General features: G+C 45.6%; 1 protein-coding gene across 1 annotated transcript; it reads right to left on the bottom strand.

Annotated features, from left to right (window-relative positions):
• Positions 1 to 589: 589 nt before the first annotated feature.
• USF3 (upstream transcription factor family member 3) lies at positions 590 to 47,713 on the bottom strand. The gene is made up of 6 exons (XM_045001032.1): positions 47,599 to 47,713; positions 45,042 to 45,106; positions 37,143 to 37,171; positions 18,357 to 18,439; positions 13,116 to 13,212; positions 590 to 10,234 (listed from the first exon to the last, which is right to left on the bottom strand). Exons 2-6 carry the CDS (start codon positions 45,086 to 45,088, stop codon positions 3,777 to 3,779), a joined length of 6,714 nt encoding a protein of 2,237 aa, XP_044856967.1. The 5' UTR covers positions 45,089 to 45,106; positions 47,599 to 47,713; the 3' UTR covers positions 590 to 3,776.
• Between the last annotated feature and the right edge of the window lie 54,457 nt (positions 47,714 to 102,170).

The following is a 102,170-nucleotide window of genomic DNA, read 5'->3' as shown; positions in this document are numbered from 1 at the left end:
TGATGCTAGTCTGTTTTTTTTCGCAGCAGTCAGCCAATTCTGATCTTACACAAACCATGAATATGCCAACTTTAATGTGATAAATGTCAGCAGGATAAGTTAAAAATATCATTTAACTACCCTTAACTATCAGCATAATATGGCATTTTATATATACATATATATGGCTTACACTGGAATTTGGTTAGAATTCAAAAGAAAGTATTGTGAACAAGATGGGCAAAAGAGAGATGGAATTTCCCCCTTCTGCACTCGGTAAGTAGTTTCTACAAAAGTCACTACAGAGTGGCACTGTGATTACATATCAAGTATCAAGAGGGGTAGCTGTGTTAGTCTGTATCCACAAAAACAACGAGGAGTCTGGTGGCATTAACAGATTTATTTGGGCATAAGCTTTCGTGGGTAAAAGACCCACTTCTTCAGATGCATGGAGTGAAAATTACAGATGCAGGCATAAATATACTGACACACCCTTCTCTTCCTGTGCCAGTATATCTATACCTGTATCGGTATTTTTCACTCCATGCATCTGAAGAAGTGGGTTTTTTACCCATGAAAGCTTATGCCCAAATAAATCTGTTAGTCTTTAAAGGTGCCACCGGAGTCCTTGTTGTTTTTGTGATTACATAGGAACTACCGAGTTCTGTAACTGTACTGCAAGATTAAGTTCTCTAAAGAACTTAGGTTACTTGATCATTACTTTTGAGCCATGTGCCGCAGGAATGTGTGGTTCCTGCAAACTTACAGGGTCTTTATGTCACTAATGACACCCGTACTAATACTCAAACTATTGGTGTCATATGAAATGGGGCCACTCTTTTCTACATTCGTCGTAGGTGGACAGAGGGTGTGGCGGGAAGTTTAGGTTATTTGTAAAATTACTACGCTATTAGTTCACATCCATTCAGAATATGATACACAACAAACAAAAAGATTGCCCTGCATCCCCTGAGAAAAACACAGGACCTAATTTAACCCCGGTATAACTTCAGCGAAGTCAGCAGAGTTATATGAATGATGAATTTGCCTTACTAATTTCACACATTCACTTCAACTTTCAGACATCTCGTGAAGCAATTGAGACTTTGTAGTGTGGAAACTGCAACCTGAAGCTGTCAGTTTTAGATGAATGCATGGAATGATGAGTGGGAATAAAGCAACATCTAGGAACTTTTTTTTAAAATTAATCTCATTTTATGAACTGTGACCCAATCCTCCACTGCTTTGTCTCTTGTGTAGCCACTTACATTTGTGAGTGCAAAATACTAACACATCAGCATGGCTGTGTTTTACACTCACTTTTCACAGGTATAAATGCCTACATAAGCTGTCTCAGTTCTCCTGACTTCACGAGGCAGGCCCAATGGCACTGTTCAACATTATGGAACTTGTTCCATGGCACAAGGCAGCCCTCATTGGACATTACAGTATTTGAAAACTCCCGACAAACAGTGATTAGCTGAACCTCATAAAGCCCTTAGGATGTCCAGTTAGTCACAAAGCTAAAACTTGTGGCAATTCCTATCCCTATCATTCTGCATAAACCAGTTTCCTCAGGCTGTGGCACTGAGCTCTCATAGGTTCTACCTTTCAGTGTAACCTGAAAATGGAATAAAAACATAAATAAATGTCTGTGATTTTTATTTCATTTGTTGTTTCTGACAAACACTGAATCTTGAAGCACCAAATACGTTCAGTTCCCTCAAGATACTTCCCATTTGAATTAGAATGGGATTCCCAGTTTGAGACAGAACGATTTCCCTTTACTTTGCAGGCTGAAGCACAGCCATTCATACCAGGACATATATAGTGTTACCAATGAAACCACCCTCAGGACAGATTATAGACACAGGGCCTGATTCTCATATACACAAAGGTCTCCTTACATTCGCGTCCACTTTAAGGCTCCTTTACTCTGCCAGGCAGTGCAAAGAGGCCTACTGTATATGAGAATCAGGTCCTCAGTCTACCAACAAAACTGGCTACATCCATGTGGGCCCACAGCTGGGGGTGAACAAAGAGACTCCTTTTTTCAAGCACATCCACAAATGAGAATGGGCTAGGCTGTGATGGTTCATAGCCACGATGGGGTGTGGCCTGGCCTACCCCATCCCTCAAGCATTTGGCAGCAGGCAGAGGAGGAGGTCATGCTGCAGCTTTCAGGAGCAGGCCTGTAGAGCACCATACAGCTCATTACACCTAGTGCTGCTTGAAGCATTTTGCCTGCCCCTGGTCTGCACAGGAAGGATGCCTCAGAGAAACTTCGGCTGTTACCCCTCATTGTGGCCTGAGCATGATCCTATAGTCTAGGGAGATAGGGATAGGTGGGCTGGTGGAAGCAAAAACATGAAAAATCTGGAGTGATGGTTTTGGATGAATACAAAAAAAGACTTCTGCCTTTCTTCAAGATAATTATGTTGCAGTAGTCACTAAATAAATACCACTTTCCTAGGTCCATCCTCATTTTCACTTAATGAAATGGGACCAAACCGTGTACAATTCTTTTGCAAATATTAAAAAAAATCAAAACAAAATCAGTAAACATCTGTCCCTCTCGCCCTCTCCCACAAATCAGAAAGAATTTCCCTATATGCCATGCGTTTAGGAATTGACACATTCATCTCTCTGCCCCACCCACAATCACACTGAGTTAGCTAAAAGGTGCTATTTAAGTGCAAAGTATTAATATTAAATTAGGCCTTGATCCTGCCATTGACAGTGAGTGGGAAGATTGCTGTGTCCGCAGGGAGCCTATTACCTTCAATGGGATTCCACATAGGCATAGTAGTTTGCTCATTTGCTGTGAATTACAGGAAGGGTCCTTAATCCAAAGAATGCAGGAAAGCGGACATAGATATAAGGACATGAATTACCAGGAAAAAAAAAAAAGACTCAAAGAAAGTGCTAAACAAGGTATAGGGAAGATACCTTGAGGTAACTTGCAGCATACAAACAACTGACAGATGACAAAAAACATGACGGCTGTGTCTATGTTGATTACACTAAAAGGGGTAATAAATTATATTAAAAACTCTATACACAGTTCAGCAGGAGCTGATGCCGTTCCACATACAAACCTGAATAAAATTCTTCTTCACAGAAAGTGACAGCAAATCATGTTTTAAGGGAAACTAAATGTTTTAAAATAACAAATGTTTTACTGCTGCTCAGAAGCTGACCATGGAAACATACACACAGATTTTTATCTGATCAACTCAGCCTTAATTAGAATGTACGTCACAAGCTTTAACAGACAAAAAGCCAATGTCTTTATCAACTAAAACTAGCTTGATACCAACTTGACTTAAAGACCAGGTATGTGCGAGGCTCTTTAAGATACTTTACAAAAAATCCCAAATTCTAAACAGTTCACTTTATCTTCTGGACAAGTTAATTAACCAAGAATTAAAATAAAAACTCAAGCACTTATCTCCTCCAGTCTCATCTCCCACAAGGCTAATCTTTTACTTGGTACTTTAGATCCAAGAGCTGAAAGTGTCAGTTATTCTGGAACGATCAGATTTTTGAATGCTGTAAAATCAACATTCAATAGTTGCACAGCTCTAGGTGTCGCATTCTTACTGTTACTAATAAGAATTGCTATAGGCACTGGTGCTTTAAAGTTAGCAAGTGGGTGGATATACAGTATGTATATAAATACAGAAGTACCCACATATATACATACTTGACAAACAGTGATGCTATGAATGGTCTCTTCAAGGATGCCTTTTTAATATAAACATAACCCTTCAGACTAAACGTCAGTCTATCAATTTTCATACAGCTGAACTACAATCATGACCTAGAATATGGCTTATGTTGTGGGCAGGTCGGTTTGAGGATTGCTTGGAAGAATCTGAAGCTGACGTGTTTGCTATTGAAAGCAAAGGCGACATTGCTGAACCATCTGGAGGAAGAGCTGTGGCTATTTCTGGAAACAAAGATGTCAAGTTAAAATTGGATAAGTGTGATGTATTGGCCATGTGCATTGGCGGCATATCTGGGAGAAGAGGAAAACTTGGCTGAGCAAAACCAACTGGTCTGGGAGGAGATAAAATGGATCCAAATCGATTGTTTAAACCTCCGCTACTGGGCTTTTCTGTGCTTGGATTAGGAAACATTTGATTGGGAAAGTAAGGGATAGAAATGTCATTGGACAGAGTAGGATGAGCAGGAGAATAAGGCGGATAGAAAGATGGCAGTGTATTTTGAGGATCTACTGGGATTAGGGCTGGTGTTCGAGTGGCACTAGGCTGAGTAACTGGTGGAATGAAAGAAGTATTGGCATTTATTGGTGGATTCATACTACCCTCTGGAATAAAAGGGAATCCAAAATTTTGAGACAAAGCATGCTGGTCAGAGGCTGCATTATCATTAGACACTTGAGGGCCATCAGACATAAAACGGACAATGCTGCCTCTTTTTTCTATTGTAGATTGTTGGCGCCCAAGGATCATACTGCCACCGGTAGACAGGGGAAGATGGGGCAGACTAGGGTCAAATACATTTCCATGTCTTTGATTTCCAGTTCGATTCCTTTCAGGCTGGCGGATTTTAGAACCACTATTATCCTGCAGAGGATGCCTTGATCGCTGAGTAACTGAAGAATTTGGCTGACGAACAGATGGTTGCCCTTGCTCAGCATTCCCATGAGAGATAGCAGGGTGGGGGAGAGCTGGCCGGACAACTCCATGCATGTTGCTAGAAACAGGTGTATTCATGTGGCTCTTGGTTCCATGACTGTCAGTCATTCTCATGGGATTGGACTTCTGTACAGAAATATTTGGGCTTGTGTTTCGACCTTGAATATCTCCTGAGGAAGAAGAACTTGAAAAAGGAATATTTAAAGAACTATTCCTAGTATTAATTGTAGCCATAGACATGTCACAACTTTCTCTATTCTGACCTTCACCATCTCTTCGAATGTGGACGCTCTCTCGTGCTGGGGGACAATTATATTCAATTGTGGAGGATGCACTGCACTGCGTATTCCTCTGATGTTCTGAAATTGATCTTTGGCTTCCACTAACCTGATCTCCAAGATGAGGGGCAAGTAAACTCTGCATAAAACTTTGGTGGCATGTATTTTCATTGTCCCTTGGCGGAAGAGCATTTCCCGTTGGAATACCCCGAACCGGTTGATAGGGCAATCTCTTTTGTCTCTCTATGGGTGGCCCAGTATTTTGACTAATTCGAAAAGCTTGTGATTGCATGCCCCTGAGGGATGATACAGAGTTACCAATTTCACTATTTCTTGAGGCCTGTACATCAAAATTGCCTGTTGGCTGCTGGCTAGCCCCATTTGGTTTGAATGTCTGACAATCAGAAAGTCGTTGAACTTCTGAGCCAACCGCATGGTCTACAGATATACGACTCTGCATGTTATGAATTACCAAACCTTTATTCCTAGAAACATCAAGGTAACTTCTCATTTCAAGCTGGTCTGGAACCCTAGAGCCTTGAAGGGATATCCCTATTCTCTGTTCTGAATTAGAAGGAGTCTTCCCAATAAGTGCCTCTGCAGAGTAACTAGAAACTCTGTTTCTTTCTTGTCTGTGTGGGGCACAGGTCATATCCGATGGCCTGGTTACAATACTTGGCTGGGACACCATTTGTTGCTCCAAGCCCCTGGCGGTCAGAAGTCTCTGCATCTGATTATGTCCAGATACATGTTCGGATGAAACCCCTGAGCCTTGCTGTCTGTTGCCAACATCCTGTTGCTGATGATGCATAATATCCTGATTTAGATGGCTCTGAGGATGGTTATGATGGTTTCTGCTTGTTGAAGGGTTTTCACAGTTCTTTTCAGGCTGGGAAGCTCCAAAGTGCTGCTGCATTTGCTGCTGTATTTGCTGGTGGTGGGGATGAGGCTGTCCACTTTTTTGCCGAGTTTGATCATTTCCATGATGCTTCTGCTGTAAAGAAAGTTGACTGGCTTGGGTTCCCTGGACAAGGCTTCGTTTCTTTTGCATTTGCACCTCTTGCTGTATTGCTCTTTGTTGGTGGACACTGTGGGATTGAGAATGGACTGAGCTCTCTGCATGAGGAACATGGTGCTGTAGCTGATATAAGTGATGCCTCTCTCTTAACTGTCCAGCCTGCTGTTGTTTTAAGTATGGGTGGTTACTGTGAAGATGCGATACACCTTGAGCAGGTACATGTTGTATAGCTTGTAGATGCTGACCTCCTGCCTGACCTTGCTGCTCTGAAATGGATGGCTGAGAACTGCACTGAACTTCAGTTTGCCTCAAAGAAGAGGTCACAAAGTTGTTGTTGGATGGGAATAATCTGTTAAGACCATCTGTGTGCCCTTGATTGCTCACTGTTACAACCGGATTGGATGAATTGGGAGGGATCTGATTAATCAACATTTGAGTTTGGTCAGCAATACTGTCTGGTGTTCGGTTCGTCAATGCCACGCCTTCAAGCCTGACAGGCGTTGTCTGACACTGCTTCTGCCTCTTCGCTGAAGAAAGCAGAAGGTCCTCTTGGACAGCACGTTTAGCAGAGTCTTTGCGACTTTCATGGTTTTGCTGCTTTAAGTGTGGTTCCTGCATCTGTGGAGCCTGCATGGTGTTTGCCCTAATAGCACTCAGTTGATCTTGAGCATATTCAGTCATCATAGCTGATCCTGGAGACTGACTGACATAGGAACTAGATGATATGGACCGAATCCCTGTGGCAGGAATAGCTGCTTGCTCTGAAGGCTGGGATAAACCTGAGCAACTTACAAGAGGGTGGATGATGCGACTTTGATGTATGAGATTATTTACACTTAAACTGGTTACAGTTGGTGACTGGGAAGTTGAAATCTGTACAGTATTTGATTCTTCCACTCCTACAGAACAGCTTGGTTTTTCCACTGGTCTATCAACATTTGTTTGCACTGGATCCTGAGCATGGAATTTGTTTGGTGCTGCTTCCAACTGTCCTACATTAGCTTTAACTGTTTGTGGTTTAAAAGGCTGCTGCTCGCTTTCCAAAGGTGCAACTTCAGAAGACTTAGAGGCAGCATCCCTTAAGTTAACTTGTATTCCTCCTCCACTTTTTTCAAGGTTCTCTTGGTCAAAAATTGCTCTTGCTGCAAGAGCTACAATGTCAGTTTGCTCTGAAAAAGTGCAGCTATTACATGTATTTGTTGATGTGCTGCTGGTAACATCTTCCCTAGATGTGTCTGGCAACATGGATGCAACTGAGAAGCCACGACTACTCCCAGAGCTAGTTGACATTGGAGAGTCCGCCTGCCTGCTAGCAATAAGAGAACCACTAACAACCTCTTGATCGGAAATGCAGGAATGATGTTGCATGAGAGCGTCACCTTCAGTGTTCATTAACAAAAGTTCCTGCTTCTCAGGCAAATCAACGTTTGATTTTATTGTTTTAGAGTTTTCTGGGGGGAAATCAGAATGTTCCACCTGAAGCGAAAAGGAGGGTTTTAGCATCGCTGTTCTTTCTTTAGTAAGGTCAGACAGCATTTTGGTTAGACCGTGTCCCTCTAACAAGTCTGTGGTTTGCATCACAATTGATGACTCTTGCCCAACACTGCAGGTCTCTGAAATGCTTTCTGCCTCAGAAGCATGGTCTGTCGTTACACTGTTTTGTGGTGCAGATGCCCCTGAAACCTGAGAAATTGTCACGTGTGCTTCAGTGGCAGAGGACATTGAGATGCTGGTGGTAACACACGATTTGGAAGATTCTGGCAACACAGAGTCAGGTAATGGGTTATTCTGAGATGTTTGCAGAAGAGCAGTGGAATCTTTGGAACTTGATGGAACTAGTACAAACTGTTCTGACATCACAGATTCTAGCGGTGATGAACTTGGTATCCCTGTTGAATTCAGCTCTGGTAAGCTCACCATCTGTTCAGAACTCAGAGTCTCTTTGGATTGACAGTCAGAAATGCTTACATCAGTTGGTGCTGCCATGCTGTTTGCTTGTGATACAGCTATGGCTTGTGATACTACAGGCATGTTTTCAAGCAGTCCTTCACTATTTGAATGCTCTGCTGTAGCTTCCACATTAGTGCAATCAAGTTTCCCTGCATCTCTGCAAGGATTCACTGGACATGATGCTTTGCTGTTCGCTGCCAAATGTTTTTTAGTATTTGTCTTTTTGTTTGTCCTTTTTGATTTTATGTTTGATGGCAAACCAGCAGAAGCTTTTTTTGGAGAAGTGTTTATAGAATTAGAAGCACTGGATAACACTGTTGAACTTTCAGTAGCTATGGAAGATGCTGCAGAAGTTGGTAATGAAACACAGTTAATTGGGGCAATCTGGCTGCTGGCAGTTGTTGGATTAGTAGGCTGACTAAGGGACAGCTGTAAACAGCTTTGCCCAGCCATTTGTGATATGCTCTGATTGAGGTTAGCTAAAGCACCAAATGTATTGAGGGCAACATTGGTATTCGGATCTTCGCTAGTGGTAGGTTGAATAATTTGCATAGGGGCTTGATTTGAAGCTCCAGATGAGGACATCATAGGTTGCAATGCAAACAGCTGTCCATTTAAAGAAATAGTCTGAGGCTGTTGTTGATTTGACATTGTAACTGAAAAAGTTTGTGTAGCGCTAGAAGATGGTAAAGAAGGTGGTCTTGGTAATATATGGACAAGATGTTTCCCTCCAAAAGTTTGTGGAGCAGAGGTATTTTGCACAGAGTTGTTAGAGCTTGCTATTGGACTGGCTCCATTCACAGGAACTCTGAGAGAACCAGGGGGCTGTGCAGAGAGGAGAGGAAGAGAATTCTGATTAGCTGCTTGTATAATTACAATCTGTTGACTAACGGTTTGGCTGGGGACTTCAGCTCTCACCACTGGGGGACATGGCGTGGTGTTAGGAGGCTGCAGAATTATGACATTCTGATTAGCAGGTACCGCAGTAACAGCTGACCCAATTGTCTGAGCCACCTGAATTACCTGCATAGCTGAATTCAATGGAAAGATGTTTCCAGCAGGCTGTGTTTTAACCTGTGGTTGAGTGATTAATGGCTGCATAGGTACAGATGGGCAAGAGGGCAAGGTAACAACAATTTGTTCAGCTGCCTGCCCATCTCCAGGCACAGAAGTATTCAAACTGACGCTTGGTGCCAAATGTCTGTTCTGGGTGGAAGATATGGTACCAGCACCATTAACTGGCTCGTTTAACAATGCAGTCATAACACTGGATGGTGTCTGGGTTAGTGGCTGAACGGTGTTTCCTGCTAGCTGTAAAGTAGTCCATGTGGTTTGTGTGATTCCAGCTGAAGGGATCCGTGTAAGGCTACTCATGTTTTTCAAATCAGAAGTGCCAACACCTGAAGAGCCTGAAAAAGACCAACAGTTGTCTAATGGACCAGCAGGCAATGTGCTTATTGCTGTTACAGCCTTAACGGTTTCTATTGCAGAAGTCACAGGCACCCCAGCACTACTTAGTAAGTCTGTACTTTTGAGGATGTTTACTGAAGAGAGGCTATCCACAATGGAGAGTCTCACAGATGGGGTACAAGTGGTATCAGTTGCTGAAACGACAAAGCTTTCTTGAAATTCACTTCTAGGACCCTGTATGCTTGAAGAGGTCACATTCACCTGTTGAACTTGAGAGGCCTCTACGGTGGTGTTAGAAGGAATGCTGATGCCATGCATGATTGTTTTTTTCATTAACTTGGTGCATTCTTGTCCATTTTTAATTTTGGGGACATTTTGATCATTCTGTGGTGTGCTACTTGAGGAACACTGTAATTCTTGTTCTGTCCCAGACTGAGAAGCATTCTGTGAGCTTGCAGTAGCAGAGGTAAGCATGTCCTGCTCATTCTCTGAGGTGGAAAGCTCAAGAATATTCTCAGCAGGAACTGGTTGATTGGACGCCAATGGAGAAACTGTGGTCTGAGACCATGGCTTGTTTTCTGTGGGGTAAACACCAGAGATGGTCACAGGAGTCACTAAGTTGCAAGTTCTCTGAACTGGTACAACATTGGCTGTTTGTTTTTGTAAGTTATGACCAACATTAAAAGTTATTCCCTGGACAGATGCCCCCTGGTTATTTCCACCAGGTTGACTCCCATTCGAATAGACAATGATGTTCTTTTGAACCTGATCGCTAGGAATAACAACAGAGACCTTTGCACTTTTGAGATTCCCTTTCCAGTGAATTGTGGGATCATCGTACAGGCAAATGTCATTTGCTTTCAGTAGTTCTATGTATCGCCCATTTTCCTTCTGGAGTTCATCCAACTGTTTCCGGAGCTTTTTTATCTCTTCAGCTGCAAAACAGTGAGAATACAACTTTACAGTGGTGTCATTACAAATGCTGGAAAAGATTATTGTCATGACGTGATTTGGGAAATAGACTCTAAGTGTCACTGTAATAAACTGTTAATATGACATATTGTCTCTAAAACCCATACTTATAAGGGCTTCTAAGTACGGCCAAGTCTCTCTTACGGTATAGCACCCTACCACCTTCCTGTTCAGTTTAGTAATGTCACACCAGAGCACTCAGTCACTGTAATAGACAGATACATTTGTTTTTCCAACTAGGCCATCTGTTAGTGGACTGAATCATACTGGAAGTTTAGGACACTTGATGAAATTCTTTAACAAATGAAAAAAATGTTTAAATTAAATCGGCACATTAATTTGTCTTTTCTCTGTGGCCAAACACCTGTACTGCATTTATATTGGTAACTGCATTGGTATTCTCTTGGCTTTCCAGTTCATTTTTATGTTTTATTAAACCCTCTGTAATATTTACACAGAAATGGACAAGAAAATATTTTTGCAATGGACCTAGGGACAGGTGTGATATCTAAAATTAATTTTAATTCATTTTTAAAACTGATTATATTTCAAGTTGAAATTGTCCCAATAGTTTGTGCTTTTAAAGGGCTAAACAGAATAATAGACCACAATAAATTACTGTAAAAGTATGGCTCAATGGTATCTGTTACTGTTTTATAGTGCTTACTTTTAATAAGGTTGCTCTCAAAAGCAAAATATTTTAACATGATTTTTGGGGGGTGGGTCGCAAAAAACATGCTATCAACTTTCAAGATACTTGAGAGTAGAGAGGCAGCAGCCCCAGAGTAGCCCCTCCACCGCCATGTTTGTAATTAGATCACTTAATTCTGAAATTTGTGGGAGGTTTTTCATAGAATCCAAGGCCAGAAGGGACCACTGTGATCATCTAGTCTGATCTCTTGTATAAAACAGGCCATAGAACGTCTTCCAAAATTTTCCTAGAGCATATTTTTTAGAAAAACTTCCAATCTTGATTAAAATATTTCCAGTGATGGAGAATCCATGACAACCCTTAGTAAATTGTTCCAACAGTTAACTATACTCACTATTAAAAAATTACATCTTATTTCCCTTCTGAATTTGTCTAGCTTCAATTTCCAGCCATTGGATCATATTATAAAACTTTTTCTACTAGACTGAGGAGCCCATTTTCAAATATTTGTTCCTTAGGTAGGTGCTTATAGCCTGTAAATGAAGTCATCCCTTAACCTTTTTGTTAAACTAAATAGATTGAGCTCTTTGTGTCTATCACTGTAAGGCAGGTTTTCTAACCCTTTAATCACTTCTGTGGCTCTTCTCTGAACCCTCTCCAATTTATCAACATCCTTCCTGAACTGAGGACACCAGAACTGGACACAGAATTCCAGCAGCCAAAAAGCCAAATAACCTCTCTACTTTTACTCAATATTCCCCTACTTATCCATCCAAGAATCGTATTAGGTCTTTTGGCCACTGCGTTGCATTGGGAGCGCATGTTCAGCTGATTATCCACCATGACCTCCCATATCTCTGTCACAGTCAATGCTTCTTAGGATAGAATCCCCATCCTGTAAGTATGGCCTACATTCTTTGTTCCTAGATGTATTCTTTACATCTAGCCATATTCAAATGCATATTGTTTACTTGTGTCCAGCTTAACAAGCGATCCAGATCACTCTGTATCAGTGACCTGTCCTCTTCACTATTTATCACTCCCCTAGGTTTTGTGTCATCTGCAAACTTTATCAATGATGATTTTATGTTTTCTTCCAGGACATTGATAAAAATCTCCAACAGCATAGGAGCAGGAACCGATCCCTGTGGGACCTGACTAGAAACACACCTGTTCAATGATAATTCCCTATTCACTGTCACATTTTGAGACCATTCACTTAGCCAGTTTTTAATCAATTTAATGTATGCCACGTTAATTTTATAGCTTTCTAGTTTTTAATCAAAATGGCATGCAGTACCAAGTCAAGTGCCTTACAGAAGTCTAAGTATGTTACATCAGTACTATTACCTTAATCAACAAAACCTGTAATCTCATCAAAAAAAGATACCAAGTTAATTTTGCAGGATCCATTTTTCATAAATCCATGTTGATTGGCATTAGTTACATTACTCTCCTTTAATTCTTGATTAATCAAGTCCCATATCAGCTCTCCATTATTTTGCCTGGGATCAATGTCAGACTGACAGACCTATGATTACCCAGGTCATCCCAGTTACCCATTTTAAAAAGACTGGCATAATATTAGCTTTCTCTGGTCTAATTACTCTGGTCTATTAAATTACAGGCAACAGATGTGAGGGCAGTCAAATTAAAACAACTCAAAGTGGAATCTGCAGAAATTATTGCATTAAGTTTAAACTTATCAATGACAATATACCATGATGGGGATGCTTCAATTTGCTATAGTTAAATGCAAGAAAATGCCGTAGGGCATATGCCTCAACTTTCTTGTTTTCAAGTTACCTTAAGCAACCATTTCTCCTCTCCAACCCTATAAACTCTTGGGATTCCCCAGTTTGTTGATCCAGCTGAAGTAAAGAATTGCTGTTTCATTACTAGTCTCACTAGCCAAGGAGGACAGGAATGAAATGCATAATGAATACAATGAATTCATTAATGCTTCAGGGATGAAGCTGCTGCCTTGTAGCAGTGAGAAAGAACACGGGATGGGAACAATGGTGATGTCATGTCACTATGCCACATCCTCACTGGATTACTAAGGAGAGGAGAGTATTAATACACTGTTGTGGGAAAAAACAGCACTGATCTAATACAGTACACTCAGTGCCACATTACCATGATGGAAGAGAAAGGGAAATTCAAGAATCTTCACAACATTTCATACTTACCTTGTTCATTGTTCCCTCCATTCAACAGGAGTTCATCATTTTGCCTTTTCATTTCTGTTATATATTTAAAGGCCTGATCCAGGATCATGTTCTTACTCTACAAAAGAATGTGTGTATAATTAGGGAAAAAGATCTATCAATGAAACTTTTAAAATCAAAAGCAGACCTATTAGTGACATCACTTTTCAAACCTGGGATTTCAACTGGAATGTTCATTTTAAACAATGTGCCAAACTTGTCTGACATTTTTAATTATTTCCCTTGTATTTTCCTTCCAAAAAAGATTGGTTACTTTCTTCACAGTATGTGTGGTTCTTTGGGATGCTCTGTCCACATGGCGTCCACTTCTGCTGACATGCAACCCATTCCTGAAATAAAATTATTTTTGGTTAGCAGTGACCATTGGGGCCATGGCTGCGCCATCAATGTCCTTGTACCCCTCCACTCCAGGGAGTAAAGAGCAGAGTGGGCCCAACTGTTCCTCAGTTTCTTTGATGATACTGAATCCTACAGCCATAGGACTCTGTAGAAGCAAGGAAGGAGGGTGGGTCATGGAATCCAAGTGAACAACACACCTTGTAAGGTAAAGAAACTGTTTTAAGAGTGATTGTCCAGATGGATGCCAGTTCTGGTGGCTTGCAAGCAGTGATCTCATAGTTAGAAGGTGGGTGCTTGAAGTCCTATTTAAATAAGGATTTCAGGACAGTTCTGTCAAAGCGGGCATCTGATCTTGAAGTCTCAACAAAGGAATAATATTGGATAAAAGTAAGGACTGATCCCCATGTTGCCACCCTGCACATTTCTGAAATACAGGTGCTTCTCTGAGAAGAAGCAGAAGCTGTCTAAACCCTGGTGGACGGATCCCTAAATGATATAATACAGTTAGATACTCACTTAGGCAACTTTTCAGTGATAACAGCTTGACCTTTAACCCTATCTCTGAAGGCTACAAAGAGCATGGGGAAGCTCCTGAAGGATCTTCTACTATGTCCAGATACTATGAAAGAGCCCTGACCACAACGAAGAATGTGCAGGTTTGGTTTCTCCCTGGTTTGAGTGAGGCACGGGAAAAAAACCTGGGAGGTGAATCAACTGATGTAAATGAAAATCTGAAACAACATTGGGCAGAAACTTGGGGTGAGGCTTAAGAGTCACCACGTCTTTATGGAACATTGAGTAAGGTGGACCAGTCGGAAGGGTCTGAATTTTCCCTATTCTACAAGCTGATGTTATGGCTACTAAAAAGGCAAACTTCATAGATAGAGGGTAAAAAGAGCAGGTTGTTAGGGACTCAAAGGGGGGGGGGGCCTTTAAGCCAATTAACACTATGTTGAGGTCCCAGGAAGGGGAGGGCTGAAAGAAACATATGAATGAAATCCTCGAAGAATCAAACAACTGTAGTGTGGGATAATATGGTATGACCCTGAATTGGAAGATGATGTGCAGGTATTGCTAAAAGTACTCTTATGGAGCTGATAGATAGTTTTGAATGTTCTAGTGCTAGTAGATAGCCCAGAATAGCAGAAACAGAAGACACTGTCCTGCCCAAATAGAAAACTGCTTCCACTTTGCTGCATACCAAAATGCTATATACCAAAATGCCCTGGATTTCAGCTGAACAGCTTCTTCTGCAGGCAGTTAATCAGACAGCAGCCAGGCTGTCAGATGTAATCATGCTGGATCTGGGCATAAAATCTGACCTCCATTTTGCAAAACCAAGTTAGGTAGACTACGTAATATGATCAGAGGCTATGTTGACATATTCACCAGATCTGAGTACCAGACTTGTCTTGGTCAAGTTGGGCTGAATCTTGTCTGAGTCTTCTCAGAACACTTGGTATTAATGGGATTGAAGGGTAGGAATACATGAACGCTGGTGCCCATGAGAGGACGAAGGCACCCAACCGGGAGCCTAGGCTCGAACTCTCTCTAGAACGGAATGCATGGCATTTCTTGGTCTGGTCAGTGGCAAACAGATCTATTTTTGGGCACCCCCGTCTGTGAAAGATGCTTGGTAGAACTGAGTCTTTGTCAGTCTACTCGTGGTTGGCTGTGAATTCTCTGCTGATCTGATCTGCTAGAGCATTTTGCAAGCCTGGAAGATGCAGAGCCTCTGATGTGATCTGATAATGAATGTACCAGCCACAGCGACAGATGGTTTCTTGGCAGAGTGGACATGACCATGCTCTTCCCTTATCTGTTGACATAATGCATGGCTGTGCTGTTGTCTATCATCACCTGGAATGTAGATCCCTGTAACAAAAGCAGAAATGCCATTCATGCTAGACATACTGCTCTGAGTTTCAGGACATTATGATAAGATGAGCTTCCACGGAGGAAGGGGGGGGTGGAACACACACAACACGACATCCAGAGGCTTTATGTTTGAAGTTAGTCCAGATGAGCTCCCCATCCCAGTAAGCATCCATCATCAGTATCTTGGTAGGCAGCAGTGCAGAAAGGAGTACTCGATTGCACATGTAAAGCAGATCCTTCCACCAATCCAATGAGGAGAAGACTTCTCATGGGAACTTCACAGCCATGTGGTGCCTGCTGGATAAATACCTGCTGGATAGTCTGGTATGCTGTGTGACATTGATGCAGGAGGCCATGTGACCCAGGATTCTAAGGCATGTTCTTGCAGACATCTCTGGGTGAGCCTGCAGATGACTGAGGAGACCCATTATAGTCTGGAACCTCTCCTGCATGAGATAGCTGACCTCAGAACTAACACAGCTCCTCTGAATTATGCGCTTTAGATCAGTAAAAGTGTGAATTTTAGTTTGTTAATCTTGAGCCCCCGTGTGGTAAAAATCCCTAAGATCATACAAATCAAGTTGGTCAACTTCTGAGATGATTTTACCTGGATCAGTCATCCATCCAGGTATGGCTATCCCAGAATGCCATGTCGTCTTATGTGGGGTGCAATGACCTTTACATACTTGGTGAATACTCTCAGTGTGGTGGAGAAACCAAAGGGCAGGACCCTGTATTAATAGAGACTCCCACACTTCAAATTTGAGGCTTGAACTTGATGGACATTATTGCCCAGGAAGGGGTGGGACTTCAGAGGAATCTGACTAAAGGGCTGGGCCTGAATGCAGGAGACCACTAGAAAAAAGCCACTGGGGTGCTCTGGGATGATACGGATGCTACAAAAGAATAAGTTCAGGGTTACCACCCTGAACCTGCAGTGAGGATGAATCTGATGAGATGTCTCAAGTCTAAAATGCCTGCCTCCCTTTTCCTTGGGCCTAAACAATAATGGGAGTAGAACCTCTGATCTCTGAATCTGAAGGGCACCTCTTCCAGAAGGGAGAGCAACTCCTGTTTTAACAGTATCTCATGAGAAGGGTCCCTGAAAAGGAAGGGTGAAGGAGAGTGGAGGCTAGGAAGGGACTGGATTTGGATAGAAAACTCCGTTTATAATTTCCAAGAATCTGCTGGTCTGAGGTGATCCAACCACCCCTTCTCCCTGTCCCTTACTGACTGCCCCTGAAACCCCTGCCCCTGACTGCCCCCCCCCACCCCCCCATCCAACCCTCCCTCTCATTCCTGACTGCCCCCCTGGGACGCCTGCCCCATCCAACCACCCCTTCTCCCTGTCCCCTGACCGCCCCTGGAACCTTTGCCCCTGACTGCCCCCTCGCCGCCCCATCCAACCCCTCCTCTCATTCCTGACTGCCCCCCTGGGAAACCTGCCCCATCCAACCACCCCTTCTCCCTGACCATCCCCGGAACCCCTGCCCCTGACTGCCCCCCCACCTCCCCATCCAACCCCTCCTCTCATTCCTGACTGCCCCCCTGGGACACCTGCCCCATCCGACCACCCCTTCTCCCTGACCGCCCCCGGAACCCCTGCCCCTGACTGCCCCCTGCTGCCCCATCCAACCCTCCCTCTCATTCCTGACTGCCCCTCCCGGGATTGCTGCCCCCATTCAATCCCCCTGTTCACCGCCCTCTGATCATCCACACCCCTACCCCTGCCCACCACCCTACACTCCCCTGCCCTCTATCCAGCCCCCTCCACCTCCCCGCTCCCTTACCATGCTGCCTGGAGCACCGGTGGCTGGCAGCACTACAGCCGCGCTGCCCAGAGCACCAGGACAGGCAGCCGCGCCGCCCAGCTGGAGCCAGCCATGCCACTGTGCAGCACAGACACCGGGTCAGGCTGGGCTCTGCAGCTGCGCTGCCCCAGGAGCTCGCAGTCCTGCCGCCCAGAGCACTGTGGGGGAGAGGGAACAGCAGGGGAAGGGCCAAGGGCTAGCCTCACGGAGCAGGAGCTCAGGGGCTAGGCAGGAGGGTCCCATGGGCCGGATGTGGCCCGTGGGCTGTAGTTTGCCCACCTCTGATCTATATCATTTCATATCTCACACAAACACTTTTCCCCTTATCTAGACCTCTTTGTTTCCCTTCACCATTATTATTTAACACAATAAACTACTTCATGACCATTTAAATAAAAGACTAAAAAATAAAAATATATAGAATTGTATTTGCATCATGTAGCTGGACACTGAGTGAAGACATGAAAGGGGCAGGCACGGGGAAGAAGAGTCAACAGAAAACTCCTCTCTCACAGTCTATAACTTTCTTCACTTATGCATGAAAGAGAACATCATGACAGAATACACTTAGTAGTGTCAATAGGAAAACAGTCTAACAACTAGAACTTGGGGAATTGTGAATCAACTCCTAAGTAGGTACAACCAGACTGACTAGAAGAGTATGGGCAAGCAAACCAGCTTCCGAAGTTACAAATTTAAATGAGAAAAAAACCAAACAATTATAACCTTTCTGCAGATGATTCTACACAGCCTGCTCCCTCCGTTCTCACAGTCCATGAATTCACATTGCCAGTGCAGGGTCACTACTGCTAGCTGGGCAAATGCTTTTCAAAAATATCTGCTCCAAAGAGCCGAATACGTGAACTAGGACACCCGACGGAGGAGAATGTCTTTCATGTGTCAAACCCAGACCACTCCTTCAGAGTGATACTGAATTCACTTTCAGCTGGGAGATTCATGTTTCAAAGGACTGCATTCAAATTGTCCTGTAATTTCCAAGGGCATTTCCATCACAGATAACTTTGTAAATAAGATTTTGATCCAGGTTTCCTCATTGTGCCTCCTGCATAAAACCTGAAGCAAGATGTATCCCTGTGTATTTACAGCTGTTAAGAATCAGGACCAAATGAACACCATTTGGGAAATAGCTGTGCACATTTAAATGTCCACTTACTTGCTTAAGTGCTGGGGAACATGGAATGAGCTCTCCAATTCGATTTATCCCAGCATTGATCTTCTTCTTTCGATGTCTCTCCACTAGGTAAAAAATAAAATGCATTGTCATTAGGATACTCAGACCAACACACCGACTGCACACCTGGCACCACCGTGTGCACTCATAAATGTATTACTTTATGCTTATCACAACCCTTACAAGAGAGTTTAGCACCAAGAACTAACTCTGAAAAACCCCCTCAACTGTTGAATTCTCAGACAATGGAGTTTGAGGGCTGTGACAGAAAAGGGGATATTTTAAAAGGTGAGGATCATCAGGAACACTCAGTGAAAGCAGTGACATATATAACACTTCATATTTTTATAATGCTTTTCAGCTGAGGGTTTCAAAGGTTGAGTAAGCATCTCAAAGGTAGGTAGTAATCATTATTTCCATTTCACAGATGGGCAAATTAATTGGCACAAAGACACACAAAGAACTAGTTGCAGAGTGGGGAATGAAACCCTGGTCTCCCGCTCCAGTTCTCAACCCCCAAACAAGAAATAGCTCTCATTTTCTGAGGCTGAAGCACCAATTCTATATGCTGTTGGGTGCAACAGAACATAGAGAACATAGTTCAGGCTTTGGGTGTGTGTATCATCTTCCAGGACAGCAGTTATGGTTACGGCAGGGTCTAGCTATGGGTGAGTGAAGGACTCACCAAGAAAATATTTTATGAAAATGTTTCCACTTTATGACTCTTTTGGGAGAAGAGAAGAAAAGCCTGAATTAGTTTTAGTCCTCTTGCGACATGGTTAGTCTCCATGCAACACTTTAATCTTAACAACTGTGGTTAAGAATTCACTAAGTGCAGCTATGCAAACTCACAAGGCTTTTGAGCTTGATCTTTTCAAAGCTTGTTAGCCTCTCCCCCCTCCCAATGCAATCAGATGCCTTCAAATGTTGTTCAACTACACGGTAGCATAGTTGAGCAGCTGCTTTTGCAGCTGATTCCTGAGATGTTTTGGTCTGTTACTCAGATCAAAGTTGACAATTGGCATACAGCTTTTTTCCAAAGAGAGTGAGAGAGTTGCTGACATGACATGTTCCACAATTCTTTCAACTGGCAAATCACCAACCAGAATCCACTCACATTACCCAAGTGGCAGGCCAGCATGCCTCCATCATGGCAGGAATCAACATCTGCTTACATTTCTTGTAACAGGCCACCTTACAGTGGAGGTGGGGGAGAAGAACAGGAACATGTATGTAGGCAGGTTTAGCTACAGCTATGCATATTTACTACAAATGGAACAATATATTAGTTCTACCACATCCATTCAAGATGAGTGAATTCATGATTTTTTAAAAATTGCATTTACAGTTTCAGCATATCAGTAACTACTGACACAAGCTCATAGAGCATTTTTACAATTTGTATTACAGTAGTGGCTAAAGTCTGGGGACCAATTATGCTAAAAAAATATCCTGTACTAACATAGAATAAGAGAAAGCCCCTGCCCTGAACAGCTTACAATCTAATCAGAGCAGACAAAGAGTGGGAGAAAAAGTATTATTATTATTCGTATTTTACAGATGGGGAACTGAGGCACAGGGAGTCATAGGCACTAGTTCAGCAAGGTACTTAAGCATGCGCCTAAGTTTAAACACATGAGTATTTCCACAAGGTATCTTGCTGAACTGGGACCTATGTGACTTGCCCAAGGTCACACAGCACACATGAGGCAGAGCTAAGCCCTGATCTCCTGAGCCCCAGTCCAATATCTTAACAACAAAAGACTATCCTTTATAAACAGTGAATGCAAAAAAAGTAGATACTCAAAGAGATAAAAGACCTATAAAATGAACAGATTACTATAGATCAAAACAAACTGATTGATTTTCCATAGTCTAATTTCTTATTCAGAAAGCAGATATTGCAGGCATATATTCTAGAAGCTATTTAATTATAATATAATATTAACTGTGTTGCTTATTTTTGTGACAACCTGAAACTGTGGGACCACTGTGATCCCTTAACTCTCCAGCCTGGGCTGTCTCTCACAATGCTTTGCTACTGACAAGCAGCAAACCCCTCCAGGTGCTGTGGTCACTCAATCAACAACATGCAGGAACACACCCAGCTAAGTTGCATGAATGCTCTCTAAGCCACTCAAGAAATATACATGAGGAGACAACGGCAAATCCCCCCAGCTCGAGACAGAGACCAGCAAGAGGCACCACCGGGCATATTAACCTTTCTCAATAAACAGATGATAGTAAAGATCACTGTAAGTGTCAAGGATTTTGCTGAAAGAATTGCAAGATAGTCCTTATTTGGGATACAGGACAGCTTGATATTTTTAAGTAGAAGATTAACTTCATTAACGTATTTTTTGACACAAAATTACTTAGGTCCTTCCACTCCAAGTCTTCAGGGATATTCAGAACATGCATAGTGCAGATATTGGTAAAAAATTTCTAGGATTGAAACTTTCCTATGAAACAATATATTGTCTAGTCTAGTTAGCACATCAACAAGGATCCTTTGGTGTTCTTTTATTTAGTCTTCACATCTGTTTTTTTTTTTAACATTTATTAATATTCTTTTCAGATGATTACCCTTCTCTCTCTCTATGTCATACAACATTACAGATGATTGGTGAAATCCTGGCATCATTGTAGTCAATGGAAAAACACCCAGTGACTTAGTGAGGCCAGGATTTTATTCAATAAATCTAATTTTAAACTCAAAATAATCAAATGGGGCCCAAGAAAAATATTTATAACCCTAAACTCAGAAGTAGCAATGGAAACTAAAGACTTGTACCAAGTACTTTTTCAGTCAATTCAATACTTCAAACACTGAAGAAGATAAGGCTGACCATCGGGGGGCACTGGGAGGCAAGGATGGGGGGCGGGGGAACTTCTCAATTTCAGCCCACCTGATCACAAAAGAATTCCTCAATCTAATTTTTTTGCTTGTGTTTGTAAACAAGTAAACTCTCTCTTCAAGGCACAGGAAAAAAGAATAGAAGATGGGGTGTCTTGAAATCAATGGGAATTAGGCACCTAGGCATTTCTGAAAATACCAGTCGGAACCAATGTGCATCTTTAGGCATCCAAATACCTTTCACATCTGGCCCAAGTGGTCTGAGTCATCCCAGACTTAGGGCTTGTCTACACTACAAAATTAAGTTGATTTTATCTAATTCGACCTCGAGCCCCCGAATTAATGAAGTCAATTGTGCGTGGCCACACCATGCTCAGTCTCGATAGAGTGCATCCTCACTAGCAGCACCTGCATCGATGCACAAAGCAGGGCATTGTGGGTAGCTATCCCAAAGTGCAACTTGCCGTGGGGTGTTTTGGGAAGTTTGTGCAATGCCAAAACATTGTCACAGGGGAGAATTGGAACATTGCATCAACATCCTATGATGCACTGTGCTCCCTCCCTCACATCAACAGCCAACAACCCAGTGGTTTTCATGCCTTAAAACTGCTGTGCATACGCCATAACCCCAGAAGCATGGAGCCTGCTCAGCTGTGCACTCTTGCTGTGAGCATCTCAAACACCTTGCGCCTTCTCCTGCAGCATTTCCAGAGCCAAAGTACGGTCTGCCGCGTGGAACATAGCAATGTCTTGCAAGCAGCCCTGCTGCAAGCCATTGAAAAAAACAATCCACCGTTCCTGATGGCAGTCACAGAGCAGCTGCACTCTGTTGAGCACCGTTTCTGGTCCTGTGAAACAAGCACTGACTGGTGGGACCGCATCGTTTTGCAGGTATGGGATGACGAGCAGAGTCTGCAGAACTTTTGAATGCAGAAGGCCACCTTCCAGGAACTTTGTACAGAGTTTTCCCTTGCCCTGCAGTTCAGCAACATAAAAATGAGAGCTGCTCTGAAAATGGAGAAGCGAGTGGCAATCACTATTTGGATGCTTGCAATGCCAGACATTTACTGATCAGTGGGGAATCAATTTGGAGTAGGTAAATCAACCATGGGAGCTGCTGGGCTCCAAGTGTGCAGAGCCATTAATCGATTTCTGTTATGAAGGGTAATAAATCTGGGAAATGTGCACGACATAGTGGACTGTTTTGCCGTGATGGGGTTCCCTAACTGCAGTGAGGAGATAGATGGCATGCATATCCCCATCTTGGCACCAAACCACCTTGCCAAAGAGTACATAAACCGAAAGGATGTTGCAAGTGCTGGTGGATCACAGGGGGCATTTCACAGACATCAACATAGGATGGTTGGGAAAGGTTCGTGATGCGTGCATCTTTAGGAACTCGGGTCTGTTAAAAAAGTTGCAATCCGGGACTTCCTTTCCAGACCACAAAATTAACATTGACAACGTTGATCCCTATAGGTTGAGATGCCTATAGTTATCCTGGGGGACCTAGTCTACCCCTTGCTCCCATGGCTCATGATGCCATACACCAGCCATCAGGATAGCAGTAAGGAATGGTTCAACTATAGGCTCAGCAAGTGCAGAATGGTGGTTGAATGTGCCTTTGGTTGCTTGAAAGAGTGCTGGAGAAGTCTACTAACAAGGTTGGCCTTAGTGAGGAGAACATCCCCATGGTTATAGCTGCCTGCTGCATGCTCCATATCTGTGCAAAAAGGGAGAAAATTTTCTGCAGGGGTGGGCAGTTGAGACAGATCACATGGCAGCCATTTTTGAGCAGCCAGACACAGGACAATGAGAAGAGCATAGCAAGGGGTGTTGTGTATCTGCAAGACTTTGAAAAGCTGTTTCAATAATGAGTCACAGTAATCTGAGCTGCTTGTCTGCATTGTGCTTTCCCAAACCTTCACCTGGCTTGTATCACTGTCCCTGTAAAGCCAACCCCCCTGATTCTACTCAATAAAGAACTTCTGTGCCTCGAATCCATTTATTTTATTTAACAAACATAAGTAAAGAGGGAGAGCAGAAAGAAAAGGTAATCTTGGGAGAAAAGGGGTTGTAAAGTTGGAATAGGAGAAACAATTTCAGACCATCAAAGGTCTGTGAATGGGCCCCTTCTGTTCCTTGTGCCCTCCCCCACGAAGTTAAATGAAAGGGATGATGGACTTTTTGCCCATGCCTCATGGAATGCTTGGGGGAGGGTCATTCTGTGCCAGGCGATGCTGGCTGTCCACCAGGGTCTGCAGAGGGACTCTACCCTCCAGCTTCTGTTCCTGAAGTTCAACCAGACACCTCAATATGTTTGCTTGGTCCCTCATAATCCAAAGCATCTCATCCTGCACCTCACATACCCGCTCATTGGAAGCTTTCTTGCTCTCCATGTCAATGTCTAACTTCTTGGACAGTGAAATCCTCCATGCTCTCAGCACTGCGTCAGTTGTCCCAGAGGCATTCATTATCTTGGTGAACATATCCCCTTGCGTTCTTTCTCCTCCTCCTAATCAGCGAAAGTATACTCTCAGGGTATGGCTACACTTACAAATCTGCAGCGCTGGTAGTTGCAGCGCTGGTCATCCAGCTGTGCAGGGCCAGCGCTGGTGTGTGGCCACACTCACAGCTACCAGCGCTGCAGTGTGGCCACATTTGTAGCATTTGCAGCGCTGTTGGGAGTGATGAATTATGGGCAGCTATCCCAGCATTCAAGTGGCAGCAACGTGCTTTTCAAAAGAGGGGTGTGTGGGGCAGTGTGACAGGGACCGGGGGGGGGAGAGAGAGAGTGGATTTTTGGAACCGACACTGTGCAAAATCAGAAAATTTTCCCACCCCCTTAATGTTAACTGCAAACAACCTGCATCCAACATACTCCCCTCTGCCCCCTCCCCCCCGTTTCTCTCAAGCAAAGCAAACACTCAACCCCTGCAGGGGTTATCTCATTTCATTGTTGACAGTAGTTACAGATTAATGACAGCAAACAGGAGCTATAAGCAGCTCCCGGTGCGGTGCACGGAGCCCGGAGCCCGGAGCTCCGAATTGACAACAAAACAAAGAGAGGCTGCATAACAAAACAAAGGGAATAATTTAGTTAAAAGCATTCTGGGATACTCCTTATACCCTGGAGGCCAATAACAGCGCTGGTGAGTGTCCACACTTGATGACCAGCGCTGCAGAACCAGCGCTGCAACCCTTATACCCCAAGCAGACCTGGGTGTACGGCCAGCGCTGCAGCCAGGGAGTTGCAGCGCTGGTTGTGCCCTGCAAGTGTGGACAGGGTGTAATTGCAGCGCTGGAAAGCCTCTACCAGCGCTGCAACTTGCAAGTGTAGCCAAGCCCTCAGGTGTTGATGACCCACCAAAGGACACATTTCCAGCTGTCAGTCAGGGAAAAAAAAAAAAAAAAAGGAGCCATTGTACATGAATAAAATGTTTCCATGGCAAGGCCAGTTTCATAAAAAATTCTTTATTATACTAGGTGCAAGGCAAAACAATCAGAATCCATAACCGTTTACTGTGCCGTTTTGCTGCTCCCTTAGCGGCTCCCATAGGGCTGGCAGGGGGCCCCTGCTCTGATGCATATATACCCCTGCCGGCCCAACCCTCCCTCAGTTCCTTCTTGCTGGAGACTCCGACAGAGGGGAAGGAGGGTGGGAAGTGTAATGGACGTGAACAACACATCTCGAAGAACAACAGTTACAAAAAGGTAGGTAACTGTTTTTTCTTCTTCGAGTGATTGTTCACGTCCATTACACATTAGGTGACTCACAAGCTTATCATAGGAGGAGGGTAGGAGTCAAGGAACAATTGATAGAAGCACAGCCCTGTCGACTGCCGCATGCTCTGTGGCCTGATGATGGCCTGCGTAGTGGGCTGTGAATGTGTGCACCGACGACCAGGTGGCTGCTTTACAGATCTCCTGGAGCGGAACCTGCGGCAGGAAAGCCGTTGAGGACGCTTGAGCCCTAGTCGAGTGAACCGTGATCGTCGGGGCTGGCACTTTGGTGAGCTCATAGCATGCGCGGATGCAAACCACGATCCACGATGAAATCCATTGTGCCAAGATAGGGAGGCCCTTCATTCTCTCCGCAATGGCGACGAACAACTGTGTCGACTTTGCGGAAAGGCCTCGTTCATTCCAGGTAGAACGCGAGGGCCCTACGGAAATCTAGGGTATGCAGGCTGCGGTGACTCGGGTCTGTGTGTGGTTTGGTAAACAAATGACCTGACCCATGTGAAATTGTGAGACCACTTTAGGGAGGAATTTAGGGTGTGGCCTCAGTTGCACCTTGTCCTTATAAAAAACTGTATATGGGGGCTCGGAAGTGAGGGCCCTCAGCTCTGACACCCTCCTAGCTGACGTAATGGCCACCAAAAATGCCACCTTCCATGAGAGGTGCGTGAGAGAGCAAGAGGCTAGGGGTTCAGAAGGTGGTCCCATGAGCTTAGTTAAGACCAGGTTAAGGTTCCATGGGGGAACCAGTGGGCGCGAGTACGGAAACATCCTCTCCAGCCCCTTGAGAAATCGGACTACTGTGGGGTTGGAAAACACGGAATGCCCAGACTCCCCAGGGTGGAACGCCGATATGGCGGCCAGATGTACTTTGACTGAGGAGGAGGCGAGACCCTGATGTTTGAGGTGCAGTAGGTATTCTAGTATGGATGGGACGGAGGCCTGAAGAAGCTGTATGAGCTTAGGTTCACACCAGTGGGAGAACCTCTTCCATTTGGCGAGGTATGCTGCCCTTGTGGAAGGTTTTCTGCTACCGAGAATTTGTTGGACCTGGCGGGAGCACCTACTCTCCATAGCGTTTAGCTACAGAGATTCCACGCCGTGAGATGTAGAGACTATAGGTTCGGGTGGAGCAGGCGACCTCTGTCCTGCGTGATGAGATCTTGGTGCAGAGGCAGGGCAATCGGGGCAGTCACTGACAGTTCCAGCAGCACGCAATGCTGGCGTGGCCAAGCTGGTGCGATGAGAATCATCACTGCTTTGTCCCTGCGGACCTTGGGCAGGACTCTGTGGATGAGTGCGAGTGGTGGGAAGGCGTACTTCAGGCTCCCGCGCCACGGAATCGCAAAGCCATCTGCCACCGAGCCTGGGCTGCAGTTCTGGAAGGAACAAAACCGAGGGCATTGGCTGTTGACCTTGGTGGCCAAGAGATCTGTTTGGGGAAATCCCCACCTCAGGAAGATTGATCTCAGGACGTCTGTTCTTAACGTCCATTCGTGCACTTGATACGATCTGCTGAGGTGGTCCGCCAGCTTGTTTTGTACCCCCAGAAGGTATGACACCACTAGTTGGACTGAGTGGGTTATATAAAAGTCCCACAGAAGAAGCGCCTCGCGGCAGAGGGGAGAGAAACGGGCACCACCCTGCTTGTTCATGTAGAACATGGCGGTAGTGTTGTCCATCAGAACTGTCATGCTGTGGCCCTCTATGGTAGCGTGAAACATCTGGCAGGCGTACCACCCTTAGCTCCTTTACGTTGATGTGGAGCGACATTTCCTCCCTGGACCACAATTCCTGCGTTTGCAGGTCCCCCAACTGTGCTCCCCATTCTAGGTCTGATGCGTCTGTTACCAGCGTCAAGGTGGGTTGTGGTGTACTGAAGGAGACCCCTTCGCAAACTACCTGCTGATCGAGCCACCAGTGGAGGGAGTCTGAGACTCGAGCCGGGATTGTCACTACAAGGTCCAAGGAGTCTCTGCTGGGGCGATATGTTGCATCGATCTGAGTCTCAGTCGGGCATGTTTGACTACATAGGTGCACGCTGCCATGTGCCCCAGAAGCTGCATGCAGCATCTGACTGTTGTTGTGGGGAACAGTTGCATAGAGATTACAGTTCGCTGGATGGCTAGGAACCTGGGAACCGGTAAGCTTGCTCATGCCTGTACCAAGTCCAGGACTTCCCCTATGAAGTCCCATCTTTGCGTAGGTATCAACGAGGACTTGGGCAGATTGACTAGGAGACCTAGCTTGTGGAACAAGTCTAGTGCCATCGTCACGTCGGAACGGATCTCATCCTCGGACCGGCCCGCGAGAAGCCAATCGTCCAAGTACAGATACACCTGCATTCTCTTTTTTCGAAGAAATGCTGCCACCACTGACATGCCTTTTGTGAACACCCGTGGGGCCGTCACCAGGCTGAAGGGTAGGACCGTAAACTGGTAATGGTGCTGGTTTATGGTGAACTGCAGGAACCGCCGGTGAGCGGGGTGAATGGCGATGTAAAAGTACGCATCTTTCATATCGAGGGCAGCGTACCAATCCACCGGATCCGGGATGGGATAATAGAGCCAAGGGAGACCATGCGGAAGCGGACCTTGACTAGGAATTTGTTGAGTCCAGGTAGGTCCAGAATGGGTCGAAGACCCCCCTTTGCCTTGGGGATAAGGAAGTATCTGGAGTAGAATCCTTTCCCTTTTAGGTCTGGAGGGACCTCCTCCACCACCCCTGCCCTGAGAAGGGCCTGAACCTCCTGCATCAGGAGTTGCTCGTGAGAGGGGTCCCTGAAGAGGGACGGGCATGGGGGGTGAGAGGGAGGGGGCGAGGAGAACTGAAGCGTGTATCCCACCTTCACCGTGCGCAGGACCCAACGGTCCGATGTTATATTCAGTCGTGAACTGGAGCCAGTTCGCACGAACCAGTTGTTAAATTTAGAAGCCCTTTTAGAACTGGTTGTCCCATGTGGGACAACCGGTTCTAAAAGGGCTTTTAAATTTAACAACTGGTAAAGCTCCAGCTCCCAGCCCCGGTCCCAGCTCACCTCTGCTTCCTCGGCTCCTCCCCTGAACACTCTGCCCCCCTTCTCCTCCCCCTCCCCTGTTTCCCGCAAATCAGATGTTCATGCGGGAAGCCTGGGAGGGTTCAGAAACAAGTGGTGGCTTCGCAAGGTAAGCTGGGGTGGGGGTGGGCACGAGGAGGGCTCCAGGGAGGTGCGGTGCGGCCCAGCAGAGTCCTGCACCGGCCAGCGGCTCCAGCCCAGCGCCCTGGCGGCTAGGTGTGTTGTTTCGCCTACACCTATTATCTCTGCCCCTTCTGCAGTAAGGTTCCTGCCTGGGGCGATGATGGTACTGTCTTTGTTGTGGAGGTTGGGGTTTAAAAGGCTCTCTCTGTGTCGCCGGGGTGTGCATCCCCAACGACTTGAGGGTCGCCCGGGAGTCTTTAAGGCTATGCAGCTTGGCGCCCGTTTGGTCTGAGAACAAGCCGGACCCTTCGAATGAGAGGTCTTGGAGGGTGTTTTGGACCTCTGGTGGAAGGCCTGAAGCCAGCAGCTACGCCGAGCGTCTCATCACCACTCCCGATGCTATTGTCCTAGCAGCCGCATCCGCCGAATCAAGCGAGGCCTGCAGGGAGGTTTTGGCTACCGCCTTCCCTTCGTACACGATGGCCGTGAACTCAGGCTGTGAGCCCTGGGGCAAGGAGTCCTTAAACTTGGAGACTGCAGCCCATGAATTAAAATTGTGTCTGTTTGGAATCGCCTGCTGATTTGCGATCTTCAAATGGAGGCCTCCAGACGAATAGATCTTTCTTCCAAACAAGTCCAACCGCTTCGCCTCCTTGGCCTTAGGGGCCGGGGCTTGTTGTCCATGCCATTCTTGTTCACTGACTGCAGATACAACCAGCGAACAGAGTGGTGGGTGACAGAAGAGGAAGTCAAACCCCTTGGAAGGAGCAAAGTACTTCCTCTCTGTGCCCTTTGCTGTTGGCACACTGGAGGCTGGCGTTTGCCATACTGTCTTATAATTGGACTGTATCCTTTTTATGAGCGGGACCGCGATTCTGGAGGGGCCTTCAGGGCTTAGGATGTCCACCATTGGATCCTCCTGCTCTACCATCTACTCCGCCTGCAAGCCCAAATTTTGGGCTACCCTGCGGAGCAGCTCTTGGTGTGCCCTGTGATCAATCGGGGGAGGCTCTGAAACTGCTGTACCCACCACGGCTTCATCTGGCGAGGATGAAGAAGTTAAGGCCTTTTGCACTTCATCCTCCAGCCCTTCCTGTGACTCTTCACAGGCTAGGGGCTCCTCTGGGGTCTGCCCAAACAAGCGTGCTTGAGATGGCAACCAGGCTCGGTGCCGTCCCAGCCCTTTCGTGCTCCGATGCATCTGGTGGTCTGGAAACCGTGGCCTCCTTGTGAGAGGAGGGGTGCCCATGCGGGGAGCGGGACCGATGTCCTGAGAAACTGGACCTCGAGGTTCTGGAGGGGAGCCCTTGTTGCTGGTGGTAGGTCCATGGTGTGCAGAAGGGCCACTGCCCTGGCGGGCCCCAGTGCGGGTACCACGAGGCTTGGTGCTCTCTGCTGGCTGGTGCCCTGTGGGCATAGGTAGAGTGGGCCGGGTCCACCTCGGAATCCACGGACGGTGACCTCGAGGGGCCACGGCGGTGCCGGTGCCGGTCAGGGACTGAGGAAGAGGTCTCACATGGACTGGGATTGGGAGTGGCGCCTTGCTGACCGGGATTGGTACCGGTACCCTGGAGACCGGGAACGACGGCCAGCGGTCGGGCCCGGCCTTCAAATGTGCCGGTGTCTGCTTGGAGAAGGAGCCGGGGAACGCTGGGGTGGCGGGGCCGGTGCCGAGCGCGGGCTGGGACCAGACGCCTTTGAGGCCTGCTGGGTCAGAGGCAGCCGGGAGTCTACTGAGGCGGAGCTTGACCAGGACTGACGCTGGGAGCGGTGCCGGGATGGTGACCTTGGTGGGTGCACCATTGCCGGTTTGCCTCTGGATGGTAGTCTCGGTGCCGGAGGCTTCTCCTTGGTCGGGAGAGGGCTCGCTGCAGACAATTCAATGAGGTCCTTTGCAGCCTCAAACGTGTCCGGTGTGGAGAGTTGTTCTGGGAGCTCCTCCAGCCCTTCCTCCTCACTCAAGGCGCTTACCCTGGGGTTCGACGGGCCTTTCGGTGCCGGAGCCACCGGTACCGGGGTCTGTCCTGGGGCAGCACTGCCCTTTTGCACACTCGAGTCCTTCATGGGCGCTACTCTCTTATGTGAGGAGCGCCCTCAGGCCTTCGGTTGGCCCTTCGACCGGGCCGGTGAAGTTGACCGGGGCCGTTCGTGTTGTGTCGGTGCCGTAGGCTTAAGATGCCCCACTGGTGCTGGATCACGAACAGATGCCGGGGCACTCCGCACCGAGGCCACCGGAGCCATGAGACGGTCCGAAGTTGAGGGCTGTAACGCAGCCTCCATGAGCAGCTGCTTAAGCGGAAAGTCTTTCCTTTTTAGTTCTTGTGTTGAAGGCCTTACAGATTTTGCAGCGCTCTGTCTGATGCGATTCCCCCAGGCAATGGAGACACGAGTAGTGGGGTTTGCTAATCGGCATAGGCTTGCGGCACGTGGCACAAGCCTTGAAGCCTTGGGCGTGCAGCATGCTCCACTGCCCAGGGCCGGGGCCAGAATTTATCCAAAACCTAGAACAAAGGAAGCTTAACTATCTACTAAGATACTGCTAACTACTAACAACTAACACTGATAACTGCTAACAATGCTAAGGGACACTCTCAGTCGAGAGATAGGAGTTGTTCCAATGCCGCCACGGACGGTAAGAAGGAACTGAGGGCCGGTCGGGCCGGCAAGGGTATATATGCACCAGAGCGGGGTGCCGTCTGGTGGGGCCCCCCTGCCGGCCAGACAGGAGCCGCTAAGGGGAAAAGTTTCCAAAGTCCATTCACGTGGCGCACGCACACCTAATGTATAATGGACGTGAACAATCACTCGAAGAAGAAATAAGACTGCCCTGCCCAGAAACTTTCTGCAAAGGATTGAAGAGTACCTCCATGAAAAAGTTTCCTAGATATATCCTGGAGGATTCCTGGGCTATCCCAGTCCACATCAACAGACTTTTCCGGGGGCCACTCTCTGCATAGCTGGAGTGGCCTCTTGTAAGCAGAGAACCACAGCACCTCATTTTTTCTTCACAGTAAACATGCAATATCACCAAATGTGTCTGCCTGCTAAAGTTTAACTGGACTTTCATTTTAAATGTATACTTACCAGAGGTGCCTTCCCCAGCATCACGGTTGGCCACCGTCCTGCCCTGAGACCCACAGGGCTCCAGGGTTAAAAATATTTCCTGGCTCTCAGGGAGAATGGATCCACCGCTCGTCTCTCTCCCATTATCCTCTTCCTCCTCCACCATTTAATCCTCCTTGTTGTCCCTAGACTCACACACCTGTGAGGTGTCCACATTGCTTGTGGGAGTACTCTTAGGGTCACCCCCAAGAATTGCATGCAGCTCGTTGTAGAACCAGCATCTGTGGGGTTCAGCACCAGAGTGACTGTTCACCTCCCTTGTCTTCTGGTATGCCTGGCAAAGTTCTTTTATTTTCACATGGCACTGCTGTGTCCCCCTTGTGTAGCCTTTCTCCCCTATTCCACGAGCGATCTTTGCATAGATGTCAGTGTTTCTTCTGCTGAATCTGAGCTCTGCCTGTACAGACTCTTCTCCCCACACAGCGATGAGATCCACCACCTCCTGTGCAGACCAGGCTGGGCACGTTCCCAATGCTGATCAAACAGGAAATGGAAATTCAAAAGTTCCTGGGGCTTTAGCAGGGTAGGAGCTATTTCCTGTGTACCTGGCTGCAGTGCAGCAGAGTTGAGAATGATGTCCATAGCGGTCACAGATGAGCATTGTGGGACACCACCTGGAGGCCTATTAAGTCGAATTACACAACACTGCGTCTGCACTACCTCGCAGTTGGCCCATGAAAATTGAACTAAGTGCTACGCCTCTCAAAGAGATGGATTATAGAAGTCGACATCAGAGGTGACTGAGGTTGATGTAAAGGACCCTGTAGTGTAGACATATACGTTAACAGGTTGACTTAAGGCGGCTTCCTTCGACCTAACTCTGTAGTGTAGACCAGGCCTCACACACTGTGCAGTCACGTTACTATCTGTGCCAGGTGAGGGCAAAGTGGATTTGCTCAGGTGTAGGGTAGTAAGAATTCATGCCCCATGACTGGAAAACTTCAGCCCAATAGGTGAAAGTTTTGAAAAAATAAGAGCAACTGAAATCAGGGCCTTAGAATGGCAACACTTTGACAATCTTAAGTATATATTTCACTAATTATAATACTAGATTGCAGAAAGTTTATTTGTTAACACTTGGCTAATCTTCTAGCATTCTACATCTTAATAATACTCTGAATTACTATAACACCTTTCATCTCAGGAGCTGAAAGCTCCCTGTAAACATTAAATTTCACCACTTTTCTGTAATATGGGGAAACCAAGGCACAGAAGTGCAGAGACTTGCCCATAGCCACCATAGTAGGACAGTGCCAGAGCTGAAAACAGAAACCAAGACCCCAAGACTAATTCCCGCAATTCTTCTCTAAGCACTGAACAACTTTCTTAAGGTTTAGGAATGCCACTAGTTACCACTATTCCAGGTAGGCATAGTTTCCGACTGCTTGGAGGCAGAACTGGATCAGAACTCTTGGGATAAACTAGTCCAAACATAGAATCATAGAAGGGACTGCAAGGGTCATCTAGTCTAACCCCCTACCAAGATGCAGGATTTGTTGTATTTAAACTATCCAAGACAGATGGATATCCAGCCTCCTTTTGAAAACTTCCAGTGAAGGAGCTTCCACAACTCCCTAGGCAGCCTGTTCCATTGTCCTACTGTTCTTACAGTTAGGAAGTTTTTTCCTGAGATTTAATCTAAATCTGTTTTGCTGTAGTTTGAACACATTGCCTCCTGTCCTGCCCTTTGTAGCAAGAGAGAAACTTTTCTTCATCTTTTTTATGAAAGTCTTTCAAGTATTTGAAGACCACAATCATGTCCCCCTCTTAATCTCCTCTTTTCCAAACTAAACAGACCCAGTTCCTTCAGCCTTTGCTCATATGGCTTGTGTTCCATCCCTTTGATCATCTTTGTTGCTGGCCAGTTTCTCTACATCCTTTCTATACATTGTTGACCAAAATTGGACACAGTACTCCAGCTGAGGCCTAACCAGTGCTGAGTAGAGTGATACTATCACCTCCCATGACTTGCATGACATGCCTGTTAATGCAACCTAAAATTGCATTTGCTTTTTTTTTGCAACAGTATCGCATTGCTGACTCATGCTGAGGTTGTGATCCACCACAACTCTCAGATTCTTCTCAGCAGGGCTGCTGCCAAGCCAGTTATCCCCCATTCTGTATTTGTACATTTGTTTTTTCTTCCCCAAGTGTAACACCTTATTTACATTTGTCTTTGTTGAATTTCATTTTGTTTTCAATAGCCCCGTTCTCCAATTTATCAAGATCCATTGGAATTTTAGCTCTAGCCTCCAAAGTGTTGGCAACCCCCTACTCCCCAGCTTTGTGTCATCTGCAACTTTGATCAATATGCTCTCTATTCCTACACCCAGATCATCAATAAAGATGTTAAACAGCACTGGACCCAGAACAGTTCCCTGTGGAACCCCACTTGAGACCACTTTCCAATCTGACATCATTCCATTAATAATTACTCTTTTGTTTGTGGTTGTTTAACCAATTTTGTATCCACTTAATGATAGTTCCACCAAGCCCACATTTCTCCAGCTTACCTATCAGAATGTCATGTGGGACTGTGTCAAAAGCCTTGCTGAAGTCCAGGTATATTATGTCCACTGCATTCCCCCTATCCACCAAACCAGTTACTCTGTCAAAGAAGGAAATCAAGCTGGTTTGGAATGATTTGTTCTTAGTAAATCCATGCTGGCTGCTAGCGATCACCCCTTTGTCCTCCAGGTATTCACAAATTGAATGTTTTATACATTGCTCTAGCAGCTTCCCAGGTATCGAAGTCAGGCTGACTAGTCTATAGTTCCCCAGCTCCTCCTTTCCCCCCCTTTTAAAGATGGGCATTACGTTAGCCCTTCTCCAGTCTTTTGGGACCTCTCCTGTCATCCATCAGTTTACAAATATTATTGCCAGTGGCTGTGAAATCTCTTCAGCTAATTCCTTCAGATACCATGAGGTGTATAGCATCCGGCACTACTGATGTGAATTCATTCAAATTGGTCAGAAGACATCAGAGGTCTTCTTTACTTATCCCATCTGCATCCCTTCTCCTTTATCATCTATGGTAACTTCCCTAGGCATCCAACCACATTACTTTTGTGAGAAGACTAAAGCAAAATAGGCATTGAGCAGCTCGGCTTTCCTATCATCTTGTTACCAGCTCATGTTCTCAATTGAGCAGTGGACCCACACCATCCTTGACCTTTCTTTTTTGTCTGACCTATTTGAATAACCTCCTCTTGTTATCTCAAACATTCCTTGCCAGCTGTAATTTTGCCTTGGCTTTCCTGATTTTATCCCTACATGCTTGTGCTATTCCCATGTATATTTCCTTGGTAACATACCCCTCTTTCCATTTTCTGTATAGAATCATAGGACTGGAAGGGACCTTGAGAGGTCTTCTAGTCCAGTCCCCAGCATTCAAGGCAGGACTAAATATTATCTAGACAATCCCTGACAGATGTTTGTATAATCTGCTCTTAAAAATCTCCAATGATGGAGTTTCACAACCTCCCTAGGCAATTTATTCCAGTGCTTAACTACCCTGACAGTTAGAAAGTTTTTCCTAATGTCCACCCTAAACCGCGCTGGCTGCAATTTAAGCCCATTGCTTCTTATCCTATCTTCAGAGGCTAAAGAGAACAATTTTTCTCCCTCCTCCTTGTAACAATCTTTTATGTACTTGAAAACTTATGTCCCCCCTCGGGTCTCTTCTCCAGACTTAAAAAAACCCAACAATAACTTTTTCCATCTTCCCTTATAGGTCATGTTTCCTACGTCTTTAATCATTTTTGTTTCTCTTTACTGGACTTTCTCCAATTTGTCCACATTTTTCCTGAAATGTGAGGCCCCAAACTAGACAGAATACTCTAGCTGAGGCCTAATTAGTGCAGAGTAGAGCAGAAAAATTATTTCTTGTCTTGCTTACCAATACTCCTACTAATACATTCCAGAAAGAAGTTTGCTTTTTTTGCAACAGTGTTACACTGTTGACTCATATTTAGCTTGTGATCCACTATGACCCCAGATCCCTTTCTGCAGTACTTCTTCCTAGGTAGCCATTTCCCATTTTGTATACAAGCAACTGATTGGTCTTTCCTAACTGGAGTACTTTGCATTTGTTCTTACTGAATTTCATCCTATTTACTTGAGGCCATTTCTCCAGTTGCCCAGATCATTTTGAATTTTAATCCTATCCTCCAAAGCACTCGCATCCCATCCTAGCTTGGTATCGTCCGCAAACTTGTTAAGTGTACTCTCTCTGCCATTATCTAAATCATTGATGAAGATATTGAACAGAACCGGACTCAAAACTGATCCCTGCAGGACCCCACAATATGCCCTTCGACCTTGACTGTGATCCACTAATAACTACTCTCTGGGAATGGTTTTCCAACCAGTTATGCCCCCACATTTATAGTAACTCCATTTAGGTTGTTAAACTAGGCAAATACGAGAAGGTCATGCGAGACAGTATCAAAAGCTTTACTAATGTCAAGATTTACCACATCTACCACTTCCCCCCCATCCACAAGGCTTGTTACCCATCAAAGAATGCTATTATGTTAGTTTGACATGATTTATTGCTGATAAATCCATGCTGACTGTTACTTATCACCTTATTATCTTCAATGTATGTATCTGTTTGGTTTTTAGATAGCTAAAAAGCTCCTTGTACAGCCACATTGGCCTCCTGTGGTTCTTCTTATCTTTCCTCAGCATTGGAATACCTTGCTGTTGAGTCTCCAGTACTGTATTACATCTTTTAGGAACTTCCAGCCCCCTTCGACTCCTTTATTCCTAATTGGCCTTTCCATGGGACCATGCCTACTATTTCTCTGAGTTGGTTGAAATCCGCCTTTCTGAATGTAACCTGACCCTCCCTGTCCTATGGCTGAGAGTTCCCAAACACTGCTTAAGCTAGGAACCAACAGAGAGGAAAGGGCATGTGTTAGGAGACGGGGAAAATCTGCACAAAGCACAGATTGGTTCTATGGAGGATTTCTGGACTGGTGATGTTCAACGGAATGCAATGGAAGTTTATGCTGCGGCGTAATCCCATCTCAAAATATTTAACTCAAGGCCTCTAAAAGTTAAAATGCATTCTATGTGTTAGATGCCTGCCCCTGATTTCCATATACTTTATATGTTTATTCCCAAAAATATACTCACACAAAAGCAATATCTGCTTTTGCTTATATCTTCCTTTGTAGCTGAATAGAAATTGTTGATTCACTGAGTTTATTAGCAATGAAATGAAAAGCCAAGGTGTCCACAGAGGTGTTTGGGAGGAACAAGGGACATGAGTGAAGGGTCATATTCAGAGGGCCTTTCCTGTTTATCCAAGATATTATTTCTATTATTCTATACGTTTTCCATAGTCTAAGCAAACTAAAGGATGGTTACGGCTGTCCATGAAGCAGCCCTGCTTCAGGTGTTCCATGTGAGGCTCTGGAGTCTTTTCATGTAATAGATCCATTCATGGGAGTGTTTCTCCATTCCAAATGCACCAGTCCTTGTATGCTTTCAAGCAGATTGGAGTAAGGGCAGGTCTTCACTACCCACCAGACCAGTGGTTAGTGATTGGTCTATCGGGGATCGATTTATCGCATCTACTGTAGACATGATAAATCTATTCCCGATCGCTCTGCCGTCGACTCCGGAACTCCACCACTGCCGAGAGGCGGAAGCGGAGTCGACGGGGGTGCAGTGGCAGTCAACCCCGTGCCGTGAGGACACGAGGTTAGTCGATCTAAGATATGTCAACTTCAGCTATTCTATTCTTGTAGCTGAAGTTGCGTATCTTAGATCGATCCACCCCCCGTAGTGTAGACCAGGGCTGAGGAACTCAAAGAGCTGTGCAGCTCAACTCTGAACAGTAAAACACTGTAGTTCCTACCTGCATTGTGTGTCTCCCGGTTTTTCTTTCTGTAATACAAGAGAGCAAAAGAAATTATGTGAAATAAAAGGGAAAACCTCCACATAAACAATTGTTTCTTTTATGTTTTAAGGCAATTTCATTGTTATGGTTAAAAAATACATTTAATACAAAATTCTGCTTTCTTGGCAAGAAAGAATATAGAGAAGAGAGAAATAAAAACACAGTAAAGTAGTTCTTGGTATAGGAATATATTATATTAATGATTTCTGAGAAAAGATCATGACAGTTCAAACTAAATGGATTAGAGTACAATACTACATGTGTGTTGTGTGTATTTGGTACAATTTATACATGTATAGGGGCAGGAATGGTTTCTTCCTGTGTGTTTGTACAGAATCTATCACAATGGGCCCCCGATGCTCACTGGAGTCTTTAGGCACTATCATGATATAAATAAAAACTAAACAGATTTCTAACCAGTGGGAAAGCTCATCTCATGAAAACGTGCTCTGTTTAGTGCAGCTAATTTTTTGTACATACAGCCATGCTACAGACAAGTATTTTGTTGTTCCCAGAGCTTAACGGAAAAGGCAGAAAAGGAACAAGTTACTTACTTTACAGTAAGTGCAGTCCTTTACGATATTTGTCCACATGGTTCCCACTCTAGGTGCACATGTGCCCTATGTGCACAAGACTGGATTCTTTTGGCCAGCAATGTCTGTAAGGGCCATGCCTGAACACTGCATGTCCTCTTGCCCCCTACCCAAGGGCACAAAGGGCAGAGTGGGCCCAGACACCATTCAGTTCCTTCACCAAGATTAAAGGACTCCACATTAACAGGAAAGGAGGTTCATGGGATCAGCGTGCCTGAGCACTTGCTGTGTGCAGCTTGGAGGTAGTAGATGCTTTTTTTTGATGGAGGGTTTCAGAATCAGACACACCGTTCATTGATCGCTCCAATAAAAATAATTTCAAACAATCATCCTGGACTTTCTAAGGGTGTTTTGAAAAAGGCCTGCATGTTGAAACTTGTCTGGAAGGCAAATAAAACATTTAATATTCCCATCATTTAAGGGAATAGCTGCCTCATAAGCAAGACAGGCTTGTCAACCTGCTAGAAAAAATACAGAAAAATTAACATTGAACTAATACTAAAGGTAACGAAGAGCTATGGGGTGGCAATTGGACAGTGTCCTGTCCTGTCTTGTCTTGCTGTCATAGGCAGTAAGAAGGAACTAAGTTGCAGTTGAGACTCACTCTGCTCTGTATGCCCTCGATTAGAGGCATAAGGCCATGCAGGGCGCATGCACTGCCCCAGACACTTGCCGGCCAAAATATTCCAATCTTGCATGCACAGGTGCATGTGCGCCTTGAGTGGGAGCCATGTGGACAAATACTTGAAGAAGCACAGCTGCTTGTGAGACAAGGAGGGAAGAAATGCAATGGATCTCAACACTCACTTTTATTCAGCAGCAGACTGTGGCCTAGCTTAAAGTAGGCCAAGGCCTCAATTCAGGAAAGCACTTAAGCATGTGTTTAAACACCCTTCCTGAATAAGGACTCCTTCTCGAATCAAAGACCTAACACAAGAAAAACTTTTCCCATATCCTTTGCCACCAAATAAATAAGTTTTCTGTTGGGAGAGTGAAAATGAATGCTTAATTGCAGATTTTACTCAAATCTCATTGTTGACATGATCCCATCAGCTAATCCAGTGCCTGCTCCTGGTCCCACTGAAATCAGCAGGAGAACAACACAAGACCTGATCCTCATGGGTGCTCTCTTTCAGATGACACATAAAACTGATGACCTGGTGAAATTCCATCTTGGGGAATTACATTCTCAAGCCTGCCAAATGTTGTATCTTGTGTGACACTCACACATTTAGCAGATCTGTCATGTCTTCTCCCACAGCTGATAGAATGCTATGCACTTGAGAAACTCACACACCCTTCCCCAGCCCCCCTCCCAAAACCTTGTAGCCTATGGAATGTGCACTTAATCTTTCCCCCAAGTCCTCTCCACTACTCTTTTCTTGATCACTGGGGACAACACCACCACCCTGCTTGTCATGGACTCCCATAATCTGGGTATCATCTTCAACTTGGAACTCTCTCTAGGTCCTTACATGCAGGCTATGTCTAAGTCTTGCAGATTCTTTCTGCATAATATCGCTATCCATCCACACTGCTAAAACTCTCATCCAGGCTCTCATCTCAGTTACTGCAATATTCTTCTCTCTGACTTTAACAAATGCAATCTTGCCCTGCTCATATCTATTAGAATGCTGCTGCAAAGACATGTTTCCTAACCCATTGCTTTGACCATGTCACCCCTCTCTCTGCGTCTCTTCTCTATTGTGTCAAAGATAAGCTATTTGTCTTCACTTTCAAGCCTCTTCTCTACCTATCGCCAACCCACCTATCATCTCTCATTCAAATATCAAAAAGGACGATGCCTGTCTTCATTGCCCGCGTGTTAAACAAGTACTTTCCTGCTTTCTCCAATGCTGTCCCTCAGGCTTGGGAGGCACTCCCTGAAACATCTGCAAAACTAAGTCAATATTCTCCTTAAAACATTCCTTTTCCATGATGCCTACAAAAAACTCGACAACAATTAGGCTGCTGGTACACTGTCTCATTGTTTCCTTGTATTCCCCCATCAGTTTGCCTGCAGCCACCTGTTCTTTCTTGTATTATACTTAGATTGTAAGCTCATTGGGGCAGAAACTGTCTTGTTTTCTGTGTTTGTATAGTGCTTAGCACAATGGGATCATGGTATGTGTCTGGGGCGCCTAGGTGCTATGATAATAAAGTAAATAATAATGTAACACCAGGAAACCACAATCTCTAGTCCCTCCTTTCTCCAGTGGCTGCTCTTAATATTTCTATGCATTTCAAAACCTAAATTATGAACCACAAGGTGAAGCAATTGTCTTTCACCCATTTCATGGATAAGATAGCAGAGAGGTTGTTCATGGTAATTTCAGCCACAGCAGGGAATGAACCCAGGCAATTAATACATTGGGCCTGAATCTGATTTGTTTTGCCACAATGCCTTTCTGAATGACAGTGCCAAATTATGTGCTTCAATATGCTGCCTCTACCACATCCTGAACACATTCTGCTTCCAAGAGCCAGGAACAGAACACATGAATACTCAGCATTATAGCACTGTCTCATGTGGAAGAGACTTGTGTTGTGGATCTGAGGGTCCTGGGTTCAAAGCCTACTCTTAGGGAAAAAATAATGTATAGTTATGTGATTAAAGACTAGGGCTAACATTTTCAAAAGCATCCACATGACTTAGGTGCCCTAAAAACTATTGACTTTTAATGGACTTAAGCACATTTGAAAATTTTATCTTGTATCCTAAAGCATCATAATTGAAGTGATACAGCTAACCTGAATTCTGGAATTTCCTAGCTTTTCTATGCTGACTTTGCAACCTTAATTTTACCTTCTACCATAATTTTAAATGTTTTATATATATACAGTCATATATATAATACACACACACACACACACACTTCTCAAGCTAGTGTGAGGAACCTAGAATAATCATAATTGTTGAAGTGATATTAGAGGTGAATGTGGATAATGCATTAATAGTTATTTTATTACTGTATTATTATTTGTATTTTTGTTAATGGAAGCTGTCCCTTCAACACAACAGTGTGTTTGATGTAGACAAAGCAGTATGTGGGAGATTTTGCCTGTGTCCCCAGAGTGGGAGACCATGCATGTGCAAGCTCCAAAGAGATCAGAATTTGATTTAATAAACTTCTCTCTCCAAAAAATAAGCCTCAATCTTGAAGGTTAGCACTTACTGGGGGACTGGATACCTCAGTGTATTGCTAAGGACCTACAGAACCTTTTGACAGTTTGAAACCAGCCTAGCTTAGCAGTAATTTAAAAAAGTTGTTTCCATCTAATAGATATTTAGTGGTCCCTTATGTGAGTCTGATGGGTCTTAACTCCACATCAAAACCCACCATCACATATGGCACTAATTGGCAGACCTAGACTAGAAACCAAGAATTGTATGGGCCACAGAGACTGAATTACCCCTATTATCTCTAGAGGAAGCTACCGTTAGACCAGAATTGGGGCATACTTAGCAGGGTAGTATATGTGAGAAAGAGAAGGTCTCTCACCCTGTGCAGAAACTGAGGTTCCTTGAACTGTGTCCCCCGATGGCTGCTCCACTGTAGGTGCAGCAGTGCCCCCTATGCCTGGGATCGGAGATCTTTGGTAGCAGTACCCATTGGACCACATATGCGCTTCTGCCCATCTCGTGCCACAAACGGAATCAACATATAGTGCTGTGCAGTCCAACTGCTCTCAGTTCCTTCTTGACTGCAGAGCTTATCTTTCAGCTCCAAAGCAGAGGGGAGGAGGGCGGGTAGTGGAGCACCCTTAGGGACACACATCTCAAAGAACCTCAATTACTGCACTGGGTGAGTAACCCTCTCTTTTTCTTCTTCTTCTTCTTCCGATGTCCCTATGGGTGCTCCACTATAGGTGACTGTAAAGCAGTGCTCCTAGTTGGAAGCCTCGGGCTTCGGAGCGGCATTTAGTGCAGATGACAGGACAATGTGTCCTAGCAGGGCAGCTGATGCTGAGTAGTAATTGCGCAGTGATGGCTAAAAGTGTCTGTGGAGGCCCAGGTGGCCACTTTTCAAATGTCAATAATTAGGATATTGTTGAGAAAGGCAATCGAGTTGGAAAGAGAGTGGGTAGAAAGTGCTCAAGTTCCAGAAGGAGACTGTTGATTGTGTAGTTGGTTGAAAAAGCATATACATTGGGAAATCTGCTTGGAAAGACATTGTTTGGATATGGCCTTTCTATCTTTCGACCACTGATAGGAAATAAGCATGGCTATTGTGTGAAAGATTTAGTTCTATCCAGGTGAAAAGCTAATGGTTGCCTGACATCCAAGGTGTTGCTATGTGATTCGACAAAACGCAGGGAAGGTGGATAGGTTGATTTAAATGGAAGGAGGTTGGTACCTTGGGTAAGAATTTTGGATGTAGACATAAGGTGACCGTGTCTTTATGAAAAACTGTGTACTGGGTGTATGTCCTGAGAACGCCAATTTCTCCTACCTGTCGAGCCGATCTGATGGTGATGAGAAATACTGTTTTCATGGATAGATGAATATAAGAGCACGTTGCCATGGGCTCGAACAGTAGTCTGGTGAGGCAGCGCTAGATGAGGCCAGGGTCTCAAACAGGGGTGTGATCTCATATGTGAGGGTAAAAGTTTTGGAGACCTTTCAAGAATCTCTTCATGAGTGGGTGGGTGAAGACAGAGTGGCTGTCTATATTGGGATGGAATGTTGTGATGGAGGCTATGTGTACACAAATGGAACTTGTGGATAACCCTGATTTTTTTTAAGATCCAAAATATAGTCCAGAATGAGTAAAAGAATATTCATCGCCATGACATGATTGGTGGTACACCAGGATCAGAACCGTGTCCATTTTTGGAGGTAAGTGCGTCGAGTTGTGTCATGTGCTATTCAAGTGGACCTCTTTTACTGCCTCTGAACAGGTCACCTCTGAATCCTGAAACCATGGAGGACTCATGCCTTCAGATATAGGGGATGTGGATTGGGATGGAGGATTTGACCCACATCCTGTGAGAGGCACTGAGCTGGTCACAGAGTAATCAGAGGACATACCTCCTTCGCATGATAGTGAGTATACCAAATTGGACATAGCCATGTTGGAGCTATAAGGATGACTTGGGCTCGGTCCCCCTATATCTTGTGAAGCACTCTGAACAAGAGGGGAATGGTTGGGATGGCGTAGAGTAGCACGGCATCCCACGTAATGAGGAACGCATCTCACAGGTACCTGAGGGTGTAGGCCTGCTCTTGAGCAGAATTGAGGGCATTTGATATTCTTCTGTATGGCAAAGAGATCTATGGTTGGGAATCCCCAGTGGCTGAATATGTGGTGTAGGGTTTTTGTATCTAGCTCCCATTTGTCATCTTGGGAGAATCTCCTCCTCAATGAGTCTGCCAAGGTGTTCTGATGTCCAGGGAAGTATGCAGCTGAAATGCTGATGTTGTGTTGGATACATCATTTCCATAATTTCAGGGCTTCTGAACACATGGAGTTGGACCTTGCTCCACCTTGTCTGGTGATGTAGAACATGCAGGCGATATTGTCCATCATATCTCATATAGTGTGATGTCTGATCAGTGGTAGAAAATGCCAGCAGGCATTATGGGACCACCCGTTGCTCTAGAAGATTGATGTGTAGGATGATTCCACTAGGGACCACCTGCCCTGCTCTATATGGGTGAGAAGGTGTGCTCCCCCACCGATTAGGGAGGCATCAGTTGTTAGTATCAGGGATGGTGCTGGTTGAAGGAAAGGAACCCTGACACAGACGTTTTTGGATTGTGTCCACCAGAGTAGTGAGCCATTGACCTTGAAACGCTTGGATAGGAATTTGTGAAGTCTGTGCCTGTGAGGTACATAGACAGTGCGTAGTCACGCCTGGAGACAGCACACATGCAACCTGGCGTGCTTTACCACAAATGTGGCTGCTACCATGTAGCCGAGCAGCTGGAGACATGTCCTGGCAGAGATCTGGGGACAGGTTCTCACTGTGGACACAAGGTCAACTACTCTTGAAAATCTGTTAGCTGGGAGGAAAGCTCTGGCCAGTATCACATCCAAGTATGCCCCAATAAACTCCAGGTGTTGTACAGCTGACAGCATCAATTTTTGTATATTTATATGGAGGCAGAGATTTGAGAGAAGGTTTGTTGTCTGCTCTACAGCATGAACTGGGTCAGGTTCGGATGAAGCCTTGAGGAGACAGTCATCTAAGTATGGGAATATGACAATGCCTTGTTTTCATAGGTAGGCTGCCACTTCTGCAAGGACTCTGAAGACGACTCAGGGGGGCTGTAAAAAGTCCAAAGTGAAGTACCCTGTACTAGTCATGATTGGTCCCCATGATGAATCTGAGGAACCATCTGGTGATGTGAAAGGCAGAGAACCAGTCCCCCTGTTTCAGGGCTGGGATAATGACGAATAGCGTAATCATCTTGAACTGTTGCAGTTTGATGAATTTGTTGAGATTTCATAGGTCTAGGATTGGTCTCCGTCTGCTGGATTTCTTTTGGATCAGAAAATAATGGGAATAAAAACCCCTCCCTCTGTGTTGGGATGGGACTGATTCTATGGCTCCCATTTGCAGGTGGTTTATTTCTTCTCAGGGAAGGTGTTCATGAGAAGGGTCCCAGAAGAGTGACGGAGAAGGGTGTGGGCAGGTGAGATAGATAGGAAAGGGATGCAGTATTCTTTGTCAATGATTTCTAGGACCCACTTGTCCAAAGGGAAAGAGCTTCCTGGTCGGGAAGGGCAGGCAGCGGGAAAGACGTATTCTAAGCTAAATACTTATAGGGAGGGAAGAACAAGGGAGATTTTTTTTTTCTTTAGGGGAAGGGGACAATTAAAGGAAACTACTAATTACTAAGCTAAACAGGTAAAGGTACTATCTAAAGACTCAAAGGACAGAAAGGCTCTGCTCCAGATTCCATCCCAGACCAAAGGCGGTTGAGAAAGAACTGAGAGTGGTTGGACCACACAGACCTATATATAGATCCTGCTCACCATGCAAGATGGGGAGGAGCACATGTGCGGTTCAACAGACAATGCTGCCAAAGATCTCCAACCCCAGGTGCAGGGGGTGCTGCTGCACCTACAGTGGAGTAGCCATAGAGACATCACTCAAAGAAGATTTTGTCTGTCTGCTGCCCTGTAGATAATCAGAGGACTTCACTTAGGTTGCCAAGGTATGTTTTCCTTGGACAGATGGTCTAGCAGTACAGCAGAGGCTCTATAGAGTTTTCGGCTGGCCAACACGTGCCAGTCAATTGGCCACAGATACTTACCGGTGCTGTTTCTTCATAGGAGTCTCATTCTCGGTCATCTCTGGCATGGTTTCAGAGAGAAGGGCCTGAAGAGGAATGGGCAAAAGAATTAGCAAATACAGACCTCCCCAGAACTGTATTAGCACAAGAAAGCGTCAGCTCAATCTTTAAGGTTTCAACTATAAGGGTACGTCTATACTACCCGCCGGATCGGCGGCTAGTATTTGATGTATTGGGGATCGATTTATCGCGTCTCGTCTGGACACAATAAATCGATCCGCTAATTGACGCCCGTATTCCACCTCGGCAGGAGGAGTAAACGCAGTCGACAGGGGCGCCGCGGTAGTCAACTCGCCGCCGTGAGGACGGCCAGGTAAGTCGAACTAAGATACTTAGACTTCAGCTATGCAAATAGCGTAGCTGAAGTTGCGTATCTTAGTTTGAACCCCCCCAACTAATGTAGCCCAGGCCTAAGTGCAAGATCTATTTGAATGAGCCAAGAAGTTCAGCACCTTGATTTAGCACATCTTTAGGCAAGAGCAAATCAAAAGAGTAAGTGTGGTCCCTGTAGTGCACTGTTGCTATATGTGTTGAACAAATTTCCATTCCCTGAGGAGTGTGGCTTTAAAAAACAAACAAAAAAAACCCCAGAAGCAACTATGAAAATTACACTGCTTCGTTGTTGGGGGGAGGGTGTTGAATTCTTCATGAGATACACACAGAAGATATGATGAAACTGGACAGTCTTTCATTCTAATATGTCTACAGTTCCCAGTTTTGAATAAAGCGAATAATAATTGCTGAGCAAAGTAACAAACTAGGTTGAGAATATTTTATTAAATAAAAAGTATATCAGTGGCAATGTTGTTTTTCTTGTCAGCTCTTGTTTTTGTACAGATGATATATAAAAGCACTTTTATCAATGTTTCTTGGTTTAGTCTACTAACTAAGTATCAGACTCCTTTTGGGCATTACTGTGGCAAATATACAGAGCTGAGCCCTAGTATAATTAGACAAAAAAAACAAACCCTACATCAGTATACAGTTAAGGTTGCTACAAATAGTATACCATGTTCTCAAAAACATCAAAGTCAGTAAAAACAAAGTTAAAATATGACTACATTTCCCAATGCACAACATGACTTTACATATAACCTTTCCAAAGAGTGAATACAAGCTGTGCAGTTTGTACTAAGACCATTAAAAATGTTAAGGCGACATGATAGTATGGTTACGTGAATTTGAAGATGAAGTTATGCCAATGATGGCTATTTTATTTATATACATTATATACAATCTCTCTTTCCTCTCCATAATGGCGCACATGCATATATATATATATATGTGTGTGTGTGTGTGTGCGCGCGCGCCATTATGGAGAGAAAAGATTTTTAGAGCAGGGGTCAGCAACCTTTCAGAAATGGTGTGCCGAGTCTTCATTTATTCACTTTAATTTAAGGTTTCATGTGCTGGTAATACATTTTAATGTTTTTTAGAAGGTCTCTCTCTATTAGTCTATATATTATATAACTAAACTAGTATTGTATTGTAAAAGAAACAAGGTTTTCAAAATGTTTAAGAAGCTTCAATTAAATTAAAATGTTGATCTTACGCCACCGGCCCGCTTAGCCCGCTGCAGCAGTGTGCCATTAAAAATCGGCTCGTGTGCTGTCTTTGGCACGCGTGCCATAGGTTGCTGACCCGTTTGTTTTAGAGATTGTACATAATGTGGAATGTGCTGTAGATGACAGCAGGAAGATTATTTCTTACAGAATTTTTTGTAACGTTCTTTATCCTAAAAATTTAAATATGTTTTATGTATGTTACTGTGTTTGTATGAAGGGATGTTTCCAGTGACCTGTAAATGAAGTGGAGATGTCAAAATGTATTCAAAACTACATTATTAATCAATACTGACATTAATTAAAATAATTCTTAGCTATCAGTTAGCTTCCAGTACCTAGTGAATAGGTTGTAATGTGCAAACATTTAAATTAATTTAAACTCTTCTGAAGTTTCCGTGTCTCAATCAACATATGGTTATAGCATGGAAACTCATAAAGTGAAAAACTAGATATCAAAGTGAAACACCAAACAGGTATGCACTGACCAAGTAGAAGGACATGCAAAAACATCAACTGAAAAAATACTGAAAAGTCAACTAAATTTATTTAAATCAATTCACTTAAAATAAGAAAAACAACCTTTTAACTGTCTTTTTATCTTGTAATTTTCCTGGTAGGTGAGAAAACTCCCTGCTGCATGATGGCCCCAAATGAGCAAGATACTTAAGTAGATGAACAGTCCCTCTGCTTCAGAATTTGGCACATGCTTAAATACCTTGCTGACCTCTATCTCTATATTTGGTTACTTTACACTCTTTTGTTGGGCTTCAGCTCCTTTTTTATATTAGTCAAAAAAGTGGTCTCTAAAGGAGAAAGGAGCATGCTACAAAAGGGTATTTGAGATGGATTTAGAAAGCAATGTGTGAAGCCCAGAACATGGTATCTCATATTATCAACTGGGTATGGTATCTAGTAGACCTTTAGGTTGTGCTAACATCCTTTCACCCACCAACCTGTAGCTGGAATTCTTCACATGAATTCTCAGACTCCTCCAGCTTCACCTCACATCAGTTTCTGATCCAGACACATCAGGTTCCACTGGCAGACTTCTTATGTTTAACTTTTTTTGTTACTATACAGGAGAAAAAAAAGTTATATTAAATTTGGACACCAGGCAATGTTTGAAGTTTCTGTAACTTGACCTTGATGATACTGATGTTACAAGTAAGAAGATTGCATAGAGTCTAAAAGTCAGCCATCTAAAGAGTGCCAAAGTTTAGAACTGTATATATGAGAGAATTGAGGGAAGGCATACAGAGGCACTGTAAAAAAAAAAAAATCTGAAGAAATGGTTTTTTTTTTAGCCACGAAAGCTTATGCCCAAATAAATCTGTTAGTCTTTAAGGTGCCACTGGACTCCTCGTTGTTTTTGTGGATACAGACTAACAGGGCTACTGCTCTGATACAGAGGCACTGTATTTACTGCACACAGAAATTAAGTTCAGACTCTAAGCCTCTTATGTCCTAAATAGATGACTGAACAAGAGACCTATACTTATCAAGACAACCAAGAAAAATATATTCTAGCTCTGAAAGTTGTACATCTCTAACATCACTTCCCTGAGCATGAGATGGATACAGGGAATATCACCAGCCTGTGGAGGGGGAAAAAAAAACCCCTGAGATCATGTCTAGTTGGAGATACTTAAGATCCAATTCTGCAAAATTCCATACACCTTCAACTCCTCAGTCAGACTTGATGGTGCTCAGAGGTTCATAAAATTGCATCCTTAATCACCTCTAAATCAAGTTTCCACAGTGTCACCATATCCCAATTGGTATTATACATTACCCAACTCCAGCCCATCTAAAATAGACATCAAATGACTTTCCTATCCCAAATATCTGAGCATGTTGCACCCTCTTTGAATACCTCCTCTGGCTTCCCCTTCTCCATTCATTGTATGATTTCTTCTTGTCATCAAGATTCTTCTTGAGAACATTCTGCCCATAATTTGAGAAGAATCCACCCAGCTTTAAAATTCTTCCACAGAAGTTGAAAAGTGTTTTAATTATATAAACACCTGAGGCTGGCCCATGTCAGATGACTCTGGCTTGCACGGCTTGGACTGCAGGGCTATAAACCTGCAGTGTAGACAATTGGGCTCAGGCTGAAACCAAGGCTCGGCTCCAAGACCCTACCTTTCACAGGATCCTATAGCCTAGGCTCTAGCCCAAGCCTGAACGTCTACAAAGCAATTTTATAGCCCTGCAGTCCAAGACCTGTGAGCCCAAGTCGGCTGACATGAGCTAGCTGCAGATGGTTTATTGCAGTGTAGACACAGAGTAAGAGTTTGGAAGTCTGAGGGTATTTCCCTAATATTAATGTTTTTTCTAAGGCCTGGTCTACACTACAAATTTAGGTCGGCATAAGCCTGGTTAACTCGATCTAATACTGTATATGTCTACACTACTGAGTCCCTTCCGCCAACCTAAGTGGCTGTAAAGTCGACTTCTGTACTCCACCTCCACGAGAGGCGTAGCACTTGATTTGACATCCATGGGTTGACATGAGGACAGTGTAAACACTGCATTGCGTAATATGAATGAATTGGTCTCCAGGAGATGTCTCACAGTGCTCCACTGTGACCGCTCTGGAGAGCGCTTTCAACTCCACTGCACATTAGCGAGGTACACAGGAGGCGGACAATAGTTTTGGTTCTGCCCCACAGACATGCCACTTTATGAGGCGCTGCATGCGATTCTCAGCGGTGATGCCACCACTACCCCAACATGCTTCATGGATACCAGGGTGTCCTCAAGCAACAACGAGGAGGACATTGTTGATGAGGAAGAGGAGGAGGAGAAGAATGTGAGGCAGGCAAGTGGAGGATCCAGTCTCCCTGACAGCCAAGAACTGTTTTAACCCTTGAGTCCATCCCTTCACAGGACCAGCTGGCAGTGGAGCATGATGCAGGGGAAAGCATTTCTGGTGAGTCCACATTTCCAATCAAACTGTAGGGGTTACACGCTATTATTTTTTATATTTAATCTGAACAAAAAAGTAGATGTCATGGGTATCAGTGGCCACTCCAGCTACGCTGAGGATGCTCGCTGAAAAAGACTGTTTACGTGCCTGGGGATGGCCCTGGAATCCTCCCTGGAGAACGCTAGGAACCTTTCATGGAGGTACTCTGCAATCCTTTGCAGAAGGTTTCTTGGAAGGGCTGCCTTATTTCGTCCACCATGGTGGGGACACTCTCCCGCGCCACTCCAGTATTAACTCAGCTGGCATCATTGCAGCACACAGCATTGCAGCATAAGGACATGCTTGAGCATCTGCTCCCCTGTTGCCTCTGTTACCCTCAGGAGAGTGATATTGCATAGGATCACCTATGGGAAACGAGGGAAGTTTTGAATGCTAGCCCTTAAACTGCAAACAATTCAACCAGTAATCCGCCCCGTTTGGTGAAATCTGGGTCACACAACCACGCTTTCCCAAAAATGCTGTGGTTGTGGTTGGAAGAGAACACCGTGCATTGCAAGCCGCACTGAAAAAAAAAAGAAAGGGGGTGAGTGGGGGTGGCGGCTTCCTCTTTGTCTCCCTTCCCCCCAAACTCGGTGCCGCTTTTGTAAAAAACAAACTATTTGGGGGAGGCTTTACACTGGTGCCTGTCCTCAAGGACCATCCACGTTGCTAGGGGCAAGGAGGCTTCTCTAAAGTTCCAACCTGTGATCCCAAGGATGTCTGCACAAGACCTCTTGGCCATGCCTCATGGCCTTACTCACCATGGCTGGAGCAGCAAACCATCTCTTGCAACAGCCAGCAGTTGTGATTATGTTGTGGCTTGCAGTGAGGTGTACTGAGGAGTGTTTTGATTTTTTAAATAAAAAGAATTAACCTTGCCAGAAACACTGTCAATGCTACCCTTGCGCTTTGTATTCCTTGCAGCTGAAACCTTGTCCGCCGGCACATCCTCCACACTGAGACAGAGACCTTCCCAGATTAGAAGGCAGAAAAAGGAGACTCAGGAGGACATGTTCAATGAGTTAATGCACACAAGAGTGACAAGACAGAGCTCAGAGCATAGAGGATCACACTGTCTGAGAAAATGGACATGGGCATGAACAGGGAGGACAGGAGAGCATGCAGGGAACAAGAGCGTGCCATGCAGGAAGAGATGCTGTGTATTTTGAAGGAGCAATCAGACATGTTGTGGCATCTGGTTGAGGTTCAAGAAAGGCAGCTGGATGCTAGAATCCCTCTGCAGCCTATGCTGAACCTGCTGCCATCATCACCCAGTTCTACATCCTCCTCCCCCAAACATCCCATGGAGGTGGGGGAATTCGGTATCCCTTGCACTCAACACCAGGGAAGGATACAAGGATCAGAAGGTACCCATTCCCACACCTTTGATTGTTATTGCAGTGCATCTGTAAGCAAGCTTTCCTTGTTTCTCCCCCCACAGTTTTATCAGCCCTTTTGCTCCCGGTTATCTTACTTTTCTTTGCTGTCTCTCTGTGTTTGTGTGCATAATAAAACAATGGATTGAGTAGAAAAGGCTCTTTATTTGCTCAATACACAGTGGTTGGTGGGGGTAGAGTTTACAGGGGAGAAATGCACTGGAGGGGACAGTTTGGTAAGGTACAACAACATTCAGCAATGAGCCAGAGTAAACCCGTTTTCAAAGCCTCACAGAGATGCAGATCCCCTCGATGTGCTCTTCTTACTGCCCTGGAGTCTGGCTGCTCAGAATTGGCTGCCAGACTATCTGCCTCAGCCCCCTCCCCCCCACCAGAAACTTTTCTCCCTTTGTTTCACAGATATTATGGAGCACAAAGCAGGCAGCAACAACAATGGGGTATTGCTTTCATTGACGTCTAACCTAGTAAGCAAACGACGCCAGTGACCTTTTAAACGTCCAAAGGCACATTCCACCACCATTCTGCACTTGCTCAGCCTATGGCTGAACCAGGCCTTACTGCTGTTCAGGCTGCCTGTGTATGGCTTCATGAGCCATGGGAGCCAGGGGTAAGCTGGGTCTCCAAGGATCACAATTGGCATTTCAACATCACCAATGGTTATTTTGCAGCCTGGAAAGAAAGTCCCTGCTAGTAGCTCTCTGCACAGACCTGTTTCCCTAAGGATGCGCACGTCATGCACTTTTCCCAACCATCTCATGTTGATGTCAGTGAAACAGCGCTGGTGATCCACCAGTGCTTGCAACACCATTGAGAAGTACTCCTTTTGGTTTTTGTACTCTTTGGCAAGGTGGTCTGGTGCTACAATAGAGATGTGTGTTCTGTCTATCGCCCCACTGCAATTAGGGAACCCCATCATGGCAAAACCATCCACTATGTCCTGCATGTTGCCCAGGGTCACTACTCTTCTTAGCAGAAGTCTGTTGATGGCCCTATAAACTTGGATCACAACAGATCCCATGGTAGATTTACCCACTCCAAATTGATGCCCCACTGACCGGTAGAAGTGTGGCATTGGAAGCTTCCACAGAGCTACTGCCACTTGCTTCTCCACTGTCAGAGCAGCTCTCATTTTAGTATTGCTGCGCTTCAGGGCTGGGGAAAGCTCTTCACACAAGTCCTGGAGAATGGCCTTACGCACTTGAAAATTCTACAGCTACTGTTCATCATCCCATAGTTGCATAATGATGCGGTCCCACCAGTCAATGCTTGCTTCCAAGGCCCAAAAACAGCGCTCAACCATGTCAAGGTGATGCATGACTGTTGCCAGCAACTGTGATTTGTTCTGCTCTAGGTCTTCCACCAGGGCTGCTTGCGTGGCATCACATTGTTCCATGCAGCGGCTCCTGTATTAGCTGTGTAAATACTGCAGGATTAGGCACAAGGTGTTTGTAATGCTCACAACAACAGTGTACATCTGAGTGGAGTCCATGCTTATCATGATATGGCATCTGCATGGGTAACCCAGGATTACGAAAAAAAAGCATGAAAAAGGCTTGGCTTGTTTGATGCTGATTTCAGGGAGGGAGGGAGGTAAGTGCATCATGGGAGGCTAACGCCATTTCCCATAACCATCTGTGCCAACATTTTGGTCCCATAAGGCATTGCAATCCCAACTCAAAATTCCATTCCGTTATGTGCAGTGTGGGATGGCTACCCACAGTGCAGAGCTCCATGCGTCGATACAATGTCTGCTAGTGAGGATGCACTCTGCCGACACAATGAGCGTAGTGTGGACACGTAAGATTGACTTGCTTAAATCGGCGGCTCGATGTCAACTTACATGAAGTCGACTTAACTTTGTAGTGTAGACATGGCCTAAGCTTTGCATTCCCCACTTTGGTACTGTCTATTCCCATGACTATTTCTTGAGAGAACTTAATCTCTCTCAGCACAATTACATTTTGAAAATATTTAAATACTTTCTATTAAGAATTCTGTGGTTGGGTCCATATTAAAGGAATAGCAGCAAAGAATCCTGCAGCACCTTACAGACTAACAGACGTTTTGCAGCATGAGCTTTCGTGGGTGAATACCCACTTCGTCGGATGCAAATAGTGGAAATAAAGTAAAGGAATAGTATCACAGCCTGCTATTAAGGTTGCCCCACACTTTCAAACATAAGACCATGTTTTCAGTTTCTTACAACAGTGGTTCTCAAAATCGGTCTGCCGCTTGTTATTTAAAGCCCCTAGGGGGCCGGGCCGGTTTGTTTACCAGCCGTGTCTGCAAGTTTGGCTGATTGCGGCTCCCACTGGCCCCAGTTCGCCGCTCCAGGCCAATGGGGGCTGCGGGAAGGGCGGCCAGCACATCCCTCGGCCTGTGCTGCTTCCTGCAGTCCCCATTGGCCTGGAGCAGCAAACCGCGGCCAGTGGGAGCCGCGATTGGCCGAACCTGCGGGCGCGACAGGTAAACAAACCATCCCGGCCCGCCAGGGGCTTTTCTCTGAACAAGCGGCGGACCGGCTTTGAGAATCAATGGCTTACAACTTTGAAAAGCCTAAATGGTTTGGGCTGAAATTTTCCATGCCAGCTCTTTACCTCTGGAAATTTTTCAGCCAAAATGGTTTAGCCATGTCAGAGAACAAGGCTAGGAAAAATATTTATTGTTTTGTTGTTAAAGAAATTTTTGAGACTTTTTTTTGAACAGCTCCAGCACCCCATGCTTTGAAGCAGGGACTTGAAATTTCACATGGTCTTGGCCTTGGCCTTTGTGTCAGGGATGTCATCTTCAAAAATCTGTACATATCTAGCCAAGTTATAAGCTTTTGAAAAATGGCAGCTCACACGTGCTCATTAGAGACTTCTATTTTAACTTTTAAAAACTCTGAAGACTCTATCCTCACTGTGCATGCTCGATCCCCTCACAGCTTCTGTGCTAGGTCAGATGGTGCCTGTGCCATCTCCACAGACTGAGTGATCATTCCAGCCAAAGCCCACAGGGGCTCAGAAGAACTTTCCCTGTAATGGCTGCTCCAGGCCAGGGTGGAGCCAAGCACTGGAACTGAGAGCAGGGAGCCTGTCTCTCCTATGCTCTCAATGACCCATCCCCTCCCCCCAACCACAGCTGACAGCTAGGCTGCCTGAAGGAGGAAGCCATCAGATTTGAACACATTAAAGGAGGGAAAGAAGTAGATTGAGACAAGGAGTCTGATGAGCGAGGGACCGGAGTGGTGGTGGGTGAAATGTCCCACCCCCATTATTATTTCTTTTCATTTTGTCTGGCAGATAAGTTATTCAGGGTATCGACATCTTAAATTCTACTGGGAGGATGGGGCACTGTTGTGCAAGAATGCTAGTAGATGCTATCAACCATTTCTTTCATCTTTAGAGGATTACCTGACTGAAGTTGCTTGGACTACTAACCAGATGCCAGGGGATCCATGTATCCCCCATTTTCCTCTTCGTGTTTAGATTGTCACCAAAATAAACAGAGTTCTACCAACTGATATGTATAACATTCCCCTAAATTTTGGAATTGATTGGATGTGGTGTTCAAAAGTCTTCTGTTGCATCCAAACAGAAAAATACTATCAAGTTGAATACAGAGTTTTGCAAGCTTGGCCAATGATTAAAAGTATGTGTAAGTTTATATTCCTTATTCTCCAATTTAAATCTTCCTGTACTCCTCCACAACCAAATTTTTTTTCACATCTGAATTTGTTCTGAGGGTTACCATAGAATTATCTATTTAAGGTGAGAGTTTTTAAAGGCTTGCAAGAATTAAGCACAGGGTTGTCACAATTTTGGTTGAACGTATTCCTGGAGGTATCATCACATGACAATCTGTAATCAGATTAATCTTTAATTCCTGGAGACTCCAGAACAATTCTAGAGGGTTGGCAACCCTAAACAAGCAACATTCCTGACACCCTCCATCCCCTCAATATTTCCAAGTGTTTTTATTTGTAGCACATAGAAAAAATAAAAGACAAGGCAGCCAGTTAACACGTATAGCACACCATCTTCCTAAACAATTCATATGAAGTTCATTCCAGATTTTGACTTCCTCCTGGAATTTTTGCAGAACAGGGAAGTTAATCTTATAAAGTGTGTCTACTGTGTCAGGTATACATAACTCTAAGACCTGGTCTACACTAGAACTTTAATTCGAATTTAGCAGCGTTAATTCGAATTAACCGTGCACCCGTCCACACCAGGAAGCCATTTAATTCGACATAGAGGGCTCTTTAGTTCGAATTCTGTACTCCTCCCCGACGAGGGGAGTAGCGCTAAATTCGACATGGCTATGTCGAATTAGGCTAGGTGTGGATGCAAATCGAACTTAGTAGCTCCGGGAGCTATCCCACAGTGCACCACTCTGTTGACGCCCTGGACAGCAGTCCGAGCTTCGATGTTCTGACCAGCCACACAGGAAAAGCCCCGGGAAAATTTGAATTCCTTTTCCTGTCTGGACAGTTTGAATCTCATTTCGTGGTTGGACATCGGGGCGAGCTCAGCAGCACCGGCAGCAATGCAGAGCTCTCCAGCAGAGGAGTTCATGTAATCTCTGAATAGAAAGAGGGACCCAGCATAGACTGACCGGGAAGTCTTGGATCTGATCGGTGTGTGGGGCGAGGAGTCTGTGCTTTCGGAGCTGCGCTCCAAATAACGGAATGCAAAGACCTACGAGAAGGTCTCCAAAGCCATGAGAGACAGAGGATACAGGCGGGATGCAACGCAGCGCCGCGTGAAAATCAAGGACCCCAGACAAGGCTACCAAAAAATCAAAGCGGCAAACGGACGCTATGGAGCCTTCCACCACTGCCCCACCAGTGACCATGGACTCTGACGATGGGACAGTGTCGACGGCCAGTTCCTCGGCGATGTTCGCGGACGGGGAAGATGAGGAAGGGTTTGTGGAGGACGAGGCAGGCGACAGCGCTTACAACTCTGGTTTCCCTGACAGCCAGGATCTCTTCATCACCCTCACGGAGAGCCCCTACCAACCCTCCCCGGCTGTTAACCCGGACCCTGAATCAGGGGAAGGAGCAGTCGGTAAGTGCTTTAAACATGTAAACTTTTATTCTTAATATAACAGGAATCTGAAGTATGTGAAAAGGAGATCTCTATATATATGGGGATAAATCAGAAATCCTCCTGGGAGATCTCCACGAAGCTCTCCTGGAGGTAATCGAAAAGCCTCTGCAGGAGGTTCCTGGGGAGAGAGGCCTTATTGGGTGCTCCGTGGTAGCACACTTTTCCGCGCCAGGCTTTCATGAGGTACTCAGGGAGCATTGCCTCCCCGAGCACGGCTGCATAGGCCCCTGGTTTGTGCTGGCTTTCACGCAGCATGCGCTCTCTGTCTCCTTCAGTGACCCTCCTCAGGGCGATCTCGCTTGGCGACTCCTGCATCTAATTAGGAAAATTACCATAATGTTACGCCTGGTCCAAAGTATTTTAAAAAAATCTCCGGACAGACGGTGTAGCAGAGAGTCAGCACGCTGCTGCGTGACAAGCGTAACGGGAAGCCAAAGAATCAAATGGACGCTCATGGAGGGAAGGAGGGGGGGGGGCTGAGGATGCAAGCTATCCCACAGTTCCCGCTGTGTCCGAAAATCATTTGCATTCTTGGCTGAGCTCCAAATGCTTCTAGGGTCAAACACAGGGTCCGCGGTGGTTCAGGGCATAGCTCGTCAATGTACAGCCACCCCCCACCCCCAGAAGGAAAAGGGAAAGAAATCGTCTCTTGACTCTTGTAAATGTCACCCTATGTGTACTGAATGCTGCTGGTAGACGCGATGCTGCGGCACGCTACGGTAGCATCCTCGCTCCCCCTCCTCCGCCTCATGGGTGACTGATGGTGCAAAACGACTGGTACCCGTCCTCATCATCAGCCTTGCGGTAGATGATGTAGTGCAATAGGACTGCTACCTGTCCTCATCCTCAGCCCATAAGTAGACGGCCTGCTAACCGTCTTCATCATAGCAACAGGGGGCTGAGCTCCATCAGCCCCCGCCCTTCATGTGTAAAGAAAAGATTCTGTAATGCCTGGACTATCATAGCAGCTGGAGGCTGCCTTACCCTCATTTCATTTCCCTAACAAGTCACTGTTTCTTATTCCTGCATTCCTTATTACTTCAGCATACAAATGGGGGGACACTACAACGGTAGCCCAGGAAGGCTGGAGGAGGAGGGAAGCAACAGGTAGGGCTGTTGCAGGGGCACCCCCTGTGAATGGCACGCAGCTCGTCATTCCTGTGGGATCTGACACAGAGCGGCTGTGCTCTGTAGTTCTCTGATACACTAAAACCCTAGTACAGTTGCCCCATATTCTAGGCGGGACTGTTTCTTTTTTTAGATACCATAAAGGAGGGATTGACTCGGGGAGTCATTCCCAGTTTTGTCTTTTGCGCCCCCGGCTGATCTCGGCCAGGGGCACCTATGACAGCAGCAGAAGGTGTAGTGCAATAGGACAGCTACCCGTCATCACCTTGCCAATTTACATTGGCGTGGTTGATGGTGCAATATGGCTGATAACCATCTCTGCTGTCATGCAAAAGCAAATGAATGCTGCTGTGTAGCGCTGCTGAATGGCCTCTTTCCGCGGCATCTAGTACACATACGGTGACAGTGACAAAAGGCAAAACAGGCTCCATGGTTGCCACGCTATGGCATATGCCAGGGCAATGCAGGGAAAACGGGCTCGAAATGATTGTCTGGCGTTGCTTTCCCGGAGGAAGGAATGACTGACTACATTTACCCAGAACCACCCGCGACAATGAAATTTGCACCATCAGGCACTGGGATCTCAACCCAGAAGTGCAAGGGTCGGGGGACACTGTGATGGGGTAGAACAGGGGCAGAGTTTATGCTTTCCGGATTGCCTGCTGCAGGAGTGCGGACGAGATAGGTGCTGTGCATGGTGTTGTTCACAGACACAGACTAGACTGTGTTCATTGTTCGCAGAAATGTATCTTTGCAAGGAATTCACTCCCTCTTTCCCATCACAGAGCTTCAACTGTCTCCAGACCTGCCACAGCATCCCCCTCACAGAGGCTGGCAAAGATTAGGCGGCGAAAGAGAAAGACACGGGACGAGATGATCGCTGAAGTTATGGGGTGCTCCCGAGCCGAGGCGGACCAGCAGAGCCAGTGGAGGGAGACCCTCTCTCAGCAGCAGCGCTCACACAGCGAACGGGAGGAGAGGTGGCGTGAGGAAGACAAGCAGGCGACTCAAACGCTGCTTGGACTAATGAGGGAGCAAACGGACACGCTCCGGCGCCTTGTGGATGTTCTGCAGGACCGCAGCCAGGAGGACAGAGCCCCCCCGCAGTGTATCTGCAACCGCCTTCCCCCGCCACAAAGTCCCATACCTCCCGTCACCCAAAGTAACCAGAAGGAGTGGCGCCAGGGGCCGTGAAAACTGTCACTGCACCCCAGCAGAGTGCTCAAGTACCCAAAAGCTCTCATACCCTAATTTTTGAGAATTCCTTCCCTTCCTGACTCACCCTAGCCCCAATCCCAGTTTCATCCCCTGTCTGGTTAATTATTAAAAATACTTTGCTGTTAATTACTGTTTCCGTCATGCTTTTTTACACAACGCTACGTTTGAAGGGGTGGGTGGGGAAGGGGGTAGGGTATTGCATAGGACAGTCACCTTTAGCAGGGTACAGAGACGGGGGCAGGATCAGCAGCAGGTCACACACACAGTGCAATCAGTAGGCACCCTGGTCAGTATGGGAGGTGGTTTGCAGGTTCTGTGTGGGTGGGGGGGTACGTGACTTTGTAGCGGGGGGGGGGTTACAGATCTCATGCAACGGTCCCTGTCCTGGACCACAGAGCCACGCAGCAGAGGAATCTGTATCCGTCCTCCCCCGCCACAAGGCCACATAGCCCCCGCACACAGAGTCCCAAAAAGGAGGGATGGCAGGCTCCGTTGAAACAACCAGTCCGGCACTGCAGACCGCTCTGGGAGCAGGAGCCTGTCATTCCTCGAGTTTAGAGGTGGTCTTTACATCACCGCACACCCTACCCAGCACAGTCTGCGTCCCAGTTTCAACCCTTTAATGCAAAGTCATCAATAAAGAAACCTTTGTAAAGTTACAGTGGAACATGTATTTTATTTTTAAACGTGTGTTGGAAGTGGGGGAAGCGGGGTGGACGGGATATGTAACTGCAGATGCTGGTCAACAGTAACTTGGTAAAGAAACAGGGGCAGGTTCAGCTTCTCTGTAAAGAAACTGAACAGTCACAGGTCACGCTGCTCGCTGGTACTTGAAGAGTTCCTTGTCGCTATGCAAGGTGCCTGCATAGGGCTTCACGAGGCAGGGCATTAGCGGGTAGGCTGGGTCCCCGAGGATCACTATAGGCATCTGCACATCCCCAAGAGTTATTTTGTGGTCCGGGAAGAAACTACCTTCCTGCAGGCGTCTAAACAGAGCAGAGTTCCTGAAAACACGCGCGTCATGAACTTTGCCTGGCCACCCGACGTTGATGTTGGTCCCCCATGGTCCACCAGTGCTCGCAGCACCATTGAAAAGTAGCCCGATTTCTCAGCAGCTGACTGTGGAAGAGGTGGACGATAAAGTGCGAGGAGTTGACAACGGCCATAACTGCCGCGGGCTCCGTGCTCGCAGTGCTGTGGTGCCCGTGCTGTCACTGAGCAGAAAAGTGCACGAACAGATTGCCCGCAGACGCTTTCTGGGAGGGAGGGAGGGCGTGATTGACGGTTCAATGATGACAGTTACCCAAAACCACCCTCGACACATTTTTTCCCCCAGCATGCATTGGGGGGGAAATCCCAGAATTCCAGTGGGCAGCGGGGAGTGCGGGAACTGTGGGATAGCTTCCCACAGTGCACCGCTTCCAAATTCGACGCTGGCCCCGTTACTGTGGACTCACACAGTCGAATTAGTGTTTTTAGTGTGGATACACAAATTCGACTTCATAAGGTCGATTCCACAAATTCGACTTAAGTTGATTCAAAATAGTCTTGTAGTGTAGACATACCCTAAGTGTTTTATTTTTGTAGAGGCCAATGAGAAATGAGAGCAAGTTTTGATTTTCACTGTAGTTTCTTGCTTCACATTGATAGGCAATAACATTGTGTTTTGCCTCATATCTTAAATCTCAAGACATGACTAAAGCTAGGAAGTCCCTGGAGAGGTACAAGTACTGAAGATAAGGGTTATGTAAGATATAATAAAATGCCATCTGCACAGAAGGTGTTTTTGTTCTATGGTTTTAGTTTTGGGTCCTGTAACATTTGTAGTTAAGTCCAGACAGCTGCTTTGTAACTAGAGCAAATAAAAGTAGTGAACTTGGACATTCTCATTTTGCTCCTCTTTTAAGGGATTCACTTACTAGAACACTAGCTTTTTTAGTTTAGTATAAGGCATTCACTTGTTTTGTAACACTGGACATTTTGTGCAAACCAAGCTATTAAAAATGGTCACAACTCAGCTCAAGGTCTTCTCTGCACCAACAGATGAAACAGGAATTTGTTCTTTTTTTCCACCCGATTGAAGGGATGCAATTGAACATACATCATAGGCTGGCCTTATAGCCATCCAGTCCTGGGGTTTTCTAAAGCTTTAAGGTGTTCATTCATAGCACTTTAAATCTTGGCTCTAGATACGGGGTCTTCTAATTTAATTGAATAATGTTCTGCTAGAAATGGCAGAGGTGGTTTTTAGGGGATATGGTGTGGGGAGGTAAATATTAATTTTGCCAACGCTGTAGGATTGTGACATATAAAATGGGACAGAAATCCTGAAAAAGATAATTTAACTGATCTAAACATCTCTCATTCCCCCCTCCTTCCTGTTTTGACAGATTACCTTCTTATGAGCTCTCCTTCTCACTCAAAAATCCAGAATGTTATCAGTTGTCTCATCCTATCATAAAAAGGTTATTTTAGCTAGCTTTATTTGATACTATCTTTTCACTCAGTAGTATAATAAATTACCCCTTTAAATTTTATACGTGCTCTGTACTGCTTTTGGATTTAGCATATCTTTGTGAAGAGCTTCCAATTTTGCAAAATAATTATTTCCATTTGTTTTTTCTTTAAATTATTAGCTATATCAAACAAACAATCTTCCTCAGATTACTGCTTAAACTGTTTCACAAGGATCAGCATCACTTGCATCTTCCACCTAATTCGTTTTTATATATTTGAGTGCATCTTTTTTTAAACACTGTGATGATTCCAGTTCTATAATAGAATATCATTTTTATTTGTATCATTGTAATGGCTAGGAGCCCTACTCTTGGACCAGGACTCTCACTGTACTAGGTGCTGTACAAAGAAAAGAAAAAAGACTATCATTTAATGTCCAGTGCTTGCCTTATTTTTCCTCCTATACATTCTGTAAAATACCCCAAATAGGGGCATGATCTGTTACAATAATACTGCTGATACCAACTTCACAAATCTTATATAGATTACCTTAACCATTGCAGGACTGTGAACAATTTCAGAGCATGAGCACTGATTACTCAAACAAACAGTCAAGTTTTCTCTCCCCAAGATGTAGCTCTCTCTACATATTCACTAACTACATTATAGTGATTGCTTTTGAGTCTTCTATTAAGATGTTCCCCTCACTCAATGTACTTTTTTTTTTTTTTTTAAATCAGACTATCTTTAGGTGTGGGATCTAACTAAAATTCACTATCATAAATGAAATACTTTTGAAATGCATGGCAAGATTCAGCTATATGTTAACTATGTTGCATTTTTTAAATTGGGTTTACACAGGTTTATAAAGGGAAATGTCTAGATCATCAACAGTTGCCTAAGGTATGCTTCTATACTCACTATCAGATAAGACCTGCATTACTTGAACTGATAAGGAAAAAAGCCCTTTTTGGTATTTTCCCCTCTTAGAAAAAAGAGAATACACAGATTTCCAGTCTAACCTTTTTTTCAGCCCAATTTATGGTCCTCTAGGAAGATGAGTTTCTTGTATACTTGCAGTATCTGGATGCAATTTTTTTTTTTTTTTAAGATAGCTGGGTCTCTCTTTTTCCCTACCCCTTTCCTGGATTATTAGATAGATTAACATTCAATTAGACTATTGCATAAATCCTGTTTGTCTGCATTATGTGGTAAAATCTAGAAGAGGTAAATTTTTCCTTATTTCCCAAAACCTTTAAGAGGAAAAAAACCCTCCATTAACAAGATTTAACAACACTTTAAATGGGCATGCCTACACTTAAACCTCTTCAGGGGCACAGTTGCAGTGTAGAAACTACCTATACCCATGGGAGGGGTTCTCCTGTGAGAGAAGATAACCCACCTGCCTGAGAGCTGGTAGCTAGGTCAACAAAAGAACTCTTCCATCAACCTAGCACTGTCTACACCAGAGGTTAGGTTGGCATAGGGATTTTTCACACGGCTGAGAAACATAGCTATGCTGATACAAGTAGAGCAGCCCTTAGATATTGATACAATTAGATACTGAACAATCACTTTTTCCCCTCTCATAAAACAGTTGCCTTATTTAAATAAAGAATGTTTAAAAATATTGTAACAAATAAAAAATGTACACAGTTGTAGTAGCTAGATGCTGTATAAAAATATTTTAAAGTAAGAAAATAAACTGATGCTTTTAAGAGCTCATTTGTGCTCTTCTGATCTAGCTTCTGTTAATGGAGATCACACATTCGTTGCTTAAATCCATCTTGATTTTCCACAAGCTGCAAAAATGTCATCAATTCCTCCAGATTATTAAAGAGTTTAAACTGATTCCAACACAAGGCATGATACCATATCTTTTTGTCTGAGAAAAAAAAAGTTTCTCCTTTTGTAATTAAAGATTTCTTCGATGGCTAATTTTAAGATTTTGGAAGAATAAAGAATTTTATTATTGCTCCTGGTGGTTTGATCATGTGATTTCAAGAAGGTGCTGTAGTGGGTTCATTCATTCATTAAAAAAAAAAAAAACCACACACACACACAAAAAACCAACCACCCAACAGTGTCGTATTTGCTTAAAATTACGAAAAGGAACTTCACTCCTTCCTCTTCTTCATGAAGACCCATTGTTCTTACAAGAGCTCTTGTTCTATCCTCCAAGCTACCTAAATTTTCTTAGATTCTAGCAATTTCAGTTGAGTTTTACAGATTTAAGTTTGGGGTGGAGCTCCTCCCCTTTCAGTGTTCAACCTCTGAAAAACTTGTGGAAACCACCCATACTAGCTAGAATATCTACATTTTAATGAAGATAAGTCATTTTGTTCAGTAGGAAATATATTGCCTTTCTGAATTTTGTGTTTTGCAGAATTTGTTTTTCCACACATGGCCCTCTCTGCTCAGAAAGACAAGGAGGGGTCAATTCCCCATCACAGCTGTCTAGTCAATCTTAAGGAAAAATAAAGGTAAATTCCTGATTTTTAATCACTTCCCTGAGTTCTTAAAATTTGCCATATTTATATTTGATGACCCAGTGAACTCTAGTAATGCATTCTTAGTCCCATTCAGCAGAGCTATCAGCCCTCTTCTACCTTGGGTGACAGTTTGTGTCACTGCCTCCAGGATCATCAATTGAATGACAGGGATAGTTAAAAACTCTGGCTAGGACAAAAATTTGTGGAAGATTGCTCCTCCACCTCTCACTTTTATAACAGATGATTAACAGCATCTCTAACTGCAGGCTAATGGAAAAGAACTGATAAAAAAAACTTCCCTATTTACATAGCTTTTAAAAATAATTTCGCAATACATTAAGTCAGTCAACCAAGCTGAGAATAACTATAATAAATGACTATTTTTGAAGTGACAGATTCCAAGGCCCCAAGGGGCCATTGTGATCATATAGTCTGACCTCCTGTATAACACAGGTCATAGGACTTCCCCAAAAGAATTCCTAGAGTAGATCTTTAGAAAAACCATCCAATCTTGTTTTAAAAATTGTCAGTGATGGAGAATCCACCACTACCATTGGTAAATTGTTCCAAAAAAATCTGAAGGTACATAACAAAGGACACCTACCAAAAGTTGTCTGAGCAATGCAAGACCAACATTAAGCAAGGTGGAAAATCCAAACTTCAATAAAATTTTCAAAAGCATAAGTGACTTAGGAGCCCAAGTTAGTTTTTGTCTAATTCTGCATATATGTTAGGCCTTATTCACATTGCAATATTTTAAACTATTTAATGGAAAGTGAGATGGTTTTCAGTACTTATATGATTTTCATCAGCAGACAATAAAGCAGAAGTCTGTAGAGAGTAAGCTCACAAGATCTGCAATTTGCACCTGTGCATAGTTGAGGGAACTGGTAAATGGCTAGGTCAGTAGTGATCTTCTCTAGGATGGCTTTTCACTGTTGTGTGAAAAAAGAGTGTGATGGTTCCAGTTGAGTCTGGAGTGGTCAGATGCTCCCATCACCAATGGTGACACGCAAATGACTGTTTAAAAGTTTGAGTTTGGTGTGTGTGTTTGGGGTTTTTTTTGTTTTTTGCTTCTTCATGATGGATAATGTGATAGATTAACTTTCACTGTTTCTTATTGGATCATCATTTACACCAAATCTCTAGTTATAGAATTTTTCAGATTACATACTGCATGAATTTTGAAAGACCCTTTTCAGTCCTCTTTATACACAATTAGGAAACAAAAAAGTGCAGGGACAGGATAACTTTTTAAAAATAATGAAAATCAGCATCCTTGGTAACAGCAGCAAAGGTGCCAAGCATGGACAAGGTTCCTCAGTATTCACAGTCCATGTTTATCTGAATCTCTAGAGATGATCATTCCATGAAATGGTTTAGGTGAGGATTTCCAAACTTTTTAAAGCTTATGCTTCCCTTCAGAAAATGAAACCAATTAATCCTCCACCTTCAACTCCAGCATATGTTAAATGCCTAATCACAATTTTATTTAAAATTATAAAATATTTTAAAATATGTCCTTACATTTTTATTTTAAGGAATGATACTCAATTAGAAGTTAGGAAAGGTAAGAATTTCTTGTTGGAAAAGAAGTTATTTTATTATTTAACACTGAACTAGAACACGGATAGCTCAGTGGTTTAAGCATTGGCCTGCTAAACCCAGGGTTGTGAGTTCAATCCTTAAGGTGGCCAGTTAGGGATCTGAGGCAAAAAAAATCAGTACTTGGTCCTGCTAGTGAAGGCAGGGGGCTGGACTTGATGATCTTTCAAGGTCCCTTCCAGAGTTCTTGGAGATATACCTAACACTCTTTCAAGTTTACAATAGCAGCAATAACTATAAAAAAAATCACTAGTAGGTAGGCAACACTTAGATGGGTAATGTGTTAAGCAAACCTCTTGTGAAGCTTCAATCCAGGTTGTTGCAGGTGTTCAGCAGATGGCAATAAGGAATTGTCTCCTCACCACAGCTGCCAGGCATGCACCAAAATGATGGATATTATTCAGTAAATTGTTTGAATCTTCATAATATGATAGTCGCTCCTTTTCTTACAAGCTTTGATCAACTGTGAAATACTGTCCTTGGCTTCTGAGTTTGCACTCACTGAAATAAATGGTGGAGTTGACACCTCAGAGCTATTATTTCAGACTCTACAAACTCAGAGACCTAGTCTACAAAACAGTTTTGTACCAGAGACATGTCTATCTTGGTTACACACTGGTCACATATGGAAGGTTCTCTTCCCAACTGCAACAGCTGGACACTTAGACCTGTTTTTCCTTTAAGTTTTGCTGGCATAGTTATGTCAGTGAAAAAGCCACACTGCTAACAAATAAAGCTATGCCACTAAAATTCCTAGCGTAGAGGCAGTTATTCTGGCAAAAAAAGGGTCCTTTGGAAATACAGCTTATTTAGTTTACAGAACTGTCAAATAAAGATATACAGAAAAAAGAATTCTTGTTAGTGAGAATTTAACTTCCAATTTTTAAAGGATGCCTTTTTGCTCCACCATTTACCATGTTGACACTTTTTTGGTCCTCTTACTTTTTTTTTAAAATTTATTTAGGGATTACATTTAGTTTGAGCTTCTATTATGGTATTTTAAATAGTCTCCATGCAGCGTGCACACATTTCACCCTTGTGACTATTCCTTTTAATTTCTGTTTAACTAGTTTCTTCACAAGAGTTGCCTCTTTTCCCTTGTGGGTTCCAGGACAGGCTACTCCAAGAAGCAGTTATTTACGATGTGTATAAATTTTATTTCTGAATCCATTACTCAAGCGAAGTCACTGAGAATAACTGAATTCACCCATTATTACTGTGTTTTCTGCCCTTGTGAAATGCTCAGGAAGATTAGAAAGGCTACAATTACCAGCATGTTGATGGTCTGGTAGTTGGTAGCACAGGGGTAGGCAACCTACGGCATGTGTGCCAAAGGAGGCACGCGAGCTGATTTTCAGTGGCACTCACACTGCCCGGGTCCTGGCCACCAGTCCGGGGGGCTCTGCATTTTAATTTCATTTTAAATGAAGCTTTGAAACATTTTAAAAACCTTATTTACTTTACATACAACAATAGTTTAGTTATATATTATAGATTTATAGAAAGACCTTCTAAAAACATTAAAATGTATTACCAGCACGCAAAACCTTAAATTATAGTGAATAAATGAAGACTCGGCACACCACTTCTGAAAGGTTGCCGACCCCTGTGGTAGCATATTCCTACTACTATACACTTATTGTTCAAACATGGAATTTCTGTTGCTAGAGACTATGGTATAGTTTGATTTAAGATTTTTATTTTGACTATGCTTTCTTTCACCTATCCTGCCACTCTCTCACTAGCACTTCTACTGAGGACATGAGTAAGGCTACTTTTCTAAACAGCACAGATGGTTTAATGCTTTACACACACACACTGCAACCCTCTCTATCTGCTGGAAATAGAGGCATACTCTTGATAGTCCATAGCATGAGACAAGTTATATTCTGTGCCATGGAGTCTGATATATGTATTGATGATCAGTTTCTCAGGACCCAATATCAGGTCGCTGTTTAATATTAAAGAAGATCTGCACCAAGATCTTTATATAGCCATTTGCTACAATCGCTGGCTGGGAACAAAGCAAGAATGGTGTAGGGTATCCACATAAGAGATGAACTAGCCCAGGAGCGAAGTCAGATACCTTATTTTAAATAAGGCGTGCTAATCTTCTCTCTCCTGAAATAAAAAGACTGTCTTGGACAATAACTTAGATGCTGGAGTTTTGTGAGGGCTGTAATTGGCCCTTCCACTTGTTTGCTTAAAATCATGTTTCTGAAGGTTTTTAAGGGACAGCTGCTGGGCCCTGATAAATGATAAGGTCATCCCAATGAGAGTAGACGTATATCCCTTTCACTTGAAAGAAGGAATGATGTGGCATTTGTGAACACCACGTGGAACTGCAGAGTCCAAAACGGGAGTAACTCTACTGGAAATGCTTCTTCTTGTAGAGGAAGCTAAAGTATCTCTAGGTGACTCTCTAGAGATATCTTCACTAGATGTCTAGAAGGTTTATTTTCACATTCTGAAGTTTTGGGAAGATAATACCGTAATGATAGATTTCTGTATTTTCATCTGAATACCAATCGCCTTATGGACTTGAGACCCAAGATCTAAAATAGACTGCATAATACAGTTTCTCTTTGTGAATCCATAGAATCTTGTGCCCTGTCCAAAATAGCGGACTCTCCACAGAACTGGTTGCATCATTGCAGGATGTAGAAGATAGACTATTGCACTCTTCATCTTCTGATGCTATGACAGGTCTTGATGATGTGTTGGTTTATTTTAATATACTTTTGGGAAAGGATAAACTTGTACCTGGGACAATGAGAGTTCTATCGAACTTCCTTCCCTGATTATTTCAAGCACCCATTTTCCAAGGTGGTTTACTCCCAGATGAGGGCTCATGCTGAAGCACCTCCCCCAGAGGGACAGGGAAATCTGTCCAGATTTGGAATGAAAACACACACACACACACATATTTTGGGCTTGGATGGCTTGCCAGAGAATCCCAGCAAGAGGATGCATTGCTGTCTTTCCTGAATGTGTAGTCTTTAGGCTAGAACCTGGAGAAGCCATGGCTTCAAATGAAACACCTGTTGAGTTCAGGTAGTTTGAAGATTCTCTCACTGAAAGGAAGGAGGAAATTCTCACCTTGTCTAAATCCTCAAGCTTCAGCAACTGCTCTATGTCTATGCTCTCCAAAGAGATTACCCTTCCAAATTTTTAGTTACCAGTTTAGCCTGCAATTCCAATTTCTTCAAGTGGCGCCATAGTTGCTTGAAGGACACACCTTTGTAGTTTTGAAAGTACAGCAAATCAAAGATGAAGCTTTGGTCCTGAAAAAGCTGCAAGGGAACTAAGTTTAGAGTCAATTTTACATTGGGATTGTGCCCTAAAAACCCTATGACCTCCTAGTTGAGCACATACCTTCACAATGGGAAAATGAAGCCAAAACTTTCAAAGCTTAGGCTGCTGTATCCAAATTTAGCTTAAGTGATGATCTTATTCTCCTGACTGTGGGTCTGGCTAGAATGGTTCCTGAGCTGGCAAGACTACGTCCTTTACTAAGGAGATTACAGCAGGCTTAAGGTTAAGTAGAGTAAGGAAGACCATTTAGTCCCTTGGTACAAGAAGATCTTGATAAGAAATTCTCACTGCACCTTAATCACACCCTTCCAAAAACATAAGTATCTCCTATAAAGTTAGGCCCACACTGGTACTTGGTTCTGGGAGGCTTAGTTGAGAGTCTGAGATACTGTATCTCAAAGTCCCAGTATTAGAGATTTCTCCTACTTTTTAAGATAGGGTTGCCAACTTTCTAATAGCACAAAACTGAACACGCCCACCCTGCCCCTTCCCAGAGGCCTCGTCCACACCCCACCCCTTCTCCAAGGTCCCACTTCCCGCTCGCTCCATCCCACCTCCCTCTGTCGCTCACTCTCCCCCACTCAGTTTCACTGGGCTGGGGCGCCACCGACTAGACTTTTAACGGCCCAGCTGGCAGTGCTGACCGGAGCTGCCAGGGTCCATTTTTGACCAGGAGTTCCGGTCGAAAACCGGACACCTGGCAACCCTATCTTTGAGGATCTAGAGGGGAGACTTTTTTCATAAGAGCATTTAAAACTTTGTGCTGTCCCTTAAAAGCCAATTGTGAGCAATATCTTTCTCAGGGCTCAGCGCATGGACTGATGAGAGGGCTTGTGAGGGGAAAAATGCAGTACAAGGGAGATTGAAAAGACAGTCTGTAGGCATGTAACTTGCATGTTTCCTTAAGGAAGATAATAGCCACTTTGTGACCTCCTATGGGACCCTCAGAGGCTAGACGGGAAGAGGAGGTAGGTTCATCTCACATGGAAGGGGAATCTAACTCAATCACTTTATCCTAACTCCCTGATGTGCTGGGTCCAGGCTGAGTGGGGACAGATCACACACAATGAATGATCCAGAGCTATTGGAGACAGATGACTCATTGGTATCAGAAAGGTCACTGGACCTGGCACCTTCCATAGCAGCTGAGGCCTTGCAGGTAAAATATCTGTGAGAAGAGGAGATGTTTGCAGTCTTCTCAGCCATCTCCACACGGACTTTGATTACGTGCTGGCTGGGAGCAGGAATTTCTTCCTCCTTGCTATGCAGGTGATCTTTCCTCCCCAGCAGATTTAGGTGGTTTTCCTACGTACACTACAAGCAGTGGGAATAGAAGTCCCAGGCCTAAGGTGAGGCAGGGGTCTTGAAAAAAGTTAATCCTAGTTCCATGCTACTGATTCTGGCCTAGTCTCAGTGAAAGAAGCTTCCATGAGACCTACTCAACTGTCTCAGCATGGACCTTACCAACATGTGGCCAGGAGCTGGAGTTGCTGCAGCCTGCTGTCTCTGCCATTTTTTCATTTGAAGGTTCTGTTCTCTAAATCCTCCTCAAAAAAACATTAAAAAAAAAAAAGTTGTGTCGTTTTGAGGAGAAAAAACCTCAAAGCCAATGAAGAAACTTGAGATTATTAGTTAAATAAACAAAAAACAAACAAAAAAGTTAAAGCTCTGCACAGGCTGTCATGTGTGCTGCCTGGAGGCAGAGAACTCTGGAAAGTTGTTTTTGAGGGGCAGTCCTAAGCCCAGATTCAGAGCAAAGATCTGGTCTGCCTCCAGCTGCCATGGAGGACTTCCCACCATGAAGACTGTCTGACATGGAGAGGACTGAGAATGCAGAGATCTCCGTATATGCCCGAAACCATGTGAAAGAGGAGGAGGATGACATCTGTCTTTTGTTACTCCAACATTCTGCTGCACACTAACTTTTTCTAGTTGATTAACCCCAATGAATTCAGATACTGAAAAGTACCAGACTGACAGGCCTGGGATCTGAAGCCTTAGCTACATAACAGGGACAGGATAGGGAAGGCATCACCACCACAAAGTGTATGTTAACAATGTAGGTTAGCTGATAAGTCAGTCACCTCAACGAGGGTGAGAGTTGTAGACAAGAGTAGCTCTTTGTGGCCAAAATGTGATCCCTAGTTTTAGCTATTTAATACAGTGTGAGGGAGCAGAGAAGCTGCCATCCAGCACAGCGGGGGTTAAAGAAAGCCTTTGGGTTCAGCTAGGACCCCTCCATCCTGCTATACCTGCAGCCAATGCCAGTCCTGGAGAGGGGAGAAAAAGAAAGGAGCCTGGCTCAGTTGGGGTCTGACTGACGAGGAGGCAGAAGCTCTCTGTCGGCCTGCCCAAAGGGATGGATCAGCGAACTGCCAGCCAGCACAGCCACTTGAGGCAAGTAAAGCTTCCTCTGCCAAGGGGAGTCTGCAAATAAGCCAAACCGCGGGGCAACTGGACTAGCAGGGCCAAGCCCCAAACTAAAGAGACTTGTAGGAAGTAGCCCAGGGAAACTGGTCTTGACCCCCCGCCAGGAGAGAGACCTATCTTCTCTGTTTAGGGGTTGAACTACACAGGGCCTTGGGCTGGGACCCGGTGGAGAGGGAGGACCCGGGTCCCCATACTTCCCCCTCTGGCCTTGCAGACCACAAGATCAGCGATTGAGCCATTAGGCCACAGAAAACCCTGTCACATAGTTTTTCCACAAAAACAACTGCCTAATTTCATAGCTTTACTCAAAGCTCCATCAGCTGCAGTTTATGCCACCACAAGCTGCTTTGATGGATGTCCTATATAATACACTCTCCTCTCACACCCCTCACTTCAAGGAGCCAAGCTTATTTGCAAGCACCAGTAAACTAACCAAACCATAACATACATAAAAGCGTCACTAGTGAACACCATGAGAGTTTTGTCTTGGTCATGAAAGGAGGGGTTTCTGGGATGGAGATAAGGAGGAGTAGTCTGCTTGCTACTGGGGAATTGGTGAAGAGTTACTAAGGCAAACTAAGGTTCTAATTTAAGTCAGAGATAGTAGCACTGGTGGGCTTCCATTGGGGCAGCCAACACTGATGCCTGATCATCCATCTGCTGCTTTGTCTATCTCCTCTCCTTCTCCACAATCAGTGTTCAAAAGTCTTGCTCCATGAAAGAAATAATTCTCCCTCCTCACTCATCAGTTGATGAAGATTGTTCTGACCACTTCCTCTCAGCTTTTTGTCCCTCAAATCAGTGAGAGCAACAGTTTCCTGGAAATAGAAGGGCAGATGCTGCTCAGTGTAAGCTGGTCTGAGGTGGACCAAGCAACCTATTACTAACTAGCTCCTGTCTGTGGGTGTAGGGAGATTTTATATATCCTACATAGAAAGCATTAAGAACATCCAAGTTGCAAAATGAAGCACTCAAACTAGTAAATACCAGAGTTATTTTTCTAGTACATCAGCATGGTGACAGTAACTCACAGATTAAGACCAGAAGTGACCATCGTGATCATCTGGTCTGACCTCCTGCACATTGCTCCTGGGGGAATTTTGCACCACTGAGCCCCCACATTGAGACCCCCACACCAATGACCCCCAACTAGCTGCACCCAGACCCCCACCTCACCAAGCCCTGCTCCCCCAGGACCCTCCAGCTGAGCCCCAACCACTTTCACCTGAAAGCCCCTGCAGAGTCCCACTGCCCCTGCACCTGGAACCCCACCCCCAACAAGCCTTTGTGCATTCAGATCCCCCCACTGAGCTGCCTGCACCTAGACTGTTCCACACAGAAACATCTCACTCTACGCCTTGTGAAAGTAGAATGAATTATATTGTAAAAATAAGAATAGATTAAAGAAATGTTGTATGTACCTTTAAGCAGAAATAAATGTTGAAATACAGGTGCCAGGAAAAGAAACATTAGGCATAAACAATGGTGCTAATGGCGAAACATTAACAGAAGATCTGTAATAATTAGTAAGGAAATAAGTTTACCTGGGCTAGGCATGCATATCTTATCAGATTCTGCTTCCTTTGTTATCTTGTTAAGTTCTCGCCCTTTTATCTGTATAAATAAGATAGTTTGTGTCTTGCATGGTGCTCACATTATCTGGGTATTATTAGCAGAGCGCTGTGCTAATAAAACAGAGTGGTCTGACAAACTGAGTCCTGAGTCTAACTTTGACAACCTGGATCCCGCCCCCGACACTGAGCCCCTCCAAACTTGGATCCTGCCTGGTTGAGCCTGCCTGCCCCACACCTGGTGCAGAGGGGCAGGGCCCAGGCCTTGTGCTGTGTCAGGGGCAGGTGCAGCCTCACCACTAAGTCCATGTCCTGGGGGTGGAGAGGCTGCAGGGTGATGTCCCACCTCTGAACAGCCAGTGGCCTGTGCTCCCAACTGCCATGCATTTATTTGTTGACAAATAAAACCTGCAGAATTTTTAATTTTTTGGCACAGAATGCCCTCAAGAGTAGCACATTGAAGGCCACAGAACCTCAACCACCCACTCATCTTGTAGGCCCATAACCTTTCTCTGAGTTACTGAAGTCCTCAAAGCTTGATTTAAAAAACTTCAAGTTACTGAAAATTCATCATTTAACTCTAGTTCAAACCAGCAAGTGATCTGTGACTCATGCTGCAAAGGAAGGCAAACCCGCCTTGGTCTCTGCCAATTTGACCTGGGAGGGAAATTCCTTCCCAACCCCAAATACTGTGATCAGTTAGATCCTGAGCACATAGGTGAGACCCACCAGTCAGACACCTGGGAAAGAATTCTCTGTAGTAACTAAGGCCTGGTCTACACTAGGATCTTAAATCGAATTTAGCAGCGTTAATTCGAACTAATCGCTCAACCGTCCACACCAGGAAGCCATTTAATTCGAACTAGGGGGCTCCTTAGTTCGAATTTGGTACTCCACCCCGACAGGTGGAGTAACGCTAAATTCGCACTTGCTAGCTCGAATTAGGCTAGGTGTGGATGCAAATCGAACTTAGTAGCTCCGGGAGCTATCCCACAGTGCACCACTCTGTTGACGCTCTGGACAGCAGTCGGAGCTTGGATTCTCTGACCAGCCACACAGGAAATGCCCCGGGGAAATTTGAATTCCTTTTCCTGTCTGGGCACTTTGAATCTGACGTCCTGGCTGGACATCGGGGCGAGCTCCGCAGCACCTGCAACGATGCAGAGCTCTCCAGCAGAGGAGTCAGCCCAATGCAAGAATAGAAAGAGATCCCCAGCATGGACAGACCGGGAAGTCCAGGATCTGATCGCTGTGTGGGGCGAGGAGTCTGTGCTGTCGGAGCTGCGCTCCAACAAGCGTAATGCAAAGACCTTCGAGAAGGTCTCCCAAGCCATGACACAGAAAGGATACAGCCGGGATGCGATGCAGTGCCGCGTGAAAGTCAAGGACCTGAGGCAAGGCTATCAAAAAGTCAGAGCGGCAAACGGACGCTCCGGAGCACAGCCCCAGACATGCCGCTTCTACGAGGCACTGCATGCCATTCTCGGTGGGTCTGCCACCACTGTCCCACCACTGACCGTGGACTCAGTGGATGGCATAGTGAGCCAGGACAGTTCCTACTCGATGTTCGCCGATGGGCAAGACGACGAAGGGTCCGTGGAGGAAGGCGCAGGCGACAGCGAACACAATGCCGCTTTCCCTGACAGCCAGGATCTGTTCCTCACCCTCACAGAGATCCCCTACCAACCCTCACCGGCCGTGAACCCGGACTCAGAGTCAGGGGAAGGATCAGGCGGTAAGTCGTATAAACAAGAAAATATTTATTTGCTCGAAAACATGTATACCAAAAATATAAATTCTATCTATAAATACTATATCTAAAAGTTTTTAAAGGGAAACTAAACGAACAGTAGGTCTACACAGATTGGGATGGAACAATAGTCCTCCATGGACAATTCCACAAATGCTTCAAACAGTTCCTCAAATACCCTCCGCAGGAGGTTTCGAGGAAGAGGTGCCCTATTTGGTCCTCCGGTGAAGCTCACTCTTCCACGCCACGACATCCTCAGATACAGGGGAACCATCGCCTCTACCAGCATGGCCGCGTAGGGTCCCGGTCGGTGAAGTGCTTCCCTTAACATCCTTTCTTTCTGCACTCGAGAGACACGCCTCAGGGTAATCTCGTTACTGAAGTGCTGCATCTAATTAGGGCAATTAGCGAATAGTTACTGTTCTTAATGGTTTACTTATACTTTGCATAACAAAGCCCCGCGCTTAGCAGCCACGTGCTGTAGGCCACACAGGAAAAGCATACATTGATCTTTCCCCTGCAGTGTCGGGAGTGGCTGCAAAAGGGTCATAGTATCTGATTTCCAGATTGCCGTTAGCACGACGGCACAGCTATCCGTTAACTGATAAGCATAATGTACTGTAAGGCTTACCAGGACTCTCTGCTAGAGGGATTCTGCTCTCTCTCCCGACTTCTCCGCTCTCCTGTGCAATGGCGCAGCCAATCAGAGCGTAGGCCAAAATGTTGTGCTTCTCTGGAGACCACGTGACACTTGTTGTCCGGTACGGTCTTCTTCATGGAAATTGACTAGACGGTGTTCACTGTTCGCGAAAATGTATCTGTACAAGGAAATCACTAACTTTCCCCATCACACAGCTTCGGGTCCTTCCCGGACTGCCCCGGCATCCCCCTCGCAGAGACTGGCAATGATTAGACGGCGAAAGAAGAAGACTAGGGACGACATGTTCGCTGAACTGATGGTCTGCTCCCGAGCAGAGGCTGCAGAGCAGAAACACTGGAGGGAGACCCTATGTGAGCAGCATCGCACACTCATGGAACGTGAGGATAGGTGGCGGCAGGAAGACCAGCAGACCACCCAAACGCTACTTGGTCTCATGAAGGAACAAACGGACACGCTTCGTCGCCTTGTTGATGTCCTGCAGGACCGCAGGCTGGAGGACAGGGCCCCCCTGCAGTGTCTCTGCAATCGCCCTCACCAGCCAAGAAGTCCTGGCCCCCCCTCACCCAAAAGTACAAGACGGAGGGGTGGTAGAGGACGTGAGAACTGTCACTGAACCAGAGCAGAGCGGCCGTGTACCCCGCACTTCTCACGTTAGAAATTTGTAGAAGTGCTTCCCTTATAGGCTCAGCCAGTCCCAAATCCAAGGTTCATCCCCCCACTGTTTATTAGATTAATAAAAGCTGTTTGCTGTTAATCACTGTTTCCGTCATGTCTTTCCTGTCAGAGGATTTTTCGGTGTATGGGGTGGACAGGGGTTTCATACTTGCACGGTATAGCCTACAGTACCAGGGTACAGACTTGGGGAAAGGATCAACTGCGGGGCACACACACACTGCAGTCAGTAGGCACCAGGGTCATTCTGTGTTGTGTATGCTGCCCCTGTTCATTTCGTAATGTGTATAATTGTCCAGGGTCCTAGCGCCTGTCACGCCATTACTGTGAAGGCAGGCTGCCCTTACGATGCACTTGCAACGGATCCACGAGCCTATCCGCTGCCCTGAGCCCCAACAAGAGCCCTCATCCACGGACAGATAGTCACCCTTCTCCCACACCCATCACCCCTTCCCACGCAGAAACCCGCAGCCCACTGCCGTCATCCAAACCCCTATGCAAAGAAGGCACCACTCGCCCCTTCCTGCAAACCCTCCCCTTCATGCAGAACCACTGTCATCCGTCCCCCACCCCAGAGACCTATGTAGGAGCAGGAGGATGTCAGTCCTCTATGGAGGAAGCGGTCTGTACGTCAGTGCACACCGTGCCCAGCACAGTATGCGTCCATGTCTCAACACCAGAACAGAAATGCAAAGTAAAAGAAAGATTTATTAATAATGAGTGTAACAATTACTTTGCTTAAAAACGTGCTTTGGAAGTGGGGGAAACTTGGAGAACAAGGCATGTAGCCGCAGATCCAAATCGACACAAACTGACACAGGCCCAGGGTCAGTTTCTCTTGAAAGCAAGTGGAGAGTCATAGGTTACCCTGATCTCCGAGGAAACTTGCTTTCAAAGCCTCCCGGATACAGAGCGCTTCCCGCTGGGATATTCTCTCGGCACGGGTGTCTGGCTGAGCGTAAACTGCAGCCAGGCGATTTGCCTCAACCTCCCATCCGGACAAAAAGGCCTCGCCCTTGCTCTCACACAGATTGTGCAGCACACAGCAAGCAGCAATAACTACGGGGATATTCTTTTCGCTGATGTCCGAGCGAGTGAGTAAGCTCCGCCATCTCCCCTTGAGACGTCCGAAAGCACACTCCACCACCATTCTGCACTTGCTTAGCCGGTAGTTGAAGAGTTCCTTCTCACTGTCCAGGGCGCCTGTATAGGGCTTCATGAGCCAGGGCATTAGCGGGTAGGCTGGGTCCCCGAGGATCACTGTAGGCATCTGCACATCCCCAACCGTTATTTTGTGGTCCGGGAAGAAAGTACCTGCCTGGAGGAGTCTAAAGAGACCAGAGCTCCTGAACACACGCGCGTCATGAACCTTGCCCGCCCACCCGACGTTGATGTTGGTAAAACGTCCCCTATGGTCCACTAGTCCTTGCAGCACCATGGAAAAGTAGCCCTTTCGGTTAATGTACTCGCTGGCCTGGTGGGCCGGTGCCAGGATAGGGATGTGAGTCCCATCTATAGCCCCACCGCAGTTTGGGAATCCCATCGCGGCGAAGCCGTCTATGATGACCTGAACGTTTCCCAGGTTCACTACCTTTGAGAGCAGTTGCTCAACGATTGCGTGGGCTACTTGCATCACAGCAACCCCCACGGTAGATTTGCCCACGCCAAAGTGGTTCGCTACTGACCGGTAGCTGTCTGGCGTGGCAAGTTTCCAGAGGGCTATGGCCACTCGCTTCTGCACACTCAGGGCTGCTCGCATCCGGGTGTCCTGGCGCTTCAGGGCAGGGGCCAGCAAGTCACAGAGTTCAAGGAAAGTGCCCTTACGCATCCTGAAGTTTCGCAGCCACTCTGTGTCATCCCAGACCTGCAGCACTATGCGGTCCCACCAGTCCGTGCTTGTTTCCCGGGCCCAGAATCGCCGTTCCACACCATGAACTTGACCCATTGCCACCATGATCTCCACTGCCCGGCGTACCCTGCTTTCTGAGAGGTCTGCGCCACTCTCCTCACCGCGCTGCCGGAGCCTCCTCGCCCGATTTCTCAGTAGCTGACTGTTGCACAGGTGGACGATAAGGTGCGAGGAGTTGACAACGGCCATAAGTGCAGCGATGATCGCAGCGGGCTCCATGCTCGCAGTGCTGTGGCGTCCGCGCTGTAACCGACCAGAAAAGTGCGCGAACAGATTTCCCGCCGGCGCTTTCAGGGAGGGAGGGCATTTGTGAGTGACGGTTGAATGATGACAGTTACCCAAAACCACCCTCGACACATTTTTCCCCCAGCAGGCATTGCGAGCTCTACCCAGCATTCCAATGGGCAGCGGGGAGTGCGGGAACTGTGGGATAGCTTCCCACAGTGCACCGCTTCCAAAGTCGACGCTGGCCCCGTGAATGTGGACTCAGAAATTCGAATTAGTGTATTTAGTATGGATACACAAATTCGACTTCATAAGGTCGAATCCACAAATTCGAACTAAGTTGATTCGAAATAGTCTTGTAGTGTAGACAAGGCCTTAGAGCCTTACCCATCTAGTGCCTCATATCCAGTCGTTGGCCATATGCTAATAGCAGTCATGGATAGGCCATGTCATTGTAAGCAACCTCATACCATCCATAAACTTATCAAAAACTCAGTCAAAGCGATTCAAGTTTTTTGCCCCCAGTACTCCCCTTGGAAGGCTGTTCCAGAACTTCACTTCTCTAATGGTTAGAAACCTTCGTCTAATTACAAGCCTAAACTTACTGATGGCCAGTTTATATCTCATTTGTTCTTGTACTAATATTGGCTCTTAAACACCAGGGAGGGAAAGAGAGGAGTTATTTATTCCTCTGCTATAACAGCTGCTCACTATAAAAATCTCCCCTGAGCCTTCATTCTGTTAGGCTAAACAAGCCAAGGTCCTTAAGTCTCCTCTCGTAAGATAAGTTCTCCATTCCTCTGAGCATACTAGTAGCCCTTCTATGCCTTTTTTCCAGTTTGAATTCATCTTTCTTAAACAAGGGAGGCCAGAATTGCATCCAGCGTTCCAGATGAGGGCTCACCAGTGCCTTATATAAGGATAATAACACTTCCCTATCTCTACTGCAAATACTTCACCTGACAGGATTCCATTAGCTTTTTTACAGCTGTACCATACTGGCAGCTCACAGTCATCCTGTGATCAACCAAATAGACCCAGGTCTTTCTCCTCCTGTCACTTCTAAATGGTACATCCCCAGCTTATAGCAAAAATTCTTATTGTTAGTCCCTAAGTGCATGACCTTGAACTTGATACTATTAAATTTCAACCCATTTCTATTACTCAAGGTGAGCCAAATCTTCTTGCATGTTATTCAGGTCCTCCTCTGTATTGGCAATCCCTCCCAACTTTGTTATCTGCAAATTTTATTAGCACACTCCTACTTTTTGTGTCAAGGTCATTAAAAAAAATTAATGAAAATTGGTCCCAAGACTGATCCTTGAGTAACTCCATTAGTAACCTCCTTTCACCCTGAAGGTTCATCTTTCAGCATGCCCATTGTAGTCCCCCATGTAACTAGTTCCTTACCTACCTTTTAACTCTAATACAGGTTGAACCTCTCCAGTCCAGCACCCTCAAGACCTGACTGTTGCCGAACCGGAGAATTTGGCAATCATGGGAGGTCAATGCAGAGTGCCAGCAGATCTCCATAGGAAGTAGAGGTGTGTGGGGGGGTGCAGCACCCCCAGGCTTTTCACCCAGCGTGCCCCCTACCCCCAAGATGTGATCATTTCTACTTCCATATATTGTTCTCATTAGCCACCCTGCCACTGCCCCCATGCTCCTCATTAAAAATAGAGGCAAAGTAGCCATTTAGGTGTTGGACCATACCTAGATTACCTCTAATCTCCACCATGTCCTGAGTATTTAGCAGTCCGACTTCTTTCCTTGTTTTCTTTTTTATTTATATGGCTAAAGAACCTCTTACTAGTGGTTTTAATTTCCTCTGCAAGGTCCAATGCTGTTTGGCTTTTGGCTGCTCTCACTTTTTTCCCCTACACTTTCAGGCCTCCAACTGGTAGTTTTCCTGGCTGATCCATCCCTTCATCTATTTCTTTTTGGCTTTCTGCTTTCTCTTAATAATCTGTGAGATGCTTGTTCATTTAGTTTGATCATCCTACATGATCATGCACTATTATTTCCACATCACCCCTCTCTGATTCAGTGTGCATAGCTCTCATTCACTCAGGCAGCAGAGTGACATTTCATTTAACTTAACAGATCAGAAGCGAAGGGGACAGCTATACATAATTGCTAGACCATTGTAAACATACACATATAACTCTGCTTCTTTATATGTGTATGTGCCACCTTAATTTGGCAATTACTTACTTTTCAGTGTTTAAGTTTTTTTTCCCTCAAACATTTTTCTGCATGGAATTTCCAAAGATTTTATTTCTTTAAAACAAACACAACTTTCATTCCTTGATGAGTTTTTCCAGGCACTATCTGAAGACCATACAAATGTGTACCTAGTTGTGTAGCGAAGAGGCAAGGGAAGTATGTGTAAAAGTGTAGTAACCAGTATACAGTTAGGCAGAGACAGAGCTCCATTGACTACAAATGTTTATTACAGCACTCTTCTGCTTACTTTCCCCCCCCCCCTCAACATACTGCAAAACTATGAGGTAGAGCTCTACTTCATTCACTGTGCAACTGTGCTACATTGTCCCCTATAAAGTGGATTCAGTCATGCATGTGCAGTAGGGTCCTCTCTCTTCTAGTTCATTGGGAAACAGTTCAGAGTATTACGTGCACTACAAATTTCGAGCCAGTTGCCCCTCCTCCCCCTCCAACACTGAAAGACATCTCTACCAAAATTTCTCCCATTGCCTTTAGTGCTCACTCAGTTACATTTACAAGTGTTTAGATTAATAAATAATAATAATAAAAAAATCCCCTTGAGGCAGAGAAGAGTGCTGGAAAATTTCAACTCAAAAAGTGAAAGTTTCACAAAATTACGAGGAAAAGTAACTGCTATCTCCAATGAGTGGCTCTTCAATATATGTTGTCAATATATACTCCATTATTGGTGTGCATTGCCTGTGCCCTGACTGTCCTAGTGTCTCCAACCAAAGGCATAAAGGGCAGGGCAATCCCACCTGGGTCTTATTTTTTTGCCAATACAGAATCCAGGCGTCAGACTACATAATAGGGGGGTGGAAAGGCAGGTCATTGACTACATATAGACATCACATTTCAAAGAAATACATTTACTGTAAGGTATGTAACAGCTTCCTATTCTTGGAGTTCTTGTCTACATACATTCTGCCACAGGTGATTCATCTACATTACAAGAGATGGGCACAGCAAGTCTAACCAATGATTGTAGGACAGCCCTATCAAAATTAGCATCATATCTTGTTACTTCCACTATGGAGTAATGCTGAGTAAGTGTGTGCTTTGAACCCTTGGTAGCCGCCATGCATATTTCTAGTACTGAAACATTTCTCAAAGAAGCTGCTTGTGCTCTTATAGAATGAGCTATCACTCATTGGGGGGTGGGGGGGGAGGTCGGGTCTATGTTGGCTCATTCATAGCACAGGCTGATACAAGTAGAAAGCCCATTAGAGAGTCTGTTGAAGTGGCAGGAAAAGGCTCCAGAAGTGAGCAGGCAGAGGAACACGACACTGCTCAAAACAGCAGTGTAAACAGGGGAGGAATGACTTGGATGAGTAGAGAGCCAGGTAGGTACATACCCACACCCTTCAGGCATGTCTCTACTTGGCTAAGCCAGGTCTCACTGACTAGACCAGGGGTTGGCAACCTATGGCACGCATGCCAAAGACAGCACGCGAGCTGATTTTTTAAATGGCAGGCAGCAGCGTGCCATTAAAAATCCTACCCAGCCCGGCCTGCTCTTCTCTGCCCTCCGCTCCACCCTCCTCCCTGCAGGGGCAGGGAGCAAGGGGCAGAAGCTTGGTCCTGCCGCTCCCCTGCCTCTTCCTGCAGTGTGCTGGGTTCCTGCCCCTCCTCCTCGTTCCTCCCTCCCTCCCTGCTGGCCAATCAGCTGATGGCCCTTGTGAGGGAGGGGGTTGGGAAGGAGCAGAGTCAGTGTGATTGCTGCTCCCGGTGGAGGCAGAGAAGAAGCGGGAGTGGGCCTTGGGGAGGGGGGGGGAAATAGGGGCATATCCCCTCCAGCCCCCTGCCCTGACCCCTCCCCCTCACACACACCCAGCCCTCTGCCCTGAGCCCCGCACACACCCCAGGCCTGTGCCCTGAGCCCTGTACCCCTCTCATACACACCCAGCCCTCTGCTTGACTCCTTCACTCACACCCCCCCCCACGACCCCAGCCCTGACTCTGGCACCCCCACACATACTCAGCCCCCCCTGCCCACATGCCCCCAGCCCTGACTCTTGTGCACCCCCCCAGCCCCCTCACACCCCCATGCACCCCCCCATCCCCACCTTGAGCACCAAACGGGAGCCCCTGCACTCCCCCTCCCCCACATTCCCACCTGCACCCCTCACACCAAATGGGAGCTGCCCAGGTAAATGCCCCACACCCAAACCTCCTGCCCCAACCCTGAGCTCCCTCCCTCATTCTAGCTCCTGGCCAGACCCTTCACCCCCAGCCCTGTGCTCACTGCACTCCCACCCTCAGCTCAGTGCAGAGAGAGGAAGAAAATGGGCCAGAACCAGGGAGAAGGTAGGTACCCACTGTATGTGGGCAGGGCCGGGACCCCAGACCGGCAGCGGGCTGAGCGGATCCAGCAGCTGGGATCCCAGCTGGCAGGAGCTGGTGGATGGAACCCCTGAACGGCAGTGGGTGTGAAAAAGTGGGAAACTCCTGAATTGAAGGGTGAAAAACAAAACTGACTGACAAGGTCAGTCAGGGTGCTCACTTAGAGTCCGGAATTCTTTAATGATAAAAGGTACATCTATACGACTAGTACCTGAGCTAGAGACTGAAATAACTGGTTTTGAGCAAAGATAGTCCATCATTTCCATTTGGCAAAGTAAACCTCGTAGAGTTCTTTCTATTGTGGATGAAAATGTTGTGTGCCTCAGCTGAACAGGTTGTATCAACTGATGTTAGCCAGCCAACATACATGCTGTGAGATTCAAGAAGTGTGGACCCCAATGGAGGATGTGACAGTCTGAGATATTACACTTGGCTGGAGAGGCAATTTTTTCTGAGGATGGATTCTTTAGGTCCAAGAATCATAACTACCTTAGCCACACTGGAACTACTATGAACATTAAAACCTGAACTTTCTGAGAACCATCATGAATGGCATTGGAGAATAAGCATACATCAGATCCAGAGACCATGTGTATGGGGGTAGGAATCCCCAACTCCATCCTCCTCCAGACAGGGCTGGACAATTCTTGGTTACTGTGACATGCGTTGCTTGGAGGGTCTTTTTCACACCCCTATGTGATGTAAGTTAGATCAACTTAAGCAATAGTGTAAACCTGCCCTCAGAAAGAAAAAGAAAAAGGCAATACCTGAGGGAGGAGGGGCTGTCTCTCTAAAGGCTGAGAGGAGGATTCTCTTTGTTTTGGAACTTTGTGAATAAAACTAGACACCCCCCCCCACCCCCGAAGGGCAGTTATTGGACTGGTGAAAGTTTGTTTTGAGCTTATTGAACCATCAAGAGGGGAAACTCAGACAGGGCACCACAGAGCACTTCTAGCCTCAAGGGGATGCACAGGAGATAGCTGACCCTGTTACAAGGACATTGAAAAATTGGAGAGGGCAAAGAAAAGAGACACAAAAATGATTTTAGGGCTAGAGAAATGTTGTACAGTTAAAAAGTTAGAGGTCAGTCTGTTTAGCTTATCAAAAAGAAGACTAAGACACACCTTGATGATGATGTATAAGTATCTTCACATGGACAAAATACTGGGTTCTAAGGGGCTATTTAATCTAACAAAGGAAAGTAGAACAAGAAGCAATGGCTGGAAGCTGAAGACATAAATTCAAATTAGAAATTAGGTGCACATTTTTAATAATGAAGATTATGAACAATTGAAAGACTATCAAGGGAAATGATGGATTCCCGTCTTTTGCGGTCTTCAACTCAAGAGTAGAAGATATTTTAGTCAAAACAAAAAGTTGTTAATGGGTTTAATAGAGGGGTAATTGGATGAAATTCTCTGGTGATATACAGGTCAGACTAGATGATCTACTGATCCCCTCGGACTTGAAAATTTCTGTATCCTGCAACTGACTCTTCTGTGCCCATAGTTTTAATCAAAGTTTCCCCCTCCATATAGAGGTTTTGTGAAACAGTTGGTTGTGTAAGGATTAGAGACCATGACAATTTCCTTATGGAAGGCAGACAGGACCAAATTATGCAGAAATTCATGAAGAAACTTCCCTTCTGTGCAAAGCAGGGTCTTATACAAATACTTAGGAATGCTTAAACATAGGTGTCGCCGGTGGTCAGCATTAACAACAGCAACAACTGTCCAATTAATTACTTTTATTACAATGGATACTAACTTTACTTAGGCCTGGTCTACACTAGGATTTTAATTCGAATTTAGCAGCGTTAATTCGAATTAACCGCGCACCTGTCCACACCAGGAAGCCATTTAATTTGACATAGAGGGCTCTTTAGTTCGAATTCTGTACTCCTCCCCGACGAGGGGAGTAGCGCTAAATTCGACATGGCTATGTCGAATTAGGCTAGGTGTGGAAGCAAATCGAACTTAGTAGCTCCGGGAGCTATCCCACACTGCACCACTCTGTTGACGCTCTGGACAGCAGTCCGAGCTTGGATGCTCTGACCAGCCACACAGGAAAAGTCCCGGGAAAATTTGAATTCCTTTTCCTGTCTGGACAGTTAGAATCTCATTTCGTGGTTGGACATCGGGGCGAGCTCAGCAGCACCGGCAGCAATGCAAAGCTCTCCAGCAGAGGAGTTCATGTAATCTCTGAATAGAAAGAGGGACCCAGCATAGACTGACTGGGAACTCTTGGATCTGATCGGTGTGTGGGGCGAGGAGTCTGTGCTTTTGGAGCTGCGCTCCAACAAACGGAATGCAAAGACCTACGGGAATGTCTCCAAAGCCATGAGAGACAGAGGATACAGGCGGGATGCAACGCAGCGCCGCGTGAAAATCAAGGACCCCAGACAAGGCTACCAAAAAATCAAAGCGGCAAACGGACGCTATGGAGCCTTCCACCACTGCCCCACCAGTGACCGTGGACTCTGACGATGGGACAGTGTCGACGGCCAGTTCCTCGGCGATGTTCGCGGACGGGGAAGATGAGGAAGGGTTTGTGGAGGACGAGGCAGGCGACAGCGCTTACAATGCTGGTTTCCCCGACAGCCAGGATCTCTTCAGCACCCTCACGGAGATCCCCCACCAACCCTCCCCAGCCGTTAACCCGGACCCTGAATCAGGGGAAGGAGCAGTCGGTAAGTGCTTTAAACATGTAAACTTTTATTATTAATGGAACAGGAATTTGAAGTATGTGAAAAGGAGATCTCTATATATATGGGGATAGAACAGAAATCCTCCTGGGAGATCTCCACGAAGCTCTCCTGGAGGTAATCGAAAAGCCTCCGCAGGAGGTTCCTGGGGAGAGCTGCCTTATTGGGTGCTCCGTGGTAGCACACCTTTCCACGCCAGGCTTTCATGAGGTACTCAGGGAGCATTGCCTCCCCGAGCATGGCTGCATAGGCCCCTGGTTTGTGCTGGCTTTCACGCAGCATGCGCTCTCTATCTCCTTCAGTGACCCTCCTCAGGGCGATCTCGCTCGGCGACTCCTGCATCTAATTAGGAAAATTACTGTAATGTTACACCTGGTCCAAAGTATTTTTTAAAAATCTCCGGACAGACGGCGTAGCAGAGATTCGGCACGCTGCTGCGTGACAAGCGTAACGGGAAGCCAAAGAATCAAATGGACGCTCATGGAGGGGGGGGGGGGGAAAATGAGGACGCAAGCTATCCCACAGTTCCTGCTGTGTCCGAAAATCATTTGCATCCTTGGCTGAGCTCCAAATGCTTCTAGGGTCAAACACAGGGTCCGCGGTGGTTCAGGGCATAGCTCTTCAATGTACAGCCACCCCCCACCCCCAGAAGGAAAAGGGAAAGAAATGGTCTCTTGACTCTTGTAAACGTCACCCTATGTGTACTGAATGCTGCTGGTAGACGCCATGATGCGGCACGCTACGGTAGCATCCTCGCTCCCCCTCCCCCACCTCATGGGTGACTGACGGTGCAAAATGACTGGTACCCGTCCTCATCATCAGCCTTGCGGTAGATGGTGTAGTGCAATAGGACTGCTACCTGTCCTCGTCATCAGCCCATAAGTAGACGGCCTGCTAACCGTCTTCATCATAGCAACAGGGGGCTGAGCTCCATCAGCCCCCGCCCTTCATGTGTAAAGAAAAGATTCTGTACTGCCTGGACTATCATAGTAGCTGGAGGCTGCCTTACCCTCATTTCATTTCCCTAACAAGTCACTGTTTCTTATTCCTGCATTCCTTATTACTTCAGCATACAAATGGGGGGACACTACAATGGTAGCCCAGGAAGGCTGGAGGAGGAGGGAAGCAACAGGTAGGGTTGTTGCAGGGGCACCCCCTTTGAATGGCACGCAGCTCGTCATTCCTGCGGGATCTGACACAGAGCGGCTGTGCTCTGTAGTTCTCTGATACACTAAAACCCTAGTACAGTTGCCCCATATTCTAGGCGGGACTGTTTCTATTTTTAGATACCGTAAAGGAGGGATTGACTCGGGGAGTCATTCCCAGTTTTGTCTTTTGCGCCCCCGGCTGATCTCGGCCAGGGGCACCTATGACAGCAGCAGAAGGTGTAGTGCAATAGGACAGCTACCCGTCATCACCTTGCCAATTTACATTGGTGTGGTTGATGGTGCAATATGGCTGATAACCATCTCTGCTGTCATGCAAAAGCAAATGAATGCTGCTGTGTAGCACTGCTGAATCGCCTCTGTCCGCGGCATCTAGTACACATACGGTGACAGTGACAAGAGGCAAAACAGGCTCCATGGTTGCCACGCTATGGCGTATGCCAGGGCAATCCAGGGAAAACAGGCTTGAAATGATTGTCTGGCGTTGCTTTCTCGGAAGAAGGAATGACTGACTACATTTACCCAGAACCACCCGCGACAATGAAATTTGCATCATCAGGCACTGGGATCTCAACCCAGAAGTGCAAGGGTCGGGGGACACTGCGATGGGGTGGAACAGGGGCAGAGTTTATGCTTTCAGGATTGCCTGCTGCAGGAGTGCGGACAAGATAGGTGCTGTGCATGGTGTTGTTCACAGACACAGACTAGACTGTGTTCATTGTTCGGAAAAATGTATCTTTGCAAGGAATTCACTACCTTTTTCCCCATCACACAGCTTCGACTGTCTCCAGATCTGCCACAGCATCCCCCTCACAGAGGCTGGCAAAGATTAGGCGGCGAAAGAGAAAGACACGGGACGAGATGATCGCTGAAGTTATGGGGTGCTCCCGAGCCGAGGCGGACCAGCAGAGCCAGTGGAGGGAGACCCTCTCTCTGTACCAGCACTCACACAGCGAACGGGAGGAGAGGTGGCGTGAGGAAGACAAGCAGGTGACTCAAACGCTGCTTGGACTAATGAGGGAGCAAACAGAAACGCTCCGGCGCCTTGTGGATGTTCTGCAGGACCGCAGCCAGGAGGACAGAGCCCCCCCGCAGTGTATCTGCAACCGCCCTCCCCGCCACAAAGTCCCATACCTCCCGTCACCCAAAGTAACCAGAAGGAGTGGCGCCAGAGGCCGTGAAATCTGTCACTGCACCACAGCAGAGTGCTCAAGTACCCAAAAGCTCTCATACTCTAATTTTTGATAATTCCTGACTTACCCTAGCCCCAATCCCAGTTTCATCCCCTGACTGTCTGGTTAATTATTAAAAATACTTTGCTGTTAATTACTGTTTCCGTCATGCTTTTTTACACAACGCTGCGTTTGAAGGGGTCGGTGGGGAAGGGGGTAGGGTATTGCATAGGACAGTCACCTTTAGCAGGGTACAGAGACGGGGGCAGGATCAGCAGCAGGTCACACACACAGTGCAGTCAGTAGGCACCCTGGTCGGTATGGGAGGTGGTTTGCAGGTTCTGTGTGGGTGGGGGGGTACGTGACTTTGTAGCGGGGGAGGGTGGTTACAGATCTCATGCAACAGTCCCTGTCCTGGACCACAGAGCCACGCAGCAGAGGAATCTGTATCCGTCCTCCCCCGCCACAAGGCCACATAGCCCCCGCACACAGAGTCCCAAAAAGGAGGGATGGCAGGCTCCGTTGAAACAACCAGTCCGGCACTGCAGACCGCTCTGGGAGCAGGAGCCTGTCATTCCTCGAGTTTAGAGGTGGTCTTTACATCACCGCACACCCTACCCAGCACAGTCTGCGTCCCAGTTTCAACCCTTTAATGCAAAGTCATCAATAAAGAAACCTTTGTAAAGTTACAATGGAACATGTATTTTATTTTTAAACGTGTGTTGGAAGTGGGGGAAGCGGGGTGGGCGGGGTATGTAACTGCAGATGATAGTCAACAGTAACTTGGTAAAGAAACAGGGGCAGGTTCAGCTTCGCTGTAAAGAAACTGAACAGTCACAGGTCACGCTGCTCGCTGGTACTTGAAGAGTTCCTTGTCGCTGTGCAAGGCGCCTGCATAGGGCTTCACGAGGCAGGGCATTAGCGGGTAGGCTGGGTCCCCGAGGATCACTGTAGGCATCTGCACATCCCCAAGAGTTATTTTGTGGTCCGGGAAGAAACTACCTTCCTGCAGGCGTCTAAACAGAGCAGAGTTCCTGAAAACACGCGCGTCATGAACTTTGCCTGGCCACCCGACGTTGATGTTGGTAAAACGTCCCCCATGGTCCACCAGTGCTCGCAGCACCATTGAAAAGTAGCCCTATTTCTCAGCAGCTGACTGTGGAAGAGGTGGACGATAAGGTGCGAGGAGTTGACAACGGCCATAACTGCAGCGGGCTCTGTGCTCGCAGTGCTGTGGCGCCCGCGCTGTCACTGAGCAGAAAAGTGCACGAACAGATTGCCCGCAGGCGCTTTCGGGGAGGGAGGGAGGGCGTGATTGACGGTTCAATGATGACAGTTACCCAAAACCACCCTCGACACATTTTTCCCCCAGCATGCATTGGGGGGAAATCCCAGAATTCCAATGGGCAGCGGGGAGTGCGGGAACTGTGGGATAGCTTCACACAGTGCACCGCTTCCAAAGTCGACGCTGGCCCTGTTACTGTGGACTCACACAGTCGAATTAGTGTATCCACACTAAATACACAACTTCGACTTCATAAGGTCGATTCCACAAATTCGAATTAAGTTGATTCGAAATAGTCTTGTAGTGTAGACATACCCTTATTTTAGGTCAGCATCAAAGGGAACAGGTGCAATGGACTAAGTCAACTGAATACACATTTTATAATGGTGAGCCATGCATTTCACTCACTATACTTGCAGTTAAGTCTGATCACAGAAAGATTAAAAATTTGACCCTCCATCTATTTCCATCAGATATTTTTGTGCAGGATAGCAAATACATTGAAAGAAAACAAAACAAATTTTGACAGATGCATCTCACAGTAGTAACATATGTTTTGTCAGATATCATTTGCTGACTATTCAGACAAAAAGGAAATATGCCAACTCCCCAAAAAATCCTTTATCTGCCCTCTCTGTAGAACGTGTAGCTTGAACAGAGCATTAATATTAGGGCTGTCACGCGATTAAAAAAAAGTAATCATGATTAATCACACTGGTAAACAATAAGAGAATACCATTTATTTAAATATTTTTGGATGTTTTCTACATTTTCAAATATATTGATTTCAATTACAACACAGAATACTTGTGTACAGTGCTCACTTTATATTTGTTTTTGATTACAACTATTTGCACTGTAAAAAAAAAAAGGAGTATTTTTCAATTCACCTAATACAAATACTGTATTGCAATCTCTTTATCATGAAAGTTGAACTTACACATGTAGAATTATGTACAAAAACACTGCACTCATAATCAAAACAATGTAAAAAACTTTAGAGCCTACAAGTCCACTCAGTCCTACTTCTTGTTCAGCCAATCGGTCAGACAAAAGTTCATTTACATTTGCAGGAGATAATGCTGCCTGCTTCTTGTTTACAATGTCATCAGAAAGTGAGAACAGGCATTCTCATGGCACTGTTGTAGCTGGCGGCACAAGATATTTATGTGCCAGATGCGCTAAAGATTCATATGTCTCTTCATGCTTCCACCACCATTCAAGGGGACATGCGTCCATACTGATGATGGGGTCTGCTTGACAACAATCCAAAGCAGTGCAGACCAACGCATGTCCATTTTCATCCTCTGAGTCAGATGCCACCAGCAGAAGGTTGGTTTTCTTTTCTGGTTATTCGGGTTTTTTCGTTTCTGCATCGGAGTATTGTTATCTTAAGATTTCTGAAAGCATGCTCCACACCCCATCCCTCTCAGATTTTGGAAGACACTTCAGATTCTTAAACCTTGGGTCAAGTGCCATAGCTATCTTTAGAAATCTCACAGTGGTACCTCCTTTGCATTTTGTCAAATCTGCAGTGAAAGTGTTCTTAAAATGAACAACATGTGCTGGGTCATCATCCAAGACTGCTGTAACATGAAATATATGGCAGAATGTGGGTAAAAGAGCAGAGACATACCATTGTCCCCCAAGGAGTTCAGTCACAAATTTAATTAACGTATTTTTTTTAAAATGAGCGTCATCAGCATGGAAGCATGTCCTCTGGAATGGTGGCCAAAGCATGACGAGGCATATGAATGTTTACCACATCTGGTACATAAATACCTTACAATGCCAGCTACAAGTGCCATGCAAATGCTTGTTCTCACTTTCTGGTGACATTGTTAATAAGAAGAGGGCAGCATTACCTCCTGTAAATGTAAACAAGCTTGTTTGTCTTAGCAACTGGATCAATGAGAAGCAAGACTGAGTGGACTTGTAGGCTCTAAAGTTTTACATTGTTTAGTTTTTGAGTGCAGATATGTAATAAAATCTACCTTTGTAAATTGCACTTTCACAACAAAGAGACTACAGTACTTGTATGAGGTGAACTGAAGACTACTATTTCTTTTGTTTATCATTTTTACAGTGCAAATATTTGTAATAAAAAATACACACTTTGATTTCAAACACAGAATGCAATATATATGAAAATATAGAAAACATCCAAAATATTAAATAAATTTCAATGGTATTCTATTGTTTAACCCTGCCATTAAAACTGCGATTAACTGCAATTTTTTTTAATCACGATTAATTTGAGTTAATTGCGTGAGTTAACTGCAATTAAACAGCCCTAATTAATATTTAAAATGTTTCAAACATTGACTAGTTCAATAGAAGTCGTTATCAAAATTACCTGCATAACAGAGTCTGTTAAAGCAAAGGTATTGTGATTATAGAATCATAGAATCTCAGGGTTGGAAGAGACCTCAGGAGGTCATCTAGTCCAACCCCCTGCTCAAAGCAGGACCAATACCAACTAAATCATCCCAGCCAGAGCTTTGTCAAGCTGGGCCTTAAAAACCCCTAAGGATGGAGATCCACCACCTCCCTAGGTAACCCATTCCAGTGCTTCACCACCCTCTTAGTGAAATAGTTTTTCCTACTATCCAACTTAGACCAACTGCAACTTGAGAGCACTGCTCCTTGTTCTGCCATCTACCACCACTGAGAACGGCTGAGTTTCATCCTCTTTGGAACCCCTCACTTCAGGTAGTTGAAGGCTGCTATCAAATCCCCCCTCACTCTCTCCTGCAGACTAAATAAGACCAGTTCCCTCAGCCTCTCCTCATAAATCGTGTCCCAGGCCCTTAATCATTTTTATTGCCCTCTGCTTGACTCTCTCCAATTTGTCCACATCCCTTCTGTAGTGGGGGGACCAAAACTGGATGCAATGCTCCAGATATGGCCTCACCGGTGTCAAATAGAGGGGAATAATCACTTCCCTAAATTTGCTGGCAATGTTCCTACTAATGCAGCCCAATATGCTGTTAGCCTTCTTGGCAACAAGGGCACACTGTTGACTCGTATCCAGCTTCTTATCCACTATAATCCCCAGGTTCTTTTCTGCAGAACTGCCACTTAGCCAGTCGGTCCCCAGCTTGTAGCAGTGCATGGGATTCTTCCATCCCAAGTGCAGGACTCTGCACTTGTCCTTGTTGAACCTCATCAGATTTCTTTTGGCTCAATCCTCCAATGTGTCTAGGTCACTCTGGACCCTATCCCTAATCCTTCAGCGTATCTAAATCTCCCCCCAGCTTAGTGTCATCCGCAAACTTGCTGAGGGTGCAATCTATACCATCATCCATATCATTAATGAAATTGTTTAACAAAACCGGGCCCAGGACCCACTCCGCTTGATACTGGCTGCTAACTAGACATCGTGCCGTTGATCACTACTCATTGAGCCTAATGATCTAGCCAGCTTTCTAGCCACCTTACAGTCCATCCATCCATTCTTTAACTTGCTGGCAAGAATACTGTGGGAGACCATATCAAAAGTTTTGCTAAAGTCAAGATATATCATGTCCACTGCTTTCCCCATATCCACAGAGCCAATTGTCTCATCATAGAAGGCAATCAGGTTGGTCAGGCATGACTTGCCCTTGGTGAATCCATGTTGACTGTTCTTGATCATCTTCCCCTCCTCCAAGTGCTTCAAAATGGATTCCTTGGAGACCTGCTCTATGATTTTTCCAGGTAAGGTGAGGCTGACCAGTCTGTAGTTCCCCAGATCCTCCTCCTTCCCTTTTTTAAAGATGGGCACTATATTTGCATTTTTCCAATCATCTGGGACCTCCTCCCATCGCCATGAGTTTTCAAAGATAACGGCCAATGGCTCTGCAATCACATCAACCAACTCCCTCAGATGCATTGCATCCAGCCCCATGGACTTGTGCATTTCTAGTTTTTCTAAATAGTCCTTTACCTGTTCTTTCACCACTAAGGGCTGCTCACCTCCTCCCCATACTGTGTTGCCCAGTGCAGCAGTCTGGGAGCTGACCTTGTCTGTGAAGACCGAGGGGAGGAAAAAAAAAAAAAGCATTGAGTACTGTCAGTGCTGTCTCTAGGTTGCCTCCCTCATTCAGTAAGAGTCCCACACTTTCCCATACCTTCTTGTTGCTAACATACCTGTAGAAAACCCTTCTTGTTATCCTTCACATCTCTTGCTAAGCTGCAACTCTAAATTGTGCTTTGGCCTTCCTGATTACACCCCTGCATGCTCGAGCAATATTTTTATATTCCTCCCTTGTCATCTGTCCAAGTTTCTATTTCCTGTAAGCTTCCGTTTTGTGTTTAAGCTCACCAAAGATTTCTTTGTTGAACCAAGCTGGTTGCCTGCCATATTTGTTATTCTTTCTGCACATTGGGATGGTTTGTTCCTGTGCTCTCAATAAGGTTTCTTTAAAATACAGCCAGCTCTCCTGGACTCCTTTCTTCCTCATATTAGCCTCCTAGGGGATCCTGCCCATCAGTTCTCCGAGGGAGTCAAAGTCTGCTTTCCTGAAGTCCAGGGTCCGTATTCTGCTGCTCTCCTTTCTTCCTGAATTCAAGCATCTCATGGTCACTGCTGCCCAGGTTGCCACCCACTTCTACTTCTACCAATTCTTCCCTGTTTGTGAGCAGCAGGTCAAGAGGAGCACGGCCCCTAGTTGGTTCCTCCAGCACTTGCACCAGGAAGTTGTCCCTAACACTCTCCAAAAACTTCCTGGATTGTCTGGGCACTGCTGTATTGCTCTCTCAGCAGATGTCAAGGTGACTGAAGTCCCCCATGAGAACCAGGACCTGTGATCTGGAAACGTCTGTTAGTTGTCTGAAGAAAGCCTCGTCTATCTCATCCTCCTGGTCTGGTGGTCTATAGCAGACACCCACCGCATCACCACTCTTGTTGCTCTCACCTCTAAGCTTAACCCAAAGACTCTCAACAGGCTTTTCTCTAGTTTCATACTGGAGGTCTGAGCAATTATACTGCTCTCTTGCATACAGTGCATTCCTCCACCTTTTCTCCCCCACCTGTCCTTCCTGAACAGTTTATACCCATCCATGACAGTGCTCCAGTCATGTGAGTTACGCCACCAAGTCTCTGTTATTCCAAATCACATCATAGTTCCTTGACTGTGCCAGACTTCCAATTCTTCCTGCTTATTTCCCAGGCTTCTTGCTTTTGTGTACAGGCACCCAAGATAACTAGCTGAGTGCCCTACTTTCTCAGTAGGGATTAGGAGGCCTCCCCTGTTGCACCCTCCTCCTTGTGTTTCCTCCCGGTATCCCACTTTCCTGCTTACCTCAGAGCTTAGGTCTCCATTCCCCAGTTAACCTAGTTTAAAGCCTAAGGTTTATAGGTTTGAAGTTGTTAGGATAACATGCAACATTGGGAACTATTTTGCATGTTTCCATAAATTTGGTCAAATTCAGAATAGGCATTTCAATTATGGAATTTTGGAATTAAAAGGGAAAGAAAGTGGAACTATTCTAGCCACAGATAAAGAGTTGCTCAATTCCATTAGAGAGTACCAAGTCACAATGCTACTGTGAGACTTGTACAGCAACAACACTAAAGATACTAGCTGGTTCAGCTAACTGTAGTATATAGGATAAAGTAGTATTCCTTTATGTGAATGAGTTTGTGAACACTCATAGGGTTCACTGTTTTCTATCTCTTAGAAGCCATCAGAAACCACTCAGAGCAGCAGTATGCATTAAGCTAGGCTTTGTATGTTTTCATACAGTTAATAAATGATTTGATACTCAACTGTGCCCATGTACCATCTCCATATTATTTTTCTTGCATAACAAGCAAAAGACACTACACTAATCATAAAAAAGTTTTTAGTTGTTACAAATGTTAATAAATTTAGATATTTTTCCTATTCTTAATTTATCTAACAAACCTAAATTCTTAGACTCCATTTGCAGATATAATTTCTGTAGAAGTATTACAGCCAGATTTGCAATGAACTGCTGAACATTGCTTTTTGCTGATTTTTACATGCATACTGCATATTCACGAACAAAGAAAAAAATAAAAATTTGGGAAATATATTTGTCAAATCAGAAATCAAGATTCATCTCTGGGAGTGACATAGCCTTATCTCGTCATAATGGAACAGCAGTGCAGAGATAGGTCACTTAGGACGACCCAGTAATTTTGTTATATAGCCAGTCAAAAGCCAGCTCCTTATTCAACCCCTATCATAGAAGTGGCATGGAGGCATAACAACTGGCAGCATATTGCTCACAAACAAGGGGAGTGGCATATCCCTCTCCTTCAGAGCACTAAGTCGCAGAGATGTCTCTCCTGGGGTGTTGTCATATACAGCTAGTCAAACCCCAGCTCCTTAATTGTATATTAAATAATCAGATAAGTATTGGGTAATTTAACAGTTTATCACATTCATTCATATTAACTTGATGAACATTCTAAAAATGCAGTTGATATATTTTTAAGTAATTATAGTCTTTGAACAAGGAACTGGGAATCACAAGTAAAGACCTAGCCCCATGATTAAGGAACCAACTTCAGTTTCACCTGGTATGGATGCAGCTACAGCAATATAAAGGTATTTATAGTGTTCAGCTTATTCCAATAGAAAAAGCAGAATGAGCTATACTGATATAACAGTATATGTTCCTTATGAGAACATCCATACAGGGGCTGTACCCGTGTAACTATTTTGATTAAAACCTCCACACCAGGGATAGTCAATTATTTTTTGTCAAGGTCCAAATTTCTTCATCAAGGTATAGTCAAGGTCCAGAAGGGGGAGGGGGGGGGGAAAAGAGAGAAAAGAAAAGAAAAACAATAATGCTAATAATAAGTAAATAAAAAGATTTCAGGGTCAGTTGAAAAGCGTCCAGAAGTCCGGATTTGGCCCAACACCCATGGCCAAAACCGCTATAACCTGTACACACAACTACTGTTCTCCTGGGTCTGTCCCAACTGCGAATCCCAGCTCAGGATTAAGGCCTGTGGAGGCACCAAGCGAAGGAGCCTTTGGACGGAGCTGGCCTGGCCTGGGGCTACAGCGGGCGCCCTTCCCGCGGGGCGGGTTTACCCGGCGGCACAGACAGACAAAGACGGGGGCGCGCACGGGGGTTTCACATCACGGGTCCGCTCCGGGGGTCCCCGCGGGGGGTGGGGGGGGGGGGGCGGCGCCCCGGGCAAAGCCGGATGCGTCCCGCTCCTGGCCTCTCCAGGGCGCCGCCGCTCGGGTCCCCCCGCATCGGCACCAGCCCCCGGCAAGGCGCTGGCAGCTCCCCCCGCGCCTCAGCCCCCGGCCCGCAGAGCCCCGCTCCGTTAACGGCTGCGGGACGGGACGAGGCTGCCCCGGCCCAGCAGCCCCCCGCCGCCGCCGCCGCGTCCCCCCTCCCCGCCCCCGAGCGGCACTCACCGGCGGGCAGGGCAGACTCGGCAGCCCCGCCGCGGGGACCATCCTCCGGACGGGCGCCCCGCGTCCCCCACAGGCTCCACTCCGATCCCCTCAGCGCCCCTCACTCGCACCCTAACCTGCTGGACGCACACGCGGCCCGCAGCAGCCAATCAACTGCCACGCGCTGTGTTGCCTGCACCAATCGGTGAGCCAGCCGCGGGGGCAGACCTGCCCCGTGCCCATCGCTGCCCTGGACTGACCAATCAGACACAGAAGAGGCTGCAGAAGTGTAAAAGCGGACAACAATTTAGGTTGCACAAAACAGGAACTGCTGGTGATTGGCAACCTGCGGAGCAAGTGAGCAGCGGGAATAGGAAGCGGAGGGCGGGAATAGTCCTTAAAGGAGACGCCGGGAAGTGCGCGCGGAGAGGCTGGCGGGGAGCCTGGTCCACCCTGCTGGGGGGTGGGGGGGCTCCCTGCCCCAGCGCTGGTTGGCGGCTCGTCCTGGGGAGGCGGGCAGCTGGGGCAGGCAGCCAATGGGAGGGCTCCCCCCGTGCCAGGGTTCAGAGTCCCTAGAACGCTTGTTGTCAACAGGGCGGGGGGGGGGGTCTTCCGGGGGCTACATCCCCTCATGGAGAGATTTGCCGAGTTTTACAACAGGCTACATAAAAACCACTAGTGAAATTGGGGTGAACTAAAATTCCATGCAGTGATTTGTTTTTATACTATACCCTGAAGTGTAAGTACAATACTTCTGTTACAATTGATGTATAATTCATATGGTGAAATGAGCCATTTTTCAGTAACAGGGCGCTGTGAAACTTTTGTATTTTGATGTCTGATGTTGTAAGCAAGTAGTTTTTAAGTGAGGTGAAACTTGGGGTATGCAAGACAAATCAGACTCCTGAAAGGGGTACAAGTAGTATGGAAAGGTTGAGAGCTGCTGCTGCCCTCGAGGGCTAGAGCTTTGTATCCCCAGGCTGGCTCTGACTCCAGCCAGAGCCCTGGCACTTGGGGACCTAGTACCAGAGCTGATGACCCTAAGCTGGGGTGAAGGTGGGCCATTGCCATTCTTTTGCTCAATCCGCTGTAGAGGGTTCAATACACCCGAAGGCTCCTATGGAATTGCTGCATTGGGTTTCCCCCTGGGAAGTGGGAAATGGGGTTGTCTGCTGGACTCCTTGGATTTGTTTTGCCCAGGGAGGGGCTCATATGCCTCTAGGCATCACACTGACTCAGACAAAACTATATTGGTTTACACTCAACTCCCCTTTTGAAGGTTTTCTTTGCAATTATTAAGGAGTGGCGATCAAGGGGTTTTTTTAGGGTGCAATGGGGGCTTTCTCATCTTCTCATAAGCCTAAGAACCCCCCTTCCCCAGCTCAGAATCCTTAGGTTCACCGCTCCCTTAGCCACAGAAGGGTAATTAATAATGTCCCCATGAGCCTTAATGAGTTTATTAATCCCTGATGAGTCTATTTTGGTTCTCTGCAGACAGCTAACCCTATTTAGCTTGTTGGGATTGGGAATTTACTAGACCTGTGTAGGTAGCCAGACAATTGGAGTGGGAGGGGAAGATAGAAGAAATGACTTATATTCCTTCCTTCCTGTCAGCCTTCTGAGATCTGCAGGAGGGAAACTCACCTCTCTTAGGACCACCATTCCCAACTCTCAGGGGGCTTGTCAGAGGTCTAATATATGTGGTCCCTCATGAGGTGCACAGCTGTGCTGCAATTTCCCCATGGAAGTCTGCCTTCTGCAAGTTGCTAGGCTGGCTTGGACATCCAGTCAAATCACATCTCTTCTTCTAGGGTATACAAAAGGTTCAAAACAACAAGAGTCCTTCCCTTTCGGTCACAGAAATTTTCAGTCACTCTACCACTAGCTGTGGAGATTTCCCAAAATCCTTCACTGCTTGATTTTTCCACCATTGCTCCAGGTAGTGCTATAGGGGAGCCTGGACCATCCCTCTACTCCAGGAGCCTTACAGCCCTATGTCATAAAGCAGCTATCTGCCCCACTTCCTACATCTACCTGTTTCTAACTCTGTTTACACCTACAGTGGTTCCCAAACTTTTTCATGCCACCACTCCCTTTGGGCTCACCTCTCTTAATGTGGCCCCATGGGGTCTGAAAGGTGGTGGTGGGGTTTGAAAATTAAAAATGTGAAAAACTGTTTTTAGAGCACCTTATTACTTCAAACATGGCAATAGCAGGATCCTAAATTTATATTAAAAGTTATAAATAGGTTAACCGTCTCAGAGGCACAGAAGAAAACAGCCACTGGCCGTGCTCCACCCCAAGCCTAACTCTCCTCATCCCCTCTCAGGTGCCCCCCTCATCAGCAGCCTGACCCTCCCCCGGCCCATGGGCCACTATATCCACCCCTTCCCAAGGAGCTGCAGCCTACAGGGGAGCTGAGCTGCATCCCCCTCCCCAATGCCTGCTCCTTACCCCTCCCTGCTGGTGAGCAGTCACCAGTGCTCAGAGGACCAGAATCCTCAGCTGGCACATTGAGGTCCCGGCCCACCAGAGTGGGACCTGGATGCCATTCCAGCATCGTTCCAAGGGCCCACGTGAACTGCGTGCCAATAGGAACTGCATGGTTGCCAGTGCCTTTTTTTATTTTAATTTTTTTTTCTTCTTTACAAATGCTTTCTTGCATTTTCTTTTTTTCCCATGCCTCACAACCGTCCAGTACACTTTTGCAGCCCCCTTGGGGGTCACGTCCCACAGTTTGGGAAATGCTTGTTTAGGGTTTTCCCTACCAGCCTATCCCTAGCAGACCACTACCTGGGGTCTGTGCCCTGCTTCTAGCTTGCAGTCAAGTATCAGAGGGGTAGCTGTGTTAGTCTGTATCCACAAAAACAACAAGGAGCCCGGTGGCATCTTAAAGCCTAACATTTATTTGGGCATAAGCTTTCATGAGTAAAAACCCCACTTCTTCAGATGCATGGAGTGAAAATTAGAGATACAAGCATAAATATATATTGGCACTTGAAGAGAAGGGAGTTACAAGTAGAGAACCAAATGTTGAAGGCCAATTCAGTCAGGGTGGATGTGGTCCACCCCCAAAAATTGATGAGGTGTCAATACTAAGAGAGAGAAAATTGCTTTTGTAGTGAGCCAGCCACTCCCAGTCCCTATTCAAGCCCAAATTGATGGTGTTAAGTTTGCAAATGAATTGTAACTCTGCAATTTCTCTTTGTAGTCTGTTTTTGAAGTATGGCTAAAAGGGGGGAGGGTTAAGTGTGGGCTGGAGGAAGCATTCAGGGCTCACCTGGGAATCTGCCAGAGGTTAGACGGATAGGGAGAGCAGAGCTTGAACAATAGGGTTCACCACAGCTTGGCTAGGCTCTGATCTAACCAGAATGGGCTATGCTTTATTCTTCATTCCTCTATGTTGACCTAGGGACTATTGTGTTCCAGATGCCTAATAAACCCTACTGTTCTGACAATGCTGTGTGAGTGTCACTGCAAATGCTTGGAGTCATGCACTGATCCCTAAAAGTGTACACATCTCCATCAGGGGTCTGTCTCAGCTAGACTCACTGAACAGAGCTCACAGTGTGAAACAGATGTGCTGCAGGCCAAAGGAAGCAGTAAAGTCACATGGCTTATCCTGGAGGAAGAGTGAGACCCTTAGAGAGTGTGGCACACTGTAGAAGTTCCTTCAGAGACCATTCCAAAGCTGGGGCCATAGCACTGATCCTGTGAATCCCTGACACTACCTCCCCTTCTATTTGCAATTTGACTATATCCATGTGGCAATCTTAGCAAATTCTCTAACTGCAGTTAGGAGAGGTAGCTCAGTATGTCCAGTCTGATTACTATAGACCACTCACAGCTGCACACTTATTCTGAGAATCTCTGTAGTTGAGTGGATTTGGATCTGCCATATGAAAGACCTGGCTTCTATTGTCAGGTCTCCATGAAGTGATGTTGAGCAGCTTCACACTTGCAAAATGGGGTGGGGGTTAATACTCAAGTGTCTTGTAGGACTGGAGTATAAGTAAAGCCCTGCAAATCTGTGGACCATTGTTGCAGATCACATGCAGATACAAATTTTTTATCTGCACAGGGCTGTAAACATAGGATCTCATAGGTGGGGGAGCAGCTGTCTGGAGCTCATAGCCTATGAGGCTGCTTCCCGCCTTCCACATCCTATATTCCCCATATGGCTCCTGTACGTACATACTTAGCAGAAGCAACTGCCTCCCTCTCCAACTGACCTTATACCACAATAATGAAGTTGGGAGAGGTTTCCTAAATAGCTTGGCTACTTAAACTGTTGTGATAGGACCACAGGGGATTTTGCTGCCTGTCTTGATCTATCACAGGGGTAGGCAACCTATGGCACAGGTGCCGAAGGCAGCACGCAAGCTAATTTTCAGTGGCACTCTCACTGCCCAAGTCCTGGCCACCAGTCCAGGGGGCTCTGCATTTTAGTTTAATTTTAAATTAAGCTTCTTAAACATTTTAAAAAACCTTATTTACTTTACATACAACAATAGTTTAGTTATGTATTATAAACTTATAGAAAGAGACCTTCTAAAACATTAAAATATATTACTGGCACACGAAACCTTAAATTAGAGTGAATAAATGAAGACTCGGCACAGCACTTCTGAAAGGTTGCCGACCCCTGATCTATCACCTCCCCTATCTCAGTATGCAGGGGAGAGGGAATATAGGCTGCTTCCCTGCCTTCCAGATCCTATATTCCCTCTCCCCGCATATACACAGAAAGGGGAAAGTGATGGATCAAGAAGCAGTTGCCTTCAGCCCATAGCCCATGAGGCTGCTTTCCCACCACCATCCAGGTCCTCATAGGCTATGAGCTGCAGCCAGCTGCTTCCCCGCCTTTGAGATCCTATATACCAGGAATAGTCAAACTTACTGACCCTCTGAGCTGCGTACAATAATCTTCAGAAGTTCAAGAGCTGGGTGCACCACCTGGATCTCAGGACTTCTGCCCTGTGGCAAGGTAGTGGGGGGCTTGGGGCTTTAAACCTGCAGGGAAGGGGATCTCTGGGCTTCAGCCCCACTCCTGCTGAAATCCCAAGCCCCAGCACCCTGCTGCAGGGCAGAAGGCCTGAGCTTTCCCCCACCTACCTCCTCCCAGTCTGGTAGGTGGAGAATGGGGGGAGAGCGCACTTCAACTGTAAAAGAGCTGCATGTGGCTCAGGAGCTGCGCTTTGGCCACCCCTGCTACATGCAGTACATGCACACACACAAGCCACTCCTCCTGAGAGGCACTGTGAGATAGCACACTACTGTGGGTGTAGTGCAGGTAGATAAAAAACTGAGTGCAGATCACAGGTCAGATACAAGTTGATTCTTGTGGATCCACATTTTTGTACCCACACAGGGTTCTAGGTAAAAGGACCTGGTCAGCAATAAGGGGTATGAAGTGCAGCTATATAAACAGTAATCAGTAGACAAGACCATAATTCACATTCTCCTAATTCCCATGGTTATGTCCATCTCATAGATTGCAGGCTAGTTCAAGAGTTATTTACAGCAAAATCATGTAGACTTCAGATGCCTGTTCCCTTCTCTCCATTTCTATTAGGAAATTATTGATGCCTGTCTAAGCAAGACACATATCCCTCAACTGTGCTTTGTTTTGGGTGACAGTGAGCAGCAAAGACACACCTACAAGGCAAATTGGATGAGATGTGCTAGATGGACTTTGGTAATGGAGTGGAGGCTGTAATACTGCAAGGAACAGAGATTGCAGTCCTCAGCTGATGACTCTCAGCAGAAGTGAAGAGAGCAGTCCAGGGGCAAGCAGACATGCTCCACAGCAGCCTCTGCTGCCACCCCCCATCTCCCTGTCCTCTTTCTGGTCCTGGGATATCACAGCTAAGGAGCTTGAGATGATGGCAGCTGCAGCACTGTGGAGCACAATTTGCCAGCTTCTGCAGCTGCTGGTGGGACCAGAGCTCTAAGTTCCACTCCTGATACAGCTTTAGCACCAGCTGTGCCCTTCAGGTTCCCCAGTAAGTCAAGTGACAGCTGGTATCTGCAGCTTTGGAAGGAGTGCAGCTAGCAACTCAGCTACAGCATTCTATCCAAGCTCACAGCAGCCGGGCACACCACACTGCAGAACCAGTAACTTCAACTACTGCTTTTGGGAGCAGTTTTTTTTGTGACAAGACAATGGCTGTGAGCAGGGCAAGTCCCATGATCTAAGTTATGGGGTACTACCCATACCATTGTCCAGCTTTGCTCAAAAAGCTAAATTGGAAATTTTAAAATCAGGTAATTTTAATGGGGGAGTTTATATCGTCGGAATCCCTTGATCGAGTGATCACATCTGCTTGCACAGCAGTTTTCAGGCCAGTTTGACTATACACATA

The sequence above is a fragment of the Mauremys mutica genome, chromosome 1, assembly GCF_020497125.1.
Source record: "Mauremys mutica isolate MM-2020 ecotype Southern chromosome 1, ASM2049712v1, whole genome shotgun sequence".
Classification (NCBI taxonomy): Eukaryota; Metazoa; Chordata; order Testudines; family Geoemydidae; genus Mauremys; species Mauremys mutica.
This window is presented reverse-complemented; position numbering and strand designations above follow the sequence as displayed.

Coding starts and splice junctions, on each gene's coding strand:
- USF3 (XM_045001032.1), bottom strand. CDS start 45,088: ATGCCAGAGATGACCGAGAATGAGACTCCTATGAAGAAACAGCACCG. Junction 18,440..37,142: donor CCGGGAGACACACAATGCAG/GTAGGAACTACA, acceptor TTTTTTACCTAG/TGGAGAGACATCGAAAGAAG. Junction 13,213..18,356: donor GTTCCCCAGCACTTAAGCAA/GTAAGTGGACAT, acceptor ATTCTTTTGTAG/AGTAAGAACATGATCCTGGA.